Source organism: Musca vetustissima, unplaced genomic scaffold, assembly GCF_032173495.1.
Source record: "Musca vetustissima isolate MV318-11 ecotype Yass unplaced genomic scaffold, APGP_CSIRO_Mvet_v1 utg23952, whole genome shotgun sequence".
NCBI classification, from domain to species: Eukaryota; Metazoa; Arthropoda; class Insecta; order Diptera; family Muscidae; genus Musca; species Musca vetustissima.
Genome location: NW_026879867.1, coordinates 108,449 through 252,627, shown reverse-complemented (window position 1 = coordinate 252,627; position 144,179 = coordinate 108,449). Strand labels below are relative to the sequence as shown.

The 144,179-nt window shown below is 33.5% G+C and overlaps 1 protein-coding gene across 1 annotated transcript; it reads right to left on the bottom strand.

Annotated features, from left to right (window-relative positions):
- Window positions 1–84,522: 84,522 nt before the first annotated feature.
- LOC133325032 (CDK5 and ABL1 enzyme substrate 1) lies at window positions 84,523–143,253 on the bottom strand. Its single transcript, XM_061533858.1, has 9 exons — window positions 142,146–143,253; window positions 92,018–92,404; window positions 91,821–91,944; window positions 91,615–91,757; window positions 87,238–87,270; window positions 86,657–86,759; window positions 85,054–85,247; window positions 84,779–84,983; window positions 84,523–84,713 (listed from the first exon to the last, which is right to left on the bottom strand). Exons 1-9 carry the CDS (start codon window positions 143,240–143,242, stop codon window positions 84,573–84,575), a joined length of 2,427 nt encoding a protein of 808 aa, XP_061389842.1. The 5' UTR covers window positions 143,243–143,253; the 3' UTR covers window positions 84,523–84,572.
- Between the last annotated feature and the right edge of the window lie 926 nt (window positions 143,254–144,179).

Here is a 144,179-nt window from a genome sequence, read left to right as displayed (position 1 = left end):
TTTTTCAAGGACTATTATAGGCGTCCAAGGTTAGAAGGTTTGATTTTTTTAAAAATAGTTTTTCAAGAGGTACATTAAGGCGTTCAAGGTTAGAAGTGCATTTTTAAAAATTAAAATTTCTAGACATTAAGTCAATGACTGTTATAAGTGTTATTTTTTTTTAAATACTCACATCTGGATTAATCAAAACTATTGTTCAGAGACCAGTGATAGACCTGGATTTATTAAAAATATATTTTTAAAATGACCTCTTTTGAATTATGAAATCTTGATACTAAAATGGGCAAATTTGTGGCTTTCAAATACAATGTTCTCACGCCATACATGTACTCTCCCCCCATTATAATTATCACATTTAACAGGTGACGGCAATTTTCCGCTTTGATTTCAAAATGTCAGTTAGACAATTCTCGAGCAGGCGATCCTTTCAAAATCCAAAGAATTTCCAAAAAATTGATGCTACTGTTATGAAACGTTTCCTAATAAAAATTTATCCCGATTTTGCTATTTACAGGGTTTTCACCATAATCACCAGCTGTGAATGCGCAACTCTGCAGGTGATCGATCCTTTGCCTCACGTTCTTTTACCGAAATCGAAGGAGGAGCAAAAACAGTTTTAGGTTTCATAATAATCTATAACATCTTTCCTTTTCTTCAAAGTAACCGCCTTAAGAGATATATAAAAATTCCTTAAGAATATTGCAGTTAGACAATTCTGGAGCAGGCAATCCTTTCAAAATCCCAAAAATTTCCAAGAAATTGATGCTACTGTTATGAAACATTTCCTAATAAAATTTATCCCGATTGTCCTATTTACAGGTTTTTCAACATAATCACCAGCTGTGAATGCGTAACTCTGCAGGTGATCGATCCTTTGCCTCACGTTCTTTCACCGAAATCGAAGGAGGAACAAAAAGTAACCGCCTTAAGAATGTATAGAATATAAAAATTCCTTAAGGATATTGCAGGAGATATTAAAAATTATCATGTTTGTAGGATTGTCAACATAATCACCAGCTGTGATTCCGAAACTCTTCAGGTGATTCTTTGACCAAAATTATAGAAAAAAACATTTTTAGACCATCACATTTTTAGTTTTTAAAAGAGCACGCCTTAAACATCAATAGAGTATTAAAATTTCTTAAGGAAACTCAAACTTTTTTAAAAATCATGGTATCCTGATACTAATGGGAATCCTAATCTTTCCCTAGCATTAGTGAAATAAAAAATTAAATAAAAATAAATATATTTTTAGTAAGCGTGGATTCAAGGATTTTCGGGACGATATCATCATCCTTTTCAAATTTGATGTTAGCCTGGTAATAATGAAACCAAACCCTGCCCCGCATTCGTACATTTTCTCACGTTTTAAAAACTCAAGACACCTGAAAATCATACACCATCTGCTATATTCTAGAGTTGAGTGCACAATTTCGGGTGCTCTATATTCAAAAGGTGTTAATATTATACAACAGGCCTGCAGATGTCCCCCGTTTTTCTGCTTGAATTTTTCCTTTCAATAATTTTTTCTTGGAAATTGGAAAAAATATCCATTCATGGTGATTGTATCCTCAATTACTAATCCACAATATGCAATGCCGATTTCCTTTTATTTGGAACTCGTGTATTATGCAGTACTACTTTGATTGGATAAGGAATGTGAAATCTTTCAAACAGCTGAGAGACACGCTATTCGAAAACATAATCCTTATTGCTGCTTCTGTTGCTATTCTTCCTAATTTACCTGCACCAAAAACCCCTAGCTAAGAAATTTTGCACGAATGTTGTTCTACATTTTTTTATATCCTGAACTCCTGTTCAAAAATCGGCAATTATCATTTTTATGATCACAATTTTCTCACGCCTCTGAATAACTTCGTTCACGGCAATTTTGACAAATGCGGCATTTTTTCAAATCTCATTTTACACAAATTTGACCCTTGCCACCCATGATGACTTTCAAAGAAATGCCGAAATGCCTTTCCAGTTGTGATTTAAAAAATTTTTCTACTTCAAAATACATGAGAACACTTCAGCAGGTGATAGTAAAATATTAAGGACATTATTTTTCAAAACTTATGATACCCTGTTACTTAAGAAGTCAAATTAACTCTCTCTAAATTATATTTTCTCACGCATAACCACTCATCGTGATTCTAGTCATGAGATTTTTATATTGGCAAGATGCACCTTCTGCAGGTGATGGATGCTTCCAGCTGTGATTCCATAGATAACAGCTTAACAATGAACACTGATTAAAACACGTTCCGTATTTTCCATTGAATGACTACTACACCTTAAACAGGTGCTGAAAATGTTCTGCTGTGGTGATTCCCAAAATAAAAGTTGATCGAATGTCGAGTAGTTGCAACACAAGTTTTCCAAGAAATTTGTTATCATCCCATAGAAAAAAAATCTTCCAAGTTCTACGAATTACAGGTGATTACAACATCCAGCTGTGATCAATGTCCTCTGCAGGTCCCCTGTGTTGTAAATACATTTTTCTCAGAAATAATTTTTTTTCAACAATTACATATCCTGAATACACCCTTTGTCCTTTTTTAACTTAAAATTTTTGATTTTCATTGTGAAGAATCTCACATGCCTTTCTCTACGCCAGGTGACTCCAAAGTCGGCTAACTTTGATTTTTTATTTTCCTAAAATCTTCAGTTTTCTCCTTCCTTTGAAATTTATTTCAACAGCTGCTGTTTGTTATTGGGATTAAAAGCAACAATACCCTTGAAGTGAATAAACTACAAAGATGTGTCTGATTATGTTGGCAGCAAGCCATGTTCAAAGGCCACACTCCAAGAAAAAAAACACAACAATAGTTAATCCTGACCATTGTTGTGTTTTTTTCATCCTTTTACAAAAAAGTTGATTGTTTTCATAACCACATGATCCTGGAAGACATCTGCTTGTATTTAGCCGATAACTCGTGAGAATATTTTTCGCAAAGAGAGAGTTTACTCTTTGCACTTGTAACAGGGAAGCAGAAAACAAACAAAGGTAACCTTCAAAAGGACTTTGCCGTATGAAAAGAAAACCAGTTTCCAAAAGGTATCCTTATCCTGATGCTTTATCAACAAAACAGTTAATGAGTCATTTGGGAAACAAGTTTTTATGTTGTCGTACAAGGACTTAAAAATAAAGGAAGTCTTTGTCACAAAGGACTTTGTTTAATAAATTACTATTATAAAAAAATTGTTCATAATTATTTGTATTTCGACACAATTTTTTAAGTACAATTTTTATATAAATGGTCTGGCTTCAAGAAAAGAACCAACAGCCCACCTCCTTGTCATCATACTAAATAGTTTCCTTCCTAATTAAAATGCTTGGCACGCGCTTCCTAAAAGCTGATTATTATCATCATTGAATTTATGAGTTTTGTAACAGGTTCGCAGCAAGGTTCGAATATTGACAAGTATCTACAATCACACGAAGCTCTACTACACATACGAAGAAATGTTATTTTATAATGGCATTAAATTAAATTTCACTCATAAAACAGTTGAGAATGTAAAAATAGCAGAAGAATATTTTTCAAGGATCGACAAAATGTTAGATTCTTTAAAGAAGTCCTATCAACAGGCGTAGATTTTTTAGAGAATTTGTTTCAAGGACTATTATGGGTGTGGATTTTTAAAGAATATTTTTTCAAAGATTATTATAGGCGTGGCAATTTTTAAATAATATTTTCAAGGACTATTATAGGCGTGGATTTTTTAAAGAATATTTTTTCAACGACTATTAGACAGACCATAAGGCGTGGATTTTTTAAAGAATATTTTTTCAACGACTATTAGACAGACCATAAGGCGTGGATTTTTTAAAGAATATTTTTTCAACGACTATTAGACAGACCATAAGGCGTGGATTTTTTAAAGAATATTTTTTCAACGACTATTATAGGCGTGGATTTTTTAAAGAATATTTTTTCAACGACTATTATAGGCGTGGATTTTTTAAAGAATAATTTTTCAAGGACTATTATAGGCGTGGATTTTTTAAAGAATAATTTTTCAAGGACTATTATAGGCTTGGATGCTATAAAGAATATTTTTTCAAGGACTATTATAGGCGTGGATTTTTAAAGAATATTTTTTCAAGGAATATTATAGGCGTGGATTTTTCAAGGAATATTTTTTCAAGGACTATTATAGGCGTGGATTTTTCAAGGAATATTTTTTCAAGGACTATTATAGTCGTGGAAAATTTTTAAGGACTATTATAAGCGTGGAATATTTTTTCAAAGGCTATTATAGTCGTGGAAAATTTTTAAGGACTATTATAAGCGTGGAATATTTTTTCAAGGACTATTGTAGGCGTGGATTTTTTAAAGAATATTTTTCAAGGACTATTATAGGCGTAAATTTTTCAAGAATAGGCGTGATTTTGTTAGGAATATTTTTTCAAGGACTATTATAGGTGTAATTTTTTTAGGGACTATTATAGGCGTGATTTTTTTAAGAATATTTTTTTCAATGTCAGCAGGTTTTTATGCGAGGATTTTTAAATTATTTACAGTCCCTTAATTATAGAGTTTTTAAAATTTTCAGGATCTCTAAGACTGGATTTTTAACAAATATTTTCAAGGACTTCCAGGACATGTGAGATTGCAATATTAGGGGCTACTTGTAACAGGCATTTGTATGACCTTACACCTGAGCTATTTAGGATTTTAAGGATTCAATGAGTTGATTTTCTAAACAGTATTTTCAAGATCTTGTAGATTCTTTAATGATTATGCGGAATATTTGTCTAGGACTTCCAGGATTTCTAAACGCAGAATTTTAAGGGATTTCAGGACTTCCAAACATGGATTATTTAAAAAATAATTATTAAGGACTGCCAACATTTTTTCAGGATACTGTTTAGTATTATCAGGAATATTTTTCAAGAGTATCCAACACTTCAGCCGTGGATTTTATAAGAATTGTTTTTTAAGAATTATGACAAATGTTTTTCAATGGTTTCCAGGATCTCCCAAAGCGGATTTATATTGTTAATATTCAATGACAATTTTTCGAGGGTTCCCAGGATCTCAAAGAGTAAATTTTTCACTAATTTTCAATGGTATTCAGGATCTACAATCGTGGATTTTTAATAAATAATTTTAATGGACCATCAGGAATATTTTCAATAGTTTGCAGGAACTGGAGGTGTGGGTTTTTTTTAAAGAATATTTGTCAAGGATTATCAGGAATATTCCAAAGGTTTCCATGATCTTCAGGACCTGGAGGTGTGGGTTTATTAAAGAATATTTGTCAAGGATTATCAGGAATATTCCAAAGAATAGTTTTCAATGATTTTCAGGTCCTCCAGGCTTGGATTTTCAAGACCTTCTAACGCCGAGTTTTTTTATTAATATTTTTGAAGAATTTTGAGGACCTACAAGCGTGGATTTTTTAAAGAATATTTTTCAAGGATATAAGAACCTCGAAGTATGTATTTTCAAGGAATATTTTTCAGTGATTTTCCATTGGCCATTTGTTGTTGCTATACTTTTAACCCTAACTATAACTACCATCTGCATTTGAATGTATATGCTTGTTCTATGTGCTTAACCCTTCAGGCTTGTAGAAACTTTCTTTTGTTTAGTGTTGTTATTTTTTTAATATGAATTTAATTAGTATTCATTAAATATTTAATAGCAAATTTGTGTGTGTGTTTTAAATACCAATTAAGTTGTTATTATGGCAAAATGAAGAAAACCACACACACATTTGGGTGAGGTTGGAGGCAGCAGACACTGCCTCAGACTGCGCCTCAAAACAAAAACTTACAACAGTTGGTTGAGTGGCTGTCTGTCTTCTAGACCGTCAAATTGGATGGCAACACACTAAATTGAAATTCCAACATTTGTGTATTAAATACCACACCTCCCTGTTATTATCCCCCCTAAGGTGCATTTAAAATTTAATTTATTTGCATCGGGTTCTTGTTCTTCTTCTGGCAGCTTTATTATTATTATTTTTCTCACACACCTATTTCTTAATGTTTGTTTACATATGTACGCACACACACATTCGAAATATATATATATATATATATGTTCATGTGCTTGTAAACATTTTTCTAAATTTTAATTTAAACAACTCTAAACTCTATCATCATCGTAGTCGTTATTATCCTTTCTCTCGCATTCTGAGCTCCTGTTGAAAATTGCCAATTAATTGCCATAATTTTTGAAAAACAATGCTTTCAAATTGAATAAAAATCACTTAAAGGATATCATCATACCTCTTTCTCCACTTATCATCATCATTATAATATCCTTGTTATCCTTAATTGGTCTCAAGTAGTCTTCACTCAACCCCTTCTGAGGGGTATAATAAAAAGGATTCATTAATTAGTTTGGTTTTGTTGTTAGGGGTTAAGGCAATTAAAACTAAAGCCCATTTAAGAGTGTGTGTGTGTGTGTGTGTGCGTGTGTGGAGTCCTTAATGAGTTCGTATGTAGGTATGTGTGCGAGAGTGAGTGTGTAGTGCTTGATTGTATGGCTGAGCTTCCTTCCCTCTGATAGTTCTATGGAGAAAAACGCTTTCAATTAATGACCAATTATATATTTTTTAAATACATTTAATTTGCACTTGAAGCCATAGAAGGAAAATAATAGCTCATAGAGAACAGGGAGGTAACAGTAAGGGCCCCTGAAAATGAGGCGCCCAATTATAAAGAATATTTTTTTAGGAATTATAAAATAATATTTTTTAAAGGAGGGTTAATGGCATTTTTAAAGAACCAGCAGTTGCGAAGAATTTTAGAAGGATTTTTTTAAGAACCATTTTTCCAAGGATCAACAGAAGCGTGGATTTCTTAAAGAATATTTTTTCAAGAATCAACAGAGACGTGGATTTCTTAAAGAATAGTTTTTCAAGGACCAACAAAGGCGTGGATTTCTTAAAGGATATATTTTCAAGGCCAACCAAAGGCGTGGATTTTTTAAAGAATATTTTTTCAAGGACTATTATAGGCGTGGATTTTTTAAAGAATATTTTTTCAAGGACTATTATAGGCGTGGATTTCTTAAAGAATATTTTTTCAAGGACCAACAAAGGCGTGGATTTTTTAAAGATTATTTTTTCAAAGACTATTATAGGCGTGGATTTCTTAAAGAATATTTTTTCAAGGACCAACAAAGGCGTGGATTTTTTAAAGAATATTTTTTCAAGGACCAACAAAGACGTGGATTTCTTAAAGAATAGTTTTTCAAGGCCTACCAAAGGCGTGGATTTCTTAAAGAATATTTTTTCAAGGACCAACTAAGGCGTGGATTTCTTAAAGAATATTTTTTCAAGGACCAACTAAGGCGTGGATTTCTTAAAGAATATTTTTTCAAGGACCAACAAAGGCGTGGATTTCTTAAAGAATATTTTTTCAAGGGCCAACATAGGAGTGTATTTTTTCCCAGAATCTTTTTTCAAGGGACAACATAGGTGTGGATTTTTCTCAGAATCTATTTTCAAGGACCAATAAAGGGGTGGATTTTTTAAAGAATATTTTTCAAGGACCAATAAAGGGGTGGATTTTTTAAAGAATATTTTTCAAGGACCAATAAAGGGGTGGATTTCTTAAAGAATAGTTTTTCAAGGACCAACAAAGGCGTGGATTTCTTAAAGAATAGGTTACCAAGGGCGTGGATTTCTTAAAGAATAGGTTACCAAGGGCGTGGATTTCTTAAAGAATAGTTTTTCAAGGGTCATTTGAGGTGTGGATTTTTCCCAGAATCTTTTTTTCAAGGGCCATCAGAGGTGTGGATTTTTCCCAGAATCTTTTTTCAAGGGCCATCAGAGGTGTGGATTTTTCCCAGAATCTTTTTTCAAGGGCCATCTGAGGTGTGGATTTTTCCCAGAATCTTTTTTCAAGGACCAACATAGCTGTGGATTTTTCCCAGAATCTTTTTTCAAGGGACATCAGAGGTGTGGATTTTTCCCAAAATCTTTTTTCAAGGACCAACATAGCTGTGGATTTTTCCCAGAATCTTTTTTAAGGGCCATCAGAGGTGTGGATTTTTCCCAGAATCTTTTTTCAAGGGTCATCAGAGGTGTAGATTTTTCCCAGAATCTTTTTTCAAGGGACATCAGAGGTGTGGATTTTTCCCAGAATCTTTTTTCAAGGGTCATCAGAGGTGTGGATTTTTTCCCAGAATCTTTTTTTCAAGGGCCAACATGGTGTGGTGTGGATTTTTCCCAGAAGTTTTTTCAAGGGCCAACATGGTGTGGTGTGGATTTTTCCGAGAATCTTTTTTCAAGGGCCAGCAGAGGCATATATTTTTCCAAGAATATTTTTTCATTTCATATTTCAGAGGCCCCTGACCACAGTCCTTCAACTATGAAAACCAACTGAAAATTATATTTAATTGCTCTTGATCTCAGGGACGGAGTGGAGTTTTGGCAAGAGGGCCTCTTCAAACATATGCCTTTGAAGTGACTGTGATTTTTAGCAATTATAGAGGCTACGTGTGTATTTTGATTCTCAGAACTTCTTTAAGAAATCAACCCTCGATCGGTATATCCTTGTTATTCCCCTCCATACTTCCTTGAATGATAGCATCCTTTTATTTATTTATTCTGCTGAAAACCATCCCCGACCATATCAAATTTCTTTCACACAGATCATTTTCACTTAATTATCTTTTGTCTTGTGAGCTAATGGCCCAGAGGCATTTAAAGAAATTTCAAAATCTTTTTTTTTTCAAATAAATTTTTTTTTGCTCTTCAACAATTTTCTAAAATTGCTGTTATCCTAGTAAATTTTGCCTTAATTATCCTTAATTGGATTTTTTGTGTTCGTTTGTTTTTCTACATATTTTTGCAAACTATTAAAATGCTGTTACCCAAACCATGAATTTGTCTCACTCTCTCTCTCTTCTCTACCGCTGCCAACTTTCTTCTCTTTTGCCAATTATCGTCGCCGGTATTTTTCTGTTGTTTTTTTTCCGACGACGACTTTCTCTCAAATCCTGTTCGCTTATTCGAATTTTGCCTTAATTAAATGCAAAACTCGTCCTCTATTCATTTGCTTGCTGCTGCTATTCACATGAGAATACAATTTGTCTTTGGCCCCGCCACCCCGCACTCACATTCCATCTCACCACCATCTACATCTTTAACATCTGTTTGTTGTTGTTGCTTTTGTAGCCAATTAAAATTGTTTATTTTAAATGGCCATAAAAGCCGGAGATGTGTGAGTGGCTGTGTGTGTCTGCTGGCATAAAAGTTTTTCGGTTTTTTGTTGAATAAATTTTAATTGCTTGTTAAAGTGTTAATTAAGGCTTTTCATTCATCAGCCAGCATCAGTTTGCAGAATTAGCCACAACACAGCAAAGGCCAGGGCAGAAGTACAACAGTTAGCTGCTGTTCGGTGGCAGAGAGGCATCCTAGCCTAGCAAAATTTTCTAGCAACAATGTAAGGGTAACAAAAAATTGTAAACGAATTCCGAACCACTGTTCTGCAAGATGAAAATTATATGCAGTGGTTTATAGGGAATTCAAGGTCCACTAGCGACATTCATTTTTTCAAAATTATTTTTTAAGGCGTGGATTTAAAAAAATATTTTTCTTCAAGGCGTCACAACATATTGTCATTAGTAGGGTAAAATTAACCTGTCTCACGACGGTCTAAACCCAGCTCACGTTCCCTTGCATGGGTGAACAATCCAACGCTTGGTGAATTTTGCTTCACAATGATAGGAGGAGCCGACATCGAAGGATCAAAAAGCGACGTCGCTATGAACGCTTGGCCGCCACAAGCCAGTTATCCCTGTGGTAACTTTTCTGACACCTCTTGTTAAAAACTCCTTAAACCAAAAGGATCGATAGGCCGAGCTTTTGCTGTCCTTGTGTGTACTGAACACCGACATAAAGTCAGCATTTGTCCTTTTGCTCTATGTGTGGTTTCTGTCCGCACTGAGCTGGCCTTGGGACACCTCCGTTATTATTTGAGAGATGTACCGCACCAGTCAAACTCCCTACCTGGCAATGTCCATGAATTGGACATCACGGATTTAAAAAAAAAAATATTTTTTTCAAGACCCTATTATAAGCGTGGATTTAAAAAAAAAATATTTTTTTCAAGGTCCTAATATTTGAGAAACTTCTGGTATCAAATAGTAGCGGTGTAGAGGATACCCCCTAGAGTACAGTATACCACCTAGCCAAGATGAAGTCAGAATAGCAATCAATCGGCTGAAGAATAATAAAGCAGCAGGTGTCGATGGGTTACAAGCCGATCTATTCAAGACTGGTGGTCAGATGCTGGTAAGGAACATGCACCAGCTGATTAGTACAATTTGGCTAGAAGAATGCATGCCCAAAGATTGGAACCTCAGCATCCTGTGTCCTGTGCTCAAAAAAGCAGACAAGACGATATGTGCCAACTATAGAGGAATAAGTATCTTCCCATCGATTATAAAGTGCTATCCCGCGTACTGTGTAAAAGACTAAAGCCAATGATCAATGACATTATTGGACCATACCAATGTGGCTTCAGACCTTGCAAATCCACCACTGACCTGATTTTCATTCTGCGCCAAACCCTGGAAAAACCCCAAGAAACACACATCGACACATTCCACCTATTCGTCGACTATAAAGCCGCATTCGACAGTCCTATCTGTTCAGAGGTATATAAAGCCATGTCTGCGTTTGGCATTCCTGCAAAATTAACTCGGCTATGCAGGATAACTTTAACAGGCACAAGATCAGCAGTTAAAGTCGGAAAGGACCTCTCGGAGCACTAATGGAGTAATGGGTCGAACATTGAGAGCGGTAACAGCCACCTTTGAACAATTTGAGAGGGAATCTGTCAAAGTGTTCGAAAAACCAAGCTGATGGTATCAACGCGCAAGACGTCCTGGCGTCAGACCTGGCAAATCCACCACTGACCTGATTTTCACTCTGCGCCAAACCCTGGAAAACCCCAAGAAACACACATCGACACATTCCACCGATTCGTCGACTATAAAGCCGCATTCGACAGCGCTATCCGTTCAGAGGTATATAATGCCATGTCTGCGTTTGGCATTCCTGCAAAATTAATTCGACTATGCAGGATAACTTTAACAGGCACAAGATCAGCAGTTAAAGTCGGAAAGGACCTCTCGGAGCACTAATGGAGTAATGGGTCGAACATTGAGAGCGGTAACACCTTTAAAAAAATTGAGAAGGAATCTGCCAAAGTGGGTCTGGCAGTTAACGGCGAGAAGACCAAGCTGATGGTATCAACGCGCAAGACGTCCTGTCGTCAGACCTGGCAAATCCATTATTGACCAGATTTTCAATCTGCGCCAAACCCTGAAAAAAACCAAAGAAAAAACACATCGACACATTCCACCTATTCATCGACTATAAAGCCGCATTCGACAGCCCTATCCGTTCAGAGGTGTATAAAGCCATGTCTGCGTTTGACATTCCATTCAAAATTAATACGGCTATGCAGGATAACTTTAACAGGCACAAGATCAGCAGTTAAAGTCGGAAAGGACTTCTCGGACCACTTTAATACCGAACGAGGATTCAGATAATGTGACAGTTTGTCGTGTGACCTTTTTAACATACTGCTGGAAAAGGTCATATGAGAGGCAAACGTGAACACTCTGTACACCAAACAACACATGTTACTCGCATATGCCGATGACATCGACAGAATGGGTCGAACATTGAGAGCGGTAACAGCCACCTTTGAACAAATTGAGAAGAAGTCTGCCAAAGTGGGTCTGGCAGTAAACGGCAAGAAGACCAAGCTGATGGTATCAACGCGCAAGAAGTCCAGTAGACTCGGACCAACTGTGGAACTTAAGAACTACAGCTTCGAGGTAGTCAAAGATTTTATATACAAAACGAATAACATCAGTACAAAGCGAATAACATCAGTTTTGAAATTCGGAGAAGGATAGAGATGGCCAACCGAGGCTACTATGGTCTGAGCAAACAACTCTCAAAAGGAAGGTCACCTCCCGCCAGACCAAACTCACACTCTACAGGAGGCTGATACTACCCGTGCTGTTATACGGATCTGAAGCATGGGTACTTGAGCAAGTAGATGAGGCAGCTCTTGGAGTGTTTGAAAGAAAAAATCTTCGAAAGATCTGTGGGCCGATCAGCGTTAACGGCGAATATCGCCGTCATAGTGAGAGAAGGATAGTGATGGCCAACCGATGCTACAATGGTCTGAGCAAACAACTCAAAAGCAAGGTTACCTCCCGCCAAACCAAACTCACACTCTACAAGACACTAATACTACCCGTGCTATTATACGGATCTGAAGCATGGGTACTTACGCAAACAAATGAGGCAGCTCTTGGAGTGTTTGAGAGAAAAATTCTCCGAAAGATCTATGGGCCGATCTGCGTTGACGGTGATTATCGCCGTCGAATGAACCATGAGTTGTACCAGCTATTCTCCGATATCGACATTGTTAGATGTATTGAGCTGCAGCGGCTACGTTGGCTAGGTCATGTTGTGAGAATGGATGAAGATGCCCCAGCCCAGAAGGCATATAAAAGTGAACCAGCTGATGGTTCCCGCAGAAGGGGAAGGCCAAAAATACGTTGGAAAGATCAAGTCGAAGACAATATCGCCGAAAATGGTATTTCAAATTGAAAAAAAAACTTCGCAAAAGACCGACGCGCCTGGAAATCTTTTCTATGCTCGGCTTATGGAACGTAAGTTCTGTCACAAGCCAGCTAAGTAAGTAGTGTTATAGGCGTTGGTGGCGTGGATTTTTAACAATTACTTTTTTCAAGCTCCACCATAGACGTGGATTTAAAAAAATATTTTTTCAAGCTCCACCATAGACGTGGATTTATAAAAAAAATATTTTTTCAAGCTCCAAACAAAACATATTTTGCCAATTCCCTATTTTTCTCCGGTACTTTATTCCCTTCAAACCACTGTTATCCTGATACGTTATTTAAAATTCCAAAAACAATTAATAAAGTTGAATTTTAAATGCTGATGTTTGGCCACACATGGTGTTCCAGGGATGTGTGTGTGTGTGGCCAGTTTCAAACAATCTAACCCGGCAGAGAGACAGACACTCCTGAGAAATGCAGAAGAAGAAAAAACCATGTGGTACGGCTACTCTAATTGGTAAATGACTTAAATGGCTTTAACGACTTACAAATGAATACAATAAACTTCATTGTACACACCTTCATAGGAATAAACACTCGCACATACATACACACGCAGTGAGACGACACATATTCCCATAACACGAAGGTAACAAACAACGGCTATTCTGTCTAATATTCTTAATTAACGGCAGCTAACGAACACACTACCTACCGGAGGCGACAAACACAGCAGTTTTGAATCGCAGCAGCAAAAGAAATTCCTGTAAATTTCCAACTGGCACGTCCCTCTCCCCTGACATTTCTCCCCCCATAGTCCCTTCACAACTAAAAACCCAGGCGTTGGGTAAATCTTCCATATCTGCCCGCTAAAACTGGGCGCCTATTCGAAATGACAACTAATTGCCTGGTTTTTGCCCAACTGCACAAACAAAACAACAACAACAAAAAACCCTTTTTTCAATTTTAATTGGAGAGCGTCGTTGTTGTTGCTGCTGTTGTTGGAATGTTGCTGCTGCTCGGTGGATCCACAACAAATGAATGAATGAATTGTTTGTTGTATAGTAGACGACAACAACATATTGTTGCTGTTGTTGTTGTTGTTGTTGGCTATGTGTAGCTTGTTAGTTTCGCTAATTAATTTAAACAAAAAAAAAAACAACACAACGAGACAATGCCCCCACCAGAACAGAGCAGAGTGTAGAAACAAGGAACTACTGCTGCTGGCCAGCCAGCCAGGCAGACATGCAGCCAACCAAATGCAGAGCGCGAGCTATGGCATTTCTACTCTGCCCGCCAAGCAGGCAGTGACATCGAACACTGGCATATTTATTGCTGTTGTTGTTTTTGTTGTTGGCGGTGGTAATATTTGTGGTCATTTTAATTGGCATCTTTTACTCATTGCCAGCCAGCTAAAGGCGGCCCCGAGCCCCAAACATTCAATAGACTGAAGACCATTCATGGGATAGGCAGTTGGCAATGCCAAGTTTTTGTTCCACAATTTTCTAGGAAGTCCAATTAGATGGCAATGTGTGACAATGTGAGGCGCACAAAAATGCAAACATGTATGTGTGTGTGTCGGATACGCTTTAAAGCTGTTTCCTTAGAATCGGACATTTAAGGTGGGATAATTTTATAAACCTTGACGAATGGAGGTCATTGCTCAAGGTCATGGCATAGAACCTGAGATTTAAATGTTTCAAAATATTTTTCAAGCTCCACCATAGGCGTAGATTTTTTAAAAAGTCCATAGACCAGACCATCATAGGCGTGGATTTTTAAAAATTATTTTTCAAAGTCCATAGACCAGACCACCATAGGCGTGGATTTTTTAAAAATTATTTTTCAAAGTCCATAGACCAGACCACCATAGGCGTGGATTTTTTAAAAATTATTTTTCAAAGTCCATAGACCAGACCACCATAGGCGTGGATTTTTTAAAAATTATTTTTCAAAGTCCATAGACCAGACCACCATAGGCGTGGATTTTTTAAAAATTATTATTCAAAGTCCATTGACCAGACCACCATAGGCGTGGATTTTTTAAAAATCATTTTTCAAAGTCCATTGTCCAGACCACCATAGGCGTGGATTTTTTAAAAATTATTTTTCAAAGACCACCATAGACAGGCGTGGATTTTTTAAAAATTATTTTTCAAAGTCCATAACCAACCACCATAGGCGTGGATTTTTTAAAAATTATTTTTCAAAGTCCATAGACCAGACCACCATAGGCGTGGATTTTTTAAAAATTATTTTTCAAAGTCCATAGACCAGACCACCATAGGCGTGGATTTTTTAAAAATTATTTTTCAAAGTCCATAGACCAGACCACCATAGGCGTGGATTTTTTAAAAATTATTTTTCAAAGTCCATAGACCAGACCACCATAGGCGTGGATTTTTTAAAAATTATTTTTCAAAGTCCATAGACCAGACCACCATAGGCGTGGATTTTTTAAAAATTATTTTTCAAAGTCCATAGACCAGACCACCATAGGCGTGGATTTTTTAAAAATTATTTTTCAAAGTCCATAGACCAGACCACCATAGGCGTGGATTTTTTAAAAATTATTTTTCAAAGTCCATAGACCAGACCACCATAGGCGTGGATTTTTTAAAAAATATTTTTCAAAGTCCATAGACCAGACCACCATAGGCGTGGATTTTTAAAAATTATTTTTCAAAGACCACCATAGATAGGCGTGGATTTTTTAAAAATTATTTTTTCAAAGGCCACCATAGGCGTGGATTTTTTAAAAATTATTTTTCAAAGACCACCATAGATAGGCGTGGATCTTTTAAAAATTATTTTTTCAAAGAACACCATAGGCGTGGATTTTTTAAAAATTATTTTTTCAAAGACCACCATAGGCGTGGATTTTTTTAAAATTATTTTTCAAAGATATCCATAGGCGTGGGTTTTTAAAAACACATTTTTCAAAGATATCCATAGGCGTGGGTTTTTAAAAACAAATTTTTCAAAGATATCCATAGGCGTGGGTTTTTAAAAACAAATTTTTCAAAGATATCCATAGGCGTGGGTTTAAAAAAAAAACAAATTTTTCACAGACCTCCATAGGCGTGGGTTTTTAAAAACAAATTTTTCAAAGACCTCCATAGGCGTGGGTTTTTAAAAAACAAATTTTTCAAAGACCTCCATAGGCGTGGGTTAAAAAAAAACAAATTTTTCAAAGACCTCCATAGGCGTGGGTTTAAAAAAAACAAATTTTTCAAAGACCTCCATAGGCGTGGGATTTTAAAAAACAAATTTTTCAAAGACCTCCATAGGCGTGGGTTAAAAAAAAACAACTTTTTCACAGACCTCCATAGGCGTGGGATTTTAAAAAACAAATTTTTCAAAGACCTCCATAGGCGTGCGGTTTTAAAAAACAAATTTTTCAAAGACCTCCATAGGCGTGGGTTTAAAAAAAAAATCAAATTTTTCACAGACCTCCATAGGCGTGGGTTTTTAAAAAACAAATTTTTCAAAGACCTCCATAGGCGTGCGGTTTTAAAAAACAAATTTTTCAAAGACCTCCATAGGCGTGGGTTTAAAAAAACTACTTTTTCACAGACCTCCATAGGCGTGGGATTTTAAAAAACAAATTTTTCAAAGACCTCAATAGGCGTGGGTTTTAAAAAAAAAAATTTCACAGACCTCCATAGGCGTGGGATTTTAAAAAACTAATTTTTCAAAGACCTCCATAGGCGTGGGTTAAAAAAAAACAAATTTTTCAAAGACCTCCATAGGCGTGGGTTTAAAAAAAACAAATTTTTCAAAGACCTCCATAGGCGTGGGTGTTTAAACACACAAAATTTGCAGAGACCTCCATAGGCGTGTTTAAACACACAAAATTTGCAGAGACCTCTACAGGCGTGGGTGTTTAAAACACAAAATGTTCAAAGACCTCCATAGGCGTGGGATTTTAAAATACAACCCATAGGCGTGGGTTTTTAAAAAACAAATTTTTCAAAGACCTCCATAGGCGTGGGTGTTTAAAACACAAAATGTTCAAAGACCTCCATAGGCGTGGGTTTTTAAAAAACAACCCATAGGCGTGGGTTTTTAAAAAACAACCCATAGGCGTGGGTTTTTAAAAAACAACCCATAGGCGTGGGTTTTTAAAAAACAACCCATAGGCGTGGGTTTTTAAAAAACAACCCATAGGCGTGGGTTAAAATACATATACATATGTTGATTTTGCTTTAATAAATAAATAACAATAACAAAAAAATTAAACAATAACATATGTGAACAGTAACAACAAAAACAAGACATAAACAAATAATAATAAATGAATCATAAGTGTAAATAATACCCTCAAGAGCAGACCACAAATCAGTGGTGGAGGTTTTTTCTGTTTACACGCCAAACACCATAGACGAGTGACTCAATGGCAGTGCAATGGAAAAAAGGGCATCACACAATGGAAGAAGAATATGGGGGAGGTTCTTAGAAAAATAATTAAAAAAATGAAATGAGAACAGAAATACGACCATTAAACACCCTAAAGTAAGACTTTCAATAGGAAATCTTCAATACAGCCCGGCTGAATTAGGTTTCCTTCAAGGAAATCTTGAATTCAGCCTGGCTGAATAAGGTTTCTCATAGGAAATCTTCAATTCAGCCTGGCTGAATAAGGTTTCCTTTAGGAAATTTTAAATTCAGCCTGGCTGAATAAGCTTTCCCATAGGAAATCTTCAATTCTACCTGGCTGAATAAGTTTCCCATAGGAAATCTTCAATTCAGTCAGGGTGAATAAGGTTTCCCATAGGAAAACTTCAATTCAGCCTTACTGAATAAGGTTTCCTATAGGTAAGCTTCAATTCAGCCTGGCTGAATAACGTTTCCTATAGGTAAGCTTCAATTCAGCCTGGTTGAATAAGGTTTCCTTTAGGAAATCTTCAATTCAGCCTGGCTGAATGAGGTTTCTTATAGGAAATCTTCAATTCAGCATGACTGAATGAGGTTTCCTTTAGGAAATCTTCAATTCAGCCTGGCTGAATAAGATTTCCCGTAGAAAATCTTCAATTCAGCATGGCTGAATAAGGTTTTCTGTTTTAAATCTGCAATTCAGCTTGGCTGAATAAGATTTTTTGTAATAGATCTACAATTCAGCCTGGCTAAATAAGGTTTCATATAGGAAATCTGCACTTCAGCCTGGCTGAATAAGGTTTCCTATAGGAAATCTTCAATTTAGCCTGGCTGAATAAAGTTTCCTATAGGAAATCTTCAATTCAGCCTGGCTGAAAAAGGTTTCCATTAGAAAATCTTTAATTCAGCATGGCTGAATAAGGTTTCCGATAGGAAATCTTCAATTCAGCCTGATTTTCCACAGGTAATATTCAATTCAGCCTTGGTGAAAAAGGCTCTCATTGACCGATTGTAGGGTATCAAGAACATTTAACTCCACTTTCTCTCGACAAAATATTTCTGAGCCCCTAATACAACCTATTATAATATATTTACATATCTATGAGGGCAACATCAATAATCCTCTCAATGATTGATGATAATGGCCACCAGATGTCGTTAAGCCATTAATGACTTAACGAGTTCGATAATGGGCACAACATTTTAACGAAAGATCTGCTGCTATTTTCCACAGGAGAAAAAATAAATTTCACTTGTGGGCATTGCTGGTCTCCTAGTCCAAATAAACAAATCAACCCCATCAATTGTCAGTCATTCAGACTAGCTGTCATAACAACTACTGCGTGACATAACACAAATTGGTCTACCCTAGAGACAGACCCATTGAGGCCACTACAACATACATACATATATGATGTTACTGTTCTTGACATGTGTTGTTGGTGTTACTTGATGTTCCTCAGTTGTTGTTTACATGACAACACCAAACACCACCACGCCATCATGCGGACGAACAACAATTTGTCATTGTTTGTTATTACAACTGTCATTGTTGGGTCATAAAATAGGGCCATAAATTTCAGATCTGAACAGATAATGTCATTTCAAAATCATGTTTTTTAACAGGGCCGCAGAGTGGTGTAGTCAGGGGTCTGTCCCCTCAGAATAAATTTGGAGTTTCTTTCTTGCCTGAAGTTATTGTTGAAAGAAAACAAATTGTTGTGTGTTTTTTACGGCAAACATAATGCCCTTTTTTGGGGGTGAGACGACGACGACAATGACGATGTTAATGACAGCCTAACAAATGCCAAACAATTTACACAGGAAGTACGTGCAGGCGTGTAGGCATGTGGGTACGTATGGCTATGCTGGCTGGTGGTAGATAGATTTTCTACAAAGAAGGTATGTAGTCAGACAGGCGGATTAAAACAACGCATAAAAATTATAATTCAGCAAGACTGAATTTAAGATTTTCCACAGAAAACCTTATTCAGCCAAGCTGAATTGAAGCTTACAAATTGGAAACATTATACAGCCTGGTTTAATTGAAGATTTCCAACAGAAATCCTTATTCAGCCAGGTTGAATTGAAAATTTCCAATAGAAAGCCTTACTCAGCCAGGCTGAATTGAAGATATCCAAATGGAAACCTTATTCAGCCCAGTTGAATTGAAGATTTTCCGTAGAAAACCTTATTCAGCCAAGCTGAACTGAAGCTTTTCTATAGAAAACCTTATTCAGCCAAGCTGAATTTAAAATTTCCCATAGAAAACCGCGTTCAGCTGGGCTGCATAGGAAATTTCCTTATTCAGTCAGCCTGAATTGAAGATTACATATGGGCAAACCTTATTCAGCCAGGCTGAATTGATGATTTCCATAGAAACCTTATTCAGCCAGGCTGAATTGAAGTTTTCCTATGGAAAACCTTATTCAGCCAGGCTGAATTGAAGTTTTCCTATAGGAAACCTTATTCAGCCAGGCTGAATTGAAGTTTTCCTATAGGAAACCTTATTCAGCCAGGCTGAATTGAAGTTTTCCTATAGGAAACCTTATTCAGCCAGGCTGAATTGAAGTTTTCCTATTGGAAACCTTATTCAGCCAGGCTGAATTGAAGCTTACATATATGAAACCTTATCCAGCCAGGCTGAATTGAAGCATACCTATAGGAAACCTTATTCAGCCTGGGCTGAATTGAAGCATACCTATAGGAAACCTTATTCATACCCACCCCACCCCAGGTTTTTCATCCAAATTACCAATTTCCTGGAAAAAATCACTGAGGTGTGAAGACTTTTATCTCGGGAACAGGTGCCCAGAATAATACAGAAAAAAATACAATGCTGCCTACATTCAATCTGCCCTACTTCGAATGCGTTAATGCATTGTTTACTTCGGTACAAATATCCCTCTGTGAAAACCACATAATTTATTTCCCATTGTTGTTGTTGTTTTTGTTCTTGAGCCCTTAATGCCTTGGCTGCTGCACTTTCTCCGGGAAGCAATTAAGAGAAATTATGACAAGACATATGGTGTTCGGAAAAACTGCACATGCGCCAGCAGACCACAATATGGATGTAACAAGTTGTAGGCATTGATGTTACACCATTTCCAAAGGGAAAGCAACGACATAAGACTTCAGAGCCTCAACGAATTAATTACACAGTTATGAAAATTTTTCGATTTATTTTTCATTCGGACTTTTGAGTTCTTGTGCTGCTGGAAATGGTGTAGAAGACTACCAATTCAAATGAACCATGAAATGCAATAGAAACTTCCGAGGGTTCTGTTAAATTTTGTTTGGGGGTATGAGTCATTCCAGCCCTTTATCTGGAAATGGGAGCGATATGAGCCATCCATTCCATCACCCTTCTTGTAGGATAGGGGTGAGTCTAAAATCTCCACTTGACACCATATGTTGTTTCTTGTATTGTCCTCAGGCATAGAAATACAATGAAAGAATCCCTTCGAAGAATAACTGAATCACAAGGAGGGATGGGGAATTTCTCCGATTTTATTTTAAATGAAGATCTTACACACATCCTGGCACAGGACCTTTATCATAAAACAAATCTTTTATTATCCTCAAGCTATCAGAATCATATTAATTTTCAGAATCACTGAAGCGTAAAAGGTTTGCATAATAAGGCGCAGGGTCACAGAAGTAGCAATAGGGTCAATATAAAATATTTCACACTCAGAAAATGAAATTCTGAAATTCTCCCTAACGCAAGAGCCCCAATGTGCCCACAAGCTCCCCTAAAAATTATCTTCGCTTAACTGCAAAGAATCCCAAAATCACTGAAGCGTAAATCAGGAATAGGAGACCAGCAAAATCAACAGAGAGAAAATCGAATTAGGCAACAAAATTCATATTCTCTCATAATCAGAGACAGACCTCATTTATTCTCCCACTCCTTTCTTTCACACCCTCCAACACATGTTGTTGACCTATAGCTACACTGAAAATATAAACTTTTCCGTATTTTTTGTCACCTTCTAGCCACATCACCACCCCCTCTCCCAAGGGTAGAAACCTATATGCAATGAACCATAAAACTGCAGGACTCAAGCACCGAGACTAAGAGAGAGAATAGAACAACCACAGGAAGAGTTTGCGCAGGACGAGAATTTTCAATGAAATACATTTCACTGCAATCCTTTTAACGGAAGAAATGCCGGTTAACTGAACCATAAACTGATTTTATGTAAAGGAGGGAGAGGGGGTGTATCTATGGTATAGAAGAGAGCAGGACATTGTCTAGACAATTTTGGATATTATAAAATCATTGAAGCGTAAACGTGAAACACGTCAGTAAAAGGAGAGCAGAAATATAGAAAAGCAAAGGGTTAATTTAGAAATTTCCTATAGAAGAGGACCAACACATCCTTAGATTAAAAAACACTTTCAGGGTCCAACATAGGCTCAGACTTTTTAAAGAATATATTGTATGGTCCATCATAGGAGTACTTTTTTAAAGAATACTTTTCAAAGGTCCACCAGAGGCGTAGATTTTATAAAGAATATTTTTGAAAGGTCCACCAGAGGCGTAGATTTTTTAAAGAATATTTTTGAAAGGTCCACCAGAGGCGTAGATTTTTATAAAGAATATTTTTGAAAGGTCCACCAGAGGCGTAGATTTTTTAAAGAATATTTTTGAAAGGTCCACCAGAGGCGTAGATTTTTTAAAGAATATTTTTGAAAGGTCCACCAGAGGCGTAGATTTTTTAAAGAATATTTTTGAAAGGTCCACCAGAGGCGTAGATTTTTTAAAGAATATTTTTTCATAGTCCACCATAGGCGTAGATTTTTTAAAGAATATTTTTTCAAAGTCCACCATAGGCGTAGATTTTTTAAAGAATATTTTTCATAGTCCACCATAGGCGTAGATTTTTTAAAGAATATTTTTTCAAAGTCCATAGTTCCCATAGGTAAGATCCATTTCAGCCCAGGTTTCCTATAGGAAAACTTCAATTCAGCCCGGCTGAATAAGGTTTCCAATAGGAAAACTTCAATTCAGTCTGGCTGAATAAGGTTTCCAATATGAAAACTTCCATTCAGCCTGGCTGAATAAGGTTTCCAATAGGAAAACTTCAATTCAGCCTGGCTGAATAAGGTTTCCAATAGGAAAACTTCAATTCAGCCTGGCTGAATAAGGTTTCCAATAGGAAAACTTCAATTCAGCCTGGCTGAATAAGGTTTCCAATAGGAAAGCTTCAATTCAGCCTGGCTGAATAAGGTTTCCAATAGGAAAGCTTCAATTCAGCCTGGCTGAATAAGGTTTCCAATAGGAAAGCTTCAATTCAGCCTGGCTGAATAAGGTTTCCAATAGGAAAACTTCAATTCAGTCTGGCTGAATAAGGTTTCCAATAGGAAAATTTCAATTCAGCCTGGCTGAATAAGGTTTCCAATAAGAAAACTTCAATTCAGCCTGGCTGAATAAGGTTTCCCATAGGAAAACTTCAATTCAGCCAGGCTGTGGAAATCTCTATTCAAAAGTATGTTGTATGAATATGCATGTATGTTCGTGTTTAGCTGTGCTGTTACCCATCAGTAAAGAATAAATAAGAACCCCATATGCATTGAACCATAAAATTATTGGACTCAGAGAACACACATATGGCGAATGAGAGAATATCCATAGAGAGGATTTTGCGCATAGCTTCGAAGTAAATATTCACACACTTTAGTACACACATAGTATTATTATAGAATATTTATATAAATCATGAAAGACCCTAAAGGGCACTGGGTCCTTCATAATGGTTGAATTTCTTTCATTCCTTTCAAATATTTGACATTTGCGGTAAACTAATTTGTGTGCCACTGGCATAATTTTCCATAATTAAATTTCGAAAACTCACCGAAGCGTAAAAGGCTTGCACCAAAATACCAGGATCTGAGAAATATAAACAGGGTGGGCGAGTGGAAAAAATGTTCACCATGTCCGAGAAAGCGATTTTTTGTAAGGGTAACTACACTTAGCAAAATTATTTATCAGGAAACTAATGAGATTAAATTTTGTCGGGACGGACTTTATATATCTCGTTGGGCACTTAGTTGGATTATATCCCACAGAATAGTCCCAAGAGATCCGTAAATCCGTTACAGAATTTTGTAATTTATTGTAACTAAAGTGTCCTTAAGATGGAGAAAAAGAAAGCCATGTGAAAGGAGACCTTCAACAGGACTTTTAGAAGTATATCCCTTTCAATAGAATTCTGAAAGACTTACGATATGTATATAGACTTCTAATAAGCATTTAAACGTTACCCCTCCCCATATATTCTTTAATAGGGTGTCTTCCTTTCAAAAGGACCAGAGTTTAAAGACATTAAAGCAGAGTAGAACAGAGAGCTGTTCTTTAATATTTTTTTACATAAAAATTCCTCTCAAAAATTGCACGAGTACGGTGGTTTGTCCGATGCTACATTGAAGGCTTTTCTGAAATACCATTTCTTTACAGGATTGTATATCCCTACCACCCTCAATTTTTTATCTCTTTGAAATGTGTGTAGAAAGAAAGAACACCACATGCGCTGAACCATAAAAAGTGGAGACCAGCTACATTTTTTAATTTGATTTTCGAAAAATCACCGAAGCGTAAAATGTCATCGGGTGGAGTAACAGCAGTGCAGAGCCGACAGATAGTGAGTGAAAAGAAAGTAGAACACTATGGAATAGCTGTCTGGCGGGACACGATACGGTTCCATAGACACAACAACCCAAATGAAAACACCAAGTGTAAGGCAAAAGTGGAGGTTATACCGAAAGAGTGGAAGGAGAACCAGACAATTTTGGATACTTTGGATGCATGCGTGCCTCGGGATAATTTATTTCAATGTTAAACCCACACCCTCACGCATTTGTCTTCCATTTAAACCCACAGTTAAATAAAGTTTCGTGTTTGTAACACATGTGGCCCTTTTGAAAAGAATTCCGTATTTAATGAACCATAACAATGCGTGGAGAAGAACTAAGTAAACACGCACTCTCATGAAACGTGCTTAATTGGAAAAAGAAGTTCTTTTGAACAGAAAAAATCCACTGAACCATAAAATGTCAACATGCCGACGAGCAGGTAGCCAGAAAAATATGGAATATAGAGATGCTCTTCGAAAGAAGCGGCAATTCTATGGCAATGGAATACAAAAGGATCGGGCACTTGAGCATTGTTATTTGCTGACAAAAAAATGGATCCAGCATCAAAATACCAACTTTGTTTGGTTAGAGTAGCTGTTTTCATTTGCTGAACGCCTGGTATTATGTACGTGATTCTCATGCATGATAGCTAATTAGAAAACGGCCCCCTTTGGGAGAAACATGAAACATTTCTGTAGCGTGTGATACGAATGAAGGCAGATAGATGACTCACCAAGGTACGAGGCTTGTTGTTATACTTTTTTGAAAATTTCGAACCAAAGCTCTAACATCCTAATCGAATCTGGTACAGAGGGTATGACCGAAGAAGTTGTCAAGGCACTGCAATTTTCGATTTCAGTGCATTAATAGAGCCAACATGCTTAAAATGTACAAATTCACATGCTAAAACAATCGAAGATATTTCAATAAGTTATACAGAACTTGTTCCATATAATTATAAATTATGTATGAAGTAGTGATACGTAGGTCGACTTTCGATTAAAGATATATCCGATTTTTAAGATGGATATCGATTTTATTATGGCAGAGAATTGCCCACACCCTACAAACTGCAACAAAAGCAACACTTGGGTACCAAAGACCAACATCAAGAAACCCGTGATACAAGAAAATCGTGGGCGTCAGCAAATCGAGATGTACAGGAGTCAGATTGAAGTCCGGAAATTTACCAACGAGTAAAACACCAAATCGAAGGCTTTGGTGCCGGCACATCCTCCTGTAGAGATGAAGATGGAAACCTCTGGAAGGAGCATTTTGAAAAACTTTTGGTATAAAATAGTAGCGGTGAAGAGGATACCCCAGAACCAATAATAGATGAGTGTATACCACAGGAGTCACATCACCAAACCTGTAGAGATGCAGAAGGAAACCTCTGGAAGGAACATTTTGAAAAACTTCTGGTATCAAATAGTAGCAGTGAAGAGGATATTCCAGAAACAATAATAGATGACGGTATGGAGTGCATACAACCTAGCCAAGATGATGTCAGAATATCAATCAATCGGCTGAAGAATAATAAAGCAACAGGTGCCGATGGGTTACAAGCCGAACTATTCAAGACTGGTGGTCAGATGCTGGTAAGCAGCATACACCAGCTTATTAGTACAATTTGGCTAGAAGAATGCATGCCCAAAGATTGGAACCTCAGCATCCTGTGTCCTGTGCACAAAAAACGAGACAAGACGATATGTTCCAACTACAGAGGAATAAGTCTCCTTCCCATCGCATATAAAGTGCTATCCAGCGTACGGTGTGAAAGACTGAAGCCAATGGTCAATAACATTATTGGACCATACCAATGTGGCTTCAGACCTGGCAAATCCACCATTGACCAGATTTTCTCGCTGCGCCAAATCCTGGAAAAACCCCACGAAAAACACATCGACACATTCCACCTATTCGTCGACTATAAAGTCACATTCGACAGCCCTATCCGTTCAGAGGTGCATAAAATCATGTCTGCGTTTGGCATTCCTGCAAAACTTTAACAGGCACAAGATCAGCAGTTAAAGTCGGAAAGGGCCACTCGGAGCAATTTAATACCGAACGAGGATTCAGACAAGTTTGTCGTGTGACCTTTTTAACATCCTGCTGGAAAAGGTCATACTAGAGGCAAAAGTGAACAGAAATGGCACTCTGCACACCAAACAACACCAGTTACTCGCCTACGCCGATGACATCGACTTAATGGGCCGAACATTGAGAGAGGTAACAGCCACCTTTAAACAAATTGAGAAGGAGTCTGCTAAAGTGGGTCTGGCAGTAAACGGCGAGAAGACCAAGCTGATGGTATCAACGCGCAAGACGTCCAGTAGACTCGGACCAACTGTGGAACTTGAGAACTAGAGCTTCAAGGTAATCAAAGATTTTATATACCTTGGTACAAAACGAATGACCAACCAACCGATGCTACTATGGTCTGAGCAAACAACTCAAAAGCAAGGCCACCTCCCGCCAGACCAAACTCACACTCTACAAGACGCTGATACTACCCATGCTGTTATATGGATCTGAAGTATGGGTACTTGCGCAAGTAGATGAGGCAGCTCTTGGACGTGGCAAATCCACTATTGACCAGATTTTCACTCTTCGCCAAATCCCGGAAAAACCCCACGAAAAACATATTCGTCGACTATAAAGCCGCAATCGACAGCTCTATTCGTTCTGAGGTGTTTAAAACCATGTCTGCCTTTGGTATTCCTGCAAAATTAATTCGACTATGCAGGATAACTTAAACAGCTACGTCTCCCGGCCACATCTGACCAATTAAAAAACCTTTCATCTAAGTTAAAGACCTGTTAGCATACCTTTCTTCTATCTAAATAGAAGACCAGACATCTATTGGATTTTCTGCTACCATTTAACGAGAAGGTATTCCTTATTGTCACAGATATGAGCGCCTGATATATTGTACGTGCCTCTCAAACATTATGATTCTCTACTGACAATGTGGGATTTTAACAAAAGTATATAGACAGACACTTGCTTTCTTTTCCACTCATAGAATTTTTCATTTTTATTTCAGCATCTCTAATACACCGTTTTTTTTTTTTTTTTTGAAGCCATGGCAATTTCTTGTTCTTTGATCAATAATTGTTTGTAAGTCAGTCTGAGCGCCCAATAAAATTAAAGGGTTAAGCGCTTCTCATACACACAGATCACTAACCAGCTTCTACCTACCTACGATCGGTCGATCTTCATCTCAGAATTCTCCTCATTCATTTTCAAATGAAAGAGTTAACGGAGGCGTCATCTAAACTGTAACATTTCAACAGGAGAACAGAAATAACAATGTATAACCGTAACATACTAAAATGTATTTTCCTATGGGACCTGACCTGATGTCGGTGATTGAATTTAACTGAAATTCTAAAAAATAACAAACCTTTGGAATATCATCAAACACTTCCCTAGTTGATTGAAATGAAAACACATTGGGGAATATCACACATTTACTATTGCCACTTATTTACTGAATTGGATATTGGAGTTGAAACCTAAAACTACCTGCTGTCTTCATTCATCGTAATACTCTATTGAAAATCTACCTGCTCTATAGATAGGGAAACAAAAGATTTGAGTGCAACAGCAATGGATTTTTTAAACCCAAGCCCTAAAAAAACCAAATTGAAAATCTTGGATTGAAAATTCTACTTGGAGCAGCAAAATAGTTTGTTTAAGTTTCCTTCGCCTTTGCTGCATTTATGAGCTCCCAATACAATTGGGGATGATTTGTGACGCCTCCATACTCCAAAGTATCCCAACTGAATTTATATGGTCGAAAAACCCCGGTTTGTTTCCTTTCAAGCCTTTGTGGAGGCTTCGAATCACCATTAGAAGATTGAAAATATTGGGATAACAGCAATTCAAGTATATTCTCTAAGTCAGGGCTCCTTACAAAATTTACAAACACTGAAGCGATATTAATTTTCTTTTTTATGTGCCCAATTTGAAACGAAAACACATGTCTACTGTTTCTATTGAAAGTAATGCGGGTCAGGTCGTAAATTTACAGATTTGAGAGATATGTATGGTTGACATGTGTTTTTGGGAAAAATTGTGTGGAGTTGTTTTTGTAACAACAAAACATTTTCTCAATTGAAAGTCAATGTTTTCCTAACAGTAAATTATACAGAATTCTGTGGGTTGTGTAATTTTTACAACCAAGGGAATTTGAAATATAAAGTCCCAGTAGATATTCTGGGCTCCTGTTCACGAGGGGAATGATGTGTGACACCTCTAAACTCCATAGCATGGTTTTGGGGAATAGCTGGCTAGGCAGATCCATTGATGCCCCCCAGAATCAGTACTCCAAGCTATGATTTAAAATTCAAGATCAAGGTTTTGGTTTCGATATCAGCTAGCACCGAATCGGAAAGGTTGAATAACCTAACTAGGTCATCGTTTGCATGAGCATAAATGATCGTCAGTATGATTACTACTCTAGCAGTTTTCTTTAGACGTCAGCTAGCACGGAATTGTGTGTATGTATTCCAGATAATGTTTTTTTGTTCCAAGCCCTTGGGAAGGCTTAGAGGTCCGCTCTGGAAGATTCAAAGTATTAGGCAAGCATAATAAATATGAATCTTTCTAATTCTCGATTATTCAAGGTTTTCAATTTCACAGAGCTGGTGTACTTCATCCCATTTATTTTACAGAAATTGTATTGATTTGTTTCCATGGAAATCTTGTTCCATACAAAAATGTATTTTTAAGTCCAATTTATATGTATGTACCACAGTAGAGAGATAGGGAGACAATTATGGCTTGCAAGTACTCAATGAATATTCATAGCCTTATTAACAGCTATAAAGTCTCCAAATTAAAAATATTTTACAGATTTGAAATGAGAAATGGGTACGAGCCCATGAACCCCATAAATTACACCAAGATAGGTTGTCATAATAAGTGTAGCATTTCAATGAGAGCTCAGGAATTATAGGAAGACACTTCTATTTTAAAAAATATATTTTCTTTGGTTTATTTAGTAGGGTAATATATTTTCAAATGACCGATGGTCATAAATTTCTGAGAAATCTCACTCGGCTTTCATAAGAAAATCATGTCCAGAGTAGCCCCATAAATTTTAAAAATCGATGTCACCATAAGTGTATCATTTCAATAGGAGAACAGAAAATACAACAAGTTTTTTTTCTATTATGAATTTATATTATTTTAAATGAATATTTTCAATATTTATTTCCAGAAATAATTGTGCGATCTCACACATACTAAGGAGAATGTTAGAAAAAAAAACTCCATCTCAAATCCTTATAAATTTTAAAAATTATTGTCCCCATAAGTGTAGCATTTAAATGGGAGCACAGGAATTATATTAAGTCACATTTTCCTCAGTTTTATTTTTTTAGTTCCAAAGTTTCTCGAAGCGCAGTGATAAATTTATTTTTACTTCAAGGCATATGTAATACCAAACCTAGTGATCAATATATATATATTGATAATACCAATTTCATCATGTTTTATTAGGAAAACAGAATAAGAGATATATACTATAATGAATGGATTGATTTCTCCGAAGCATGGATTTCAAATAGATTTGTGTATTTCAAATAGATTTGTTGTATTATTGGAAAAATTCTGACGAAGAGATTATCCGCTTGAAATCCAATTCAGAAGAAAAGACAAATATTAACAAAAACAATAAAACCAATGGAGTATATTTGGGAAAACAAGAAAATCAAATCATTCGAATTCCCTCAAATTGAATTTCCTAAGAAGTCACTTTACTGAACATCATCACATTTTGAAAAAGATCATCAAACAAAGAAACCAAACAGGGATTATTGAAATTCAGAGATTATCTTCAGAAGATTAAATAATCTCATTCATTTTTAATTTGGAGGTAATCTTCCTCTTATTCAGAAAAGGATTACCCCCAAATTCATTCACATGGTGCCATGGGATTTAATTTGACACGCTTAAATGTAACATTTTACCAGGCTATCAGTGAAAAGAGAAAGATGTTTTCTCACTTGGAATTTCTGAGTGATCTACCTGCTTTCCTTTTTCAACAAACAAATATATTTGAAAATAGGCTACACGCAAAAACCCCATTTTAATAAATTATTACCACGTACCATTTACTAGGTTTTCAGAATAGCTAAACTAAAATAGAAAAACTGATCGATTATTGCCTTTAATCTTAAAATTTCCTGTCTATAGTCAGAGTGTCACTCACGTACACAATGTTAGGTGATTTAATTTGTCATTGATCAATAAATGTATGAAATTTATGAGGATCACTTTCACTTTCCAACAAAAGGGCGTATGTCTGTCCATTTATATATATTTTTTTGTTGGGACACATATCCGAAGTAAATTTATTAGCACGTATCATTTACTAGGTTTTCAGAAAAACAAACAAAACAGTAATTCAAAATTTTGGATGCTGAGTTTTGAAAATAAATTGATGATCATCGATTGTCCAGAAATCCTCGTTTTATCTTCATTATAGCATCTGAAGTTCCAAACCCTATTGTGAGCATCACGTACAAAATGCCAGACGCTCACAAAAAATAAATAGGATATTTTCGAAGAAGTTTTATAAAAAAAAATCTTGTAGCCAAAATCTATAGATCGACAATTATTGTAGGTCACCAACAGATGAAAGTGATCGATATTGACTTTTTTAGGAGGATCCAAAATTAAATTTTTTAATTAAATCTCATCTAAAATCAATATTTCTTTTAAAAAAATTATTATCACGTAACATTTACTGGGCCATCAGAAGAACTAAACTACAATTTAGGAATTGTTCAATCCCTTTAATCTCAAATTGCTAAACATATAAAGTGAGGCTGTCACGTACATATGCTAGGAGACTATTTAATTTGTCCGTGATAATTGTGGTAAATTCATCATCTCATCTCCCTTCAGCCTTCCCTATTCCAAGAATAAATATTTTCGAAATAAATTTATTAGCACGTATCATTTACTAGGTTTTCAGAAATACAGAGACAGAAATTCTAATTCTGGGATGTTGAATTTAAAAATAAATTGATCAGCATCAGGATCATATTGATCGATCTTCATCTTAGGATCTAAAATTTAAAAAACCTATTTTGAGGATCATCACGTACAAAATATCAGGCGCTCATAACTAATAAAAATACGATAATTTCAAGCATGTTTGATTTGATTTTTAAAGAAGATATATTTCATTCGTAGGCTGTTTTCCAAAGATTATAGTGATCGATATTGGAATGATTCGTAAGGAGGATGCCAAGAAAAACATAAAAAATATTAACGACATTTTTAGACATATTAGAGATTTAACAGAATTGTGAAACAGCATAAAATTTACATATTTTCCGAAAAAAAGAATTATTATCACGTAACATTTACTAGAGATTCAGAAAATTTTAGGTTTTCATAAAATGGATTTTCACTTACCAAAATTTTGACTTTTAGATCAAATTCGCTTTCATTGCCACTCAAATTTCCAAATTAAATTATTACGTATGAAATGCCAGGGTTTCATAAAATTTTAAATTTAAGCAGCCTCGCTAATCTGAGAGAACAGAATACATTTTACATTTTTAAAATATGTGGTTTTGAAGTCCTATTTCTGTGTATAAATCTGCAAGATAAAGAATAAATTTTACATATAGTTAGAATATGTGGTTTAGGAAAATTTAATCGTGTAGAAGGATATTCTAAGGATTGAAACTAATGAACCTTTTGTCAAAATAAGTTGTTCGTTATCTTTATCATCAAAATTTAATTTTCAAAATTATTAAGAAATTTTCTACACCTTGGTTGTCGTCATGAACCTCCAGTATCATTGTTCTTCATTAAAACGTAGAAAAGATCTAATCTGACTCAATTCTATGTCCACTGGAACAAATGGCAATATTCGCCTATCTGTTTGTACGTGATATTGATTGAAAACTTCGTTTAAGTGCAACAACTTTCTCTTATCCGAATTTCTTTTAATTGAAAATCCTGCTTAAGAGAAATTTTTTTCCTAAATAAGGCGTTTTCGCTTAACCGAATTCGACTGTGCCTTTTTATAGAAAATTTTCATTATCGATCACTTTCATACGTAGTTGGCCTACGATAATTGTGAAACCGTAAATCTTGGTTAATTTTTTAATTCCAAAACCTGTTATTTTTATGAGCGTCTGACATTTTGTACGTGATGCTCTTATAAAAGCCTTTGAAATATTATATGCTACAAAGAAGATCGAACAAAGTTCTATAGATTATCGATGGTCATTCTGATGTTCAATTTATTTTAAAATTCAGCATCCCAGAATTAGAATTTATGTCGTATGTTTTATGAAAACCTAGTAAATGATACGTGCGAATAAATTTACATTGGAGATATGTTCCACGAAAAAAATATATAAATGGACAGCAATACACCATATGTTAGAAAGTGAATATTTCATAAATTTATTTATCACTGAAAAATTAAGTCGCCTAAAATTGAGTACTTGACACTCTGACTATAGGTAGGAACATTTGGAGATTCGAGTCTGGAATCAATCTGTTTTTCAAATAGTTTAATTCTTCTGAAATCCTATTAAATTGTACGTGATAATAATTTTTGTTTTCTGTTGCACCATATTCCTTTTTTCTTCTTGACCCTCCTTACGAATCATTTCAATATTGATCGCTATCATCTGTAGAAATCTTACAATGGAATGTTTCTTAATTAGATCTTCTCTAAAGATCTCTACAATCAAACATGCTTGATATTATCCAATTTTTTATTTGTTATGAGTGTCTGGTATTTTGTACGTGAACAATAGGCTTTCAAATTTCAGATGGTACAAAGAAGACAATCGATAATCGGGTTGATAATTTTTTTAAATATTCAGCATCCCAAATTTTGAATTTTTGTTTTTCTGAAAGCCTAGTAAATTGACTTCACGGACAAATTAAATCGCCTTTGGAACTAAAAAAATTAATAAAAAAATAAGGAAAATGTACCTTAATGGAACTTCTGAGCTCCCATTGAAATGCTACACTTTTGGGGACAATAATTTTTAAAAATTATGAGGTTTTGAGATGGAGTTTTTTTTCTAACATTCTCCTTTAAAATGTGTGAGATCGTACAATTATTTCTGGAAATAAATATTGACAAATATTCATTTAAAATAATAGAAATTCAAAATAGAAAAAACGCTTCCTGTATTTTCTGGGCTCCTATTGAAATGCTACACTTATGGCGACAATAATTTTTAAAATTTATGGGGCTACTCTGGACATGATTTTCTTATGAAAGCCGAGTGAGTTTTCTTAGAAATTGATGACCACCGGTCATTTGAAAATAGAGTGCCTTACTAAATAAATCAAAGAAAATATATATTTAAAATAGAAGTGTCTTCCTATAATTCCTGAGCTCCCATTGAAATGATACACTTATTTTGACAAACAATCTTGTTTGTTTATAGACTATGGACACTCTATAATTAAGTAATGCGCTTTTTCTATTCCAGCTCTGATAAAAATAAGTTTAATTTATGGGTCTTATGGCGGTCAATGGATTATGAATACTCAGTGTATGTTTGAAAGCCATATTAGTTCCTCCTATCCCTCTTCTGTGCTACGAACATAGGCTGCACTTAAAAATTAGTTTTTGTAACGGATAGATTTCCATGACAACGAATAAAATTTCAAATTTCTGTATAAGAAGTGATATGAATGAAATTGAAAACCTCGAATAACCACGAATTAGAAAGTTACATATGTATTATGCTAACCTAGTACTTTGAATCTTCCAGAGCCGACTTCAAAGCCTCCACAAGGGCTTGGAACAAAAAAAACATGGTCTGGAATACATACACACAAAGCCGTGCTAGCTGACGTCAAAAGAAAACCTCGTATTGGACTAGAGATTTAATCTTACTGAGGATCATTTATACTCATGCAAACGATGACCTACTTAGGTTATTCAAAATTGCCGATTCTGTGCTAACTGACGTCGAAACGAAACCAAAACCTTGGTCTTGAATATTTTAATCATTGCTTGGAGTACTGAATTTCATGGCATCAATGATCTGTATAGCTAGCTATTCCCCAAAACCGTGTTGTGGAGTTTAGAGACGTCACACATCATCCCCCACTTGAACAGGAGCCCAGAATATCTACATGAAGTTTATAATTCGAATATTCCGATGGTAGTAAAAATTACACATCCCATAGAATTGTGTATAATCTACTGTTGGGAAAACATTCATTTCCAATTGAGGAAATGCTTTGTTGTTACAACAACAACTCCACACATTTTTTCCCAAAAACACATGTCAACCACACATATCTCTCAAATCTGTAAATTTATGACCTAACCCGCATTATTTTCAATAGAAACACCACACATGTGTTTGCGTTTCAAATTAGGCAGACGGATTTGAAATGGAAACAATGAAAATGCCTCTTAAGAAAAACACATCAAAAAGAAAATTAATATCGCTTTAGGGATTCGACATTTTGTTTGGAACCCTGACTTAGAGAATTTACTTGCTGTTATCCCAATGTTTTCAATCTTCCAATTGTGATTCTAAGCCTCCACAAAGGCTCGAAAAAAAACAAGCTGATTTTAATAGAGCCATGGGTTTCTACGACCTTCTTAAACAAACCCATGTTTCGACTTCTAAATCCCCAAGAACGATCACTACTATGATCACAAAAAATGTATTTCTGTTTGGAAGCGTTTCTGCGGATGCCCCACTGTATAAGGCGAAAGAAATAAAAATAATGTTAACGAGTTTCAAATAAACATCATATATTTTAATATATTTCCTTATTTTAGTTCATTTCAAATAGGGTTTCTTATAGTTCATCTCTTTTATTGAACTAGTTCCTTCCAGTTCATAGTGCACAGTTTTTCAATCTGAATATGTAATTTGGTATTTCCTGGGGGAAATTTATATGACATAGCCCCCATATAAAGGTCCCAGCCAATTTTAGGTATATTTATTAGGTAGTCATGAGTCGACATTTAGCCTTCACAATGGACAATGACACTGTTCTGAGCTAATTGAGGCACCATTATTCCAAGCCATCTTCATGGAGTCCAATAGTAAGTAATAGCAATATATCATGGATCACTGATTCCTCAATGATGTGCTGGAGAGTGATTTGGAGCTTGGAGGCGTCACACATCAACCCCCACATGAACAGGAGCTCAGAATATATGAACCGCAATGATTTTTCACAAAAAAAATAAAACCAAAATGAACAATTTTATTTAAAAAAAAGCTTCCGATCGTACATATTAAATATTCAAAGTCTGTTTTTATGGTGTGTGTAAACAACAAGTTCCATAGAATTTTGTATATTTTACTGTTAGGAAAAACATTTATTTCCACATCAAAGAATGTTTTCTGTTACAACAACAAAATTTTTCAAACACATGTCACCCATACGTATCTTTCCAATCTGTGAATTTATGACCTAACCCGCATTTTATGACCCGCATTATTTTCCATACAAATTTCTTTAGAAATGGAAAGCAATGCGGGGTTCTTCCATTGTTACTGAATATAAAAAACGACATATTTTTTTAAAACGAGCTCGGTTTGAATTCAGTTATATATTTATTTTTGTATAAACAACTGATTTTTCTTGTTTAGAAAACTCGGGGTTTTCATTGGGTTATGACCACCTAATACTTTTAATTTTTCAAGGCCAACTCTAAGCCCCCACAGAGGCTTGAAATTAAGCGAGCCTAAGTTTTCCAACTCACAGATGTGTATTGTGGAAGTGTTTATTTAACAAAGATCTTGGAGTGATCACACACACCATTGGCGATCTTCTAAAGAAAATTGTGAAAAAATGCTAATAAAAATCGGGGATTGATTTCACATACAAATTGTATGTATCCAAAAATTGTGGTGGAGCCTTTACAGTTTGAAATGTATGTTTTTGCTTTGAGTTTGAAGGGAATCACTTCTAAACCCCAATCGTTAAAAAACATATCGTTTAAGAACACATAGACAGTGGATGAGATTTACTTTTTTCGGAAAAATTTTTAATGCGGTTAGGCCATTCTTTTCTCCTGTTAAAATGATACAGTTTTGAGGATCTGGTTTCAATTATGATCGCAAGATCCCCATGCGAACCCCAAATATCAAATAGAACCTGAGACTTCACATGTTCGAATTCCTCCACATACCCCAAACAGACCTCATTCAGAAGATTCTCCAAATTGGAGGTGTTACTGATCGCCCCAACTTAAATAGGTGTTCATAATTGTAGAGCAAATGTGGTTTGAAAAACAAGTGAAATATTCAATACATTTCCCTCTCAAATTATACAACTAAGAAATATTTTCCAAGAATCAAATGCATACTGTTCTTTGATTTCATTTGGAACAAAGGCGGATTTCTGTTAAATTCTGAACTCCTGTTAAAATGTTACAGTTTAAATCAATCCATAACGGTGGATCCTAAAAGTATGCAATAATCAATAAAGTCAAACATTGTCTTGGGGTTTCATACTACACCTACAGCTCACGTCAATGCAATAGAATATTATTTATCTATATATTTTGTATAACCTGCAAAAGAAAAATTATTAATTATCATGTACTTTTTCAGATCTATCACGTTCTGAGAAGATTTGTATCCAATCATAGCAATATAATTGTTCATTTTTTTAATTTTCCGAAAGAAATCCCCAAATGTTCTGGTATATACAATCATAAATGGGTGTGTGTGTAGTTGAGATCATCCTGAATGGATCGCCAGAGAATATTCGATTTCCATTTAAGAAACAGTTAATCTTTCTTTTAGCAATACGTTTTGAAATTGCTAGATTTTTATTCCATTATTACGATTTTCTGCTATCCTGCTCAACTGCTACAATTATGATAATATGTAACTCTTTCTTCAATGATGAAGGCTGAATGCTAGACAATTCGAGTTCAAAATCAGAATTTCAAAAGAAAGAAAAGGTCGACAGGGGGAAAAGGCATCATTTTTATAATTAGGACTTAGGCTGAAAATGTATTTTGGAATCATATTTCGATTGTCATTTTTGACCATGTATCTTCTTAGGAAGGCGGGATAAGATAACAAAAAATAGCCTCAAATTTTGTAGGGATTGACAAAAAAACTGCCTTGATCCAAGATCATGCCAGATCAATTAGAGCCTACATTTCAGCAGGATGTCATAATATATTAGCCAGTGACGTTAAGTATTTTTCAAAATTTTTCTCTGAAAACTGATTTATTTTTTAAGCCAATAATCTTTTACTTGAGGCATGGATGCGAAAAACTAAGATCGTGAATTGAAAATAAAATATGTGATTGTTAACAATCAGAAAAGAAGTAAATAGAAAAAATACTTTATTTTTCTCTATCTCGCTCATTTCCCCGTCATAGGTATAGAGTGTGGAGGCGTCACACTTCATCCCCAACTTTATTAGGATATCAGAAATGTATCAATATAAAGTTATCTATGCTATGTAGAACTTTCAAGGAATTCCTTTCGAGATCGTTTTGAAAACGAGAATATATTGTTTTCAAATTGAATCTTAGTTAGACAGGTAGATTCCTTCACTCAGAGATTTTTCGTTTTCAAAATATGTTTGTATGAATGTTTGAAAATCCACAAATTGATGATATTTTTCATGTGCCTTGGTTGGTGTATTTTCGACTCAAAGGTATGGTTTCTGTATTTTCATTTTTTCAATGCATTCTAACATTTCTGAGCTCCTGTTGAAATGATACAGTTTTTAACTCTTTCATCGAGACAAAAGCAATGATTGCCAGTACAAGTCACGTAATTTTGAATCAAACCCCCAAAAAAACTCGAATTGGAACTGTTGGCCCCAAAAGGCTCCTGCAAAATGTAGGCGTCACTGTTGACCCCCAATGTATCAGGAGTTCAGGATTTTATCGAAGAAACAAATTTTTTTGAATGGATATTCATTCATTCAATACAAAACAGATTGCTTCCATATGCAAAATTGGTTCAAGAGTCTTTCTTGTGCAGGTAGATTTTTTTGAAAATGGCTTCTTCTTCCATCTCAAATAAATTGAAGTGTGAGCGAGGATATAGAATGGAATATAGACATGTGATATTTTTCAACGAAAACAGAAACATACTGTTTATCAGCTTCAATTTTAGGCAGGTAGTTTTCTGTTTTAAATACAACTAAAATAGGATATTTATTTATTCATTCAGAGATTTGTTTCTAATATCGGTTTGTGTGTGTATATCTAATAGTATTTTTATCTTCTTACTCACACAATTACTGATATTTAATTCTTGAATGGTGAAATTCCGAATAAAAGTACAATTTCCTTCTATGCATACCAAAATTTCTGAGCTCCTGTTAGAATGATACAGTTTTAACTCTTTCATTAATAAAACTGGCTTTAACACCCCCGTCATTTGAAATCAAACACCAAGTACTGATGGTAGTAGACACATCACAACTAGCCCCAATTATATTTTGAGCTGAGGAATTGATGAGAATTAGATTTTTTAACATCCTCTCTAAAATCCATCTGGCTGAGGGAACTCCAACCAACGACGACGATTCCTTCAAAGAATTGTTAAACTATGATTACTCCTAGCCTTAGAATGGAAATCCCAATTTACAGTTTCTTCATTCAGTATGTAGGCGTCAACCATTGACCCCCACTGTATCAGGAGCTCAGAAATTTATTGAAGCAAGGAATATGCGTAGATCCCAATCCTAGAAACATGTGGATATGTTTATACAAAGATATTCAACGCAGAAACGCATTGCTTCCACATTTAATCTTTGTTCTATTATCATGTGCAGGTATATATATTTTTTTGGAAAATGTTTTCCTGCATTCAGTCTCTTATGAGTTAAAGCGGAAGAGTAGATTTCCCTTAGTATTCTGTTAGAATATTTGTATTTTCTTTACAGTAAATTAAAATTCGATTTGATTTTTCGGTCTTCAAAAGAATTCGATATTCAAAGATCACAGGAAAATCATTTGTGGTTACCTTTTTGACTTACGTATTTTCTGAGTTCCTGTTAAAATGTTATAGTTTCGATGAGTCCTCTTTTTTCATTGTGATCTTCTATCTATCTATGGCGATCTATAAAACAAATTTCCCCCAAATTCTTTACAGGGTTTGTGGAGGCGTGAAATTTAGCCCTCATCTAAATTAGGAGCACAGAAAATATTGAATGAAACAAATCCTAGAATAAGTACAATTTCCAAAAAAAAAATTATTTTTTCATTTAGCAGGTAGATTTTCTTCCAAATTTCTTGCCGAAGCAACAAATCCCTGCCAACAGAGATAACATCTTAATACGCGTCGATAATCTTCCTTCCTTTCATTTCAATGTGTGAGGACATATTCTTTCAAATGTTGTGAATCCAGGAATTCATGCTGACAAGTTAATTGAAAAAAGTAGAATATGTTTCCATTCATGTGAAATGACTTTTCCACAAATAATAAAAATAGTGTGTAATTTTGATCTGCCAAATTTTCTTCTTCAATGAAATGAGGGATTGTCTGGGAGGGTTTGTTCAAGTATTTTCTGGAATTTATGCTGGTACGGTAATTGAAAACCGCCTATCTTTATAGTTTTCTTTTAAATGACTTCAAACTGACGGATATTTTTCGAAATCAGACATTTTTGAGGGTACTTCTGTCCCCCTGTTAAAATGCTACAGTTTTGATGAGTGTCTCTCCTTTTTTCTAACCCTTTTCCATTGTGTAAAGATGCTGTGTGAATAATAAAAAAAAATTTAAATAGAGTCTCCACCCCAAAATCTCAGTCTCATGAAATGTGACCCCCATCTGTATTAGGAGCCCAGAAACCAATGAATGAAAAGAAATCCTAGAATGTGTGAAGATTAAAATTGCTTTGTTTGCATTTAGCAGGTAGATTTTCTTCCATAGATGCTGCCATAGCCACAAATCCTAACCTGCTGAGATAAGAACACACAACTTTTCCACAAATATAAAAAAATTGTGTGTAAATGTGATCTCCCTAATTTTATTCTCAATGGAATGAGGAATTGTTTGGGAAGGTTCAAGTATTTTCCGGAATTCATGCTGGTAAGTTAATTGAAGAAACCGATCATTAAGTGTTTCATTGAAAAGAATTCAAAACAAACGGGTTCCCTTTAAAACAGTTCCTACACAGTATGACATTTCTGATCTCCTGTTAAAATGCTACAGTTTTGATGAGTATCCCCTAACCCTTTTCATTGTGACGTGGAAAATAAAACCCGATCTGTGTCTGCATTTTAAATCCTCGCCCCAAAATTCTCTGTAGCATTGTCATAGTACGTGGAGGCGTGAAATGTAGCTCCCAAGTGTATCAGGAGCTCAGAAAATATTACATGAAACCAATCTTCAAACAAGTACAATTCCGAACATTTGTTGTTTTTTTTTTTTTTTGAGCAGGTAGATTTCCTTGAAGAGACCCTGTGATAGCAACAAATCTTTGACTACAGAGATAATAATCAGTTTCTGTGGTATTTTCCATATGTTCCCATTCAATGGAGTGAGGGATTGTTTAAATATGGGATTTTCAAGTGTTTTTCGGAATTCATGCTGGTAAGTTAATTGAAGGAACTGATCGTAAATTTTTTCTTTGAAATGAAGTCATTAAAACAGAAAGATTTTCCTCGAAAAACAGATTTGTCATTGAATGGTATTTCTGATCTCCTGTTAAAATGCTACAGTTTTGATGAGTCGTTTAACTCTTTCATTGTGAGGTGTTGGGCATATACCGAAAGGAAATATTATTTTAAAGCCTGCTCGGATCCAACTAATCTGTATTTCTTACTAATCCCCACAAATGAGTTTTTTAAATCCTAATACCCAAAATCTTAGTTGTTATGATGGGCGAAGGCGTGAAATTCAACCCCAACTATAACAGGAGCCCAGAAATATTTTCTAATGAAACAAAATAAATGAAATGAATGAATGGAAAGAAATCTTATAACAAGTGATGATATCTCAAAATAGTTTTCGTCTTTAATTTAGCAGGTAGATTTTTTGAACGTCTGTCATAAAATTGTGTATATTTTCCACATTTTCAATTTCATTCAATGTTATTTATGAATCAGGTATTGTTACATTTCTTTAATGACCTTGTACCATTTCTTGTTGCTTAGTATTTCTGATCTCCTGTTCGAATGATACAGTTTTGATGAATCGTTTAACTCTTTTACTGTCAGGTGCAGAGATTGAAGAAAGGAAATAAATATGAGGAATATTCGAAAAAAAAAACTCTCTAAAAATCGGTAGCATTTGGGAGAAACCCAGGAGTTTAAATTAGACAAATTGTTAATTTGTATTTAAACATTTCCATTCACTTCCTCTTTCAGTAGAGCGATGATGGTCCTTCGATCTCTCACACTTGCTATCAGAGAGCTCAAATTCCACGTGTCCTTAGTTTTTTTCTTCTAATATTTGACCAGACATATCACAATAGTCTCAGACATAGCTGCTCAAAATATAAAAATGTGTTAGAATCACTGAAAACTAGTTTTTATTAAAAGAGAAGGCAGCAGATAAGTGTTCTATGAACAAGGCAATTAAAACAAATTTATTGATTCCGGATAAAAAATCAAAATAATTTCTTATTTTTTGATTCTGATATCCTGTTAAAATGATACAGTTTTGAAGAGTTGTTGTTGTTGTTTTTTAACTCTTTTAAGTTAAGGTAGGGCGGGTCATTCATTCGTTATTGGGTTCAACTAATTTAGTTTAAATAATCCATATGAATAGTTTTTAATCCTAATCCCCAAATCTTATGGGAGTTTAGAGGCGTCACAGTCATCCCCAATTGTATTAGGAGCACAGGAAATTTTAAAAGAAACAAAATCACAATTTTCGTTTTCAGAACTAGTGGATTTTTAGGTTGCCTTATTTTCTTTTATTTAGATTTGAAAAACACACACATTGTTTGTTCATTCAATATTTGTTTCTCAATAGGTCCATACTGATAGTTGTTTGTTCTGTTTGAGTAGCAGGTAGATTTGAAATGAATCTCCGCTCAAAAACTGATATTCTTGTGTGAAAGAATTTTGATTTTTTTCCAACACGTTTCATTGAAAAACTATCTTTAAGTGGAAATTGTATCGAATCAATTGGTATGGAAAAATGGGTATTTTCAGAAATTTCAAATATTTGTGGATTTGAATACAATATCTGATATCATGTTAAAATGTTACATTTTTGATGAATTTTGCTAACCCTTTCTTTCCCGAGAATAAGGTGAAAAAATAACATGGACCCCCCGAGCCTCAATTGAAATTTATTTTAATCTTTAAGATATTCTTGGACATACTTCATACTTCAGGCAAATAAATATCGTCTTCCCAAATTTATAGAAAATACATATTATTAAGTCAACAAAATTTATACAGAAAGTATAGGTAAAAACTGTAAAATTCGTCCATATTAAACGGAAATAAATGAAAAGGGAACTACTCGGTTTTTACTTCAAAAGTATTCTCGTCCCAACTTCAAAGTATAAAATGCCAAAGAAACACAAAAACAAATCACACGAAAAATGAAATATTTTCTAATCAATATTTCTGAGCACCTGTTATTTTGATACAGTTTTAAATATACAACCCTTTTTTGCAGACTGGTCTGTAATGCACAGAAAGGGGTGATCAATCCGAAACAAACCAGTTTAATACGGAAAATGACTGCAAGGTCATCAGCCTCTTCAGTAACAGCATTTCTTCCAATGGGGGATTGACTTTTAATGTTGATATTTGGAACCTCTGTGTGCCATGTCCCCCTTATGAAGAAAGTAATTGATTGGAGCCAATATAATCGATTTCCAAAATTCATTGAGGCGTGAAAAATCGCCAATATTTTCAGCAGGAGATCATGTTTATCAACAACATGATTTTCTCAAAAAATCTCAGCTTTTGAAGAAATGTGTTTAACCTCAAATAGTCAATAGACATGCAAGAAGAAACATTCTATCCCTGTCACTTTCACTCACACATGACCGATCTTTATGTAAACTGTCTTTTGCCTAGCCTACATTTGTCGGGGATCAGATGTTCGATAATATTTTTTAATAAAACAAATTCTTCTTGGGCATTCCGATTTTTTATTAAAGAGTTTCTCTTGACTCGATATCCATAGGGAGTAAATAGTGACTTTCTCAAAAATATAGTCGAACGGCGCCAACCATATGATCTATATCTAGTTGGCCATATTCCCTTCCCCGTTTGATGTGTTGTGATATCTGTCTTTTAATTGTGGCCTATACTGCAACTTTTCGATCCATTTAATCCCATAAATTTCATCAGACCATCAGCTGATTATGGTCGTCCTTGGTCATAATCAAACCGTCATGTAAAATTTCATAACTATCTGAGCGACATCTCCACCGTATAGTGTGGTAGTAAGGATACGAAACAATATTAGACCCCTGCAAATATTTACATATAAATCACATATCTGTTTTTCTGGGTCCATTTGACCCATAAAATATATAACGATTATCATGAAAAGAGCCAAGGTTTATCCTTGGACTGATCCCTTTCTATGTTTAAAATTTCGTTTAGTTCGGGTCATAATTGTGGCCTTTAGAGAGTTCAGAAGAACAGACAGAAAAATAAATAGTTTGGTCCATTTCATCTTCAAATATTAACCGATCATTATCAAAAACAATAGGGGGTTTCTTTGACCAGAACCCGTTCCATCAACCACAAGTCCAATGGATATTTTTTATTTTATTAAAAATTTTATGCAGGACTAAATCACATTTTCAATAAAAAAAGGTGTTTAAGATTCCTTAGAATGTTTTCTCTTTAAAAAATTGTCCTCTGTTTTTCTAGAGAACTTAGATATTTCCTCAAGACCTGATATATTTAATTAAGGAACATTTTTCTCATGCTCACAAGTCTCTGTTTATTCTCCTCAACACTGCTCTTTAGTATTTTGCTTCAATTCTCAAGGCTTATTATTTCATTATAAAGGACCTCCTTTATTCCCAATGCCTTCAAAAACCATCCGTTCCCACCAAGATTCAATTTGCAACTGTCAGCAAAGCCAGAAAAATTATGCATTACATTAACCTGCTGCCCTTTAGTGTGTGTGTCGGTCTGTCTGCCTGCCTCTCTGTGTGTCATACACACATCCGTTGGTCATAATTCATCTATATTACTTGTTTCAATCTTCCTCTTCTTCTCTCTTCTTCATCCCATCTCTTTGCCCATTGAAAACATTAAACATCGCAGGCATCCTGCTGGCACATCCTTCTAGCCCAGTACTAAAATAAAACATGACATGGTTTAAATTTCAAAATTTCACACGCTTGTGAGAACGATCGTTTCAAACTCATGGGAATTTGATCCTTATTCAACACAAAAAATAAAAACTGTGGGAACAAAAAACCTATTCGAAAAAAACACAACAACACCATCTTTAAAGAAACCCTTTCAATTCATGTAGTCATCTTCACGTAACTCTTTTTTCCCACACTCACTCGCCGCTCGTTCTTAGGCGAACGTACGATCATCTTCTCTGGCAACAACAACAAAAGCACAATTTCATATTTAATCCCTATTCCCTACTTGTAAGGATTCTGTAAAAATGTGTGGCTACATCCGTTGCCAGGTTGCTAAAAATCCTGCCAGCCTGTTAACGTTGGCTCGAAAAGTCAACAAAATTTCTGACAAATTCCCACGCATTTTATGTTAACGTGGGAATATTTTTTCGGGGCTTCTTCTTAAGATGTGGACGGACAGACCATGATGACTGCGTTTTTTCGATTTCTCACCAAACGAAAATAAAAAACAACCTGAAAACGACGTCCAAAGGAAGCCAGTGCGACGACTATGATGATCATGTTGTTTGTTGCTGATTGTGGTCGGTCGGTCGTTCATGGCGACGACGATAATCTTTTATGGTCACGCCTTTATGGCCATAGTGGAAGGAGTTCATTATTCCCTTTCGATTTTGTTGTTGCTGTTGCCTACCTTTAGCCGTTAACAAATCTCAGTCAGACAACAGGGGTCATTTCAGTTAATAGCAAAAGGGTAGGTCGTAATTTTTTGTGTGTCTGTCGGGATTTCTGTTAATCTTCTTGGGAACATCCTTAAAAAAGTTCTCACGATCAGTTCTTTGAGTTTGTTTTTTTAATAGCTTCGTGGCCTCCTCTTGTCTTGTGGTTGTGTGGTGTTCCTGTGTGTTCTTCAAGATGATTTTCTGTTAGCTCTTGGGTTAGCTATTAGCATTGCTGTTATCCTAGTATCTTTTGCGGTTAAGAAGATGCTCTAGGGAATTTGAGAAGTTCAGCAGATTTGATTGCCTTTTCGTTCGTTAGCATGCCTGAGGCAACAAATAAATGATCATAACAAACAGGAAATGCCTGAAGCCATATCTGATGGGAGCTTGTTTGCTAATTAAATGTTATGGCAATGGAACAGTAGAGACCAAAAATATTAGGGACATTAATACACCTCAGGTTGTGGAGGATTTTTTTGTGCACAGGAAAAATGTACTTTGGCAATGAGGGAGAAATTTTTGGAAGAGAAAAAATTGGCTGTAAGAAAATTAGAATAAAAATTGCTCTTCAAAAAAGTGGAATGAAACAATTTTTTACAAGGAGAGGAGGAAGAAAGTTTTATCTGGTCCAGAGCACTTTTTATAGGAAAAACAGTTGTTCTCAGGTCCATTGAAATGCCCTCTGGTCAACATAATTATTTAGTCTGAAGTAGAAATGTTTTTTTTATAAAAAAAAACATAGAAGAAAATTGTCACCTGGTCCAGAGGACATTTTATATAGCGAACAAATTTTCCTCAGGTCCACAGTCTTCTTTCTATAGAAAAATGTATCTCTCCATAATTGTCTTCTGGTCTAGAAAAAAATTTATATAAACTCCTTCGGAAAATTTGTTCCATTACAAAAAGTTGACTTCTTTCTGGTTGAGAGGATTTTTTTATCCGAAAAATTTTTATAGAAAATATTTTGTTCTGCGTTTTTCTTCGATAAAAAAATATTTCACAAGTCCATATAACAAAAAAAATTCTGACCCAAAAAATTGAGCTCTGGTCCAAACAAAGGTAAAAATGTATTCTATCCTCCTCTGGCCCAAGTGCTCAGAGATTTTTGGATTTTTTCTAAGAAACAAAATTAAATCCGAATGATCCTCGGGTTCAGTAGATATTTTCTATAGGAAAAAATGTATTCTGGTCGGTCCATAGTTCTTCTTTTCCCGAAATTTTTTCATTATATGGTACCGAATTTTGTAAAAACTTTATTTTAGGGACCAGAAGTAGAAGATCTATTTTAAAAAATCAAGTTTTAGGCTCCTTAAAACAATTAGGCTCTTGTGGCACAGGATCATTTTTGAAAACGGCAATTGTTTAGGGCCCTGAAAATTATTTAAAAAATACAGATAACGTCTCTGAAAATCTTTTTTAAAAATCTGATTCTTAGGGTTCTGGAAAATTATCAGAAATCCCTACATTTAGCGACTTGGGAAATTATAAATAAATCACTTTTTAAGGCCTCTAAAATATTTGCATCTGCATTTAATGACCTTAAGGTACCTCTGAAAACAAATTTAAAAATATACGTTATAAGACCCGAAGGTACTACCGGAAATTATTCACAAAATCCACATTTTAGGGCCCCTAAAAAAGTATAGAAAATACATAAAGCCGCATCTTAATGATTAAGGCAACAAATATATTGAACAAATATTAAAAAAAAAACACATTTATGGACCCTAATGTACCCCTAAAAAATTATTTCAGAGATCAAAATTTTAGGACCGTAAGATTACTCTAAAAAAATATTTTAAAATCTACGTTTGAGTACCTCTAAAAAAAATATTTTAAAAATCCACATATTAGGACCTATAGGTACCTTAGAAAAATGGTTAAAAATCTACAGTTGAGGTACCTTAAATTTGGGGAAATTATTTTAAGAGTCTTTAAGGCGCCTCAGACAATTTAAAATTCACGATTTAGCTATAATATACCTCTAAAAAATTATTTAAAAAGTCCACGGTTTAGGACCTTAAAGTAGCTCTGAACCATAATTTAAAAGGTTCACGACTTAGGATTCTAAACGACCATTTTTTTTCTAAATTCAAGTATTAGGACCTTAAAATTCACCTGAACAAAATTTTTGAGGACCTTATTGTACCACAGATAAGGTCCACTGTAGAGGACCTAAAAGTAACTTTAAAAAAGGTTTAAAGATCTACAGTTTATGGCCACAAGGTACCTAAAAGGAAACTTATTTAACAATTCACTTTTTAACTTCCGTAAGGTACCTCTAAAATAAATTTAAAAACCATGCATTATGGCCTTAAGTATGAGGTGTACCGTTCTATGGGAGCTTCCCCGAAACATTGAGCGATATGAATATATTTTTTTGCAGGGAGATTTTCTACCCAATGACAATTCGAGACAATTCGATTGGAATACGTGTACCAACTCTTAAAAATACCGAATAATGTGAAGAGGTGCCGTTATATGGGGACTAATATAAAAAGTTGTCCAATAATGATAATTTTCGGTAGTAAGATTTAATACCCAATAAGAACTCCAGATATAAAATTGCAGCCAATTCGGTTAAAAAAAATCCCCAAAATATCAAATAGTGGGGGTACCGCTCTATATGGACTTCGGGGTAGTCCAATATTAGCATGAAGTAATATGAGTATTTTTTAGCTAGATTTTCTACCCAATGAGAATCCAAACTATTAGGGGTTTTGAAATTTATTTTAAAATTGATCGATATGAGGAGAGCTCCAGGTCTTAGGATCTTGAGGTACCACACTGTTTTAGAGCCTTGAGGAACTACTAACGGTATTTAAACAAATCCAAGTTTTAGAGTTTAAACAGACACGTTTAAGGACTCTGAAAAAACTCTTTAAGAATTCCGATTAGTACCCTGAATATTATTTAATAAGACTGCCATATTATAGGTTATGAAGGAAGTCATTAAAAATTGTCCACTTCCCGCTTAGAAGACTTCAGGGGTGATTAAAAAAAGATTTGTCTCTAAAAATCCCCAGGTCCTGAAGCCCATTTCTGCAGAAAATTTTCACCGGGTCAGTTATTATTTTTTTTTTTTAATTAACCAAATTTCGTATTTTTTCGTATTTTCGTATTTTTAAGAGACGAATATCACGTTTTGTGACCTCCACTGTACCCATTTTTCAACTCAATCACTTAGATGTTGTATGTATGTTTGTATATACATATATTCGGACCGGAAATATGTCTTCCAGGAAATTCGCAGTTTTAGTGTTGTTAATAATTGTTAAGAGAGCAAATTCCATAATGACCCCATCATCATAAATTATTAAATTACAACAACAAAGCGATCGACAACAATAATAAAATAAATAAATAATAATTTTTGTTTATATATGGATGTCTGGCGAACCAGGCTAACATAATTCGATGGATGATGATGACGGCAAACATTCCCCAAAACATCCATGATCGAAACTTGAACAGCATCCTCATATTCACAGTAATCATCACAACAAAGCCAACAACAACAAAAAGTGGAAACCTCAAAAGAACAAAGAGCAACAGCAGTCATAACAAACAAACAAAAAACACCATGCACTCTGACAGACTGTCAAACCGACATATGGACGGAGAGATACAAAAAAAAAACAACACATAATAATAGTATCCCGCATATGGCCCTTTGAAAAGAACTCCCAGTTTTCTGTTGTGTATGTGAGAGATACGTTGCTGGCTGCCTTTGGGGGAACCAATTTGTTTTGGTGTTGCAAGGGCATTATTTTATTGTTGTATGGTATCCCGCCCATCTGCTTTACAAGTTCTGAGCACCTGTTCGTTTGCTACAATTACGCATGTTTTTTAACACTTTGTTGGTGTGTTGTTGTTGTGGGCCAGAAGGGTACTTGCTTTGTGTTGTTTTTATATGGGTCACGGTGTCAGTGATCGATTGGCCTACTACTTACTACTCCGTGATCTACATATAATTGGGTTGTGTTCACCCTGTTCTTGTTGTTGTTGATGGGACATCAGAGCGATCAATCACCAACCAGCTGTTGCTTATTTAGCCATGTGGTTATTATCTGGTTTTATTTTATTTCTGTTTATAGAAACCGCACAGTATGAAGAGGCACTGAGGATCGGCAATATAATGATTGGAAAACTTATAAAAATAATCCTGAGATCCATGATGATTGATTTTTATACGCTCCACTATAAGATTGGGTGTATATTAAATTTATTATTCCTTTTGCAACCCATCAAAAATATATCGGAGACCATATAAAATAGTCAGATCCGAATAAAATTGTATGTCGATTTAGTCAAGTCCGTCCGCCTGTCAGTTGAAATCGCTATAGATCTCGCGCTATTTGAGATAGAGCTTTTAAATTTTGCATATACATTGCTACTGCTCATAGGATATCTCGTATTGAAAATTTCTACCCAATGAGAATCGAAAATATTATGGTCTTGGAAATTTATTTTAAAATTCATCGATATGAGGAGAGCTCCAGGTCTTAGGATCTTGATGTACCACCCTGTCATAGAGCCTTGAAGAACCACTGAAGTTATTTAAGCAAATCCAAGTTTTACAGTTTAAAAAGACACGTTTAAGGACTCTGAAAAAAACACTTTAAGAATTCCGATTAGCACCCTAACTATTATATAATAAAACTGCCATGTTATGAAGGAAGACATTAAAAATTGTCCTCTTCACCCTTAGAAGACTTCTGGGGTGATTAAAAATAGTTGTCTCTAAAAATCCCTCCCTAAAAATACTCATAGGATATCTTGTATTGAAAATAGGATATATATCGATCCGCTTCTTAGGCTAGTTCCCATGTAACGGTACACCCCAATAATCAGTATATTGTGGATTTGGACACCCTTTCCAACCGAATTGGCTGTAAATTTGTATTTTCATAGTATAGAAAATCGCCCCATAAAAATATTGACCCAAGATTCGGAGCATCACCCTTATAAAAGTTTAGACCCAAATATTCGATATCTTTGGGATATTGGGCATGTTTTTCAACCGAAATGGCTGTATTTTGGGTTCGCATTGGATTGAAAATTTCCTTATAAAAAGTTATGAATATCGGTTGCCGTATCGGTATATCCCCATGATGATATTGTATAAATTTTCGGAATTTTGGACACAATTTTCAACTGAATTGGCAGTATTTTTTTTTATTTTCATAGTATAGAAAATCCCCCATAAAAATATAAATATTGACCCAAGATTCGGATCAGTACCCTTACAAAAGGTTAAACCCAAATATTCGATATCTTGGGTGATATTGGGCACGTTTTTCAACCGAATTGTCTACAATTTGGAACTTTCGATTCGCATTGGATTGAAAATTTCCATACCAAAAATTATGAATATCGGTTCACGTTTTGGTTAGCCCCATTGTGATATCCTATCAATTTTCGGAATTTTGAGAATTTCAGACAGGGTTTTCCAAAGATTTGGCTCTTTGCACTCATAGGTTGGCAAATCTTTCTAACCATAAATTACCGATATTGATTCATGATCAGATAAAGTAGCCATATTTTCGATATTTTGCGAATTTTAGACATGGTTTTCAATGGCTTTAAGGTTGGGGGAAAAATCATTATTTTTTCGGCAGATGGCTGTACTGATAGATTTTTTCGTAAAGTATCGATCAAACAATTTCAGATGTATGCTCGATGGAAGGGTGACATTTCGTAGTAGAAAAATTATTTAACTGTTTTTTGTGTGGTGCTTTCAGTTGTGAGTTACAGGGTGTTAAAAATGGAACTGAACAAAGAGATAATTCGGTACATTTTACAGTTTTTCTTTGACAAAGGCTAAAATGCAAGCCAAGGGGCTTGCATTCCTAGATTCCATTCAGGAATTTTTGATGTTAAAAATGCAACTCGCAAAGGGATGCCGGTCGTCGAAAATGTCGATAAAATCGGAGAAATGATCAAAGTTGACCGGCATGGCCGATTTTTATGATCGATTTTTAACTCCTGGGCCTGGGCTGTTTTAAACCATTGACCAGAAAAAGCCAAATTTGACCAAAAGAAGAGGTGTTGTGTTCCACCAGAAACTTCGGGAGCTTGGTTGGGATGTTTTAATGCATCCGCCATACAGTCCGGACTTGGCACCAAGCAATTATCATCTTTTTCTTGCATTGCAAAATTTCTTTATTGATAATAAATTGTTATCTAGGGAGGATTGTGAAAATCGACTATTAGAGTTTTTTTTGCAAATAGAGAGCAGGACTTCTATGAGAGAGACATTACGAGGTTACCTTTAAAATGGCAACAACTCATACAACAAAACGTTTCCACGACATAGGGGTCTACGATCCGAAACGACCCGAGTCTTACTCGGCCAATGTCTGTCACCTCACCCCTTTGTGTAAAAGCAATAGGGCTGCTACAACAACAACAACAAAACGGTGCATATTTCAAAAAATGCAAATCGGAAATTCCGTAGAATGTTAAATAAAGTCCTTTAGTTCATATAAAAATTGTGGATTTCTTTTCCCCAATCTAATATTTAAAAATTTCACTTTTTGGGACTGAAGTTATACAGCAGATATCGAATATAAGAAACTCAAAAAAAGTCGGAGAAATGATAGAAGTTGACCGGCATGTTAACATTCGTAACATCGCCCAGGAACTAAAATTCGACCATAAAACTGTTTTGAACCATTTACACAAAGCTGGATTCAAAATGAAGCTCGATGTTTGGGTGCCATACCAATTAACAAAAAAAAAATAGGATCGATCGAAGCCTTGGCCAAACGGAATGAGATAGACCCATATCTTAAACGGATGGTGACTTGAGATGAGAAATGAATCACATACGATAACCCTGTTCGAAAACGATCGAAATTCGACTACTAGAGATAGAAAATGCCAACAAATCCTACAACAAATCGGTGTATATTGTACCCAAATCGAACATTCCGAAGCATGTTAAATAAAGTCCTATAGTTCATATAAAAATAATGGATTAGAAAAGAAATGTATAAAGGGTTCCCTTTTGGATTTTCTACAAAAGTTGGGAAGGGTCTCCCTTTTGGATTTGGGGCTTTAAAGAAAGGGCAAATATATATGTTAAATAAAAAACCTGTTAACATTTCTTCAGCATCTGAGGATGTGGTATATTAGATTAACATTGGGTACCAAATCTCCATAACAGAAATTTACACCATACATAACGGCATCTGCCTTTTTATACCCTACACAACTATGTTGTCAGGGTATTATAGCTTTGTGCAGCTTTGTAACGCCGCGAAATATTGGTCCTAGACCCACCTTTAAGTATACCGATCATATCTCGACTAGCTGAGTCGATCTAGACATGTGTGTCCGTCCGTCCATTATAATTTGTAAACACGATACAGGCCACAGTTATGGACCAATCTTCACGAAATTTAGCATGTAGGATGGGTTCTGGCCAATGAAAACCCCTATTGTTTTTGGGAAAGATCGGTTAATATTTAGGGGATGAAATGGACCAAATACTAAATTTTTGTCGGTTTTTCTGGTCGCTCCAGAGGCTGCAACAATGGTCCGAACATCGTGAAATTTTGCATGGAGAAGGGGATCGGGCCAAAGAATAAGCATGCCTGTTTGAAGAAAGATCGATCAATATTTAGCGGGTCAAATGGACCCTGACTTTTGTGTGAAAAATGACAAAATTTGTATACTATGGCGTACATATTTAACCCTGAAGGACATATAGCCGAGAAGTTGATATTATATCCAAGAGGAGTGGTTGACCTTTAAATTAAGACCAATTATATTGTTGTATGTGCTCGGATGTGGGAGTTACACCTAAATATTTACAGGTATCTCCGTATTCGTATATTATTTAGTAACCCATTACAACTCTGGAGAGCGGAACTATAGCGCTGATCGCTTTGAAATGTTCCATGAGGTTCCAGTTATGGTCAAGGACAATGCCTATAATTTTCGTTGATGATCAGATAATAATTTTGGAATGAAGTGGACCGAAAACTTAATTTTTTGTACTGAGTACTGTACGAGTACTGAATACTCGTAATATTCGGAAAATATGTCAGTGTGAGGAAAAGGTGCTGTTTACCTCTAATCAGGCAAGAGGGTGCAAATATCACGAAATATTGCCCAGTCTCGGAATAAACATCCGCAGAAAATTTGAGTTCCGTGGTAGTTGTGTAGGGTATCGTATGGTCGGCCCCGTCCGACTATACTGCTCCGCTCACTGGTTGAAATTATAGTCTTCACAAAAAACCTTAAAATTTTCTACGATATCATATCCCATATATACTCTTTCTTAAGAAAAAGAATGATCTGTCCAATACGATCGCACAATGATTTAATTTTACTCTCACTGATCGAATGCGGTAAATTGTATCAGGGTATCAAAAAAGAAGATAAATAATTTCACAAATCTACATTCATTCCGTTCAATAAATTACAAAGGCTAAAAATGCGGGTCAACAATCCGATAGAACAATATTTATTTTCAAAGTATGCGGGTGCATGGAATTACTCCATTAAAAATGAAAAAATAGCAAATAGAAAGAAAAGAATAATGTTTGTAAATTCTGATATCCCATTAAAACGATATTTATTTTTTGTTTTGACATCGCTGCAATTTTCTCATTTTAACGTATTTCCACACTTCATGCAAATTTGTGATCGCAAATAGGAAGATTTTTCCTTTTTAGGAATAATGGCCTCATTTGAAGCTATGTTTAGGGAAAAAAATTCTAAATTAGAAAACAAATTCAGATATTATCTCTTCCCTCCCTACAGAATATTTAATTATCTTTTTTCTAAAACGATATTGATCAGTAGGAAAATATCACCATATAAACAAAATGGAGTCTTGTACCACAAACCATTGCATTATCATTTTATTGGGAGATCATAACTTTCAATTTCAATTCTATTACTCATTAACCACAACAACATTTAAATACTGAAATACAATTGCTGTGTAAATGGAAATGTTGAAAACAAAAACATGCGGGTCTGTTCTGCATTTCATTTGGATATAATAAAATGAACAAACTTTCAAAATACACTTCGTATTTTTAAATTTTGTTCACGTCCAATATTTTATGCAAGCCTATTCCAAGTAGGATCAGTTAACAACAATTTTTTCTACGATATTTATTGTTTTATATAAATAAATAAATGTGATGATTCACTGATCCGTAATGAAAAAATACTAATGAAGTGTATGTGTATGTGACAGAAGTATAAAATGCTTAATGAAAGTGATCTATCTGGCTATTGCCATAACGAAAGCCTAACCATAATGATCTTCTAAATGTATTTGGAAACAAATCTAGATCATAGTTGACGATCGATCTTTCTCTTTTTTGGAATATTATTGAAATGGTTGTGTTATTCAATTCCATAGCAAATATCATTGTAATAGGAATTCAGAATAATATACACATTGGTTGGTACCCGCATACAAATGTATTACTTTTAATGAAATAATTTTCAATTATTCTCCATAAATTGTAAACAATGCTAACGCATCGTAGCTACCCGCATTTCTGTTCTGTTGGCTTAGTTTAAATGATGAATGGGAAGTATTTAGCAAAAATACTTGTTATTTTCTTCAAAATTATGCTTTCCTGGTAAAATTCAAAAATAGATCTACAAAAATTTTGATCTTAGGAAAGAAATTTTCTATAGAAAAAACACTAAAGGTCGCTTGCCATTGAGTATAGGTTATTGAAGTTAGTTATTGAACATTTATATAAGTCTGAGGAATTTTATATTTTTGTATATTTTTCAGTGAAAAATATTTGCCTTTACTTCAGGAGCTCATAAATAGAATCTTTGGAAAAAGAAATCCTTAATTTTTATATAAACTTTAGGACTTTATTTAACATTCTTCGGAATGCCCGATTTGGGTCAAATATGCACCGTTTTGTTGAATGATTTGTGACCATATTAAAGGTAACTTCATAATGCCTCTCTCATAGATGTCCTGTTCTCAATTTGCAAAAACTGTAGTAGTCGATTTTCACAATCCTCCCTAGATAAAAATTTTTAGTCATTAAAGAAATTTAGCAATGCAAGAAAAAGTTGATAATCGCTTGGTGCCAAGTCCGGACTGTATGGCGGATGCATTAAAACTTCCCAACCAAGATCCCGAAGTTTCTGGCAAGTCACTGTAGATGTGTGTGGCCTAGCGTTGTCTTGGTGAGACACCTCTCCTGTTGGCCAATTTTGGCCGTTTCTGGTCAATTGCAATATTTATACGGCCATCTGTATTTCGTTTGCTCATGGCAGCAATTTATCATATTATATATAGCACTCATATAAAAATCCCGATCAATTTTAGGTATTTTGAACACCTAATGGTACAGGATATAACCAGGTTTATTATTTTTCAGTAATTATATTTTGCTTTTATTTGGGTTAGTCTTTTTTTCTTATTATATAATAGAAAGGTTCTTTGAAATAAGAGGCAATTTTTTTCAATCAATGAGGAGTATTTTACATATTCCTAACTGTCGTAGATTTTTTCTTAGTTAGAGTTATCGATCCTTAGAGTTATCGTTCATTTGACCCTTTTTAGATTAATATTCTCAGCTTATTATTTCTGCTAATTTTGACAATATGATCAAACTTCTTACAATAGATCGAAGATTCATTAATGAGTAGAACTTTAGCTGATCCCTCTGAAAAAATTCTAATCCAACTTAGTCCACCAACCGTATTCTTTTTCTCGTATTTAAAATCGAAGTTATATACGATGATCTTTCTATGAAGATTATCTTCTAGTTCTCTATACTGAAGATATCCTGGCCATTTTTAGTGAAGACCCATTGGAGACGATCTTGTAGGAAAATATCTTACGACCTTTCATGTTTTCTTTGGAGATGACAATTTGATCTTCTTTAAAGAAAAACCGATTTTCTAAGGAGAAGACCTGAAAAATGCCTTCAGATGAAGTCCTTATGGTCTTCTTGAGAATAATACTTTATGGTCTTCTGGAGAAGATAACCTTCTGGTCTTCTACAGAAGAAGACCTAAACTATTCTCAGTCCCGTTTTTAAGGAAAATGATACTCGGCTCAGTTTACAATTTTCTTCTGAAAATTTTTTCTTTTTGAAAAATATTTTCCCTGTTCTGCGACAAATTTTTATTTTGTAATTTTCCAGTATATTATTCTGATGTGATCATTTAGGACCCCTCCAGGCGATTTTTTAATTTTTCGTCACCCTATAAGTTTGCACAGTCTCAATTATCATCAGACCTTTGTCTCGGATCTTTTTTTATTTTTACGCAGCCACTATCCTCCACAGACATTTTTTATAGCGGTTCGGTTTTTTTTACTTTCACATAATATTTTTTCAAATCAATATCTTAAAATGTTGAATATTTTATTGACATTTGTTTGAAAAGTTTTGTTGCAGGTCAGTTTTTTTCCCTAGCCATCAGGACTATTTGTTTGAGTAATCTCGCCAACTTTTTCATCGGAATATTTTTGGAAAATATTTCACAACTTTTGAAGACTAATTGTTCTCTTTGGAAGAACGAGATTCCTTTAGAAAAAGTTTAAAAATGTACAAACATTTGAGATATTCCGGTGCCAAGGTAAAAATGTATAGAGGGCCCAAGCCTGTGAAAAATTATAGGGTAACTCAAAATTAAATGTAATTTTCTGTGTACATTTTAAACCTTTAGAAAGTCAAAGATTCATTAAAGAGGAGACCTTTTACTAACCACTCCGGACAATTTATTTGAACCGAATTCTAAAATTTGCTAACCCTTTCAGACCCTATTTTTTTCAAAACTATCTAAAAAAAATTAGAAAATATTTCCCTGATTCTGCAACGAATTTCACTACTTGTTGATGTCCCAGTAAATAATTCGGACAATTTTTATCTCGAAGTTGGCTCTAAAGGAAAATTACATTTAATTTTGGATTACCCTATAATTATTCACAGGCTTGGGCCTTCTATACACTTTTACCTTGGCACCGGAATATCTCAAATGTTTGTACATTTTTAAACTACTTAATAGAAGGTCCGTTGCTGAATAAATTTCTTCTAACACTCAGGACTATTTCTATGTGAAAAACTTATAGACCTCGGTTACGATTTCGTCTCCTATCCTCCGAATATTTTAGGAAAATATTTTACCGTCTTGAAAAATATTTTTTAATATTGGGTAATTTCATTGGAATGTTAAGGCTTCTTTAAAAAGACAATTTGCAGTTCATGGGTTTCCCATCCCTTAGAACCAAATTCTAAATTCTGATATTTGTTTTTTTTTTTTTTTTTTTTTTTGCAAAATCCCTTTTTTGTCCTTCCCGTGTTTTATTCTTTTATGGTGATTTTTGTATATCGTCCCTAGGTGCTGCGGAATATATTTAATCCTTTGTTGACGTTATCTTTGTAATAGATTTTCAAACTCAGACACACGTTTATGGCTTTCATTTTCTAGATTTCGAACTTTTTTATCACAACTTCAATCACAATAATTTCAATTCCATTTCATTTCAGAATTTATTTTCATCGAAAAACTTCCACTTGATGGCAGACCAACGAAGCATTGATACTCTATTCCAAAATAATTTCCATTTGCATTCGAATATTGAAAACCCATATTCAATTTCTTAATTGAAAAATTGTATTCCAAAACGTTGCCAATCTGCAAGCCAACTGCAGAATTAATTGGATTTTGTTTTTTGATTTTCGAATTTTCAGGTTGATGTTTATCCATTGCTGTCGAACTTTGTAGGACGACTGAAGCTGGCTGGATGGCATGGCATAAAATATTAGACTTGATGACTGAACTGAAACGAACTGAACTACTGGCCATTGGAGTTAAACGAAGCGGCGCCGACGAATACCTGCGCAAAGTTAAGGCAGGTTGGTGCATTCTCCCTTCCTCCTTCACCCCACCAAATCATTCGTCTCTTAATTGGTTATGCGATGCAACAGAATGTTGGGGAGAGGGGGGTATTCATTCATTCATTGATTCATGCCAGTGAATACGACTGCAGCAATGACGCTACAAATTCTGACGATGCCAAATGATGACGACGATTGCTGGTGGTGTTGCTTGCTGCTGTTTGTTGTTGTTGCTGTTGCTATCACTGTTGTCGTTTGTTGTGTGTTTCTAATTAAATAAATGTGTTGTGTTGTTTTTTTCTGTTTTTCTGTTGGAATGAACAGCAGCAGACAGAGCAACTTTATCAGGCCTCCCCGAAAAAACAAAAAAAAAAAAAAACAAAAACATCGAAGCCGATAAAAAATATAAACCAAACAAACAAATATTCGTCAGCCCCCTTCCACCTCCTCAACCTCGGTGGGGTTCTCCACCAAACTAGTACACTAAACAAACGAACATCCGTCCGTCTGTCCGTCCTGCCGGTCCCACCATCCGTTTGTCCACCCCGTCCACATACAATTTGTTTGTGTTCAAGTGTCGGATTGTGTGCTCTGCGCTCTCTGCTGTTCGTTCGGCTTCTGTGTCTGGCCCGATCTGGGCGCCTATTCGAAATGCCAACTAATTGCTTATTTTAACCCCTTCAAAAATTGGATGGTTTTGTTTGTTCGCTAGCTCGTGTTGTTGCTATTGTTGTTGTACATTGTTTTCGGGTTTGTTAATTAATTTAAAATGGAACAACAAAAACAACAACAGCAGCAACTGAAAGAACAACTACTAAAGGCGCCGACAGTTAAACGAAGGACGAAGTTGTTGTCCACAGAACAGAACACACAGATGTTGTTGGAAGAGGGAGTTGAGAGAGTGGAGCTACATGGGACGGAGGATGGAAGAGGTGAAGTACGGTTTACCACAACTATGTGTCTGGAGTTCAAAGCTCCTAAAGCAAGAAACGTGGAATCTTAAGGGAAAGGGGGGATATCCAAAGACCTGGAAGGATCAGAAGAAGATCTTCTATAGAAGAAGATCTTCTGGTGTTCTAGAGAAGAAGACCTTCTCTTCCTCTTGAGAAAAATACCTTCTGGTCTTCAAGAGAGAAATACTTTCTGGTCTTCAAGAGAAGCAGATCTTCTGGTCTGTTAGAGAAACACAACATTTGGTCTTTTATGGAAAATGACCCTCTGGGCTTCTAAAAAGGACCTTCTGGTTTTCTAGAGAAAAGGATATTCGGGTCTTCTACAGAAGAATATCTTCTGGTCTTCTGGAGATGATGACTTCTAGTCTCCTGGAGAAGATCTTCTGGTGTTCTACAGAAGAATACCTTCTTGTCATCTCGAGAGCAGGATTTGTCTTCCAGAGAAAAAAGACTTTCTGGTCTTCTAGAGAAGAAGGCTTTCCGGTCTTCTTGAGAAGAAGACAGTCTGGTCTTTTAGAGAAGATCTTCTGGTCTTCTATAGAAGAAAACCCTAATGTCTTCTACAGAAGACGACCTTTTTGTCTTGTCTTCTTCTTAGAATTGGTGGATGTCTTCCTCTTAGAGGAGCTGGAGGTCTTCTTTTCAAGAAGACCAGAAAGTCCTCTCTTGAAGACCAGAAAGTCTTTTCTTGAAGACCAGACCAGAAGACTATAGGTCTGGTCTTCTAGAGAAAAAGACTTTCTGGTCTTCTTGAAAGGAAGACATCCAGAAGAAGACCTCCACCAATTCTAAGAAGACGAAGACCTTTAGCTCTTCTATACGAGAAGACCTTTAGCTCTTCTATGGGAGAAGACCTTCAGCTCTTCTATAGGAGAAGAAGAAGAAGAAGACCTTCAGCTCTTCTATGAAGAAGAAGACCTTCAGCTCTTCTATGAAGAAGAAGACCTTCAGCTTTTCTATGAAGAAGAAGAAGACCTTCAGCTCTTCTATGAAGAAGAAGAAGACCTTCAGCTCTTCTATGAAGAAGAAGACCTTCAGCTCTTCTATGAAGAAGAAGACCTTCAGCTCTTCTATGAAGAAGAAGACCTTCAGCTCTTCTATGAAGAAGAAGACCTTCAGCTCTTCTATGAAGAAGAAGACCTTCAGCTCTTCTATGAAGAAGAAGACCTTCAGCTCTTCTATGAAGAATGTTTCCAGCTCTTCTATGGAAGAAGACTTTGAGCTCTTCTATTAAATTTCCCCCAATTGCCTTTTTTTGCCCGACGCCCCTGCTTTAACATTCCTCCACAAAACCCTTTTTTGTTTGTTATTGTGTGACTGGCCCTGCAGCCATTTTTCGTTCATCCAGCATTTGGTGCCGGTCAAAGCAATTATCTATCCTGCTATGCTGCCTGAAGCCTTTTAGCATTCATTAGTGAAAAATAAACTGCTCTTTTTGTTGTTGTTGCTGCTGCTGTTGTTGGCTATGGCATTCGATGTATGTTGTTGCCAATTAAAATTGCTGCAATGCTTGTGCGACTAACTACTCTCTTGTCCCCCACATTCCGGCACATTCACACGCATCCTGTTTTAGTTGGATGGCCTCTGCCGAACGGCAATTAAAACTGAGCTACAAATGGAGAATGTCCTAGCAAAAAAAGAAAAAAATTGAACTCTGTTTTTGTGGTTTCCCTTCTCCCTCTCTCTCTCTCTCTTATTGCATTTCGATTCATCGAATTTTTTGGTAGCTTAATTGCTGTGGTTTTATGTTTAATTGGTTGCATGTTTTGGTTTTTCGATTGACCTTCAGAAGTGAATATGAGGGTCGTTCTTATGGCAAATCGATTTTCATTATTTCCATTAACGTGAACTTCCTATAATTTGTATACCACCCTCCATATGTACTTTATGTGTGTGTCTGTCTTTAGCTGTGTGTTTTAAATACCTTAATTGGACATTTATCTCTTTACAATAATGAACCAATGCACAGCTAACAAAAAACAACAACAACAAATTCTGCAGCAGACAATCCAAAGCGTTCATTAAAAGTTCATTACGGAAATTATTTGACAGGCAAAAAGTACTTTCAACGTTGGAATGAATAGGGGAAGAAAGAGAGACAGTAAGAGAGATAAGAGTATTGCAGGGTATTGCTATGAACAGCAGTAATTAATGTTTATTGGCATTGTTAGGTCAGTCAACAAGAGTTGCCAGATATTAGGAAAATAAAAAATCAAACAAATGTTATTATGGACGAAATGTTCCGAAGAAAAACTGAAGTACATCGACCAACAAAAGTCTTGGAGCTCCCGAACTACTTCAATTCAGATGATATTAAGAATATATTCAACTATCATAAATACCTCAGACTCTACTATGAAGTTGACCTCCAGGCCTCTTATAAAGAATACCTCAACGTTTTTCTATGGTAAAGAAAATCGTCGGCCTGCTATGAAGAAGATCTTCAGCTCTTCGAGGAGATATAAATACTTCATAAACATGAAATCTTTCATGAAAAATACCTGCGAAAAACTTTAAGAGTCTCATATAAAAATCGGTTCTTCTACGATGAATACTTCCATGAAAAAGACCTGCAGCTCTTCTATGAGAAAAACTTTTGACTCTCCTATGAAAATATCAACGGTTCTTCTACGATTAATACTCCCAGGTCCTCTTCCAAGATGATATTCAGCTCTTTTATAAAAAAATTTCTAGCTTCTCTATGACGAAGCTCTAAAATTCTTCATTTAGGAAGACTTCATTCACTTCAAGGAAGACATAAAAAATTGTCTTGGAAGAGAACCCCTACAGTTTTTGAAAAATTAGACCTTCAACTATGCTATGGAGATGACCACAAGATATCTTATGGACTATGCCCTAAGTTCTTCCAGAAAGATGACCTCTATGGAGAAAGTCTTCCGTTTTCTATGTAAAATACTGTTAGTTCTTCTGTGAAGAAGAAGGTGACCTTCAGATTTTCTCATAGGAACGCCATCTGCCGGTTTATGAAGAATATTCTTCAGGAAAAAGTTATTCGGTTATTCTATAAAGAAGAGATTAAGGTAGGGATAAGTAAATCGACTTTCGACTAATCGATTAATCGACTTTTTGTATTAAAAAGTCTAAAAGTCAAAGTCGATTTTTGACCTTTGAGAAAATCGCAAAGTCGACTTTTCAAGATCGACTTTCGATTTTCTTCATAAATTCTTGGTTTATTATCACAAAGCCGAAATTGTCCAAAAATTACACATTCCAGAACTTTTTTTCATTAGTTGACAACAATTCTTATACAAAATTAAATTTTTAGTCGATTTTTCTTTAGTTGGTGAACGTCGAAAATCGATTTTGAACAGGTTTGACAATCGAAAATTCTAAAAGTCGACTTTTGCGCTCGACTACGTATCCCTAGTGTAAGGTCTTCAATGAACAAGAAGTCATTCAATTCTCCTATGTCCTATGAAGAAGTTTGCGGGGTCCTCTTAAAAAAGAACTCAGATTTTATATAAAAAGTCAAAAAAAGCCTTTGATCCCTCTATGACATAATCCCGCATTCAGATTTTCGTCGAAAAATAGGAGAAGTTCGTTTCCTATCTAGTTTGGGGCATAGATTCCTACAAGGTCTTTCGATACTCGGAGTAAATCTACGAAATGTGGGAAGGGTGTTCTTGTCCCAAAGAAAACTAACAGAACTTCTTCACTATGAATTCGTGTGATGGCGCCCAACATGGGGTCAAGGATCCCAAAATACAATATATTCAATAATAATAATATATCTAAGAGACTACCTTTAGATGTAGTATTTGAAGATTTTCTATTTTTTTCTTACTCTCTTTTGATTCTCTTAAGTATAAATGGCGCCCAACGTGGGGTGAAATAACTCAAAAAATATATTTAAATGCATCTTATTGCATACTATGGGACTATTACTTATATTTTGCATTTTATTGCAGAGTATAAAGTGTTTAGATTTAATTCAGGTCAATTATAAAGTCTCTTTCTCAGAAAATAAATGGCGCCCAACTGGGGGTCAAGAATCCACAAAATCGTTTAGTTGAATTATTAAATATGTTGCAATATTTTTTTACTTAGTGTAATTCTCCAATATCATTTTTAAATCTCTGAATTATAAGTGGCGCCCAACGTGGGACCAAAATACGGAACCACCAAAATGGTCAAGGATCCACCAAAATGGCTTGCTTGAATTACTATTAAATATTATGTACTATTTTTTATGTGTGTGTTTCTTCAATCTCATTTTTAGCATCTCTGAATAAGAAATGGCGCCCAACGTGGGAACAAAGTACGCTAACAAACTAATCGAAACAATATCGTTTTTGAGTTTGGATTTATATTGCTTAACATATGTGAATATTAAATACATTTTACTCCCAATTTTAATACCAAATGGCGCCCAACGTGGCCAAAGAACACACAAATTCCTATTGGAATGGATTTTATGGCAGATTTGGTACCTTTTATTTGCATTTATTTAATTTTATTGCAGAGTATAAAATATAATATTTTGTTTTTATTTGTGTGACTTCTTGTCCCTTAAATCTGGCAACTCTGTCATTTTCATTTCCTCCTCCCCTCACAACTTAGCTATCCAAAGAGCTCTTCTAACGATACCATCAAGAAAACTAATTAAAATGTAGTTACTTTTTTTCCTAATGAAATTTATTTCAATAGATGGATGAGATGAGAGAGGGGGTTTCTGTGTTTCTCCCTATCTGAAGAGAGGGAAAAGAGAGCGGGTAATGAAATCAAATTAAATTAATATTTAATAAATAAATGTGCAGCATACTTTTAGGGGGAGCAGGAGAAGAAGTGGCAGAGGCTAACATTAAAAAACATTTTTAATTACCAGCTATGAAAAGGAAAGGTATTAGGGGAGAGGGAAGAAGGGGAGAGCGAAACCACCATGCAATCATATTATTATACACCAAAGAAGATTATATATTTGTTGTTGTTGTTGTCGTTGTTTTTTGTTAAATGGGAAAAGTTATAATTAACTCTTAAATAAACTCGAGGTTTTTAGTTAATTGCTTGCAACAACAACAAGAACTGTTATAATGAACTCTTTCCATTATCTGCCTCTCGGGCCCTCCTGATGACTCCTTCACGAGTGCAGAACGAGAGAACGTGGAGGGAGTACCCTTATGTGGGTGCTTGCTTTGTAATGACCCAATATATGCGTTTATAATGAATGAGCTTTATGGGAATATGTGTGTGTGTGCCAGAAGTTTTTGTTGTGGGGGCGGGAATGAGGTGCGGAAGAGTTGGGGAGCCAGCTGAGAGTTCAAGTGCCATTGGGGCTTGTTAGTCGCTATCTTGGCACTGAGTTGTGTGTGTGTGAATGAGTGTGCGGTTTATTTTGAAAAACTTTTAATTAATGTGTGGCTGAATGAATGACTGGCTGGTTGGTTGGATGGTTGGTTGGTTGGCTGTCTGACTGGATTGCATGTCGTATGTCTCGTGTGTGTGTGTGCGCCTCTTTCTCCCCTCTCTCTCTCTCTCTCTCTCTCCCAGCATTTCTTTCACCCATATACGAACGTTATACCTCTTGGTTTGTTTATAATGAATGGCTTGAAGGCATATTTAATTACAAAAGCTGCTAATTAGGAAATATTGTTGTTGTTGTTGCAGTGTGTGGTTGTTGTATTTCAATTATTATTATTACACACGCCCACGTCAGTCAATTTGTTTGCAAACCAATTAACTCATCGCTAGCTACCAGGCTCACAGTATTCAACCGCAAAATAGTTGGTTGCCGCGTCGACAGTTTGCCGGGTAGGTAGGTAGGTAATTCATTCGGTCGCCACCGCCAGCCAATGCCATCGCCAGCACCACCACCATCGTCGTCGATGTCGTATTCGTCTCATTCTCCTACGTTAATGTTTGCGGTTGGTCGGTCGGTCGGTTGCGGTTCTGAGGAAAAATACTAATGGTGCTGGCATCGCAGTCGCAGTCACGCTAACATAAACAGCACATACACTCGCGCTCTAGAGGTAGACAGTCAGACAGACAGTTAGCGAGAGCAGAAAGTAGAGTCATACCATCTGCAGCAGAAGCAACAGAAGGACAGAGCCCGAAAGCGCGAAAGAAACAGACCAAAAAACACGATGACTAATAAACAAATGGATAGCAGACTAAGTGGCGGGCAGACCGACTGACTGACAGGCATACTGGCAAATTCGACGAAAAAGACCAAGAACAAGAAGGGCCAAACGCATTGCAGCCGCAAAGAGGAGTCATATAGCTTGGCAGACAGCTAAGCAGCCATATGACTTACCTGCCCGTGGATCATGAACGCCAAGATAGCCAACCATTGTTAAGGTACTCTCTAACCTCTACCTTGCAAAAATCATCAAACAGACCATCAACCGGTAGAACTTCCTCCAACACACGCAAAGTCAGCCATCCATTCCTCCACTAACCACAACAAATTAACAAAGTTTATCATGGCAAGCTTGGTTGGCTGCCTTGCATTAGCTTGTAGAAAACAATAAAACTGCCGCCGCCATCGCCACCATCAACATTCTGGCGCGTAGCTATTTGCAAAAGCGTGATAGCGATGCTGATGATGACTACACATGTTGCACATTAATTAAAATGTAGCTGATTTAATTAAATAATGAAAATGAATGCAGACACACACACACACACTCATACATACAGACACACACATGCAGAAATGCAAAACATGAGTAATTAAATATTCTAGCAGATATGAACTGACCTTGCAACTAAGGTTGGCAGAGGATGAGGAGGATTTTTAAAATTTAAATTAACCAAATGTCGGATTACTGTCCCATAAGAATGTGGAAATTGGAGCTAGAACAGAAATGAATTATTATGAAAGTGTCGGTCGTCAAAGGTCAAAAAACTTCTCCTTCTGACATCTGAATATTAAATGGCGCCCAACTTGGGGTCACATAAGCCACAAAGTCGAATGTACCATTATTTTTCTTCTTATATTTCTTTTGTCTAAAGAACCGTATTTCTCCCTTATGAATCTTCCAAATATGGCGCCCAATGTGAGGCCAGAAAGCCCACAAAATGAGGCCACAAAGTCTCCTATTCGAATCCCACAACATTATCTCATCTGCATTTCTGTAATATGGAATCATCAATTCAAATCAAGAATTTCTTTTCTCTAGAGAACTTTTAACTCTCTTACGAATCTACAAAAAAAATGGCGCCCAACATGAGGCCAGGAAGTCTCCTATTAGAATGCAGCAACTGTATTTCTTTTTCAATTCAAACTGGGCCAGTAGAAGGTCATAAGGCTAAGAAAAACTTCCCTTTCTGGCTCTCTGAATATTAACTGGCGCCCAACGTGGGGGGTCACATAACCCACAAAGGCTAATGTAATATTATTATGGACGAGTTCCTTTTGATTCTTCAGTAAAAATTACCTCTTTTCTGTCTTTTGAATCTGCAAACAAGAAAAAGGTAAATGTATATCATTTGCAATGCGAACTAAACGTGAGGTCAGGAATTAAATTCAACGTGGGGTCATATAACCCACAAAATCGAATGTAATATTATTTTGGGCGAGTTCTTTTTAATTCTTCAATCAAAATTACCGCTTTTCTCTCTTCTGAATCTACAAAAAATGACGTCCAATGTGAGGCAAAGAAGCCCACAAAGTCTCCTACTAGAATCCAACAACTTTATTTAATTTGCAATTCAAACTGAACCAGAAGAAGTGAATGTGACTTACAGAACTCCCCTTCCTGGCCTCTGAATATTAAATGGCGCCCAAAGTGGTTACTCATAAACAATAAAATCGAATGTAATGTTATTGGAATATAGTTCAATTATTTTTTTTAATCAAGAAAATCACTTTTTTCTCTTCGGAATCTACAAAATTAGATGTAGGCCAACGTGGGGTATCAAGAAGCTCACAAAGACATCAACAGGAATCCGGCATATCCCCAACATGGAATCTATATTAGAACTAAAGTCGATACAAATCAATAGTACAAACATAAAATATATTCAGATAAATAAATGGCGTCCAACTTGGGACCTCAGGGAGTCACTAGAAGTCAAGTCGATGCAAATTAATATTACAAGCATATAAAAGATTTAAACTGAACCTGCAATAGGTCATGTGACTAAGATAAAACTCTCCATTCTGGCTTCTGAATATTAAATGGCGCCCAACGTGGGGATTCATAACGCACAAAGTTTTAATTAATGATATTATAACATTTCGATTTTATCCCTTGAACATCCATAAAATAAATGGCGCCCAACGTTGGGCCAAGGGACATACCTAGCCCCCTAGATGGTTCATTATTTCCGCGTTAGCGACACATACGAATAAGATACGCCGGAAGAACACTTGATGGACCACTAGAACACAGCGTTTGGGCGGATAACTGGTTTCAAGCATGAGAGTTTGAATTTTCCTGAACTGACCACCTATGGCGGATGAGAAAAAAAAAGCTTTTGTACCCAACAATTCAGTTATTGAGGATAGGAAGGGCTGTAGAGGCTTCTCGGAAAAAAGGAAGATCTAGGAAAACCAATAATCTATATTACATATAATCAACAAGGATATAATAATTATTAATATAAATAAAAAATCCATTGGGCGCCATTTTAATTTTAAAAAATTTTTATGCAATTTCATTCAAGTTAAGTAGGTACTTCTAGATAGCGTTAGAGAATGCCTAGCCCTGCTCTATCGCCAATGAATAATATCATAAAAAAATTAAATGGACTTTGTTTCAGCATTCAATGTTGGGCGCTATGTCGAACACACTTGTTTTTAAGAAGAAAATGTTGTCTAAGATCATGATACCAAATTCTGTTAGCTTTTTGTAACAGGCCTTCAGAAAAACCAAACAAATGGGATGGGTATTAATACATTTACACAAGCATATAAATTCGTTTGTGGCTTTTTCAAATACCCCTTATCATTAAAATGCATTTTGTTGGGTCAGGTCATAAAAAAGACTCCAAATATTTGATTGGGAGACTGAATTGAATTTTTTATGAGTGTGCCGCACTATAGGGCTAGATTTTTCCAAAGCAAACACAACCTAAACAAATATCGAAATATTCATTTGACACCACGACATACACAAAATGTTTGAAATATTTATTTTTTTACGACCTGTCCCTCAAACAAATGCACTGGGGTGAGTGATAAAAAAGGGCTGGCTGGTGGACTGCTGCTCGACAAGTTTTGTAATAATTTTGTTGTCTCATGCATTGTGTGGAGACCCGACCCTGTAGTAATTTTAAGATTTAATGCATTGTGCTGAGAGACTCTTCATATTTTTCTGCTAGCCTATTAGAAAAAGCTAATAGAATCTTGTATCATGATCTAGACAACATTTCTGTAGAAAATTTGGAATGAAACAAATTTAAAATTGTTTTTTAGGAAGAAGTAAGGGGTATTATTTTTCTGTAAGCCTGTTTAAATAATAACAAAAAACAATCAATCATATTTTTGGTGTAATGAAAGACAGTTCATTAATCATATTACCTTCGGAGCCATAGCCATCGATGCCCTATAACATTGTATGAGATTTGAAAAATAACCAGGGGTTTCTATGGGAAATATCTGTATTCGACTATCAATAAATGCCACAAGGGAAGTAATATGGAAGTATAATCGAAGTCGTTTATAATGACATATCGGTTATAACGATTGTATCCAAAGTTCTGCCATTATATTTCATATCGTTTCTAACGACATATCGTATATAACGACCAATTTCCCGGTTCCCTTGACATCGGTATAAGTAAATTATGAACTAACTATAATAAGTTCACACTCTCAATGGCGCCCAACGTTTGGCCTAATACTACATATTTTATGAAATTAATCATATGGTGTATGTAAGTAGTGGTCTTACACGGGAACTGAAATCACAGGACCATTATGAGAAATGTTGGGCCGTTACCAGAAATCTTGATAGGATTTGCTGTAATTAGTAATGGCGCCCAACATGAAAATTGGAGCCAAATTTAGGTGTAACGATTTTTGAAAGGGGAAAAAGGGTTAATTTTTAATTGTAGATATATTTTGTCCCGTCCCCATTAAATGCAACGTCAAGATAAAAGGGCATTTGGGACGACCATAAAAATTTCAAACACACGAAGACAAAATATGTGATCATAGGTGGGTATAGGGCTAAGACTCTTTAATATGTTTCTGGCAACCTATTACAAAAAGCCAATAGAATTTCGTATCTAGATCTAGACTACAATTTAAAATCAAGCACAATCTTGTAGGCCATATTGTTATTTGGTCAAAAGCAATTTCAGACAATTTAGGGAGTTATTCTCCATATTTTACATTTCCTTTGGTCAGTATGAAAATCGTTCGTATGATTCTGAAGGCCTGGTAAATTAGTAAACAATCCAATCAATCATAATTTTGGGAAATTGAAAGCTATGACAACTTAAGGAACGTATTGCTTATAATTATCACGTTGGGCGCCATTTGAATTATGTCAAATTTGTCATTGAAGTTAATCTCACTTTTGGTAGCGGACTTCTTTGTAATGAAGTAGTTTATCAATGCAACGTTGGGCGCCATTTTTTTATCATACCAAAAAATGATTATAGGTTCTTATTAAACAATTTTGAGCTCTGGAATCTATAACAATTTTTCATATTTATTGTAGGAGAAGTATCACACCACATAGAAAACTTTCCAGTGCCCGCTTTTTTACGATAGGATGTAAATATCGGATGACCTCTGGCAGACAATATTATTTTTTTATTAAAAAAATCAAATTTTCTACTAGAACTTCCGATGTATCCAAAAAAAAAAACTTAAAATTCGAATCAAATATTTTATTTGAAGTTGGTTTTATCAGTATTTATGGCCTGAACCAACGAAAAGCATAGTCAAGATAAAGGGCATAAAAATGTATGTGTGCATAGGTGGTTATAGGGCTAAAACTCTTTCAAATTTTTCTGAGAACATATTATAAAAAGCCAACAGAATTTGGTATCATGATCTAGACAACATTCTTTTGTTTCTTGGTCAAAAGCTAATTCGGACAACCTACAAACATAGTTCCCATATTTTATGTTACACACTGTGCACAATTTTCTTACTGACCGGGCAAATAGATCTGTAAGACAAATGTTCACACACTTCTGGAGGCCTGGTAAATTAGTAAACAATCCAATCAATCAAAATTTTTGGTAACTTGAAAGCTATGGCAACATAATCCGCCTTGTGACGCCAAGTTGGGCGCCATTTAAGTAATGTATGATTTACATTCACATTTAACTCTATTTTTCCAGGGGACTTCGTTAAAAAATACTGGGTTTTTTGAGACACGTTGAGCGCCATTTGTTACGATATTAGGACCAATATCGTAAGAAATGGCGCATAACGCGCACACTTCTAATTGATTGTACGTAAAGTTTTCTAAGACTTTCCTGCTTCAAAAAATTCCAATTTCTTATTTCGAATATCTCATTCAATGTATGCCACCTTCCTCTGTCCTCAGACCCATGTTTTAAATAAATAAATATATTTTTTTCTGGAAAAATCTCATTCTCTCCCGGGATCTCATCTGATTCCTCCAAAAAAAAAAAAAAAATGAATCGCACTTCAAATCAAATATTAAAGCCTATTAAATGCAGCGGAGAGATAAAATGACATTTGGGACGGTCATAAAAAGTAGGGCTAATTTCTGTCAAATTTTTCTGGCGACCTATTACAAAAAGCCAATACAAGTTGGTATCATTATCTAGACATTTTTTGTTTTCCTGGTCAAAAGCAGATTTCGGACTTAAATGTCAAAGGGAGCTTGGAACGGTCATAATATAAAAATTCTACCCTTTCCTCATTTTTCTAAGTCCCTATTATAAAAAGCTAATAGACTGTGTTATCATGATCCAGGCAATATTTTTTTGCTTGGTCAAAACAAGACAGTATTAGGGGGCGCCTTTACTACGTGATCTAAATTTTCTGCCCAGCAAGAAAATTGTTCCCATTGTTCTGAAGGCCTGTTAAATTAGTAAACAATCCAATCAATCATTGCATAGCATAGTTTATGAGATATTACAAGATATGACAACTTAATCTGCTTTATTATAAATAAAAAAGTAATGAACGGCCTACAATAAATTATTTCATTCGCCACGTTGGGCGCCATTTGAATTATATAAAATTTTCATTGCTATATGCCTATATTTTAATAGGGGGCTTCATAACAACCAGCTAGCTACAGTACATTGTTTATTTAACTCAATATATATATTTTTTCTCAACGCTGGGCGCCATTTTTTAAATTATAGAACCATAATTATAATTTTACTAATTTTTCCTCCATTCAAAAACCTTTCATAGATTTTATGCACATTTCCTACAATATTTCAAAAATTTCAGATACCTTTCCTTTAGATATATATATTTTTTAATTTTGTTCCGAAAAATTACACAATCTCTCTCGGGGCTCCTAAAACTATCTGATGTGCCTCACACAAAAAAAAAATAAATAAATATTCGAATCACATTTCCACTGAAATGTTCGAAAATTTGTTATCATTATTTATGACCCGTTCCCATTTAAATGCAACGCCAAGATAAAAGGGCATTTGGAACGGTCATAAAAAATCCAAGCACACGAAAATAAAATATTTGATCACAGGTGCATGTAAGGCTAATACTCGTTCTCGTATGATTCTGAGAACCTATTACAAAAAGCTAAAAGAATTTGGTAACATGATCTAGACAACAATTTTTTTAACTTGGTCAAAACCAAGTTCTACGACTATGGATGGGACTTTTACAACATCTTTTAAACTTCGTCTAAAGTTTGGTATTTTTTGAAATTGTTTCGCATAGTTCTGAAAGCCTGTTAAATTTGTAAACAATCCAATCAATCATAATTTTTGGAAATTAAAAAAAAAAACAAGCTATGACAACTTAATCCTTTACAAATAATGAATACCAATTTCCAGTTGGGCGCCATTACAGCCATGTAAAAAAGTAAAATTACTTTACATGTGTATTTCTATTATATTCCATAAAAATGTTTGTTTCTAATATTGTTTATTTAATGGTACATGTTTGGCCCCAACGTTGGGCGCCATGTATTTATTTCTTAATTAATTGACTAAGAAATTATATTCGATTAGTGAAAATATAGCACAAAGTTGGGCGCCATATGAGCTTTCTAAGATTTTGGTCATATTGACCATTGGATCTTTCTTGGAATTATCTATATTTATCAATACTGAATAAAATTCTAAATATTGTAAAATTTTTGTTTAATCCTGCTCTCTCCAATGTTTGCTCTATATTGAGATTTTGTATAATTCAAAAAATCACAGACGAGCCCCAAGATTTTTTCATTCCTTCTATGACCCACATCTTTACCTACCAAATTTTTCTAAAGTCATTTTGTCTATGACCCACATCGATTACCTTCTTATCTCCCCTTTCAAGCATATTTTTTAAATAAATGTATTTCTTAAATCTCCCCTTCAAACACATTTTTTTTTAAATAAATTCACTTTTCAAATTTGTGGAAATAACCATACACACTCTCTCCTGGGATCTCATAAGACTCTCTAATGTGTTCCCCACCCTATAAAAATCAAATCCAAATCCCAAAATATCCCAAATCAAATATTTGAAGTTATTTTTTTTATTCATTATTTATGACCTGACCCAACAAAATGCAACGTAATGATAAAAAGGTTGTTTGGACGTCCATAAAAATACTAAAACACACAAAGAAGAAATATAAGAGCAGGGAGGGGTGGGGGAGCGTGGTGTTAGAAAAGGGCTAATACCCTTCTATTATATTTCTGAATACCTGTTACAAAAAGCTAATAGAATTTGGTAACATGATCTAGGCCAAAAGATTTTCTTGGTCAAAAGCAAACAAAATGGCAATGTTTTGAGATCAAAATTGCTTTAAAGGGGCATTGAAGCCCTTTAAACATTAGAGAATTAAAATTTTGAACTTTGGGCTAATACTCCTGCATTTGTTTCTGTTTGCCTATTACAAAAAGCTAATAGAATTTGGTATCATGATCTTAGACAATATTTTTTCGTGGTCAAAATCAAGTGTGCTACTACATTTTTGGGAACTTTTAGTGCATTTTCTTAATTTGTCATCCAGTCCGAAGCTGGTGAGAAAATTGTTCGCATGGTTCTGCAAACCTGTTAAATTAGTAAACAATCCAATCAATCATAATTTTGGAAATTCAAAGTTATGACAGCCTTAATCCACTCTCATGTAATGAATTTACAATAATAGTATAACAAAGTTTTATTGGAATATAAGTGTATTTCCCAAGGGGCACATTTATTGGAATCCAATTAGATTAATCGGCAGCGCATAGGACATTCAATGGCGTACATTTTAGGGAACTTATCGAAAAATCGTTTATTCTTGAAGCCTGGTAAAGCAACATGGAAGTCAATCAATCATCAATAAGGTAATGAATTCATCAATAACATGAATAAAAAAATACAATGTGGCATTGGGCGCCATTTTATACATGTAAAAATTGACATTTAAGTGTGTCTCTATACTAAGGATTTTCATTGAAATGTTGTAATACAAATTTTCGTTACAATATTAAGATTCCTGTTTGACCATTGCGACCAAATTTCATACTATAAATACGCTGAAGCTCAAAAAAATTCTACAGATCAACAATAAAATAATTAATGAGGACTTTTTATAAAGCATCAGGTTGGGCGCCATTTGATCTATATAAATGCGATTTTATTTTTATACCCTCAGTCTTATGACTAATGAGGTTATTTACACTTTGATGCGGTGAAAATGTGCCTCATCGAAATATTGGTTTTAGACACCATTCCGGTACCTCTATTACAAATGGTCAATATTTTATAAACATATAAATTAAATTTAAAGCGAATTGAATAACCGATTTCAACAACATTAAATCCGAAACCTCTTTTATTAAAATATATATCTTATATAAAGCTAATAATAACAGCTGTGTGTAATTAAGAAGACCTACGCAAACCATACACTGGAGGTATATATCTGTCGGCAACACCCACTGACAATTTTTTTAACTACTTTTAATGTAGCTCGATAGTTTTTTGAAAATTATTATTGAAAATTAAATGCAATTCCTAATATTTTAGTATATTTTGGCTATGCCGTTGGGCGCCATTTTCAGCCGTAGCAAACATTGCGGTTGTCTTTCATTCTAGTAGCCTGGTAATGCAGCAGTAAAGTCAATTAATCAAAATGTGACAACTTAAGCCAATTATTTATTTATACAAACAACACTGGATGTATTCTAGCTGGGAGGGGGCATTAATTAAAAATACAGTGGGACAAATTAAGGTTTAAAATGATAGCAATATGAACATAATTTTGAAAAAGTAATTTGTTGTCTAATAAGAAAAATATGCTTACCATTTTGTAAAAATAAGATGTTGCCTAATAAGAAAAATGCGAAATAGTGCAGATAATATGTCAAAGGGAAGACTCAAAAAATTATACGAACCTCAAGTGGTATAGTTCACCTAAACCTCCAGGGCGTAAGCTGAAGGGACGAGAATATCAACACAGATTCACTTAGAAAAATTAAAAAAAAAAATCCACCCTATGGTGAAGAAGATGTTAACATCTTGAAATATTCCTGTTACAATAAAGTGCACATATGTAATGATTATCAGAATTGAATAACCACGTTGGGCGCCATTTCATCTATGTAAAATTTCCTTCCAATTGACAAGGGAGATTTATTGGAATATTTTAGAATTATTGATAACGCTTGGAATTCTAAATATTGTAATGGATTGTTTTGGTCCCACATTGGGCGCCAATTCCGCCGAAGGTAGCAATTGAACCCAGATAACGTTAGATATATATATTTTTTTTAATCCTTAATTATGCCCTACACAACGCCTATAATTTTCGGTGATGATCAGATAATAATTTGGGGATGGAATTGTTTTTGTGTTTTTTTTTTTTTTGATTCGATCCACAATAATAAGCCGAACAACACAAAACAACCTACAGTGAAGGGAATCTTGACAAGTAATTAGTAGGGCTGTACTCAATATTAGTAATATTCGGAAAATATGTCAGTGTAAAGACACAAGGGAGCAAAAATCACGAAACATTGCCCAGGCTCCTAATAAAACTACACAGAAATTTTTATTTCAGCTTCGCAAAATTCTTAGAAATATTTGCGAAGCATTCCAAAATAATAGATTAATGGCGTCCAACGTGACGATTTACCATACTGAATACTCAGCTCAGGAAATAACATTAGTTTGGTGGTTTTGTTTAAAAATGGCGCCCAACGTTAACGAAAATCTTCACTAATCTGAGTTTCACTTCTTTCGTGCTTTTTTTGCACAATCGAACGAATCGGAACTAAAATAAAGTGGATCAAATTTAATTGATATCAGTTCAGATTCAGATATAGATGCAATAGATTCCTAGGATATTTGACACTAAAAATTAGTTATATCGATCCACTTTTAGGGTAGAACCCATATAACGATACCTCTCAATTTTTGCTATTTTTGGAGGGTTTGGACAGATTTTTCAGGAAAATTGGCTGTAATTTTATATTTTTGATTCTCATTAGTTAGAAAATCACCCTAACCAAAAATTATATAATAGCCTGAGATTTCGGATAGACCTCGTATAATGGTACCTCACATTATTCGGTATTTTGGCGATTTTAGGAAACGTTTTTCGGATGAATTGGATCTTATCTGATATTTGGAGTTCCCATTGTGTAGAAAATCTTTGAACAGAAATTTATCCATATTGATATACTTTATAGGGTAGCCACCATATACCTGTACCTCCTAAATTTCGACATTTTGGGGATTATGGGCACTACTTTCAGCCGAATTGGGCCTAATTTGATATTTTCAGTTATAATTGCTTGGGAAATCTTCCTACCAAATATTATTAATATTGGTCCACTTTTTATGGTAGCCCTCATATAACGGAACCTCAAAAATTTCGATATTTTGGGGAGATTTGGCACGTTTTCAGGCAAAATGGCTTAATTTTGATTTTTTCGGTTCTCATTGGGTGCCCTACCCAAAATAATCAATTTTGTCCTATGTTGTAGGGTAGGTCCGCTATCTCCAATTATTTTGTATTTTCAAAATTTCAGACAATTTTTCAACTGGATTAGTTCTAGTTTGGTATTTTAAGTTCCCACCAAAAATTTTTAATATTGGTCCACTTTCTAGGGTAGCTCTCATATATCGGGGCCACCAAATGTTAAATGTACTTAAATTGGGTAGCAAATCTTCCTACCGAAAATTGTCAAAATTTGTCCACTATTTAGGATAGATCCCATATAACAGTGTCGCCCAAATTTGGGCATGTCTTTCAACCAAATTGGCCAAATTTTAAACTGGTTGTCAAATCTTCCTGCCACGGAATGTGAATAGCGGATCAGGTCTGGGGATAGCCCACATATAACAGTAACCCAATTTTTAAAATTTTCAGGACTTTAAAAATCAGCTTTGAAATCCGGAGGAGTATAGTGTTGGCCCACAGATGCTACTATGGTCTAAATAAGCAACTCAAAAGCAAGTCCACCTCCCGCCGGACCAAACTCACACTCTACAAGACGTTGTATCTGAGGCATGGGTACTTGCGCAAGCAGATAAGGCAGCTCTTGGAGTGTTTGAATAAATCCACGAATCCGATGGAAAGATCAAGTAGAAGACAACATCTCGGAACCTGGTATTTTAAATTTTATGAGATGCGCATAGGACCGACGCGCTTGGAAATCGTTTTTAATCTCGACTTTTGTCAGAAGCCAGCTATGTAAGTACGTAAGACATTTTTTCCATCATCACCCTTCATCTTCAGCATGCTGAAAGTTCCAGCCTTATTTCAACCTGAGAGTCTGTAGTTTAATATTTCGTTTTCTCCTGACAGCAGGCATACCTGGGCCCAAATCCCTCATATAAACGTATTTTAGGTATATGAATGTTCGCCTAATGGTAGTGAGACCGTTATCAAGTTCTACTAAACTGGATGGGGATTTAAAAATATTTTAAAGACTACATGGTGACTATTTGCTGATATTTTATTTATTTTCAATTCTGTGGATAAGGTGAATTTTATGGGCTTTGACTTTTGTGAAAATTACTATGGCGACTTAAATTCCCTATTATACTCTCCCGCATGAACTGAACTTCTCAAGAATATTCAGCAAATATCTGCAACTTTTTTTCTATATGGAACGTTTTTCTTCATATAATTTTTCACACCTCCATTCCGTATGAAATGAGTGAATTAGTACGAACTCATTGTCCTAACATTGCTGCCAGCCTGTTACAAAACCACATGAGAATCATTTTAAATTTTTAAAGTTTAAAAATCCCCCATCAAATAAACATAAAATAATTTTCAAAAGTTTACTCAACATTTTTCAATGCCTTCTTTCATATTCTATAACGATATGCCCTGCTATTCTTGCTGTTAGCCTGGTAAAATTGACAGCTTATAAACGCCATCGATCAACAAACAAAGTCACCAAAATTTATGACCGAACCATAAAAGATTGTGTGTCGTCGTGTCAATGACAAATGACTTTGGTGCCCGGAAAAATCATGAAGAAAAAAATCCCCCAAAAATCCCTGGCCTCATTTATTATTAACAGCGACGAGCAACTTAATCCCCCTCCATCCATTACAGAAGCAAAAGCAAAATGGGGTTAGTTGGCCAAACGAAAAAGTTTCGTTCGGGCACACAAACTTTGTGAAACAATGAAAACTTTCAGCGGGTTAATCTTCTCGTCTTCTTTTCAATTTTAGAAAAATAAAATTTCAACAATTTTTCCTTCCATACGATTTTAATTTTGTGGGTTAGAGACATTTTTTGTTTGGCTAGGATGACTTAGATTTCCTAACATATCTGTTTTTGATGTGTAGGGGCGGATTAGTTAGCTTTTATGCCCAGGCTCTCAGATTTTCTAGCAGTCATCCAGCTATGCTCTTTTAAACGCAACAACAAAAAAACAAGAAAAAATTCCAATAAAAATCTGAAATGCTTTTCTATTTTATGTGAGGGGAAGAAGGTGGGGTGGGGGTTGTCACTATTCTGCTCTTTTATGGAACAAAGAATATTAAATAATCAAAATGTCGGATGGGAGGCTGCCAATGAATAAACAAATGCTATGGAACGCATTCCGTCTGTATGTCTGTCCGTCCGCCTGTCTGTCCATCTCCATAGCCCGACCAGACCTGCTTCGCCTCTTTTGTTTGTTATTTAAATAGTCAAATGCATTTTTTAAAATTTTTTGAAATGTTAGAGAGACATTTCCTCCATACCTGGGCTAGCATGTCAGTCAGTCACTCTGCCAGCTCTTTGTTTTTATTGTTTTCACACGGCGGGAGACCTGTTGTTGTTATGCTAATGTGTCTAATATCGAATAATGTTGTTGGTGTTGCTTTGGTTCGCTGCTTCATTTTTGTATTATCAAACAATGAAGTTGCGTACGTGACCTGCGTGAGTTGCGTGTTAGATAAGGGGGAAGTGTAAAGGGGGAGATGGGAGAACAAATTTTTATTACTCCACCTGCCTTGCTACCCATGGTAGCATAGAAACGCATGTATTCCGCAAGAAGAAAATGAGCACCCTCAAGTGTTAGATGGGGGACCCAAATGTTAGAATGTTTTTGTTGTTGTAAAAGTGAACAAACATTTGTTATTGTTGTTGTATAAAGTTTGTTTGTTAGATGGGAGCACGGTAGCAAGTTGATATTTTGGAAAGTGGTTACCACATGGAGTTCAATTGAAATTCGAAGTAGACGAAGGTTAGGAGGAGGGTGACATTGAAAAAAAAATAATGAAAAAAATATGAAATTGTAACCCCTCAGGTCGTACAGAAATTTTTTTAAAGCTTTAATAAGCTGAAAGACCTAAATTTAAGCCTTAGTTAGCTTAGGCAAATATGACGGGTAAAATCGGAAAATAACCATTCATCTACGATGTTAAGTGACATCGGTCGGGACCTTTATATGGGATTTATGTAAAAATATGAAATTACATTGAAAATTGTTTGGATAAAAATAGGCCGAAAACCTACCAGAAAATGTGACGGATCCTTTATGTAGGGTCTATACTAATAAGTGGATCTGCATTGACAGGGGTGTGCGAGGTTTCCTTTTTTTTTTTTTTTTTCCTGTCAGAAACTTTAAATACCAATTTACAACCACTTCTGTGGAGAATTTCTAAATTGTTTAGGTAAAAATGCGGCCAAAACCTTTAAAATGCAGGGTCTATTCTAATAAGTCGATCTATATTGAAAGTTGTCTGCGAAGATGTTCTGTTTTATCTACCAGGAATTTCAAATGCCAATTTATAACCACTTGAGCGGGGAAATTCGGCCAAACCCCTTTAAAATGCAAAAATTGTATCGGGACATTTATAAGGAAGCTATGACAAAACATGGACTTACATGGAAATCGTTTTGTTACAAAAATATTGTTAGCCTCCAAGAGCCCGGAAAACAAAATTAAACCACTAAAGTTATGCGGTTATGTAAAAACATGGACCTATATCGAAGAAGTTTTTTACCTGGAAGAAACTTCGAAATCCAATTTGCAGCCACTTCGGTTGATAAATTGGATAAATTTAAAATATTTTACATTTACAGCGGAACCATGTCAAAATATGAACGTAGATGGAAAAATTTTCTACAAAAAAATTTCACCCTGCAAGAACCCCGAATACCAAATTACAGGCATTTCGTTTGGAATAATAGTTGAAGCTGTCAAAATACCAAAAATGGGTCGGGACATGTATATAAGGGCTCTGTCAAAACATTGGCCTACATCAAAATGTTTCTCCAAAAATCCAAAAGCCTATTTAAACTTACTTCGATTGGAAAATGCGACTAAATACCGAAAAAGAGGAGGTACTGTTATATGTGTGCTATATGGAAAATATGGCTCGATACTGATAATTTTTGGTAGGAAGATTTAATACCCAGTGAGAACTCAAACTATAAAATTACAGCTAATTCGGCCGACAAACGTACCTGAACTCCCCAAAATACTGAAATTTGGGAGGTACCGCTCTATGAGGACTATCCCGAAACTTGGGCCAATATTAATAAATTTTGGCAGGAAGATTTTCGACTCTATGAGGTACCGCTCTATGACGACTATCCCGAAACTTGGGCCAATATTAATAATTTTTGACCGGAAGATTTTCGACTCTATGAGAACTCAAAATAACAAATTACATACTAATTGATGGAAAATGATGCTCCCCAAAATACTGAGAAGTGGAAAGTACAATGATATGAGGGTTACCCCGAAACATGGGGTAAAATAGTTTTGGTAGAACATTTTTCTACTCTACCCAATGAAAGCCCAAAATACGAAATTACTGCCTAATCCGTTGAAAAACGTTTCGAAGCTCCCCAAAATACCAAAAATTAGAAGGTATCGTTATATGGGGGCCATCTTAAAAATTAGACCAATAACTGATATGTCGGCATCTTATAAGAAGCGACAGTAGTAGTAAGGAGGCTATTTTTCGGAAATTAGATGTTAAAGAAGTTAGAATGCAGATAGACTGTAGTGACATCCACCGAACGCTTATCTTATGGTGTTATACGCGATTTCGTCTGGTATATCGATTACCTGTTTACAATTCATTTCTCTTAACGCCATCTATGAATTGAATACAAAAGTATGTAACATGGGTGAGTCATATCTTCAATAAAGTTCTAGTAAAGACTCAAACCATATGATAATTGTTATACTACTTATAACACAAAGTTTATTAGGGGTATTCACTGGCAGAACCATAAACCGTACACCAACGGCCAAAAGGTGGACATATGTCTTATTTGATAAACCAATAAGAGGAGCAACATAGTCGAACAATATGATACCCTGCACAACTTCCAATGAACTTTCTGCGAAATTAAATCCCAAGCAAAATTTGCTGATATGGGGCTCATGGCTTTGGGGGTGGAAAAATCCTTATGGGTCCTTACAGTTCAAGAAAATAAGATAAAAAGACGGAAAAGGACTCAAAATAGAAGGGAAATCATCACGACATAAGTTAAAAATTTTACCAATGGCGAATTTGTGCTTATGGGTTCTAAATATAATCGCCAAGGTCTCACAAGGAATTTTCCACACTCCAAAATATGGCGGCACAGTTCTATGAATAGCGGTTGGAACAAATTGGATACCAGATATATTTAACACATTTTGGAGAAAAAATATTAACATTTTCGCGTTTTCGTTAAGAGAATGGATTGATTGTAGTGAGATACTTCACGGAGTGTGAATTATCGCATTACAAAATATTCAGGATATAAGAAGGCTATAGCAGGAAGGATATAGCAAAACATGAAAAAATTTTAGGGAGAGATATTTTTTTTTATCAAAACACGTTTTATCCGTTAAAAGGTGGTCTATAGTAGTATGGCGATTTTTATAGATAAGGGGAAAGAATTTTAAATACTAGACACACTGAATTCCTTCCCTGAAAGGTCAAGTAGAGCCAAACTGTTTTCTATGAATATAAAATCTTTGCATAATATTCAAAATCAAATATTAACAATTTCGGGTTTAACGATGAAAAATAAAATTCGAATTCGATTTTCTTTTTTAATATAATATTTATTTATATGTCTTAATATGCTGTTTATAATTATTAATATATATTGCATTATTAGTTATACTTAGTATTTAATTGTAATATTTATTTTTATTAACATATTTATTTTATTTTTTGTGGAATTAGAAATAGGTTGATTAAATTTATGCTTAGAAATCTAAACAAATTTTCCATTCTGTGTGTAGTTTTTTTGGGGTGGTCACAAGATTCTCAAGCCAGGAGAGAAAATGTGTGACCAAAATTTAAAATTAATTGCTTATATCTATTAAAGATAGTTGTGAATAATTACTTATTATTAAAAAACAAATATTAATTGTAAGAATTATTAAATTTATGAAAATAGTGTTTTAAAATTAATTATATTCAATATTTATTGCTATAAATGTTTAGATTTAATTATTTTATTTAATAAAAGTTAAAGAAAAATAGTTGTTTTATACTTTTTTTGTTTTTTATTGTGGGTAGCTTAATTTTATAAACACAAATGTCGTAAAAATATATATTTTTTTTATTTTATATTATTATTATATTTTATAAAAAAAACACATTTTGAAAAAATGTGGGTGGCCTAATATTTATAAAAATATTTTTTTTATTAGTAGAGTTTTTATTTTAAAATATTTTTTAAATTTTTATATATTTATTGTGTGTTATCGGTAACTTAATTAAAAAAAAAATATATAGTTGTATTAGTGGAGTTTTTATTAAGAATCTATAATCTTAAAAATATATATTATTTATAATTAAAAATCATATTTTTATATTTACTTTTTAATTATTATTTAATTTTATTTTTAAAGATAATATGTGCTTTGAATCGTTACCAATAGTAATTAATTTATTTTAATTTTAATTTCATTTTTTATTAATTTTCAATTTTTTATTAATTTTTTTAATTGTTATTTTTTTAACTTTTATTTGTTTTTTATTATTTTTAATTTTATCCGTATTTTTATTTTTTAAGATATACTTTTATTCAAAAAATTTCCGATGGTAATTTATATTTCATTTATTTATTTTTTAATTTTTTAAATCAATTTTTTATTTTTGAAAATATATTTTTTAATCTTTTTTTTTTAATTATCATAATTTTGTTTCTTTTTATTTTATTTTCAAGAACATATTTTTTTAATTTGTTTCCAATAATATTTTTTTTATAATTTTTATTAATTTAATTTTTTTTATTATTGTTTTTATTAAAATATATTAATATATTATTTTTAATATCAAATGCCCTTTTAGCCAACAGTACAGACACATTGAAACACATTCAATTTAGGATTCAACTCCAAAAGTCAAAAACAGGCAAAAACTTGAATGTTAGTTTTTTATAGAAAAAAAAGAACAAGGAACCATTATTATAAAAATTGTATACGCCATTTATTTATTGTCATTAATGCCAAAAATATTATAGCATACAATGAGTGATATATAAAAAGTGTATAGAATAATAAAAAATAGCTATACAACTAGAATAGAATACTTTATTTAATACTGTATAGGGTTTTGATAGAACACTAACGGTTTTTTTTAATTTGAAACAAAGGAATTTGATTTAATTACAAAAATTTTCTAATGTTCTATTAAATAAACAAAATTTATTTTTTTTTTCTTTTTCATTCGGCCTGAAATATATTTTTTCCATCATGTTGATAAGTTGAAATGTTATTACCACTTGGAGGTCAATAGAAATTCAAAGTAGACTAAAGTGGGGGGAGGTGGTTGTGAAATTTCAAAAAAATAAATAAAATAGATTCACAACCTCTCAGATCTTAATAAAAGTTGACAAAGCTTTAATAAGCTGAAAGGACAATGTTTAAGCCTTTATTAACTTAAGCAAATTGACCTGAAATTATTTAAATAATATTAACAGTGATATTATATCCTCCACCACAGGATTGTTATTGAATCTCCATGTAATTCCTTTCTTTCCAATTAAAAAAAACAAGCCGTTTTAACACATACAAAATAAAAATCTTCTATTCACTTTTTGTGCTATTTAAAAAAATAAAATTAAAATAATGGCTCTTGAAGAGGAGATTTTTCATTAGGAGTATTTTCTGTGCCATACATATGACTTCATCTAATTCCTTTGTCCTTTCCAAACTTTTCCTTCCTTAAAAATCCTTAAAAAAATTATTTTTTTGCTTTCAAAGTAGTTTCGCTCAAAATTGCCTGGCTCTTATTAAAATTAAATATTTGATAGTTTGAATGCAATGCTTGGTATTTAAACATAGCTATATACATAAAATTACATTACTAATTGTTGTTATAATAAAAAAGGCTGGGTCTTTTTGATGTGAACTATTAAAATGGAGCCAAATCGCGTTTTTGGGATTTTATTTAATGTCCATAGAAGTGGTTTATCCTAAACTCGTAGTAATGAATAGTTATTATTTATAGCTTTTCTATAAGCCAATAATGTACACTTCCGATCTACAGTACAGTGCCTTATAGTAGAAAATATTTAATATTTTTTTTAGTTTTTTATATATGAGTTAATATTTTTTATGTGTGACATATTTTTGAATTTGTTTTTTTTTTAGTTTTTTATATATTTTTATTTCCAGTTTATTTATTTATTTTTGTTATTCGTCGAAAATGTATTTTATTTATTTTATCAATTTTTTTTCATTTATATTTTATATTTTTTTTAATTTAATTTTTGTGCTTTAGTTCTTTATATCAAATTAGGTTTTGCTTATCTGAATAGTTTTCGTGCTTAAATATAAATTTTATATTATGAATATTTTTAATCGTTTTACGAAGAAATTTGAATGAATATTTGCATATATTTTATTATTATATTATTAAAAAATATTATTAATTTGTTATTAAAAAAATTAAGAAGACCTACAGCAGCTCTTCTATGAAGAAGACCTACAGCGGCTCTTCTATGAAGAAGACCTACAGCAGCTCTTCTATGAAGAAGACCTACAGCAGCTCTTCTATGAAGAAGACCTACAGCAGCTCTTCTATGAAGAAGACCTACAACAGCTCTTCTATAAAAAATTGATAATATTTTGTTTGCTCTTTTTATAAAATAAGTATTATTTTCTTTTAAACTTTTTTATATACTAAGTTTTTTATAGTTTTTATTTTTTTGAGTAATTTTCTTTTTTTATATTTGTTTTTTTTTTTCAATAACCCGTTATACCTCATTATCTAAATTGGTTTGTCTTTCATCATATATGTATTTATAAAAAATCGTTAGAAAATTTATTTTCATTTCATATTATTTCTTGTTTGTTATATCAAAAAAATACCCATACGAAAGCGTTAACTTCTTGTTCAGAATTTTTCCATTTTGTGTGTATAAATTTAATGGTTGTTCTTCTTATAAAAAATAAATAACACATCGCATCGCTTAAGAATCGTAGGTTATATAAATATTTATAAAAATCTCGATGGTCTTAGAAAATAAAAACAAAATTGTTGACTCGTACAAAAAAACAAATAATACACAACACTACAAATTACCTTACATCCTTCATTCCTTTACTTATTTCTTGCTACTGGCACAACGACGAAAATAATGACGCGATGTATTTGCGGCGGCCGTTAGAAAACGCTTATCGGCAAAGCGTTTTGGCCAATTCTAGGATTCGTAGAGTAAACGCTGATAATGAGGTAAGATCTCATGCATGGGTACATGGAGGCTAAATTCCAATGCAACTAGGACGGCAAATTCGGAAGAAATTAATTCTTTGCGATTTAAACGGAAAACGTTTTCGGTTTTCTGTAAACAATATGAAAATACAAATTAATATAAAAATACATTAATTTAAAAAGGTGAGTACTTACCTCAATCAAACTTTTCAATAAATCCCCCTTGACATCATTCATTTTGGCACTCAGCAAAAGGCAAGCGCCAGCACATAGCTTACGATTGGATTTATTAATCAAATTAGCCAAAATCAATTTTTCAAAATATACATAGGCCTGCGATATGGTTACCAGGTCAATGCGACTATCCAATTTATTGATGCGACGCATTTCACGTTTAATGCTGCAAAGAGAAAAACAAAGAAATTATTTTATTGGTCATAAAAAATAGGGTATGTTGTGATGGACCTTACCTCCTCAATTTGCTTAGGGTCAGTTGTATATGCGGAAATTTCTCACGGAATTTATCGTTGAGCTCCTTTTTCAAATCCGATGGTCGTACATAATCAATAACGGATGTCATGTACGATGTAAAGGTTAATAGGGTACGATGCTTGCCGGCAATTAATTCGGGATCATCTAAAATATTTGCCGAATATTGTTGGAGCTGGAAAGAGAAGAAGAAACATTAGAAATGTTCAGAAATTGTAATTGAAGTGGTAAAAAGAGTATCACAGGAATAAAAGGACTTTCGGAGATCTTCTGATGGAGTTAGGAGACTTTTTGTAGATCGTCAATTTGCCTAGAAAAATTTGTCTTAAAATTGGAAATATTGAGGGTATTCTATAAGAACACCATTTAATCTGACTTTATAGAAGTCGATCTGGTTCCACTGACAGAACTTCTTTGGGAACAACTAGTCTTCTAGGGGGAAAATTTTTCATTTTCTTTAAGAAGGGCTTTAGAAGACCTTTTCGAACCAGTTTTTCTCCCTGTACGCCTCCGTGTATTCTAAAAGAAGGGCTGAATTGAAAGTCTTCTATAAGAATACATTTAGATCCTATATGAGGAGAACTTCTGGTCTCAGAATGACTTCTGATAAGAAAAGACCTCATTTCCTAGAAGAAGGTTTTCTGATGTTTTATAGAAGACACTTAGGCCTCATCTGAGAAGAATATCTGGTGTTCTATGACAAAACCTTCTTGTCTTCTATGAAGAAGACCTTCCGCTCTCAGATGAAGAAGACCATCAGCTCTTTGATGAAGAAGATCTTCAGCTCTTTGATGAAAAAGACCTTCAGCTCTTTGATGAAGAAGACCTTCAGCTCTCAGATGAAGAAGACCTTCAGCTCTTTGATGAGGAATACCTTCAACTCTTTGATGAAGAAGATCTTAGGTCTCATCCGAGAAGAATATCTGGTGTTCTATGACAAAACCTTCTTGTCTTCTATGAAGAAGACCTTCCGCTCTTAGATGAAGAAGACCATCAGCTCTTTGATGAAGAAGATCTTCAGCTCTTTGATGAAGAAGACCTTCAGCTCTTTGATGAAGAAGACCTTCCGCTCTCAGACGAAGAAGACCTTCAGCTCTTTGATGAGGAATACCTTCAGCTCTTTGATGAAGAAGATCTTCAGCTCTTTGATGAAGAAGACCTTCAGCTCTTTGATGAGGAATACCTTCAGCTCTTCGATGAAGAAGACCTTCAGTTCTTCTATGAAGAAGACCTTCAGTTCTATGAAGAAGACCTTCTGGCCTTCTATGGGGAAGATTTATATAGTCATGGAGATAATCATTTGGTCTTCTGTGGATAAGGTAATCTGCCCGTCTATGAAGAAGGTTTTCTGGCCTTCTATAAGGGATACCATATGAAGAAAAAACTATATTTTCTAAGAAGAAAACCTTCTGGGTTTCTATGAAGAAGACCTTTTGGTCTTCTATGTAGCAGACCTTCTGGCCTTCTATGATAGGCCTTGAAAAAAATATACTTTAACAAATCCACGACTAGGATAGACCTTGAAAAAATATTCTTTTAAAATCCACGCTTCTGATAGACCGTGAAAAAAATCATTTTACTTACTTGTGAACAACGGCTACCATCCAATGATTCATCAAAATCGATTTTTACATCTGGCGATGGGCTGGCGGTATTATTGCGATTATTGTTGTCATATGTGAAACACCTAGAAGAAGAGCAAGAAACATTGAATTAAATCGGGATACTAATAAAATTTAATATCAGGTTAAAGAAGCTGCTCTAAAGTAAACAGAACATAATAACTACGCCAAATTTTGTTCTTTTTGGTTTTGTTGTTGTTGTTGTGGTATTAAATGAAGTGTTAAGGGGTATATTTGGGAACTATATACTAACTACGGAATACACACACACAAAACAAACGCACACAATTTGTTTCAAAATGGCAAAAAGTTCTTGTCCACATTGTCGTACGGAAGGGTTCGACAGTGTAAACTTTGACTTTAAATATTTTTTTCAAAGCTTTTTCCAATATTTATTTTTTCTCAACGAATCAAATTACTACACACACGTATTAACAACGCACAGACACATTGACAATATAGATTTTTTAATATATAAATAAACGCAATAATAATAAAAACAATAACAATGAAAAATGATAGAGAGAAATGGATTTCGATTACCATTTTCCTTCATGTCGTGTCATTAATTTAGTCCTGGAAAAAGATAAATGTTGGGAAAAGGATAGATGAAAACATTTGTTTTTTTCGAGCAATGATGTTGTGAGGCAATGATAGATCTTTTAAAAAAGATAAAACTTTTTTATAAGAAAAATTTAAAAAAAAATCGTTGAGAACTACAGACACCAGGGGGTTCTTAAAATGCTACTGGGCTAAGGAACTTTAAATCCTTTCTATATTTTAAATTAAATTTAATATTCTCCTTTATAATCTATATTGCAAATATTCGGAATATTACATCAGATTTTAAAAAATCCACGCCTATGACAGGCCTTGAAAAATATTCTTCAAAAAATCCACCCTATGACTACAAAAATATATTCGTCACCAGAGAGGATATAAAAATCCTACCGTGTTATATATTTTTTATTTATTTAATTTTCGATCTCCTTTATAATCTATATTGCAAATATTCTTAATATTACATCAGAATTATGGAATTTTTTAAAATTGTTCCTGCATTTGCAAATTATGCAAAAAATCAAAAAACAACAGAAAATTGCAACCACTTATTTTGAATGACTGCCAAGAAATATATTTGTACTCCTCCCCCCTCTCCCATCGTCCACTTCCTTTTGAATTCTACTCGTTATAATTTGTTTATGTAAAAATACAAGAAAAAATAATAAACCGAAGGAATTCAAAAAACACAATGAAATTGAAGAAGGCAAAATAATATTTTTTTGTTAATTGAGCGGAATTTGAACAAAACAAAAAAATATAATAATAATAAATAATCTTCTTTAGTTTATTACTTTTGTTCAAAATTCCAATACAAACAACAATGCATTTTTTGTGTAGTTAAAGGGAAAACAACAACAATTATTATAAAAATTAATTTATAAATAAACAATAAAAAAAATTGCTGAAGTTTTGACAAAAAATGCAATAGGTTCCGACGACAACAAAGAATTTGATATCCCCATCAGATCGTAAAGAAATAAAAACAGAGGGCTTGTCGATTGCTATAAAAATAATAACAACAAATAATTTATTGTTTTTGTATTGATTTTAATTGTTGTTGTTATTATTATTGTAGATACGATATCTGATATCTCTTGGCTCGAAGAGGTTGACACAAAATTTATAGAGATGGGTGTGTCAGGTTATATATACATATAGAAATGTTTATCATTAATTGAAGTAACAAATACAAGACTGACAAATAGGTTTTAATTAAGATGTACTCTTAAAGGGTCGCTGGACCACCTTGAAAAGTGACGTTTCTTTGGAAATATTATTTTTATTTTCATTCTCTCTTATGCAACTAAAACTCATATACAAATAAGTTTTCAAAATACGGCCAAGGGTTGTTCTGTGAGATTTACAAGACAGACAATGGATTCTATTATCCAAGAAAAAATACTCTATTATTAGAAGGTCAATGAATCTATTAACTAATTACAGTCATTTTGAACTAACATATCGTATTTTTAGAACTCTAATTGGAAGGTATAACAATTGTATGTTTTATTTTTATAAAGACACAGATAGAACCATTTTACGGATGGGAAGGAATGAAAAAAAATATTTTTTTATTTTTATAAAGACAAAAGATTTGTATAAAAATAGGACCATTTTACGGATGGTTTTGAATCAAATAAAAACAATATTTCATAAATAAAATTATCCTGACTTCTTAAGACATGTCAAAGAAAATTATATTCTACACGGCGTCTTCAATAAACAGGAATTTGAACATATAATTCAAAAATATTAAGCAAGATTGAAGTGTTTATAGAACTCATAATAACCTCTATTAGTATGTTAAATATCGATTAAAAACCATCCATACTGAGAAAGCCTTATATAATGAACCCATTTCCAAGAGGAAATGGAGTGTATATTAAATTTTCTCTGCATATAATTCTCTATATAGAACACATTTCCAAGAAGAAATTACGTTTTTTTATAAGAAAAAGAAGAAGACATATTGAAATTAAGTCAAAATTTTATGCAGAAGGCATTTAGGGGGAATAGTTAGAAGTAGGTCTTTCCAAGAGGAGTCTAATGAATTTATAATGCGCATTACAGGATGCAGTGTATATAATATTTGTCACTCCGTTGTAAGGCCTTATAAAACAGGGCCTTACAAATTTCGAAATATTGAGTTGAGTTTGTTTGGATTTGGTTTTCAACCAAATTGATTGCAATAATTTGGTATTTGGGATTCGCATTGGGTAGCAAATCTTAGACACATTTTTTCAAATAAAGTGGCTTTACTTTAGCATTTAGGATTCTCATTCAGGCTCTTATTCTCAAAAATGATCAAGTTTCAGGGTAGGCCTGATACCTCCACTAGGGATATTGGGTAACAAATCCTCCAACCAAAACATGATCAACATTGGTCAACTTCGCCATATTATACCTCCTAACTTTCGGAATTTTGAGAATTTCAGGAAGTGATTTTAATCGAATTGACTCTAATTTAATATTTAAAATCCTGCATGGTTGTGGATTTGTCCATTACAAAGATCCCACATAAAAGTCTAGAACGAGTTCAGATATTTTATTTAGCCACCTCATGGAGTAGGATATAAAAAAGTTCATCCTGGCTGAACTTAACGACGATTTTGTTTGTTGAGATCTATTCATAAAGAGAAGATATTTCAAGAGAATCTGAAATACATGTTTCAAGAGATTGCAATTGACTTGCTATTGGCTTTCATTATACAAAAGTAATATGAAATCAAAACGAATTTAATTCGAATTTAATTATAAATTAATTATAAAACCCACATTATCAGGGACTAGTGGCATTTTTTTCTATAGAAAAAAATCGTCAGGCCACAGGACCATTTTTTCAATAGGAAACAATCCATTAAACCCCCATGGCCATTTTTTCTATAGAAAAAAAATAATCAGGTCCCATGAGCCTAATTTTTCCATAGAAACAAATTTATCAGCCCCGGTACATTTTTTCTATAGAAAAAAACTCATCAAGAAAACAAATTTTCAGGACATTTGGGTCATTTTTTCTATAGAAAAAAATTCTTCAGGACCTTTGGGCCAGTCTTTTCTATAAAAAAATGTTCAATCTCCTGTGACAATTTTTTCTATATAAAAAAATTCGTCAGTCCCTTAGCAGCACTTTTTTATAGAAAAAAAAGCATGCTCGGACGGGCATCCTTTAGTCCAATTTTTTCTAATCTATGAATGTTGATATGACTTGAAAAAATATTTTTAAAAAATCCATGCCTATGGCTATGCCTTTATCAGGAACTTAGTTTGCTAATATATAACAAACTACTGTCTAAACCTTCTATAAAACTAATTCTTAGTTCGACAGAAAAACAGTTTCTAATATCTAAGAATAAAGCTGCAAAAAAAATAGAAACAAGAACTCTGAAAAGATCACTCTTCTTTAATTATCATTTCCACGAGAGAAATGTTACCAACTGCATTTTTAACGGAGTATTTTCATCTATTTGCCTTCCTCTAAATTCAAATGTAAAAGGTCGCCGTAGACAGTAGGAATTATTGCTGAACATTCGTACCTTGAATATTGAATATTCGTTAGTTCGTTAGAAAAACACATGAAAAAAAAACACATTCAAACATCAATCCATCAAGAGTATTCAGTATATATATATATATATATATTAAATAGGAATGTATGGTTCATTCCTTCGTGAAGGCTTTCAGGAGTTTATACCTTGGTGTTGTTTTACTAAGGCCTTATATGGGATATGAAGCTGAGAAGGTCTTTGAAAGTTACCACTTTTCTATTGGAAATTTGTAATAAGGAGAGGACAACAAAAGGTTGTAACAATTGTTCTGTCATCCCTTACAACTTTGGGAAAGATAGGTCTTGAGGAACGACAACTACCAAGATCAAAATAATGATTAGTAAATAGAATCTTATAATATAATAATATTTGGAAGCACTAAATTCTGAGACTTAGTTCAATATCAGTTTTTCTCTTCAAGAAATCGTTAGTCTAGAGGCCCCCAAAGGACCTTATTTAAGTATATATCCTCTGGGATATATTTAAATTTATGTTAAATCTGTTTTATCGGGATGAAACGTAACTAAAACGATTCTTTTTTACAAAATGAGAATAATGATTCCTAGGTTGAGTTGAATGATACAATTGACATTTTACAGGGAAATTGTGAATACTTTCTATAAATAATGGGGGATCCATTAACAATTAATTACTTTTTTATAAAATACTTCATTAAAATGTTCCCCACGAAAAATACTAAATGATATCTTTATGATTGGACTTTTTTACAAAATATTCACAACGAAATTCTCCCCCTCTCAAAAAGTAAAGTTGTAGGGCTCCCTCAAGCAAAAGAACCAGCAATATTTACCTAGCAATGCCGTGATTTTTCAATGCTGCAGTGCCGGTAATTTCCATTTGACTTTCCAGCAATGAGGTGTTGCCGGCACCGTGTTTTTTGCCCTCCTTGGAGAATTGACGGGAGGGTATCAAGAGATGGCCATAGGAAATGTCCTGCAAAGAAAACAAAATGCAATTAATAAAGACATTGAAATATATATATATTTTTCCACATACCTGACCACTTTCACCTCTTTCAATGCCCAGCAAATCGAATGGATCAAATGGGGCATCATTGATGGCCGACAATGGCCGGGAGGCCGAGGTGTTGCGGCGTCTGCCCTCCTTGCGTAATTCAGCTCTGTGAAAAATGAAGAAATATAAATTAATTGCTTAACTTTGGTTAATGTGGATTTTCTTTTCATGGAACCTACCTTCCATTTTTCCCCTTGTAATATGGCAATGCCGAAAATATGAAAAATGGTACCTTACGCGATACTAAAACTACTCTCTCATCTTTGTACTGATGCTGTTTGTGGGCCTGCGAACCCATTAAACGCAAATCTTTAGCATCATTGATTTGCACCGATTTGGTTATACTGCCGCGATTACTAAATGAGCCGGGTGTTAAACTTTCCGTGCTGCTATCATCGGTAATGTGCGATATTGTAGAACCCAAAATATTATTATATGGTCTCTTGTTGCCGCCAAAGGTCATGGATGCTGTTGAATTGCCAGAATTGCTAGCACGCATACCGGGCGCCGTATTGAGACGTTGACGACGTTCAGGCTGTAAATCTGCAGCGCCATTGCTAAAGGTTCTGTAAAGAGAAGATAAGAAAATTTTGAAATTAGTATTTTAATTTTTGAAATTCTGAAATAGAAAAGAAATAATAATTTTCATTTTTATTTTATTTTAACAAATAAAAATTCTCTTCGAAATTCTGAAAAAGACAAAATATCAAAATTTTTATTTAAACAAAATATTCTTTCAAAATTCTAAGAATTTTAGCTTCAACCATGCAAAATGATCTATTCATTACCAGGCCAACATAATATAGTTAGCTTGTTGATAGTTTCCAAAAATAAGTGCTGATATTTAAAATTTGTTTAAAAACCGCATTATGGTTGAAAGTATTGGTAGTTATACGAAAAAACCAACAACAATTGAAACTGAAATAATTTAAACACCCAACAAAAAGGGCCTTGAAAAATTATTGCTGCGTTTTGGTTTTGCCTCTACGCAGAGAGTGGGTTAGTCAAACTTCGAATATTGAAGGGTAGTGGAAATAAATGCACACACAACGAAGCTAACAACAAAAAGAAATACATACAGACAAACTGTGTTACAACGAACTTGTTCGGAACGGTTCGTTCAAAAGATATTTTACTGTATAAACATATGAGCGAGATCAGAGTAGATCTTCCGACAAAATGTTGAAAATTTTCATGTCACCAAAAATTAGAGGTCGTCATCGTCGTTTCGTTTTTCATGCTCTTGTGACCCAGAAACATATTTTAAAAAAAATTGTTTGTGTGTGTGTTTGTAACCATGTTAGCGTTCCGTGTAAATGTTATCATTAAAATGTGTGTTTTTGTTGGTGTTGTTGTACCCCATTTATCAAAAATTAACATGTATATTCGATTTAACACATGTATGAGAAAGAGATTTTCAAATGTTAATAATATCGACACGCACAGTGTTTTGAAAAAAATATTTTTCTATAGAAAAAAATCCGTCAGGCTTTTGGACCAGTTTTTATCAAACAAAATCGTCAGATCTTTAGGCCCATTAAAAAAATAACATAGAAGCCAAAATTTTTTTAATAGATAAAATATCGTCAGGCTATTAGGGCCATTTTTTTTATAAAATAATCGTCAGGTCCATTGGGACATTTTTTTCTATAAAAAAATCGTAAGGCCTTTAAGACCTTTTTTTCTTAGATAATATATAAGATATCCTCAGGCTAGGGCAATTTTTTTCTATAAAATAATGGTCAGGTCCATTGGGACATTTTTTCTATAAAAAAGACCATTTAGGACTATTTTTTCCAATAGAAAAAAATCCACGCCAGTTGATAGGCCATGACAATATTTTTTTTAAAAAAAATCCACGCCTATTGGAAAAATAGTCTTAAAAAATCCTCGCCTGTTGATAGGCCATGATTTTTTCGGTAAATATTTTTCTATAGAAAAAATTCCGTCAGGCTTTTGGACCAATTCTTGTCCAACAAAATCGTCAGATCTTTAGGCCCATTAAAAAAAAAAAAAACATAGAAGCCAATTTTTTTAATAAATAAAAATATCCTCAGGCTACTAGAGCCATTTTTTTCTATAAAATAATCGTCAGGTCCATTGGGACATTTTTTCTAAAAAAAATCGTCAGGCCTTTAAGACCATTTTTTCCTGTAGAAAAAAATCCATGCCAGTTGATAGGCCATGACAAACATATTTTTAAAAAATCCACGCCTGTTGAAAAAATAGTCTTAAAAAATCCTCGCCTGTTGATAGGCCATGAAAAAACGCCTATATGTAGGTATAGAAAAAATATTTTTAAATTTTTATTTTTATTATTTAAAAAATCCAAAGCCTATATGTAGGCCTTGAAAAAATATTTTTAAAAAATCCAAAAAATATTTTTCAAGAACTTGTTTTTAATAATCCATAGCGAAAAATGACAATGACGTTTTGTAAAGATTTACATGAAAAAGAACCAATTCACCTCATTAATGCCTTACTTCAGTGCTCAGGACATGCCCATAATTCTCATTTGGTTTATAACTTTGAAAAAAATTTCAAGAAATTTTCAAATTTTCAAGAACTTTCTATCATTCTGAAAGCTTCTTCGATCTATAGCGAACAAAATGCCAAGGAAACTATAAAAGATTCTGACCTTAAAATTTAAAAGAACAAATTCGTCACACAAATGCCTTACGTATATGAATTCAGTGTTCATAGATAGATGTTCATAATTCTCATTTACTTGAAAAATTTTTAAGGACTTTATGTAGGGCTTGAAAAAATATTAAAAAAAATCCCCACCTTTTGATATGCCTTGAAAAAATATTAAAAAAAATCCCCACCTGCTGATATGCCCTGAAAAAAAGTTTTAATCAAATCCTTGCCTATTGGACGGCCATTACATATTTTTTATAAATCTGCCTTCATTTTTTCTATTGGAAAATATAAACAAAATATCTTTGAATCATCGCAATGCGGCACGTGTTCAAGTTTTCGATCATATCTGGTTTGTCCCTGCTCGTATCGCAAACAAAAAACAAGTAAATAAATAAATAACTGATGAAAAAATTAATCAAAATTCAAGTATTTTTAAAAAATATAAATAACAAAAATGAGCACAAAAAATATCAGTTAATAAAAACAAATAAAGAAATTCAAGTAAGACAAGATAATGACTTCGCAAAACAGCATTATGACAAAATCGAGTACAACTCAGCGTTATTGCGGAGAAAGTGATTAAATACAGATTTTATCGATGTTAAAAAGTTGTTGAGGATGGAATGGAAATTTCTTGAACTGATTTTTATCGCAAATAAAAAAAATTTGGAAAAAATTAATATTTGAAAAATTGTCAAGTAAATGAGAATTATGAGCACATATCTAAGGTCAGATTCTTTTATAGTTTCCTTGACAATTTGAAGAAGCTCTCAGAATGTTAGCAATTCAAGAACTAGCTATCATTCTGAGTGCTTAAGAGCTTAAATGTTTTAAATATTATCAACCAAATGAGAATTTTTAGCATATAATATAAACACTGAAGTCTAATCCGTAAGGCATTTTTGTGACGAATTTGTTTTTTAGTTTAAGGTCAGATTTTTACACAATATCTTGACATATGTTCGCTATAGATTTAGGAAGTTCTCAGAATGAGAAAAAGTTCTTGAAGGTTTAATATTTTAAGGCTGTTAACTAAATGCGAATTATGAGCATATCCTATGAACACTGAAGTCATACCCGTAAAGCATGTTGGTAGCGAATTTGTTCCTTTTAGTTTGAATGCCCATATTTTAAAAAAATCCTTTTTTTGTTTTAGATTAAAAAGACTCTCAGAAAGATAACAAGTTCTTGAAAATTAAATATTTTGAAGGTCATCAACCAAATGAGAATTATAAGCATGTCTTATGAACACTGAAGTCAAATACCCAAGCCATTTATATGGCGAATTTGTTATTTTCAATTTAAATCACAGATTTATACAAAATGTCTTTGGCAATTTTTTCGCTATAGATTCAAGAGGCTCTCAGCAATGCTAGCAAGTATCCTCTTTTGCAACAGTAATTAAGAAAATTACAATTCGCTTCGAAGTGGTTGCTACTTGAGTAGCGAAAAACAAAATTACAGATGAAATGAATTTCATGAACAGAAACCACTACTAAGTAATGAGGAAAATAATAGGGAGAAAAGGGGATGAATACAGGAAAAACATTCACAGCTTCCCAAACCTGGCGAACTTGAAAACTCTCAACAAAGTTGTGTGCGATGTGTGGGAGGAGGACATTGAAAGGCCATATTAATAATTACAAATGAAATGAGTTAATGAGCTTTTCTTTGTGGTGGCTGCGGACAGGAGGAGATGGAGGTAAAGCTGCATTGTGAAATACAAAATTTTCACAAACATAGACATAAGTTAATGAGCAAGGATTAGGAGCCCAGAACAAATTAGTAGCAAAGGACATGGACACTCACACATACACACAATGAAATATATAGACATACAGATGTTTTCTCATTAGAAATGATTTGCGGTAATTAAACACGCACAACAAATGTAATTAAATTTTATTAGCAGGCACCCGAATAGACACACCCACATACATACAAGGACATAGCAGGACCAATAAAAATCCTTAGCAATTAAAACATTCATTTAAGTAATTAATTAAATAATAAATAGTTGTGGTATCTCAAACAAAAATCCTAGCTAGCTAGTTAATGAGTAAGGAATAGGCGCTCAGAAGAAATAGAATAGTAGTCGGATGGAAATTTCCGAAAAATTTTCTATGGCAACATTTTTAATTAGCTGATGGAAAACTTTTTGGGAGATGAAACAAAAAACGGAACAACGGAATGAAAGCAATGCTCCAAATGAGGTAGACAAATGAGTACACTCGAGGAAAAATGTTGGACAAAAAGGAAATTATTTCTAAAACAAAAAAATCCAGAGACTCTCACACAGTTTATTAGAAAGGAAAAAAATCACAGGACAGAACAAAGGACTAGAGGCCTGACGAATTTGTTTCTGTAGCAAAAAATTGGCCCAAAGGGCCTGACGATTTTTTTTTCTATAGCAAAAAATTGGCCCAAAGGACCTCACCAATTTTTTTCCATAGCAAAAAATTGGCACAAGGGGCCTGACGAATTTTTTCTTTAGCAAAAAATTGGCCCAATGGGCCTGACGAGTTTTTTTCTTTAGCAAAAAATTGGCCCAAGGGGACTGACGAATTTTTTCTTTAGCAAAAAATTGGCCCAAAGGGCCTGACGAATTTTTTTCTATAGAAAAAACTTTGCCTAGAGAACTGACGAATTTTTTTCTATAAAAAATGACCCAAGAGGACTGACAAATTTTTTTTCTATAAAAAATGGCCCAAGAGGACTGACAAATTTCTTTCTATAAAAAAATGGCCCAAGAGGACTGACAATTTTTTTTCTATAAAAAAAATGGCCCAGAGGCCTGACAATTTTTTTTATATAAATAAATGGCCTAAGGGGCCTGTTTCCAAAGAAAAAAAATGACCCAGGAGGCCTGAGGTCTGTAGCAAAAAAATTGGGCCCAATGGGCCTGATGAATTTTTTTCTATAACAAAAAATTGCGCCCAATGGGCCTGTCGAATTTTGTTCTATAGCAAAAATGTTTTTCCATAGCAAAAATTGGCAAGAAGACTAAAGAATTTTTCTATATCAAAAAATTGTCCCAAGAGGCATCAACATTTTTTTCTATAGAAAAAATTGGCATGGTCTCAAAGAAAATACAATATTTTTTCGCTGACCTATTTTTTATAGAAAAAAATTCCCCAGCCTTCTGAATTGACATCCCTGCTCTTCCAGCGTTAACTAGAAATATTTATTGCGCCTTTCATCCCTTAACGAGGGCAATGTGGCAAAGTTGATTTTGCCACAGCTAATTAATTAGACATTACCACACAACGTTGGGCGCCATTTTTTTTGTTGTTTTGCTATGAATCTCCAGCGAAGTAATTAAAAATGTAACGGCATCGAGTTGCGACATTCTCCCCATAGGGGACATAACTTTGACACTCTTAATGAGTAAGGAATAGGTACGCAGAAAAAACCAACAGCATCCTTTGAAGGATATGCACATAAAAAATTCGAAGTCCTTCTGGAAGTTGAAAGCTATCTCTTCCACTACAACTATTAGTTTGGCAATTAAAACTTTGAAGATGTCATCTCATTAATTTATTTGGCCGGTGCATAATGGGCATAACTAAATGTCAGACTTAATGAAAAAAGGACTGGGAGATAGCAGGAGAAATAGGAAAATATTTCTCCACAATGAGGAAATGTTCTTCAGAACCAAAGAAGAAAAAAATCTGTCTAATTAAAATTGTTTGCCGCTGGAAGTGGTGGTCGGATAATGAAGTTGTGCGGTTAATGAGCTCTCATTATTATTTTAAATGACACTTGGCTAATTAATAAACGTCAAAGTTAATGAAAAAATTACCAGGCTAAAAGGAAGAGTAGAAAGGTGACTCTCTATGGATTGGTTCATATAAGGAACATATTTCCCATTTATATGAGTGCGGAACGGCATTAGGCCAAAAACAAACAAAAAATACAATTAAACATACTTAACTTGGCTAATTAATATTCCGTAACCACTACCCATCCATTCAGCCATCAATCATTCATTCACTAATCATAGGGCTTTCTTTATGGATAGTTGTTCGTATGTAATTAATAAAAAGTATATAAAAATGTCAAAGTTAATGAGGCAAAATACCAGGCTAGCAGAAATGGTGAAGAAGAAATTTTGAAGAGAAGAAAAAATGGGAGGGTATTTGATTATGAAAAATAACCCAAGAGGTCTATAGACCTGACGAATTTATTTCTATAAAAAAATCTGGTCTAGGGACCTGACGATTTTTTTCTATATATTTTTTACTGTCAATTTTTTTATAGAAAAAATGTCCCAGAGCACCTGACGATTTTTTTCTATAGAAAAAAAAAATGGCCCAGAGCGCCTAACGAATTTTTTTTCCATAGAAAAAATGGCCCATAGGGCCGGACAAATTTTTTCCTATAGAAAAAACTTGGCCCAGAGGGCCTGAAAATTTTTTTTCTATAGAAAAAATGGCCCAGGAGGCCAGGCGAATTATTTCTGTCGAAAAAATGGCCCAGAGGGCCGGACTGACGATTTTTTTCTATAGGAAAAAAATTGGCCTAGAGACCTAACGATTTTTTTCAATAGAAAAAACTTGGCCTAGGGCCTCTTTTTCTATTATTTTAGAATTGAATAGGCTTCCAGAAATTTAGTTTCCCTCCTAACATTTCCCTTGTACATTAATGTAGATAATTTTCCGATTTTTTTTATTTTATGTATTTTTTTTTTATTTCCTATTTCTCTGACACTTGATACATGTAAACAATGTTGTTGTAAAGATCTTTGTTTACACAACAGTTACATTTTATGTGACGACGTCCAACCCCTTGTTTGGTCGAATAATACTCTGTGCTCGCTGCTTATCATGAGCCTCTCTGCCTACGATGGCAGGGTTGGGCACTGTGCCGCAGCGTTTAATGATTGTCAATAACATCAACATTTTTATGTTTGGTAATAAATTTCTCCGGCCTAATGGAACGCCATTAATTTTGCCTGCCTGATGGCGGCCATCAAGGCAATAAAAATGTCAAAAAATTAATGGGAAAATACTAGGCGAACAGAAATTCTGAAATGTGGATCTTTAGAAAAAAATATTCTGTAGAGTAGGCAAAACACTTGAGTTCCATTGAAAGAAAGAAATGAAATGATTGTTTACCTCTTTAAGTTAGAAAATTTATGGTTTGTTTACATTTGGCGCCCAATGTGTGTAACAAATAATTAATAGTGTGTTCAACATGTCGTGTACCACCCTAATTAATATTCTGGAGAGGCAATTAGTGTCAACGAATAATTGCCAAAATACTAGGCAAGCAGAAAATGGAAAGAAATTGGTACTTCGAAATACTTTTTCCGTTACAAAATTTATGATGTTTACATTTGGCGCCCAACGTGTTACATTAATTAATTATGTGTGCAGTAAACTATCCTCATTTGATATAAAATGTTATTGAAATAAATTATTTATTGTTCTTTAAATTATTTAGCCCTTTGGGTAATTAATGACCAAAATATTAGGCGTACAGAAACTGGGAAGAGCTGGGACCTTCACAAATATTTGACGAACAATATTTGTTCATCAATTTTAACTCTTTCAGTTAGATAATTTATTATATGTTTACATTTGGCGCCCAACATGTAACTGTAATTAATTAGGTGTTAAATTTGGAGTACCCTCATTAATATCCCGGAAGGCAATTAGTGTCAATGCTTAATGACCAAAATAACAGGGCCGCAGAAATTGAAGAAGGAAAGTTCTTCAATAAATTTTTATAGAAATGTCCGCTTTCCTTACGGAGATTTTTGTGATATGTTTACATTTGGCGCCCAACGTGTCACTTCATAAAATAATGCTGTCAAAATAATGTATTGTTCTTCAATTTTTGTGTACCTTAATTAATATCCCTCAGGGCTTTAAATGTCACGAATTAATTGACAAAATACCAGGATGGGTCTTTCAAAAATATGTGTCGAACAATTTATGTTTATCAAATTAACCCCTTCAGTCAGACAATATATTATCTGTTTACATTTGGCGCCCAAAGTGTAATTGTAATTAATTAGGTGGCAAAATTGGAGTACCCTTATTAATATACCGAAAGCAATTAATGTCAAAGCTTAATGGCCAAAATATCAGGGCAACATAATATGAGGCAAGAAAGTTCTTCAAAAAATTTTTTCTTCTGATATTTTTTTTTTTTTACGTTTGGCGCCCAACGTGTCACATTACATATAAAATAGTCTACCCTAATTAACATCCCGCAAGCCAAATTAATATTCACGGATCATTTATTGCCAAAATACTAATTAATTAGGTGTCAAACTCGGAATAATCTCATTAATATCCCTCAAGGTAATTAATGTCAAAGCTTAATGGCCAAAATAACAGGGCCACAGAAATTGAGAGAGTAAAGTTCTTTAAGAGTTTACACTTGGCGCCCAACGTGTAATTTAATTATGTTTTGAAAATATAGTACCCTCAATCATATCCCACAAGGCAATTGATACCAAAACATAATTGGAAAAATACCAGGGCCACAGAAGGACCTTCGAACAATTTTTTTTTTTTTTTTTTTTGAAGCAGTAACATTAATCTCGTTTTTTATTTTTGAAATTAAGTATTTATTTAAACTGGCGCCCAACGTATAATTGTAATTAATTAGATGCCGAAGTATCTATTAACATACCAAAAGGCAATTAATGTCACAAATTATTGGCCAAAATACAAGGCAAGCGGAACCCAAACACCGTTTTTATAGAAAATTTAAATTCTTCATTTTCCGACTTTATTTCGGAGAATTTATTATTTGTTTACATTTGGCGTCCAACGTGTAACATTAATCAATTATGTATTAAAATTTGAGGACCCTTATTAATATCCCGGAAAGCAATAAATGTCAAACCCTAATGGCCAAAAATACCAGGGTTACAGAAAATGGTGTAGGAAGTCTCCCAAAAAACAGTTCCTTAAAAGAAAAAAAAATTACTCTACCTCTTTTAATGCTAAAAATTTATTATTTATTTAAATTGGCGCCCAAGGGATGCAATAAATTAATTTTCGTAAAAGCCGGATCCTCATTAATATTCTATGAAAAACAATTAATGTCAAACCCTAATGGCCTAAAATACCAGGGCGACAGAAAATGGGGAAGAATGTCTTTCAAAAAAAATTCTTTCAAAGAAAAACTACTCTGTTTTATTTAAAAATTTTTATTATTTATATAAATTGTCGCCCAAGACGTACTATAAATTAATTTCCCGAAAAGTCAGACCCTCATTAATATTCTATGATGCAATTAATGTCAAAAGTTAATTAGCAAAATACCAGGCTGGCAGAAATGGCGAGGAGGAGATGTTCGTAGACTACAAAATTTCTTATCTGTTTACATTGGCCTTCAATTGGGGAAGCAATTAATTATGTTTGGATTATCATGTACCCTCATTAATATTCTCGTCTGGAAGAAAGCAATTAATGTCAAAAAGTTAATTGGAAAAATACCAGGCGAACAGGAATACCGAGGAAGGCCTGAGAAATATTTGTTCAAGATGTTCTTTAAGTTAAATTTTTGGTAATATTTTTTTCGTACCCATTTTATGGCTGAATCCTTTTTATTTTTCATTTAATGACCCTCCTTAATGCCTTCGACATTTGCCCATGAAATATGCAAATGATGCTGAAAATTACCAGGTGTCAAGAAACAGTGGGCAAGTAGACGAGCCCCTAAACAAATCACCAATCCTTTAGGTTTTTTCTTCAACGGAAATTGTTGGCAAATATTTTGTCATGTTGGACCCTGTAGGGATTTCAGAATACAATAAAAATGTCAGAATTAATGGCTTAAATACCAGGTATGCAGAAATTAAGGAAAATAGAAAGCAAACCTCTCAAAAAAGCGGCAATAATTTTTATACGCTTCTAAAGCACTCGTATAAGGTTTTATTACACTGTTCGAAAGTCCATAAAATTTTTAGTAGATAATTAAAACTTTAAAAGTGGTCGAAGTGCTTGTTTAATGGTTGGGATAATAAAAATAACACTTGGCTTAATGAGAAAATAACAGGAGGGCAGATTCAAAGAGGACGTTATTTAACAACGAAAAAAATGGAAACACATTGGGATTACAAAGGAAAAATAAACCAAAAGGCCTGGAAATTTTCCCTATCGAAGTCAAGAGGTCTGATGAATATTTTTCTATAAAAAAAATTTAGCCCAAGATGCCTGACGAATATTTTTTATAGGGAATAGGAATCAAGCAGTCTGACAATGGGTGCAGTTGGTCAGAACTCAGGACTTAAGACGTAACGAATATTTTCCTATAGAAAAAAGTCTAAAGACGTATAGATTTTTTTGTTGTAGTTCAAAAAATTGGCCCAAGGAGCCTATTTTTTTAAGATTTTAGATAAGAATATCCAATGATGATTTTTTCTAAAGAAGAAATTTGACCCAATTTTTCCGACGATTTTTTTTCTATACGAAAAAAATTGATTCCAAGTGGCCCGATGATTTTTTGTCTATATAACAAAATTAACCCAAGGGTTTTCTAGTGAAGAATATTGAACCAAGGGTGTTGCCATTTTTTCTGTAGAAGAAAATTGTCCCAAGGGTTCTGAAGATTATTTTTCTATACGAAAAAAAAATTGAACCATTTTTTCTAAAAATTTACCCCAGTGTCCTGACGAATTTTTTAATAGAAAAATAAGTTGTTATGTCTGAAGTAGGGGGAATCTTTTTTTCTCAGATCCCAACCAAAGCAGAGTGGCACAAAATTAGTCACCATATTAATTGGATTACGTTCTCCTGTCAACGATTTACCACAATTCTACAAGTTTTCCCATTTTTTTCCTGTTGACAAAGAAAACCACCCTGGCGTTTTTCTGGTTATCCACAAGTTCTTCACTTTCCCCCATCCCTCAACTTTATTCCCTCAACACCAACTTAAATGTTTAACATTTTGCATTATTTTTTGTTGGGTTTTATGCTTGCCTATAGGCCGTAAGTATACATTTCCCCAGTCATTTCTCCACCTCTCCTCTTCCGAAGCAAGTTGACTTTTGTTTTCCTTAATGAGCTGCTAATGTTTTTTCAGCATAATTAATTTAACCTCGACCTAGTACTAATTAACTGAAGGTAATATATTGGGAGCCCAGCATTTGTTGTAGAGCAGCAGCAGCAACTCTTCAAATCTAAACGGAAACAAAAAACTGAAAATCAGTTGGCGCCAGATTCAGCTGGTTTTTCATCATTGTTTCATTTCGTTTCGTTTAATTGTTTTGTTCATTTCTGGTTCAGCTGTTTATTTTTGGAAATCATTCCATTCATTCATGTGGTTTGCTCCAGTAATCAGCCGGAACACATTGACGGCGAGGCAGACATCAGAATAAGAGCTGCTAATGTTGGTATTTGTCTTTGTTTTATTGTCAGTATGACGACGCTTCGTCATTGACGATAAGGTTTCTGTTGTGGAGTTGCTTTTTTGCAAATAAAAAAAGGAAGTGCAGGTCGGATTTTTTGACAGGAAAAAATAGCCCTAGTGGCCTGACGAATTTTTTTCTATAGCAAAAAATGTCCCTAGGGACCTGACGAATTTTCTTCAATAGGAAAAATATAAAAAAAAATTACCCTAGGGGGGCCTGACGAATTTTTTTCTATAGAAAAAAATTGCCCAAGAGGCCTAACGAATTTTTTTCTATAGAAAAAAATGGCCCAAGAGGCCTGACGAATTTTTTTCTATAGAAAAAATTACCCCCTAGGGTAATTTTTTTTATATTTTTCCTATTGAAGAAAATTCGTCAGGTCCCTAGGGACATTTTTTGCTATAGAAAAAAATTCGTCAGGCCACTAGGGCTATTTTTTCCTGTCAAAAAATCCGACCTGCACTTCCTTTTTTTATTTGCAAAAAAGCAACTCCACAACAGAAACCCTGTCGTCAATGACGAAGCGTCGTCATACTGAAATATAGAAAAAAATGGCCCTATGGGCCTGTTGATTTTTTTTCTATAGAAAAAAATGGCCCTATAGGCCTTTTGAATATTTTTCTATAGAAAAAAATGGCCCTATGGGCCTGTTGAATATTTTTCTATAGAAAAAATTGCCCTATAGGCCAGTTGAATTTTTTTCTATAGAAAAAAAATGGCCCTATAGGCCTGTTGAATTTTTTTCTATAGAAAAAAATGACCCTATGGGCCTGTTGAATTTTTTTCTATAGAAAAAAATGGCCCAGAGCGCCTGATGAATTTTTTCTATAGAAAAAAAATGGCCCTATGGGCCTGACGAAAAAGAAAAAATGGGTCCAGGATCCTGACTATTTCCCTAGTTTCCATTTCAAGGCCTCCAAGTAACTATTTTTGTTAAGTAATTCTGCCCTGCTCTATGTGAATATTCTATTACCCCTAGCCTACCAGGCTACCAGCAAAAATAGCAAGTTAATTTCCTCGCCCATAAAAAATCTCTCCTTCATAAAATCCCCTACCCCTCCTTCCCCCTTTGAAAATGTTGCTTACAATTATAAAAATTGTATAGCTAATTAAATATTTACGCATATAAATATTTAAATACCTTTGACATACACACAAACACAGACAAAATACCCTGCTTTCCCCCCTCTCACTCTCTCCCTATGATTCTCTACATGACTTTAAATTGTATGCTCTTTAAGACATAATTAATTGCATTTATATGGTTTTGTCTAACACGTGCCTCTCTGCTCTCCTCGATGCCGTTCAGCAGCGGCAGCTCATTAACTTGTAGTCATTAATTATGGTCGCTCATTATGTTGAGCGGGGTGGGTATGGGAATTACGTGAAAAAAATAATATTTTTTTAAAAATTATTAAAAAATATTAAATTCACAATTTTTTATCGAAATGCCTTTTGTCCCAGAAAATTTTTATTTTAAAATTCCAAAAATTTCCCAAAATTGTTAGACCCTCCCTCCTTATCACCCACAATCACGGTATAAAACTCACTCAAGTCGTGTCTCTGGTTTTTTATAGTTTTTCCCTAATTAAATTTTCCATCACGTCTGGAATTTTTCAATAGTATTCCGCACTAAGCCAATGTTTGTCTGGCTGGCCGACAGACTGACTGCGTAGACGAACAAAAAATTCCACCCCCGAAAAAACACAACAAACCAACAACTGCAATGACTGAATGACGTTCGTCTGGTGCTGCTTCATGAAAACCACCTAAAGGAATTTCAGAGCAAGAATTTTAAAAAGATTTAAGTTTTTCATTAAATACTCCTCTTACTCCTTCCCCTCCTGTAGCTACCTCTCGGAAAGGTTTTATTTGTGGCTTTTGTTGTTGTTAGTTTTTTTATATACATATTCAGCTAATTACCGCTTGCTGCTAAAAACTGTGAGCCTGGTAGAAAACTCCAACTAATTAACGGTTTATTGTATTGCGAGGCTTCATTCAATCTATCCAAACCCTGGCCCTTACCCCGACCCCTCAGGTTTGGGCAGAAGATTTTATTTTTAATTGGTTTTCTTTTTAATTGCCTTGTCATCATCGTTCAGATGAAATAAAAAGTTAAGCACAGCCCAAACAACTCATCCTCAGGTTTTTTTTCTTTCTATAGGGAAACAATAAAGTGTCATTTTGTTGGTGTTGTTGCTGTTGTATTGAATAGGTCCGCTTGTTGTTGTAGAATTTTTGTTTTAAATTTTTAATTAGTCTTATGAAATTGTATTGAATGAATTAATATGAAATACAAAAACAACAAAAATATAAACACGTCTTTATGTTTTGTTGTCTTAAAATAGATCAGCAAGGAGGAGGAGGCGGAGAGTACAGTGGCTCACGGGTGAAAAAAAATATTCAAAATTATTTGTTAAACACATCCTAATAATAAAATCTAAATTGACAAATAAATAAAATTTTTCGAACGAAAAAAAATAAAAAAAATAATTTTATAAAAGTAACCGGTTACATGATTACTTTATATGAGTAATCGGTTACTAAAATTAAATAAATTGTCTTACATTTTGACAAAGGATGTATGAGAAAATGTTAGAAACTATTATTTTAACCCTTTTTATAAATCGGTTACTAAATTATGAAAAATATTGCAAAAAAATATTAAAACGTTTTTTTACAACCAAAATATGAGAAAACATTCAAGTAACTTATTTTTTCAATTAAGTAACCGGTTATTCGTTTGCTATATTTTTGAGTAATCGGTTACTAAATTGTGAAAAACACAAAAAAGTTATTATGCAAAAAATATATGAGGAAACAAAGTAAGTACATATATTTTTAAATGAAGTAACCGGTTACTTGGTTACTAAATTTTTGAGTAATCGGTTACTAAATTATGGAAAATATTGCACAAAAATATTAAAACGTTTTTTACAACCAAAATATGAGAAACAATTCAAGTAACTATATTTTAATTAAGTAACCGGTTATTCGGTTACTATATTTTTGAGTAATCGGTTACAAAATTGTGAAAAAACCGGTAATAATTACGAAAAAATTATTATGCAAAAAATATATGAGGGAAAAAAGTAAGCAAAAAATATATGGTTATTTGGGAATTTTTGAAATCGTTTGTTAAATTCTGCAAAAATATATTATTAACAAATTTGAATAATTTTTTGACAACGAAAGCATGAGATAATGCAAGAAACAATTACTTTTAATTGAGTAACCGGCTATTCGGTTACCATATTATTGAGTAATCGGTTCCAAATTTTGAAAATAAACATTGTTAAAAATATAAAAAAAAATTTACAACCAAAATATGTGAAAAAGTCCATGGAACTATTTTTTGATATCGAGTAACCGGTTATTTGGTTGCTATATACGGGTAATCGTTTCCTAAATTTTATTTGACTTGATAAACATTGTAGAGTGTAGAAATAATAAAAATTGGATATTCTACTAAAATCAAGAGAATTTCAATCAAATATTTTATAAAGTAACCGGTTACTTTTTATTCAATTAATCTTATTTAATATATTTATTTCAATATTTACACACTTATGGGCTGTGGAGATTATATATATTCAATAATCAATTAAATATTTTACATTTAAAGCAACTGTTGTATAAAGTAACCGGTTACTTTTTTTCAAATAATCTTATTTAAAAAATTTATTTCAATATTTATACATTTATGGGCTTTGGAGATGGCATATATATATATAATCTATTAACATTTTTCCATTTAAAACAACTGTTATATAAAGTAACCGGTTACTTGGTTTTTATTTTTATTATTTATAACATTTAATCTTATTTTTTTAATATAAACACCTTGATGAGTCTAGAGATGTCATATTTGCGTTATGCAAATCAGAGTTGATAATTTTTAAGGTAATTACTCTATAAAGTAACCGGTTACTTTTTAACAATAACACTTTAATTTTAATAATTACACCATAATTGATTGTAGAAATGTTATATTTATGATATGCATTCAAAACTCAATTCTTTTAAAGCAACTTTTGTATAAAGTAACCGGTTACTTTTTTACAATATTTTAATTTGATACTTTTTTCTAACTCTTTTTCAAATAAGATGATTATTCTGAGTTTTTTATTATAAGTTTTTTTCTCTAAAGCTGATAAAAATATTATAGAATAAAGCCGTAAAAATAAAAAACCCGGTTATTCGGTTCCATAACCGGTTATGTAAAAACCGGTTATTCGGTTTTTACTGTTACTGTTATTTTTTCTCTAAAGCTAATAAATAAATTATAGAAAAGAAATGTAAAAAATTAAAAAACCGGTTAACCGGTTCCATAACCGGTTACAAAAAACCGATTATTCGGTTTTTTATTATTTATTTTATTTTGCTTAATTCATTAAATTTCATTGACATATTATTTTTGTGTGCCACTAAATCCACCAGATGTCCACTCTAAAAAAATACGACTCATGTGACCTAAACCAATGTTGGGCTGAGTGGCCGGCTGATATGAGGAGAATTGATCATCATCATCAACTACTTATAAATGGGTAAATATATATTTATTAACTTGTGTATGTTTGCATATTATTGTTGTTGCATACATATGTAAATATATTTATAGTCATAAATAAATTTATTAATTCTCTTGTCTTGTTGATATAGCCCGATTGGAATAGATTATTTTGTTTGTCTATTGTTTCGTTTTTCGATTATTTTTTTTCTTCCTTCGTATTTTGTTATTAAGGTTTTTGTAAACTATAAAGCCAGCCCGTCCGATGATGATGAAAATTATGACGCAAATAATATTTGTTTTTTTTTTTCGTACAGATTGTTTGTATGTCGAGTCGAGGTGTTAAAAATTGTGTTAACAATATCACCTTGTATATAAAAATTTTGGCAGGGATTTCAGTTAAAAAAAAAAAACAAAATGAAAAATATAAAAAAAAAATAATTTTAAATTGGGTTCGCCAAAAAATCAAGATAGGCAATCTCTGATAATAGGTGTGAAGTGGGAAATAGTCAAGGGAATCAGATCCGTGTCCAAAGATTTTGGTAAAGAAATCCATCAAAACTGTCATAGGGTTTCAAGATAAGTCTGAGATTAGAATTAAAAAAAATAATTCTTTGAAAGATAGAGAAGAACTCTCTCTCTCTCTCTCTTCCCATTTTTCTCTGTCTCATGTCTCTCCAAGCATTCTGATTAAATCATCGCCAATATTATTTAACCATCGAAACTATAAATTTATCAATTCAAGCTCTATTGATTACTCAAAACGTTTATGGCATAGAAATAAAAAGTGGCCCAATTTCAGACTCGAATACCTCAGATGCCATAACCACTAGCAGCTAAGGTTTGCTGGCCTCAGAAGAAACACGTGACTCTATCCACCAGAACAAAATTGAATAGTGTCGTTACAACCAGCGTTTGTGTCAATAACAGAAAAATTAAAATAAATTGATTGTCAATAAAAAAACTGACAACAACAACAACAGCAACAACAAACAATTTATCAAAATAATAAATCTGATGATGACAACCATCAATTGAGAGAGAAAAGTATTTTTAGTCCATACAACAGACATGAAACCCTTTTGTAAATGGCAGGATGGTGATGATGACGTTGGGGACGGACATATAAACGTGTCCAGAAATAATTGAATAAATTTATAAAAAATTAAAAAAAAAATATTTACATAAAAAATTGATTTAAACAGGAAGTTAGAATAGTAGGAGAAGAAAAAAATGCTTTTATTATTTTTTTCACTTCCGTCATATTTTCTTTAACCATGGAGAGGGATTAAAAATTATTACAAACAGTCACAACAACAACAAGAGGTTAAATATTAGAAAATATGAATAATAATGTTTAGGAAAGGTGATAGTAAAAAATTTGTCTTCCGCATTTCATTTCAAAATTGTGGGTGGTTATTTAAAAATTTTATTTGAAAAAATAAAATAAAATATTTTTTATTAGGGAGACCTCCGGTTAGTTCGGAAAATTTATGACCTTCAAACCGGACTGGAATATGAAAAATTATTTAAGAAAAAATTTCTAAGGAAATTTAAAATTTTGTTTAATAAATTTTTTTATTCATTTTTATAAATTAAAAATTTTTAATTCTGTATAGAGACCGGTTATCCACCCCTTTAACATATGTTCGTACACTTTGAATAGTACAAAATGGTTTTAGGAAATTTTTGCAATAATTTTTAAGCAAAATAACCGATTATAAAAACCGGTTACTCGATTACCCGTAACCGGTTACTCGGGTTTTTAGAGAAAAATAATAATTATCGTCGCATTTATTGTTACTTTACTTTAAATTATTTTATTTAACCGCAAAACCCTCTTCCGGTGGACAATTTATGTGATAATATTAACCGGTTAGTCGACAAAATTTCCAAATTTGAGTTAATGTGGTATAAAATGGTTTTAGGAAATTTTTGGATTAATTTTTAAGCTAAAAAACCGGTTACTCGGTTACCCGTAACCGGCTATTCCGTTTTGTTGTGAAAAATAATAATTCACGTCGCATTTATTGTTACTATACTTATAATTATTTAAAGTAGCCGCAAAAATCTTATCCAGAGGACAATTTGTGTGACATTATTAACCGGTTACTCGAATACATTTCCAAATTTTAGTTAATATAGTATAAAATGGTTTTAGGAAATTTTTGGAAAAATTTTTAAGCAAAATAACCGGTTATAAAAACCGGTTACTCGGTTACCCGTAACCGGTTATTCCGCTTTTTTGTGAAAAATGTAGATAGTTTCCGTCGCATTTATTGTTACTACTTAAGATCATTTAAAGTAGTCGAAAAAATTTCATCCGTAGGATAATTTGTGTGACTTTTTTAACCGGTTACTCGACTAAATTTCCAAATTTTAGTTAATATGGTATAAAAATGGCTTCAGACATTTTTTGGAATAATTTTTAAGCAAAATAACCGGTTATAAAATCCGATTACTCGGTTACCCATAACCGGTTATTCGGTTTTATGAAAAAAAATCTGCAATTTTCTGATGCATTTATATCTTTTTTTTATAGATGACGTTCTCTAAAACTATTGAATAGAAATTGAGGTAAAAAGTAACCGATTACTCAGTTACCAAAATACGGTTACCGGTTACTAAAATGTGATTACTTGGCTTTTTATGTAATTTTTTGCATAATTTCATTTTTTTAGTAGCCATGAATCGTTTAGTCAACTTGATTGTTTATAAAAGTCGGTTACTTGGTTATTTTTATGTGGTTACTTAATTTTGTTTTTCGACAAACGATCAAATTTTGGATTGTTTTGAGGTTTAATTGGTATATTTAACCTATCTGACGTTCTCTAGAACTATTTGATATAAATTGAGGTAAAAAGTAACCGATTACTCAGTTGCCAAATTACCGGTTATCGGTTACCAAAATATGATTACTTGACTTGTTATGTAATTGTTTGCATTCATTCAACTTTTTTAGCAGATTTAAATCGTTTAGTAAATTTTATTGTTTATAAAAGTCGGTTACCTGGCTATTTTTATGTGGTTACTTAATTTTGTTTTTTGACAAACAATCAAATTTCGGATTGTTTTGAGGTTTAATTGTTATATTTAACCTATCTGACGTTCTCTACAACTATTTGATATAAATTGAGGTAAAAAGTAACCGATTACTCAGTTACAAAATACCGGTTATCGGTTACCAAAAATATGATTACTTGGCGTTTTAAGTATTTTTTTTACATTCTTTCAACTTTTTTTTAGCAACATTGAATCGTTTAGTAAATTTGATTGTTTATAGAAGTCGGTTACTTGGCTATTTTTGTGTGGTTACTTAATTTTGTTGTTCGATATACATCAAAATTTGGATTGTTTTGGCGTTTAATTGGTATTTAATTGGATATTTAACCTATCTGAAGGTCTTAACCAGTTCTGAGGCCTCTTAAAACCATAATTTGAAGCGGTTACTCGTTAAAAATTAATCGGTTACTTGTTCTATTTTAAGGAAATGAGTCTTTCTAGGTATTATTTTGCAAATTCAACCTATGTGGAGGTATTACCAGTTTCATAGGCCTCTTATATTCAAAATTTGAAGCGGTTACTCGTTCAAAAATAATGAAAAGTAATCGGTTACTCGCTAGTTTTTGGGTTGCTTTGTAGCTATATTGTTTATTCACCCTATGTGTTGGTATTAACAACTTTGTAGGCTTCTGAAATCAATAATTTGAAGCGGTTACTCGTTATAAAATCTTAAAAAGTAACCGGTTTCTTGGTTAATTTGATAGAAATTGGCTTTTCTGTTCATTATTTTGCAAATTCAACCAATGTCGAGCTATTAACTGCTTCTTAGACTTATTATATTCAAAATTTGAAGCGGTTACTCGTTCAAAAATATTGAAAAGTAACCGGTTACTTGGTTAATTTTTATGAAATCTGACTTTCTGTGTTTTATTTTGTTACTCTCTGTCCATATTTTTGTGAATAACGTAATCATATTTTGCTTCAGTGACATCACGTGATCAAAAGGGGTGGTGGTATGTGAAACCTGATTACATTGTCCGTTAGTGTTGTAAAACAAAATGCATTTACAATTTCAGGTGGTGATAAGTTATCTTTATTTGTTTTGTAAATGAAATATGACAAGACATTCGATGATGATGGGGGCATTCTATTCTAAGTGAATAGAAAAATAAACAGAATGCAAGACAATACCAGAAAAAAACAAACAAATAATGTCTCCAATAACAAGTCGAAAACATAGAAAAAGAGAATTATTGCTGGACTAAGCGGTTTCTAACTGAGGGGAATGGGAGGCGGTAAAGGAATTTCTGAACTAAAACTCCGAGGTCTTGTGGAGGCACAAATTATGCCTTCTCATATTTTTCTACACTTTCAAAATTTATTTTGCGTCGTAGAAATGAAGAATGAAAAGAAAAAAATTGCCGATTGGAATTTATTTTGGAGGAACCAAAAACAACAAAACAACAACACGAGGCCAAATTAATGGAATAACAACAAAAAACATAGTTTTTTCGGCTTAATTATGGTGAAAAGAAACTGCTTATTGTTAGTTTTTTTCGTACGGTCCCGCTGCTACGCATTAACTTATTGATCAAAACAAACCTCACACCACTTGGAAAAGGGGAGACCCTCTTCCGCACTTCTTAAGATATGAAGAAAACAACAATGGCATTTTAAAAATATTTTTCTCTGTTCGATCTTTGTCGCATTTTTCGTAAACAAGTATAGAGCTGCAAAAGGGAATCCAGAAAATGAATAGTTCGGAAGAAACAACAAAAATTTATACTTAAATATGCAAAAATGAAAAAAAAAAACTTAACAAAACACAACCGACCACTTAATTCCATGTAGTGTCGATAAACAAAAACAAGGCACTTAAGGTGTTTATCGGCAGTTTTTTTTTTTTTTTTTTTTGTAAAACAAAAAATAAAATACTATACTACCGATTGTTAGATTTCAGATGGAACATAAAAAAGAGGGTAATAAGGAATGAATGGTATTTCAAATGAAAAATAAAAACTAAATTTTAATTAAAAAAACATTAAAATCGGTTTACCCATTGTGAGGTTATTTGAAAAATTTTCCAATACCAACCTGCAAATATAAAAGAAAAAAATGTGTTATTATTTTCGGCATAAAAATATTTAACTTAAATTTAATTAAAATTATATTTAAACGATTTAAATACTTATAAACCCTATTTGTAGCCCAATCGAAACCGGTTACTCGGTTTTTATAGACATAATTTCGTTGAATTTTAAACCAAAATGATCCCAGGAATTTTTTAAAGCATTTTCTGGAAAAAAGTAACCGGTTATTCGGTTATCAAAAAACCGGTTACTCGGTTCTATTTTCTTAATTTGGGCTATTTTTATCTGTTATTACATTCTGTTATGTTTAAACAACTTTTTGGCTCATAATTCCAAAAATTCAGTTATGTATTCCTCATAAGAGGCGAATACTCGGCAAACCGAAACCGGTTACCAAGTGTTTATACTCAAAAAAATTATATATTTCAAATATAAATAATCACTAGATTTTTTAAAAGCGTTTTCTACGGTTACTCGGTTTAATTGTCCAAATTTGGTGAATTTTTAACCTATTATTACATTCTGTCGTGTTTCAAATATGTTTTGGCTAATAATTCCTATAATTCAATTATGTATTCCTTACAGGAGACGAATATTTGTCGAATCGAACCCGGTTACCAAGTGTTTATACAAAAAAAATACCCATATATTTCTAATATAAATAGTCACTAAATCTTTTAAAAAATATTTTCTAGACAAAAGTAATCGGTTATTCGGTTGTCGAAAACCCGTTTACTCGGTTTTATTTTCCAATGATTTTTTCAATGATGATTTTTTCAATCTGCTATTAAATTCTGTTTCGAAAACTTTTTGGATCATAATTTCTAAAATTCAATTATTTATTCCTCACAATAAGCAAATATTTGTCAAGCCGAACCCGGTTACCAAGTGTTTTTACACAAAAATGGCCATATATTTCAAAAAAATTTCAAATATAAATAATCACTAGTTCTTTTAAAAACGTTTTGTAGGCAAAAATAACCGGTTAATCGGTTATCCAAAACCGGTTACTCGGTTTTATTTTACAAAATTTTAATATTTTGAAGCTTGTTATCACATTCTACAATGATTCACAAATGTTTTGGTTCAGATTTTCTGTTTTTATGTTAATAATTTCCAATATTTGGTGGTTATTCGCCAAACCGATACCGATTACCAAGTGCTCATGCACAAAATTTCTTTTAATTTCAATTAAAAATAATCACAAGAGCTTTTTCAACGGTTTTCTAGACAAAAGTAACCGGTTATTCGGTTATCAAAAAACCGGTTACTCGGTTTTATTTTCCAAAGTGCTAACATTTTAAAGCTGGTTATCACCTTCTAAAACGATTCACAAATGTTTTAGTTCAGATTTTGTGTTCTAATGTTAATAATTCCCAATATTAGGCGGTTATTTGTCAAATCGAAACCGGTTACCAAGTGTTTATGCACAAAATTTTCCTAAATTTCAAATAGAAATGATCACAAGAGCTTTCCCAAACGTTTTGTAGACAAAAGTAACCGGTTATTCGGTTATCAAAAAACCGGTTACTCGGTTTTATTTTCCAAAATTTTAATATTTTGTATCTTGTTATTACATTCCATACTTTTTAAAATAGTTTTTGTTACAAAAGTTCTGTTTTTATATTAATAATTATCAATATTGAACGGTTATATATCAAACCGACACCGGTTACTCAGTGTTTATATGTAAAATTTTCCAAAAGTTCAAATAGAAATGATCACAATAGCGTTCTAAAGCGTTTTGGTGGCAAAAGTAAGCGGTTATCGGTTACTCGGTTCTATTATCAAAATTCAAAGAATTTGAACCTTCTTATTACATTCTTTAAGGTTCCACAAACTTTTTGACACAAATTTGCTGTAATTAATTTCATTATTTTTATAATACATGGTTATTTGTTAAACCCAAACCGGTTACTCGGTTTTTTTAACACAGAATTTTCCTAAATTTAAAATTTAAATGATCACAACAACTTTTCAAAGCGTTCTGATAAGAAAAGTAACCGGTTACACGGTAACCAAAAAACCGGTTACTCGGGTTTATTTCAAAAAATTGCACATTTCTAAAATTTTTATCACATTTTGTTCAATTATTTCTAACAAAAAAAATATACAAAGTAATCTTATTATTATTTTATTTTCCTTAGAATTAGAGATGATTATTCATCCCAATTATGTCATATAAAACTGTCTGCTAAAGCATGTCTAAAAAACAAACATTAGAATTTATTTCTAAAATATTTTGTTTATTATACAATAAAAAATATATATTATTATCATCATAATCACCTTTGTGACTTAAAGTCTTTGCACATTTATAAATCCTTTACGACATTACCTTGTGTTAAATAATTTTTTTATTTTTTTTACTCGGTTATCTTTCGCTTGTCGCTTATCTCTGTAGAAATGCAATCATAAATGAAAGCTTTTTGAAAAATACATACAACAGAACAGATAATATTAAAGTTTAAAATAAAGCCTTATATATAAAACATACATCATTTTGTTTGCATTATATATTTATAGATTACAATGAAATCCCTTGTATGCGTGCAGGAGATAAGAATCTCAAGTCAGAAACGAACGAATAAAGTAAACAAAGGAGAATTTCATATTAATCACAGATTTCATGTTGAAAAGGCCTGGATTAAGTAATATTAGGTTTTTTGGAGTCATTTCGGGGAATTTTTGTAACCGGTTACTCGGTTACCAAAAACCGGTTACCCGGTTTTTTCTGCGGAAATTAATTTTTTTAAAGAAATTATCTTTTCCACTAAAATTTGAAAATTTTCTAATATTTTTATAAGTTTTAGAAACGGTTTTTAACTGCAGGCTAGTCGATTTTTTCCAATGAAAAAGCTTAATTTTTAATAAATTTAACTTATTATACTGTAATTTGGATTTTTTCTAATATTTTAATTACGACTAGTAACGGATACTCGTTATTCAACAACCGGTTACCCGACTTTTTTCAATGGAAATTCCATATGTTTAACAAAATTAACATTTTACAATGTAATATTGTAAAAAGTTGAATGTTTTGGTTGCAATTAGATCCGGTTACTCGTTAATAAAAACCGGTTACTGGGATTTTTTCAATGAAAATGCATGCATTTTAACAGAATTAATTATAATTATAATGTTATACAGACATTTTGGAATGTTTTGACTAGACTTAAGAACGAGTACTCGGTTTCCAAGAACCGGTTATCCGCCTTTAATTAATGCAAAAGGTTTATTTTGAAAAAAATGACTATATTTTAATGTAATGCTGACATTTTTAAACGTTTCAGGAAGTATTTAAACCGGTTACTCGGTTTCCCAGAACCGGTTTCCCGACTTATTTCAATGATAATACTTTATTTTTAACAAAACCAATACATTTTAATGTAATGCAGACATTTGTATTGGTATGTGTTGGTATTGTTATGTATTTCAACCGGTTACTCGGTTTCCATGAACCGGTTATCCGCCTTTTTTCAATGAAAATTGTTTATTTTGAACAAAACTTATATATTTTGATGTAATGCTAACATTTTTAAACATTTTGGTATATATTTGAACCGGTTACTTTGTTTCCAAGAACCGGTTACTCGCCTTAGATCAATGCAAAATGGTTTATTTTGAACATAACTAATATCTTTTAATGTACTGCTGACAATTTTAAACGTTTTGGTAAATATTTGAACCGGTTACCGGTTACAAAACCGGATACCCGCCTTTTTTCAATGAAAATTCTTAATTTTTAGTAAAATTAATATATTATAATGTAATATTGTCCTTTTTGGAATTTTTCGGTAAATATTAACACCGATTACTCGGTTATCAAGAACCGGTTACCCACATTTTTCAATGAAAATGGTTTCTTTTTAACAAAACTAACATATTATAATGTAATAAAGAAATTGTACAACATTTTGGGTAATATCAGAACCGGTTACTCGGTTACCAAAAACCGGTTACTCAAGTTTTTTCTTTAGAAATGTATTATTTTTTAACAAAATTTAACAATTTAAGCCATTATACTAAAATTATTAATTGTTTTAGATACTATAAAAACCGGTTACTCGGTCATTTTCCTCAATTTAATTATTTTTCTTGTTATTTTTCTCGTTTATCTCAATCCCCATATTGCTAATAATCATAAATTGGATCTTTATTTTCGTTATTGAGTTAAAAAATCATAAAATAATTACTATTATTATAGATTCCGCAGAAGCATGATTGTATATGCTTGCGAAAGAGCTACAATAATAATTTACAATATTGTTAAATAAAATTAACAGCTATTGATTGATTATAAAAATAATAAAAAAAGAGGAAACATTTATTATCACCTCAGCTGGCCGTAAAATTGTGAAATGACCCTCAAAGAGCGATCAAAGCAAGAGTTTATGGTTTTCAGTAATCACGGTTATTGCAAAAATAATCAAAAAAGTGGATAGATAATCATTGAGGCTGATAAGGAGGAGTTCTTGGAAAGTAATCTTTATTTTAAAAATATTAAATTTAAAATACTAAATACTTAAAAAACGACAACCTATTTGTGCGCAGTAGAAAAATGTGAGAAGGCCTTGAAAGTCAAGGGTGTTCCGAAGAAATTTAAGTGAAAGTCAATGAAGGAGAAGGTTAGGATTGGAAGGAAGGATAGGATAGCAAAGCTATCAAGTATTTAGAAAACCAGAAGAGCCTATAGAAATATGTTTGATTCTCCACCAAAGACTTCTTGAAAGTTTTATTGCTGAAGAGCTTGCTAAAAATCTTGTAGATTTTAGAAGAGCCTAACAATATTCTGGACTCTTTATATATATTCCCAAAGATACTTTTAAAGTTTCAAATGCTGAAGGAGGACTTGCTTAAAATCTTGTGGATTTTTTGCATCATATAAGTTCTCTTCTTCAAAATTTTTCAAAATTAAATTCTTATTATTTTTATTTGATCCCCACTTGCTCCCAACATTGTAATTCGCCACACATAATAATTTCCCTCCGCACACACATATCATTTCTATATTAGTCCAATAGTGGGCAATTATCGCCCAGCTAAAAATAGCTTTATGTAATACAAGACCACCACTTCTATATTTGTTTTTTATTTTTTTTTTTCATTTTCTTTATTTTGTCATCGTCCATGTCAATAATATATACGTCAATTGTCAAATGTACTTGCCCAGATATTGATGAATTATAAAATGACAAAAAAACAAAAACATATTGTAAAAAAAGTGATAGAGATAGCTGGCCACTTTGCACGATAAGCAATACCTTGGGCAAATTGGTTTAAATCGGTTATAATTGGTTGGCAATTTTTTATAAAAAAATATAAAAACAAAAATCAGACAAAGAAGTTGTGGGCAAGTGCCTTAAAAAAAGTAGTAATAATTGAATGCCATACGTTTAAACAATAAACAAATAAATCAATTAACAATTGAGCTATAATTTATGCTAATTTTTTTCTGAATAGTTAGACGCCAGACACCTCCATGGGACTACAAATGGGTAATAAATAAAAATGGAAAATAATCAAAATAAACATTGTAAATTGTTGCCCAAATTTTAAAAATAGGGGGAAATATTGATAAAATAATAAAAATTAAAATAGAAAATCGAAATTGAATCTTTTTCCATTTACGGAGTTTAATTTGAACGAACAGTATCAGAATTATAAAACAATTATGAATATCAGACCCGGTGTCGTATAAGTGTTATTAATTACAAATCGTGGGAGCGTATGATTAGTATCATTCATAAGTTATGTATACTTCCTATGCAATGGCTTTGAATTGCATTCATATAGAAGATTCTCAAGATTATGTAAAAGATTAGCAGAAAAAAAACAATTTTGGTTTATTAAAATATATTTTCCAACGTCTATGAAGCCTTGGTTTACTTAAAAACATATTCCATAACTCCTAATCTTTCAATTTTTAAATTATGTTTTAGAGTCTAGTGGACCTTGGATTTTTCAAATAATGTATGTTAAGTTCTTCCAAGGTCTTACATTTTATAATACCACCAAAGTCTTGGATTTGAAAAGAGGAGCTTATTGAATACTATTGACCATGGTGTCGTATAAGTATTAATAATTAAAACCCATTAATGCGTATGATTGTTATCTGCCATAAATAAAGTATACGTCCTAAGATATATGATTGAATTTTTCAAGGACTAAGGGAAGGGTTTTTGAAAATAATATTTTTTAGTATGTTGGCGTGTAAATTGTTTAAAGAATTTGTTTTTCCATGATCCTCACAAGCTTGGATTTGTAAAATAATATGTTGTCATGGTCTAACAGTATCTTGTTTTTTTTTAAGTATTATTTGTTAAGGTTTATCAGGCTAGAACTATTAAGATTTATTTTAAACATTAACAGGATACAAATAATCTTGGATTTGTCTAAAATTACTTCCTACATCTGAAGGACCCTTGTAGTAATAAAAGAAAATCTGTTCTAACGTCTAAAGGTTCTTTCCATTTTTAAGGACATTCCTTTAGGGTCTAAATTATTTTTTTAAAGAACATTTGGATTTTAAAAATGATTGCGGAGTGCTGCCAGGGTTTCTCATTTTTTAAAAAATATTTTGTAAAGTTTAGAGGAACTTTGGATTTTTTAAAACTATATTTCAAGGTCTAACGGTGCCTTCTTCTTCTTTTAAGTATTATTTGTTAAGGTTTATCAGGGTAGAGCTATTCAACGATGTATTCTAAAGATTAACCGGATAAAAATAACCTTGGATTTGTTTAAAAATATTTCAAATCTCTAAAGGAGTCTTGGAGTACTAATAGAAAATCTGTTCTAACGTCTAAAGGTTCTTTCGATTATTTAAGGATATTTTTTTAGGTTCTAAGTGCATTTTTTAAAGAACATTTGGTTTTCTAAATCGATATTTATAAGTTGTTACAAGGGTTTCACATTTAAAAAAATAGATTTTTAAAGTTTAGAGGAACTTTTTAAAAACTTATTTCAAAAATCCTACAAAGCAGCACTTGTTTTTCTATACAGACAAAAATTCTCTATTCGCTATACATCAATAATTAAATTACGAGTTAGTTATAGATTCTCCTTTATAAATCTATTCAAACAAAAAAATTGATCAATTAATAGTTAAATAATAATTAATGCTAATTTTCAATGTCAGATGTCCGATGCTCGGTTCCACACGAGCATCGAAATTAATATTCAATAAGAAAATTGGTAATAAGAGTTCGAATTGGGCTCATTTTTTGTGGTTTAAAACAGATGTACTGGGAGATGTACATGTTGACGTATAACTATTATTAATTTCTACGCCATGGTGCGTATGATTATTACATTTCATATAATACTAATACTTACGGTGAAAGAAAGGAAGGTAGAAGGTCAAATTTTCTTTTCAGAAATAAAAAAATGAAGGAAATTTTCTAAATACTTTTGAGGATTGCCAAAAAAAAAATACTTTAGATTTTCAAATATATTTTTTCAAGGACTATCTGCTACAAGCATTCCAAAGATTTTTTTTTTTTTTTTTGAAAATGTTAATGTTAAATGCTCGTGTGGAGCTATAAATTAATATTCAATAAGAAAATTGGTAATAAAAGTTCGAATTGAGCTCATTTTTGTTATTTAAAACAGGTGTACTGGGAGATGTACATGGTGACGTATAACTATTATTAATTCCTACTCTATGGTGCGTATGATTACTAAATTTCATATAATACTAATACCTACGGTAGATGAAAGGAAGGCAGAAGTTCAAATTTTCAGTAATAAAAAAATTAATTAAATTTTCTAAATACTTTTGAGGATTGCAAAAAATACTTTAGATTTTCAAATATATTTTTTCAAGGACTATCTGCTACAAACACACCAAAGATTTTTTTTCAAATTTTAAATGTTAAATTCCTGATGCTCGCGTGGAGTTATAAATTAAAATTCAATAAGAAAATTGGTAATAACATTTCGAATTGAGCTCATTTTTGTGGTTTAAAACAGGTGTACTGGGAGGTGTACATGGTGACGTATAACTATTATTAATTCCTTCACCATGGTGCGTATGATTAATATATTTTATATAATACTAATACCTACGGTGAATGAAAGGAAGGCAGAAGGTCAAATTTTATTTTCATAAAGAAAAAAATTAAGGAAATTTTCTAAATACTTTTTACTTTTGAGGATTGCAAAAAAGTACTATAGGTTTTCAAATATATTTTTTCAAGGACTATCTGCTGCAAACACACCAAAGATTTTTACAAAATTCAATTTTCTTATTTGTGCGGTGGACCAAGGTTTTATAAGCAATATAAATTAACAAAAAAATATTTTTTAAGGCAAAAACAGGGCAGATAATAAAACATTTTGTATAAAGTATCACATTTTACATTCTTTAAAAATATTTTTATAAAAACTATCACAGGGTAGGTTTTAAAAAAAAAACAACCTCGAAAGAATCTCTGACCCATTTCTTCCATGCCTCAATCCTAACTAACCCCTTGAATTGCTGCAACTGCATCTTACTTTGTATATTCTACCTGTGGTCCGATTCTTTTCAAATTTCATACTGCAATTCCTGGCTATTATGTCATTTCGCAAAATGCTGCATAAGAACCAAAGTAAAAAATGGAGACCCAAAAAAAAAAACAACCACCAGCATACTCGTTATCCTCATCATCATCAGCAACAGGATTGTTAAATCGTTTCAAATTTCAAAACAATGGCGCAACACTCATGGTGGCTTTAGCACCTGCCATTTTTTTAGTAACGCTCTCTGCGAAATTTTTTCCAAGAATAAGAAACTGCGTCATAACTTTAAAAGGTTGGTTCTGCCACCATAAAGAAGAATACCTTCATTGTTCTTAAAGTTTCTTTGTGACACACAAAAGGGACTTACGCAAAAAAAAAACTTGATTGGATAATTTCTGATGGCGATGGTTACTGCATAAACCGCCATATGCAGCAGGCACAACAACAACATTGATTTCAAGGTTACCCAGTTTTTTTCTCTCACTTTCCCCCTTTTTATATATTCTGGATGAAGACCGAACCAACCACATGTTGATAATAATGCCAGTTTTTTTCATGTTTGCTTGTGTTTTGTTATTCCTTGTCCTTAATTCCTGATTTACCCTGACATTGAATTTTGTTTTTTTATTTAATGCCATTGAAAATCAATTTGTGATCATTAAAAAAATAACCACAAGGAAAGGTATCAGGTTTTATGGTAAGGGGTTTAGGAAAATAAAAACAACAGAGGTTGCCAGATTCTTAATGTGGGGAAAAAAATGGGAAAATGAAATTGGGAAACACGATTTTGGCAGATTATCTGTTCTGAGAAACAAGTCTAGTTTATGGAGATGTTTTAATTCATTAAAAATCTTTCCAACAAACAAATGAATTTCTAGGGAGTATGATTATTTTTATGAGAATATAATAATCATACGCACCAAGATTTTTGAATTAATAATAGTTATACGCCACATTGACCTCGCCTTAAAAAAAAACCCTTCAAACTCTATACTCGCCTTTGATCTACAAAAAAAATTTGTATTCTTGAAAAACAAATATTTTTTAAAAATCCACTTGAAAAAATATATTTTTCAAAGAAGACAAAAGGAATCGAGATTGACCCATGGTTTCTTTTGAGAATATGCATAGAATAACTTTCTGAGTCGATTCATGCATGTCCGTCCGTAGGTCCGTCCATGTATTTTTGTGAACAAAGTACAGGTCGCATTTATGATCCGATTTGGATGAAATTTGGTATATGTCACTTATTTGGCCCAAGGACGAACCCTATTAAAATCGGAGAAAATCGGTTCAGATTTATATATAGCTCTCATATACATTTTCGTCCGATTTTAGGTAAATTGTGCACCAAAGTCCCTATATATCATTTGATTTGCACAAAATTTGGCACAACGTACCGAATTAAGCCTAGAATGATGTATACCAAGATTCGTAAAAATCGGTTCAGATTTTGATATAGTTCCCATATATATTATTTCGTCCGATTTCGTGCACCGATAAATGTTGCACCAAAGTCCCTATATATATTTCGATTTGCACGAAATTTGGCATAGCATACTGAATTGAGCCTAGAATGATGTGTGTTTAGTTTCGTGAAAATCGGTTCAGATTCAGATATAGCTCCCATATATGTGTTCGTCCGATTTCATGTAAATGGTGCACCAAAGTCCCTAAATATTTTTCGATTTGCAAGAAATTTGGCATAGCGTGCTCAATTAAGTCTAGAATGATGTGTGCTGAGTTTCGTGGAAATCGGTTCAGATTTAGATATAGCTTCCATATATGTTTTCGTCCGATTTCATGTAAATGGTGCACCAAAGTCCCTATATATATTTCGATTTGTCCGAAATTTGGCATAGCATACTGAATTGAGCCTAGATTGATGTGTGTTTAGTTTCGTAAAAATCGGTTCAGATTTTGATATAGTTCCCATATATATTATTTCGTCCGATTTCGTCCGATAAATGGTGCACCAAGTCCCTATATATATTACGATTTGCACGAAATTTGGCATAGAATACTAAATTGAGCCTAGAATGATGTGTATTAAGTTTCGTAAAAATCGGTTCAGATTTAGATATAGCTCCCATATATATTTTCGTCCGATTTGACGCACCAAAGCCCCTAAATATTTTTCGATTTGCACAAAATTTGCATAGCATACAGAATTGAGCCTAGAATGATGTGTGTTTAGTTTCGTGAAAATCAGTTCAGATTTAGATATAGCTCCCATATATGTTTTCGTCCGATTTCATGTAAATGGTGCACCAAAGTCCCTACATATATTTCGATTTGCCTAAAATTTGACATAGCATACTGAATTGAGCCTAGAATGATGTGTGCTGAGTTTCGTGAAAATCGGTTCAGATTTAAATATAGCTCCCATATATGTTTTCGTCCGATTTCATGTAAATGGTGCACCAAAGTCCCTAAATATTTTTCGATTTGCACGAAATTTGGCAGAGCGTACTGAACTAAGTCTAGAATGATGTGTGTTAAGTTTCGTGAAAATAAGTTCCGATTTAGATATAGGTCCCATATATAGTTTCGTCCGATTTTATGTAAATGGTGTACCAAAGTCCCTATATATCTTTCTATTTGCAAGAAATTTGTCATAGCGTACTCAATTAAGCCTAGAATGATGTGTGCTGAATTTCGTGGAAATCGGTTCAGATTTAGATATAGCTTCCATATATATTTTCGTCCGATTTTAGGTAAATAGTGCACCAACGTCCGTATATAGCCTTCGATTTGCACGAAATTTGGCTCAGTGTACTGAATTAGCTCTAGAATGGTTTGTGTGTTAAATTTAGTGAAAATCGCTTCAGATTTAGATGTAGTTCCCATATATATTTTCGACCGATTTAATGTAAATGGTGTACCAAAGTCCCTATATATCCTTCGATTTGCGCACAATTTGGCATAGTGTGCTGAATTGAGTCTAGAATGATCTGTGCTAAATTTCGTGAAAATCGGAATGTTAGGATTCATCTGTTATATATACCCAAATAATTTATTTAATCGAGAAAACTCTTTCCTTCCCCTAACTCCCTAAAAAAAATCACAACTTTTAATTTATTGCCTTGCTACGCAATCCTCTTGATTCGTTTTTCAAGGTTATGGTCAAGGTGAAACCTTGATTTCGACTTCATTTATTTTGCATTTGCTTATCAGAAATCAGGAAATTATGCATCTCCTTTGCAATGCCCTTGAATGTATTATTTTTTTGTTGGATTTCCTTTTATTCTATTTTTTGCATTTCCTGTTGCAAAACCCTCGCTTCGCTTCCCCGAGTTATCCTCATAGGCCTACATTTGTAGGTAGGCCAACCGGCCGGTAAATCCAAGAATATTTCTTTTTTTTTTCATTGATAAACAAGTTTTGTCGTTTTGCCAAAGGGTAGGAGAATCGTTTACGACAAACGAATGCCGTGCACCGCCAGGTGCTTACCTCTAATGATGATTCTTCTGTTATGCCCTTCTTCGTCTCTCCCCGTTTCTTTGAATGGGTATGGTGCGGATTATTGCTAAGGTTTGCACATTTGCTGCTGCTAAAATTGCATTTAGGTTCGTTTTTCTTGCCGATTTTTTTTTTTTTTTTGGGTTATAAATAATGACGGGAAATGGAATGACAGTCAAGCAAAAGAAGAAGAACAGAAAAAAGTGAAATTTAAAGGTAGAAGATAGGTTCTTCAAATGACGCAATACAAGATGACTTTTAGAGGCGGTTTTACGCAAATACACTCAAGGAAAAAATGTCCGTCAAATCCAATAAATAATTGTTTTTTCGGAATTAATTAAAATTTTTGTGTTAATTTTGTTTAGACCCACAGACCTCATGCCATAGTTTTGTAATTTTTTGTTGGGTGCCAAGTAGTTGTAGGCTTTTTTCTCCTCTGTTTTGGTTTCTTTCAATCAAAGTTTATTGACTTTACCCACAGGCCGTCCGTCAACGTGTTAGACGTGTTCAAAACAAACACACACGACATGAATTTGTTAAGCAGTTGTTGTTGTTGTTTTTTTTTTTTTTAATTTGATTAACGTTTAACAAACAGTTTGGGGTGGGTGAGTTAGGTTACAGAAGACAGCTAGGCACCCAGCCAGGTAGCAGCTATTCCAGACATGAATTATTTAAATATTTACAAACAACAACTTCATGAGCTTCTTAGCTTTCAGGCCTATGTATTTACTTAAATTTTTATGAAGTAAAGCATACTGATGTAGTCTCAGAAAAAATATTTTTTTAAAAGATCCACGCCTAAGATATTCTTTGAAAATTGTTATTAAATTTTCTTTAAATATTTTTTTTTTTAATTTTTTTAAATATTTTTTTTTTTTTTTTTTTTTTTTTAATTTTTTTTTTTTTTTTAAATATTTTTTTTCAATTTTGAAAAAATATTTTTTAATAAATCCTGGTGTAATGTAGTCTTTGAAAAAATATTTTTTAAAGGAAGATCTCCCAGCAATTTTTCAGAAAATTCCTCATGTGTAGAAGGCCTCTTTCGAGCTCTAGAGTCAAGGGACCGCCTTAAAAAAGGAGGAGGATCATTCTCTCTTAAAAAAGTTAGTGAAAACCTCTCTGAAAAACTTCTCAATATTGAAGACCCTTTAGAAGGCCTTCAAAATATTGCGAATCATTTAAAAGCCCAGTTAAGTTAAAGAAGACCTCACAAAAATCGTCGGCTTATAGTAGAAGGCTTCAATTCAATTTTTCAGAAAATTCTTCATGTGTAGAAGGCCTCTTTCGAGCTCTAGAGTCAAGGGACCGCCTTAAAAAAGGAGGATAATTCTCTCTTAAAAAAAGTTAGTGAAAACCTCTCTGAAAGACTTCTCAATATTGAAGACCCTTTAGAAGACCTTTAAAATATTGCGAATCATTTAAAAGCCCAGTTAATTTCAAGAAGACCTCACAAAAATGGTCGGCTTATAGTAGAAGGCTTCAATTCAATTTTTCAGATAATTCTTAATGTATAGAAGGCCTCTTTCGAGGTCTAGAGTCAAGGGACCTCCTTAAAAAAGGAGGAGGATAATTCTCTCTTAAAAAAAGTTAGTGAAAACCTCTCTGAAAGACTTCTCAATATTGAAGACCCTTTAGAAGGCCTTTAAAATATTGCGAATCATTTAAAAGCCCAGTTAAGTTAAAGAAGACCTCACAAAAAATCGTCGGCTTATAGTAGAAGGCTTCTGAAAAAGCAAAGCCCTGTTAATAGAAGCCTTCTTAAAATATTCTCAACAAAAGGGGGTCTCATGAAATAAATCAGGTGCGGATAAAGAAAATACTCAACAGGAATATTTTTTAACCTCCCTCTTTAGAAAATCCCGTTTCCAGAAAATTTCTCATATGTAGAAGACTTCTTTAAAAGTCTATTAAAGACCACCTCAAATAAGGAGGATAAATTCAAGCTTAAAAAAAGTCTGTGGAAAAGATCTCAGTAAGATTTTGGTTGTTATTTGAAGGCCCTGCTCAAAATGTCTTTAAAATATTGAGGACTATTGAAAAGGTCAGTTAAATTATAGGAGACCTCTCCAAAAAACTTTTCTGTTTTTAGAAGACTCTCCAAAGGGCCTCATCTGTTCACTTAGAGGACCTCTTTTGCCTAAAAAAAATCTGCCGCTAAGGTAGTCTTTTAAAAAATATTTTTTTAAAGAAATTCAGGTCTAAAGTTGTATTTCAAAAAATTAGTTTTTAAAAAATTCACCCCAAAGGTAGTCTTTGAAAAAATATTTCGTAAAAAAACTAAGCCCAGGTAGTCCTAAAAAAGTCGATGCTTCGTGTAGTTTCTTTAACTAGTTTTATTACTTTTGTATTTTCCTTCCATTCCACAAAATTAGGTCCACCCTTTCTTATTTTTGTTTTTTATACAATTCCTCCTCATGTTGTTTTGATTCTAAGCGGAAAAAACAAAATTCTTGAGGGTAATTTGAAACCTCTTTTGTGACGAATCCGAAGAATACTAATAATAAATGGATGTTGGGAATTTTTGTTGTTGTGTTGGAATTATAAACAAACAGCGAAACCGCCACAACCATCGTCATCATCAACATCATCATGACCATTCAACATAAAGCGCGAAAACAAGACTTCAATTTTTTTATGAATGAAATGAAATTGGACATGACGAAAAAATTCAAATTCTGGTTTCTCTCCCTTACACGAATCGGTAAGTGACCACCTCAAAATAAACAACAACCCAAAAATAAACAAAAAAAATGGTTGTTTTTATGTGGCGTAAAAACTGGAAATATTCCCACAGGAAATGGAGTAAGTTACGACTAGCAAAACAAATAATTATAATTTGCAAAGAAGAATCAAAATTTTAAAGACGAAAAAGAGGAAGAAGAAGAAAAATTCCTCTATGAAAAAAATTTTGAAGTAAACAACCCATTCAGAGTGGCTGTCTGTCCGCTCATCGGAATGAATGGATTGGATGATGAATGAATGTGTCAATTTTTTTCTATCTGCCCTAATGATGTGGATGGATTTAAATTTCGTGTTGATAGCCCCAAACCCATCCATTCGGGATTGTTTTTGTTTACTTCATTTTGTCCATGTTGGGATATTCCAAGAAGTTTTTTTTTTGGGTTGGCGATTTCGGAATTTGTTTACTATTTTTTTTTTTTTTTTTTTTGTCAGAATTGGATATCTCTGGGAACTATTTGTCATAGATTCTTCTCAGAAAAAAGACAACAACAACAACAAAACAAATTTGAAACAAGGAATTAAAAAAAAAAATAAATATTTTCTATGTACGGATTTTTTAATATTTTTTAGAGTAGCGGAAGTAAAAAAAACCAAATATTTTTTTTTCAAAAACTAACTAAGGTGTTAATTTTTTCAAAGACTATCTTTGGAGTGGATTTAAAAAAAAAAAAATATTTTTTCAGGCGTGGATTTAAGGCCCTCAACGAGGCGAGGATTTTTTACAAATTACCTAAAAAAATATTTTTTAAGGTCCACAATCGGCGTAGACTTTTTTTTAAATCCACAAAGGGGGTAGATTTTTTAAAAATATTTTTTTTTTAAATCCACGCCTATGGTGGACCTTTAATAATAATTTGTAAAAAATCCTCGCCTGTGGTGGGTCATAAAAAAATCCTCACTCTGATATTACAAGGCCTCCATAAACCTACCGCTTTCTGTGTCCACGATGAGAAGAACTTTTATCCAACTCTAAATACGACTATCCTATCAGAAGGACTATTCAAAAATCGTCGGTCAATAAAATACCTCTTTAAAGGAGCAGCACTATAAAAATTCTGTGGAAGACCTTTTATAAAACTTGTTCAGGAAGACTATATATACAGCAAGATCTATATATATATATATAGGACGATTCAAGGGGCAAGTTCAATTAAAGAATACCTCTCTCGGATTTTAGAAGCCATCTATAAACACAAGAAGCCTTCTTAAAATTTCTTTTTCATAACGGAGACCTGATACCTATCATCAAACTTTAAAGAGGTCAATCTCCTTTCAGAGACCCTTTCGAATATCTTCTAAATATTTAGGAAGACCTCTCAAAAGATTTCAGATTAATATAGAAGACTTCTATATGCAAAATAAGTTCGATAATTTTCAAATGGCTTTCTCTAGGAGAATACCTATCAGGAATACTTCAGAAAATTACTCACATGTTGAAGACCAATTTTAAGGTCTATAAGAGACCACCTCAAAAAGAAGGACAGTTTCTATCATTAAAAAACATGAGGAAAACATCTCCGAAAGGTATTTATTTATATTGAAGACCCAGTTCATAAGGCTTTCAAAATGTTGAGGACCCTTGAAAAGGATAATTTATTGTTAGAAGACATCTCGGCTTTCTGTAAATGAAACCCCTTATAAAAACCCTCTTCAAATGTCCTCTCAAAAAATGCCGCCTCTAGGAGAAGACCACATCATCGAACTGTAAGTAAGTCCATCTTCTTTTAACTTTTAAATATTGAATAACTTTTTAGAAGGTCTTTTTTAATATGAGGTCCATTAAAAAGGTCAAGTTATTTAGAAGCCCTTCTAAATTTTCATGTTATGAGGTTCATTGCAATAGGCCATATAATTCTTCTAGAAGCCTTATTAAAATGTTCCCTCTAAAAAATAGTCCTGACGAGAAAATCTCTCAGCAAGTCTTCAGAAAATTCTTCATGTGTAGACGGTTTCTTGCCAAAGTCAAAGACAAAAAGGATAATTTCTCCCTTCAAAAAAAATTAGTGAAAACATCTCTGAAAGTCTTCTTAATATTGAAGACTCTTTAAAAGGCCTTCAAAATATTGAGAATTATTGAAAGCCGTCACCAAAAAACCCAGTAGAATACTTCTGAAAAAGTGAAGCCCCGTTTATAGAAGACCTTTTAAAATATTCTCTCCAAATTTATGGCTGCAGAACGTCTGCAAATGAAATTTATCCTATCAGAAGGTATTCTTAATATGCACGAACCTTGTAGAAGGACTTCAAAATTTCTGAGTATCATTGAATAGTCCATTTAATTTATAGGAGGTCTTCAAAAAAAAATGATAGATAAAAATGATAGTTTACGGCTTATATCGAAACAATAACCTTTTTGTTTCTAGCCTAACCTTCCTAAGCCTTCTTAAAATGTTCTCTCCATCGTCCCATAGAGAAGATATCCCAGAATGTTTTCAGAAAGTTCCTCATATATAGGAGACCTCCTTCATGGTCTGCCAGAGACATCCTCAAAGGAGGATAATTTTTTATCTTTAAAAATCCTGTAGAAAACATATCTGAAAGATTTTTTTAATATTAAAGATTCTGTTTTGAAGGCCTTCTAAATATTGAGGATCCTTGAAAGGGTCAGTTAACTTATGGAGAAACTCTCATAAAATCATCGGCTTATAGCTGAAGGCTTCTGCCAAAAAACCTTTCTGAAAATGTTCTCTGCAAAAATATCATCTGTATCTAAAGAAGTCCACCCCTGTCAAAAAACTTCTAAATATTAAAGAACCTTTTGAAGGCCTGCTAAATATTACGGACTAGTCCTAAGGAGTATTTGAAAGATCTACTCAAAAAAAGTTCTCTCCAGAAGGCCTTCTCTATTAGAAGACCTCTCATGAAACTCTACAGAAGCCAAATCGCTCAGAAAGACTTCTTGGCTTCATAATAAGGCCTTAAAAAAAAACTGAGAACCCTTGAAATAGCCACTGAATTCATATAAGACCTGTGACAAATTCGCAACCCAAAAAACCCTTCTTAAAATGTTCTCTTCAAGAAGTCCATCATTTGGAGAAGACCTCTCGTCAAACTCTAAAGAAGTCCACCCCTGTCAAAAAAAAACGTCTAAATATTGAGGATCCTTTTGAAGGTCCCCTAAATATTATGGACTAGTCCTAAGGACTATTTGAAAGGTCTACTCAAAAAAAGTTCTCTCCAGAAGGCTTTCTTGATTAGAAACCTCTCATGAAACTCTTAAGAAGTCATATTTCTCAGAATGACTTTTTGATATCATAATACGGTCTTCAATACGTTGAGAACCCTTGAAATAGCCACTGAATTCATAGAAGACCTCTGAAAATATCACATTAATTTTTTCATCTATCTATTCTATAATAGAGGTCAATTGAGGTCACCTATTTTACTGTAGTTGGCCGGTAAGGCTATCTACTGATCTGTAGAGGGACTTTTTTAGATGGCCAATGAGACCATCTCCCGTAGATGGCAAAAGATGTCATCTTCTCTACTGTATATGACCACTGGAACCACCTCCTCACATGTAGAGGACCACTAACGCCATCTACTCATTTATAGGGGACTACTGAGGACATCTACTGCACTGTAGTTTACCACTGAGGACACATAATCTACCGCATATGTCCACTGAGGCCATCTATTATTCCGTAGAACCCACTGAATTCATAGAAGACCTCTGAAAAATTGAATTAATTTTTTATTCGCCTTCCAATTCAAAATTTTTATCTTAAGGCACTCTGTCGAATTTTTAAAAATTTAAATTTAAAAATTTGTTTCTCGCTTTGAAGATTTTTCTAGATTACGACCGATGTGTTCGAGAGGGCGACAATATGCTTTGATAGAAAATGTATGGCAAAGGACGACACACAGAAAAAAAAAACGACAACAACACAAAAGCAAAGGACAAACGGCTTTAAAGTGCAATGTAGTGTGTGTGAGTGTGCCCGATGATCAAAGAGAACGAACCAGCTAGCCAAGGATGTTGGATGGGTGGGGATAGAGAAGGCAAATGACCGTTTAAACTTCCTTGAACTCGTTGCAAAAACAAAAAATTGTACAGCGAGCCAAGACGATGACAAAAAAAATGAACAAAAATCGGCAACAAAAAAACTACGAACAGGCCCCCAATGGGGGCCAAAAAATAAGGAGAGACTGGGTGGTGCAGATATTTTTGGGGGGAATTATAGTGGAGAGGAAACACTAGTATTTTTTTTAAGTTCCAAAAATGCCGCAAAAAGAGCTTTGAAATATATAGGGCGGTACTCTCTCTGTGAATCAAGCAGAATTTTTGTTTTGAGAGTGAGAATAGATGAGATTTAATTTTTCATATGAGGTGGAGAGAGGATTTCAAAATAGTTTTTCCAAGCCATAGCTTTAGCGAAAAACTGCATTCACAAACCACCAAAGCTTTTGTGTGAGATTTTCAGGTAAATAATAACAACAGTTAGTTCTCATCCTCTCTCACTCACCCGCTCTCTTTCTCTTTGCGCCTTTGTCACCATGCAAACGGCCTTTCCCACTCTTCAACACATTGAGGTAGGTTCAGGGGTTTATTTTATGGCAATGTTTCAAATGCAACAACATTGCGGTTGAAGAGGAAGAGGGAGGGTTATGGGAGGGAACGAGGGTCCACAGTTAGCTGAATGCAAAAGTTTTGCATTCAAAAGCTTTTCTATTGGCAAAAAAAAAAAAACAAACTAGCAAAACGTTTTGCCAAGCCAATTCACAGCACGAGAGATTATTTTTCTGAGGGGACTGGGAAGCAGGGTGAGAGGTTCATTAGACATTGCAATGTTTGTTGCTGTCGGAATTAAAGGTCGAGAATACATTGAACTCTTGCCATGAGCTTTTTTTGGCTTGGCAAAATATAGTAGAAGCTTTCCTTGCTCATTGTTATGAGAAGTGCATCATAATTTCTCATAATAAAATGTAGATGCAGCAGCGAGACAGCCTCGCTGCCAACCCGTCAGCCGGGCAGCCATCGAACCTGGCAGCATAGTTAGTTATGCGACGCCAGCACTTATTTATTTTTAGGATTTTTCTAGGTGCTTGGCTCGCTGAATGCTACTGCGTTGACCTTGTTTTCCCCAGTTTGCTTTCACCTTATATTCGCCAATCGTTTGCAACAAACGGCAGAAGATGGTAGAGGAAACAACAATAGAAAAAAACTGGTGAATGAATGAAAATGTTGCACGACCACCAAGCACTTCTATTGTTATTTTGAACCAAGTGCAGGAGGAGGTGGCCGAGGGAGCTTGCTTTGGAGAGGTACCCTCTCCAACAAAGCTCTCAACAAATTGCACTTATTTCGCATTGCTGTTGTTTTTGTTGTCTTCTGAGTTGACTTTTTTTACTTGGGCCTGGTGCACAATGAGAGAGTGTCAATAACCTATAGTTGCCATGAAAAATTTGTTGTTGTTGCAGTAGTTTTTTTTTCTTCTATGAACAGCGGTTATGTTTTCCAGTTCGTTGTGTTGATTTTTTTCCAATTCCTTTAGAATAGAAAAACAACAACAAAATCATATGATGACTACAACCACGTAGACGAATTGAACAACTTTATATTTTTTCGCCATATTTTTGCGGCTTTTTTTGCTTTGTATTGATTCTTTGAGCTGGAAGAAGAATATTGGCAGCTCCGAAGGGTTGGGTAGGCGGTAGCGGATTCTGTGGTTTAGAAGAAAAAAATCTTTTATTTTTTTTTTGCTTTCGTCGTCATCTTCTTTTTTAGCCAAGACGCAATTACATCAATGCTTAACCTCCTCCGCCAAATTCACCTCCCGACTAAAGAAGGGAGGTATATTTTTTCAGATTTCCAAAGGTAGCTGGAGGTGGATTATTATGCAACAGCATGTTTTGCGAAACAAAAGAAGAAACTGAATTCTAACATCTTAACAAAGTGGTGCAGAAAATTGAGCGGGATGAAGAGGGTTTTTCGAAGAATATTTTTAGGAGAAAATGAAGAGGAAGTGTGCGGAAATTATGGACAAATTCTAGTATAGAGGGGAACTAAGAGGTCTGAGGATAGGAAGTAAAGAACAGGTCTAAGGAGGTCATCTATTCTATAATAGAGGACAATTGTGGTCACATATTCCACTGTAGTTTATCGCTAAGGCCATCTACTGATCTGTAGAGGGTCACAAAGTGCATCTGTTTTGACCAATGAGGCCGTAGATTGACCATTGGAGCCATTAACTTACATGTAGAGGAACACTAACGCCATCTACTCATTTGTAGGGGACTACTGAGGACATCTAATGCACTGTGTATGACCACTGAGGAACCTAATCTCCCGTAGATGACCACTGAGGCAATCTATTATTCCGTAGATAAACACTGAGGCCATCTACTCTTCCGTAGATGACCACTGAGGTTATCTACTCTTCCGTAGATGACTCTCGGGGCCACATACTCTTCGGTAGATGATCACTGATGCCATCTACACCTCAGTAGATGATCACTGATGCATTCTACTCCTCAGTAGATGGTCACTGATGTCATCTACTCCTCAGTAGATGATCACTTAGGTCATATACTCTTCCGTAAATGACCACTAAGGACATATATTCTTGCGTAGATGACCCCTGGGACCAGCTACTCTTTGGTGGATGATCACTGATGGCATTTACTCCTCAGTAGATGATAACTGATGCCAGTAGATGTTCACTGATGGCATCTACTTTTCCGTAGACGAGCCCTGGGGCCAGCTACTCTTCAATAGATGATCCCTGATGCAATCTACTCCTCAGTAGATTATCACTGATGGCATCTACTCCTCAAAATATGACCACTGAGGTCATCTACTCTCCGTATATAACACTAAGGCCATATACTCTTCGATAGATGATCACTAATGCCATCTACTCCTCAGTAGATGACCACTGAAGTCATCTACTCTAGCGTAGATGACCACTGAGGGCACCTACTCATCAGTAGATGACCACTGAGGTAAACTACTATTATATAGGTGACCATCTGACATCTAATCTTTCGTAAATGACAATTGAGGTAGTCTATTCCATAGTAGATGAACACGGAGGCCATATACTGTACTGTAAGTGGTCATTGAGTCTTGTGAGACCACTGAGACCATATACTCTTCCACAGAATACCAATTAGAACATCTACTCTTCTGTACATGATCACCGAGGACATCATCTCTTCCGTAGATGATCACTGAGGATCTCTACTCTACTGTAGAGTCAACCCTTATATTGTAGATTACCATTTGTGGTCTTATTTACGTCTGAAAAACTCTCGTCACTGATATTTGAAAGTAGAGCCACTTCAAAGGCTCCATCCATTACGGATGATTCTCAAAGATCCTTTCCTTTCTCATATGTAGAAGACATCTTTCGAGTTCTATACGATTTCTCCTCAGGAAAGAATAACTTCTAACCATAAAAAACCTGTGAAATATATCTCAGAAAGGCTTTTAAAAATTGGAGGACCCTTGAGAATGTCTTCGGAACTATAAGGCCCCTTGAAAAAGCCAGCTAAATTTAGGAAAATCTATCAAAAGATCGTCTGCTTATGATAGAAGACTTCTGCCTTCTTCTCAAACTGTTTTCTCCAAAAGGTCAACCTAAGGAAAACTCGTAGCAATTCATCAGAATATTCTTCATATGAAATATCCCTAGATCCTTTAGAAGTCTTTCTATATATTAATGACCCTTGAAAAGGCTCCTCTAAAGGTCGTCGGCTTCAATAAGTAAACTGCTTTCTTCTTATAAACTTTCCTAAAAAGTTCTTTTTAAAATCCTTCTCAAGGAGAAGACCTCTCAACAAGTCTTCCAAAAATCTTTCAGATATAGAAAACCATTGTAAATATTATAAAATCTATCCTCTCCAAAAGACTTCTATATATTGAATACCCTTTAGACTGTCATCTAAATATTGTGGATCTTTAGAAGACCTTCCTTTTAGAAAGTCTATTCAATATTGAAGAAAACCTCCCAAATGCTCGCCATATATCATTTAAAACCCAGTTCCTAGCAAATTAAGATTTTTTCTCTTAGGACCTTTTCGTGTATTTTAAGAATTTGTTCATATATTTTGGAATTTTTCCTATATTATAGGAATTTGTTTAATATTTTTAATTCTGTGAATTATCATCAAAAAATCTTTCAGCTAAATGAAATATATAAAAATAATAGTTTAACCCCCTCTTATTTTCATTTAATAGCAGTTTAGGAATTGTATTCCTATATATTAATAATGTTTACCTATATTTTAGGAACTTTTTTAATATTTCCTATTTATTAATTGTACCTCAAAGTTATCCTCAAAAATCTCTCAACTAAAGCAAATATATAAAAAGAAACATATTTTTATAAATGAACCCTCTTCTAGAGACCTCTCCAATTGATTCCCTCTCTCAATTTAGATTACCTCTACTTTAACTTTTTTTCTCTCAATAATACTACAACTTAAAACAAATTATCGATTATCTCGAACAACATTTACAAATCTAATTTTCTATGCAATGCCCTGTATATACAATTTCCAAATGGCCTTTACAAAAAAGCAAAATTATAATGAACCCCAGGCAAGGTCTTATGGGGTTAGTAAAACACAAAAAATATTGAATTGATTTGAAATGTGCGAAGCAAAACAAAAAAACATAAACAAACGATCACCGGTCGATTTTTCGCAGTGAGCTGGGCAAACAACTTTTTCTCTCCTTTCAAAAAAAAATTAAATTTAAAAATAATAACAAAACTGTTTGAGCCTTAAAATAGCTCAAATTGTAATGTAACTGCAAACCCACAAACCTCAAATTGCAAACAGAAAAAATAATGTTTTATTTTTTATTGCATGCCACAATTATCGCAAACAAAAACATCGACTTCGACAGCAACATTTAAAACGATTTGGTGACTTGGTACGATTTTTCATGTTGATGTTGTTTGTGGTTGGTTGGTTGGCGACAATACGCTGCTGTGTTTGAGCGATAATGTTTATAACGCTTTATCACCTACTATTTGGCGATCGGTTGGGATCCCCCCTGCCTCCCATCATCCCCTGACAAGAGTCTTTGCTTTGGGTAGCTTTTTTCATTGGTTGGAAAATGTCTAATCGCATTTGAATTGTATTTGTATTCGCTACTGCTATTGTTTACATTTTGCTTCGATTCCAATAACAACTGCCAAACGGCCGCAAAAAGATCAGAGCCAAGAATGCTGGGGAGGTTTCTGAACTTTTTTTAGCTTAAAATAAAGTTCATTGACTCCGGTGTGTTGTAATTTGTTTCAGAAAAACAACTAAAAAAAATTTGTGGCATGAAAAGCATATGCGGATTTTGTTTGAAAAAAATTTCGACAGATTATAGGGGGTAGAGCCGTAAGAGAGAACGGATACACTCAATGGTTACTATTTTCGTAAGTGACTCATGCTATTTTTTATATCTGATTCCAAGAGTTAAACCATTGTGTGTCTTTATTTATTTATGGATAATGAATAAAATTATGAAATGCTTTCATAAAAAAAATCCTATTCCTAACCATATCTAGGATTATTTTCTAAAGTAAAATTTAGTCATTTATAACTTAGTATAACATTGAGGCCTTCAGGTATATTTCAGTACCCTGAAAATTTCATTTTTTATAGATTAAAATGAAATTATGATTTTTTTTCATAACAATTCATATTCCTATTAATTTAGGAATTTTTTCCTAAAGTAAACTTCAGTCATTTATAATTTAGAAAACGGATTTTTTTGTTGAAAATATGACTCTAATAGTTTTCAGATAGATTTTAAGATATTTTTCCTTAAATTAGAATCAGTTTTCGTAAATTTAGGAAGTTTTTCTTAATAGCTTTTTTAATGAAAAAATCTATTTTTAATCGTATTAATATTTTTCTCCATATGTAAATATCAGTCTTTTTAAATAAAAAAACCCCGAGAAATGTGTTATACATTGTATTAAGGCATTTTAGGTATTATTTCTTAAAATTAAGAATAATTTCATAAAATTTAATTCTTTGTATGATATATGCAATACAGTTAACTAAGTTATAATTAATTAATTATATTTATTAAAAAATCTGTTACTGGTAATTTATAAGTTTGTTCCTATATTAAAAGAGATCTCTCAGCAAATTATGAATTGTTTTCCTAAAATGAAAATCAGTCCTTTGTAATTTAGTAAGTGTCTAACATTGGTTAAGAAAGACCTGAATGGACGTAGCGTTAGAAGTATCCTCAGTTTATTGAGTATTTTTAAGCAAACAATCAATTCCTAGAATATTTTAGGAATTTTGTTCCTATAGTGAAATTGACTTATCTGCCAAAATATGAATTTATGATTTTATGAATTTATTTATTTTTTGTCATTAAAACTCTGGTTTCACTTTTAAAAAATAATTATTTTAGAGAAACAAAATCAGTACATAGTAATTGCAGAATTTTTTCCTATATTGCAAATGACTCCTCTGCAAATTATGAATTTGTTCATAAATTGACAAATCAGTTCTTGGCAATTAAGAAATTGTTTTGCATTCGTCCAATAAAAACTGAAAAGTCTAGAGATTTGTAGAAAACCTTCTATAATTTTTCGAAAAAAATATTCTTCGTATTGTAAAAAATTCCTAATATGCTCAGAACTGATTGTATGTTTAAGAAACATTTTCCTAAATTATTGAAACAATGTTTTTTCTTATCAGAAAACATTCGTATAACCTCCGCAGGATGTAAATTTGAAAATAGAAGATCTCCGCTGGACTTTTAATGGAATGTCATACATTTTCTGACAATTAATTTCAAAACGGAGATCTAAGATACTTTTTATGGAAAAGAGTAGTATACCGAAAGTTTCTATGTGGAAAATATACCCTCGTTTGCCTACTTTTGGAAATGAATACGATGTACAGGACTTTTATAGGTGACATGGTGGAATATAAAGCCTTTGCTGGATATAAATTGAAAAACGTAGAACTCATACTGTCTTTTATGGAAAAGGGAAGGATTCTGAAGATTTCTATGTGGAAAATATATCTTCGTAGGAATTCTTTTGGAAATGGAAGTGATCTACAGGTATTCTATAGATCACATGGGGATAAAATCCTTCCGAAATTCTTTTATAGTTATCAAGAGACTTCTGACGTTCTTCGGTTTGAAATAAAACACTTCAGAACCACCTCAATTTGAATAGAAAACCTGTAAAAGTTGTGTTTGGAGAAAAAGAAACTTGGAGGCCTTCTAAGACCTCTGACATTCTTCTGTGTGAAATGCAAAACCTGCAAACATTTTCTATGGGGAATAAAATACTTTGAACGTTTCTATGGGAAAATAAGAAACGTTTGTGGGTGTTCTATGATGAATAGCTGATGAATAGCTAACCTCCAGAAGTGATCTACAGGACTTCTATAGGTCACAAGGCGAAAGAATCTCTCCGATATTTTTTATGGGTATCAAGACACTTCTGACTTTCCGGATCATGAAATAAAATACTTCAGAAGCTCTTAAATTTGAATATAAAACCTGTGAATGTTGTGTTTGGAGAAAAAGAAACTTTGGAGGCATTCTAAGTAAAATATTTGAAGGTTTCCTGTGGGAAATAAGAAACATCTGAGGGTCTTCTAAGGCGAATAGCTGACCTCTAGAAATCTTCTATGGACGGTAGAACACACCCGAAGATGTTCTATGTGGAATAGAAGACCTCTGAATATCTTCTATGTGTAGTAAAGACTTCGATAGACCTTTTTTGTTTATTCTTCAACTGTAACTTTTCCTCTGAATAAAAAAATAAAATTTCCCCAAATTGTTGGAAAATTTACGGTAGCAAAAATCTATAAAAAATTCTAATGATTCACATCCCGCCAGTATTTTATACCTATGACGATAATAGACACCAACAGTGAGTCCGAGAATCTCTTTGCCAAAAAAGGGCGATGATGCGCGTCGTTAGTGGCGATCATTTTCGTTTTGTCATATTGTTTGAGTATTTTTATAATAATAATTGTATCTCAAAGTGGCATTTCCTTTTCTTTTGCTGTAACAATTGTTTTCATTTCGATTGTGGTGACAAATTTTTTTATAGCTGGCGAATTTGGGGTTTTTGCGTCATACGAATTTGAACAATGTTTGAAATGGCAGATCGCTGCATTTGACAGATTTATATGAAGCATATGATTAATTGGGAATGGGATTTGTTTTTAAGGGATAGATGGCAGCACGTGTATGAAAATTTTTTGTGTTTAATCGTTATATATATCAAGGACAGAAAGGGTTATAGAAAACTAAAGGGTAATACATTTCATTTTTAAATAATGGAAATAAATTATCCTCTACCAATTAGAAACATTTTTCGACACAATATAAATGTTTTCCAAAAGAAATGGGCGTCTACTTTTGAAATTGTCTAAATTTAAATATTTTTGTACACAAAAGATAGTTTGCGCTAAATTCCAATCGTTCCTAAAATTTATGAAATTTCTTCCTAAAAATAATAAACACTCAACATAATATGAATTTATCTAAAAAAATTAGGATTATTTTTATTTGTAAATTTAGGATTATTTTTATGTGTATTGGTTTCCTATTGGAAAAAAATAAGACCATAGTAAAATATATATGAACTTTTTTTCCTATATTGAACATTTAGGAAATTTTCTTAAATTGCACGAAACAAAACGAAAAAATATGGGAATTAAAATTTTCTTTAACAAAAATGATTTTGTTGCTGTTATGATCTCAAAATTCAAAAACTGCAACTAAAAATATATTTAATTGTTAAAAATTGCAGCCAAAATGTATTTATTCTTATCATTTGAGGCGATGGTGTCCTATTTCGATATGCATTTGCAAATGATTGATATTTTGCCAACAAAGAATATAGAATACTTGCAGTTAGCCAAGTCAGTCAGCCAAGTCATTCATTCATGGCTAACAAAAATAAATAAAAATACTACTACGAAAAATTGTATCTGGGTGCCCGTCTGATTACCCACAACAAAAATATATAGACGTCTCTACAGCCAATATGCAAGAAACTGATTATTTTCTGATTATTCGAATTAGAAGAAAATTTAAAAATTTATTTTTGCTTAAGCACGTTCTAAACGCCTGGTCGAAATGTATTATTTATGTTAAACAAATGTACCCAGAGAGCAACAAAATTACATTCGTATTTGCACTGTTTATGATGATTATTTTCGACATGTAAATTTATATTGGCAATAAAAATTTTCGGACCATAAAATGCTGTTTTGTTTTGAAAAATTTACACATACGATTTTTTGCAGAATAGCAGCCAGCCACAAAAATTAATATATTGGCCTAGTCTGGATGCATCATATTTTGCATTTTTTTCAATAATTGGGATGAAGGAGATTTTTTTGCAATAGAAAAAAAATACGGATTTCATAAATTATGAACTTTTTCCTATAGAAGAAACCATAACCATTAAATAAATAAATTTTTTCTATACAGATAAATAGTTGTGAGCAATTTATGAACCTTTTTCCTAGTGAGAAAATCATTCTTCAACATATTAGGAATTTGTTTCTACATTAAAATTCATTCATAGTAATTTAGGAAAATTTTTCCTACACGAAAAATAAAAAATTTGATAATTTAAGAATTTTTACTTAAAAGAAGAAAATATTTCTTAGTATTTTAGGAACCTTTTCCTAATGATTTTCTTGAATATAGAATGTTTTACATTTTTAGGAAAGGTAAGTTCATAGTAATTTAGGAACTTTTTACCTAATGAAAAGTCAGTGATTTATGGCATGAGATTTGTTTGCATTTGTGAAAAATAAGTTCATAGTATTTTAGGAAATCTTTCCTAACAAAAAAGTCCTTTAGCAATAAAATGTTTTTTTATGAAAAAATAGTTTAGTATTTTTTTTCTTAATTAAAAGGGTTGTCGTTAGCAATTTACGGTTTGTTTTATATATCAAGAATAATTTCTAAGTAATTTAGGAAACTTATTCATAAATTACTACAGATTGCTCTCTTCTTTAGGAATTTTTTTCTACACCTTTCACGCAATGGCATTAAAATACCAGCCCCCATGCTAGATACCTTCATTGGTATCTTGACGCTATCCGAATCACTGCCACTTTCGGCACCAGAACCACCACTGCCGCCGCCACCAGCATGATAATATTGATGTTGAGCTTGAGCGTGTTGCCGTTGATTAATTTTACCATTACATTTAATATTGCCATTGCCCTGTTGACGACCCGAATTGGGACGTTTAGCATTACGTTTCTCCTGGACGGGAGGAGGAGTTGATGCTGCTGCTGCCGCCGCTGCTGCTGCAGACATTTTATCCATAGCTTTGTGACCTCCATCGCTTTTAGCGTTTGGTACTTGGACAGCATTTATCAAGTTGTAACCCATATTTTCAGTTTCACTAAAATGCCCATCACCATCTGCACTACCGGCATCATCGCTGCCAACCAGGCTGCCGCCGCTACCACCACCAACACCAGATCCAGTGTCCATGTGATTTTCTTCGAGAGTGGCGGCAAGTATGGCTTGGGCCTTAGCGGCTCCCAAGCCGCTGCTGATGCTGCCATTGCGTTGTTGATGCTGCTGAGAATGTTGTTGATGATAGAATGGTTTGCCATAGAAGTTTTGTTGCTGCTGCTGTCCCGTTGAACCACTGTTGTTGTTAATGCCATTTGTGGGACCATTATTGTACTGGGGACCAAATAGTTCCACTCCCACAGAATTGTAAATGCTGCCTTCGCTGTCATTTGTAATTTTGCCTTCTGCAGTTCCACCTGCCACCACTCTTCGTTTATTTTCACTGCCGGATATTTCGTCTTCTTCTGTGCCGTAACTGCCACCCGATCCACTTGAAATGTATAGAATATTTTCGTCTCTTTCGCTGAGATAATTGCGTTCGTTTGTTTTACATCCAACTCCTCCGGCACCAACTCCTGCTGCTGCTCCTGTTGCCGTACGTAATCTTGCCGACGTTGCGTTATGGCTTGCACCTGTGCCACAGATGCCAATTGTTGCAAATTTAGTATCCCGATGTGTGCCATCTAATGAAATATTCGATAGAAACGAGATCGCAGCCAGTCTGCGCCTGTGTCTCGTCTTATTGAACGAACTACTTGCCATTAGGCAGTAACAATTGGGTTTAGAAAATTAAATTTGGGTGATGAGCGGCTCTCGGGGTATATATGTGACGCGACTACTAACGATTCGACGACGACAACAACGACGAAGAAAAATGCGACGAAACGGAAAATAAAATAAACGAAATTAGAGAGATTTTTGGTGCACTTTTTTCAATGAGAGTTTTGCTCAAATTTTAAATGCTGGGAAGAGAGGTTGTTTTATTATTTTTTTAATAGAGGTAATTATATGGATAGGGGCTCTTTTTTCAACTTCTGAGTTCTTTTACTCCTTCTTAAGTTAAATATTTTGCGCTCCCTTTGTTCTTTTTACAATTCTCTTTAATTTTGTTATTAAATTGAATTTTTTGATCTTTTTTGTGTGTCTCTCTCTTTTATTATAATTCGCTTTGGCTCTTTGATTTTGTTGTTGTATTTTTTCAATTTATATCTTTCGGGCTATATCTGTCTCTCTATCTCTTTTTTACAATTCTCTTTTAATCCTCTATATTGTTGTTGTATTTTTTTAAAATTTTTTCCAGCTATTCTCTATTTGCAAGTTGCTAAATTATCAGCCCTCTTTTGTAGTTATAATTCCTTTGTGCACTTTCTTTGATTTTTAATTCTCTCTTTCCTTTGATTTTTTATTTATTTGTTACTTCCCTTTCTTATTTTTTTTCAAATTTGTTTTTAATTTCTCCTTTCTTTTTTGCAATTTAATTGAAGCTCTTTAAATTTGTTCTCTTGTATCTCTCTTTTATTTGTCTCTCCTTCTCTCTTTGATTATTTTTCTCTTGTGATATCCAAATACCGTTTGTTATCACGGTACTGCCTTTGCTAGTAAAAGATCTAATAATAACTGTTGTTATCACTCTCTCTCTCTTTAAAACCTCTCTCTCTTTTTCTCTGTTTACACAGGCTAAATGCTTACGGTATTATTT

Bases quoted from the DNA above. Each gene is read 5' to 3' on its own strand.
- LOC133325032 (XM_061533858.1), bottom strand. From the start codon at position 143,242: ATGGCAAGTAGTTCGTTCAATAAGACGAGACACAGGCGCAGACTGGCT. The intron at 92,405-142,145 runs GTGTAGAAAAAA...TTCTCTTTACAG, and splicing joins TTAATGCCATTGCGTGAAAG to AACCTTTAGCAATGGCGCTG. The intron at 85,248-86,656 runs GTAAGTAAAATG...TTCTCTTTCCAG, and splicing joins ATGGTAGCCGTTGTTCACAA to CTCCAACAATATTCGGCAAA.